Source organism: Phyllostomus discolor, chromosome 9 (assembly GCF_004126475.2).
Source record: "Phyllostomus discolor isolate MPI-MPIP mPhyDis1 chromosome 9, mPhyDis1.pri.v3, whole genome shotgun sequence".
In the NCBI taxonomy this organism is placed as follows: Eukaryota; Metazoa; Chordata; class Mammalia; order Chiroptera; family Phyllostomidae; genus Phyllostomus; species Phyllostomus discolor.
Genome location: NC_040911.2, coordinates 56,386,608 through 56,530,786, shown reverse-complemented (window position 1 = coordinate 56,530,786; position 144,179 = coordinate 56,386,608). Strand labels below are relative to the sequence as shown.

Sequence of the window (144,179 nt, the reverse complement as noted above, 5' to 3'; positions counted from 1 at the left end):
GGAATTGCTGGGTCAAAAGGAAGATCCATTTTCAGTTTTCTGAGAAAATTTCATGCTGTCTTTTATAGTGGTTGTACCAGTCTGCAGTCCCACCAACAGTGCACTAAGGTTCCCTTTTCTTCACAACCTCTCCAACACTTTTTGTTTGTTGCTTTGTTTGTGATGGCCATTCTGACTGGTGTGAAGTGGTATCTCATTGTGGTATTAATCTGCATCTCTCTGATAGCTAGCGATATTGAGCATCGTTTCATGTGTCTTTGGATTTTCTGTATGTCCTCCTTGGAGAAGTGTCTGTTCAAGTCCTTTGCCCATTTTTTAATTGGGTTACTTGTCTTCTTAGAGTGGAGTCGTGTAAGTTCTTTATATATTTTGGAGATTAAACCCTTGTCTGAGGTATCATTGGCAAATATGTTTTCCCATACAGTTGGTTCTATTTTTATTTTGATACTGTTTTCTTTAGCTGTGCAAAAGCTTTTTATTTTGATGAGGTCCCATTTGTTTATTCTTTCCTTTATGTCCCTTGCTCTAGGAGACATGTCAGCAAAAAAGTTTCTGCGTGAAATATCTGAGATTTTCCTACCTACGTTCTCTTCTAGGACTTTAATGGTGTCACGCTTTATATTTAAGTCTTTTATCCACCTTGAATCTATTTTTGTATAAGGCGTTAGTTTGGTGCTCGAGTTTCATTTTTTTGCACATAGCTGTCCAGTTCTCCCAACACCATTTGTTGAAGAGGCTATTTTTATTCCATTTTATGTTGCTTCTCCCTTTGTCAAATATTAATTGACTGTAGAGACTTGGGTTTATTTCTGGGTTCTCTGTTCTGTTCCATTGGTCCATGTGCCTGTTTTTATGCCAGTACCAGGCTGTTTTGATTTCAGTGGCCTTGTAGTATAGTTTAGTGTCAGGTATTGTGATCCCTCCTACTTTGCTCTTCTTTCTCAAAATTGCAGCAGCTATTCGGGGTCATTTATGGTTCCATATAAATTGTTGAAGTGTTTGTTCTATGTCTGTGAAATATGCCATTGGTACTTTAATAGGAATTGCATTGAATGTGTAAATTGCTTTTGGTAGTATGGACATTTTGATGATATTAATTCCTCCAATCCATGAACACGGTATATGTTTCCATTTGTTTGTGTCTTCCTTGATTTCTCTCCTCAGTGTTATGTAGTTTTCTGAATGCAGATCTTCTACCTCTTTGGTTAGGTTTATTCCTAAGTATTTTATTTTTTCTTTTTGCTATATCGAATGGGATTTTTTTCTTGATTTCTGCTTCTGCTGTTTCATTGTTGGTGTACAGAAATGCCTTTGATTTCTGGATATTGACTTTGTATCCTGCTGTTTTTCCAAATTCATTTATTAGGTCAAGCAGTTTTTTGGTGGAGTCTATAGGATTTTCTATGTATACCATCATGTCATCTGCAAACAGTGACAGTTTTGTTTCCTCCTTTCCAATTTGGATTCCTTTTATTTTTTTTTCTTGTCTGATCACTGTGGCTAAAACTTCCAGTACTATATTGAATAGAAGTGGTGAAAGTGGACATCCTTGTCTTGTTCCTGTTCTTAGTGGAAAAGATTTTAATTTTTGCCCATTGAGTATGATGTTGGCTGTAGGTCTCTCATGTATGGCCTTAATTATGTTGAGGAATGTTCCCTTTATTCCCACTTTGCCAAGTGTTTTTATCATGAATGGGTGCTGTACCTTATTAAATGCTTTTTCTGTATCTATTGATATGATCACGTGATTTTTGTCTTTGCTTTTGTTTATGTGATGTATTACATTTACTGATTTGTGAATATTGTACCATCCTTGCATAACTGGAATGAATCCCACTTGGTCATGGTGTATGATCTTCTTAATGAACTTTTGGATGCGGTTTGCCAGTATCTTGTTGAGGATTTTAGCGTCAATGTTCATCAGTGATATTGACCTGAAGTTTTCTTTCTATGTTTTGTCTTTATCTCGTTTTGGAATTATGATGATGTTGGCCTCATAAAAAGAGTTTGGGAGACTCCTATCTTTTTGGATTTTTTGGAATATTCTGTGAAGGATAGGGGTTAGCTCTTCCTTAAATGCTTTGTAGAATTCTTCTGTGAAACCATCTGGTCCCGGGCTTTTGTGTGTTGGGAGTTTTTTGATTACTGCTTCAATTTCTTTTGGTGTTATTGGTCTGTTCAGGCTTTCTGCTTCTTTTTCATTGAGTTTTGGAAGATTATAGTTTTCTAGAAAGTTGTCCATTTCATCTAGGTTCTCAAATTTCTTGGCATACAGTTCTTCGTAGTAATTTCTTACAATCCTTTGTATTTCTGTGGTATCTGTTGTAACCTCTCCTCCTTCATATGTGATTGTGTTTATTTGGGTTTTTTCTCTTTTTTTCTTGATGAGTCTGCTTAAAGGCTTGTCGATTTTGTTTATCTTTTCAAAGAACCAGCTCTTGGCTTCATTGATCTTTAGAATTGTGCTTTTAGTCTCTATGTCACTTAATTCTGCTCTGATCTTGGTTATTTCCTTCCTTCTGCTTGCTCTGGGCTGCCTTTGTTGTTGTTCCTCAAGTTCTTGTAGACGTAGGGTTAGGTTGTTTGTTTGAAATGTTTCTAACTTTTTTAGGTGGGCCTGTATCACTATGAACTTCTCTCTCAGGACTGCCTTGGCTGTGTCCCATAAGTTTTGGGTTGTTGTGAGTTCGTTTTCATTTGTTTCCAGAAACCTTTTGATTTCTTCCCTAATATCATTCTTGACCCATTCATTGTTTAATAGCATGCTATTTAATCTGCATGAATTTGAGTGTTTTGGGTTTTTTCCTTGGGGTTGGTTTCTAGTTTCGGTCCCTTGTGATCAAGAAAATGCTTGGTATGATTTCAATTTTTTTGAAATTGTTGAGGCTTGTTTTGTGTCCTATCATTTGATCAATCTTTGAAAATGTTCCATATACATTTGAAAAAAATGTGTATTTAGCTTCTTTGGGATGGAGGGTTCTGTATATATCAGTAAAGTCCATTTCCTCTAGGGTATTGTTCAATGCCACAATATCTTTGTTGATATTTTGTTTGGAATATCTGCCCATTTTTGATAGTGGGGTGTTAAAATCCCCCACAATAATTGTGTTGCTGTCAATATCTTTCTTGAAGTCCTCTAAGATTTCTTTAGGTATTTGGGTGCTCCTATGATGGGTGCATGTATATTTACAATATTTATGTCTTCTTGGTAGATTATTCCTTGAGTATTATGAAATGACCTTCTGGGTCCCTCTTTATGGTCCTTTTTTGGAAGTCTATTTTGTCAGATATGAGTATTGCTACCCCGGCTTTTTTTTCCTGTGCATTTGCTTGGAAAATTTGTTTCCAGCCCTTCACTTTCAGCCTGTGCAGATCTTTTATCCTGAGGTGGGTCTCTTCTAGGCAGCATATGTGTGGGTCATGTTTTCTTATCCCATCAGCTAATCTATATCTTTTGATTGGAGCATTTAATCCATTTACATTTAAGGCTATTATTGATAAGTACTTATTCATTGCCTTTTATGTCTGTGTGTTCCTTTCTCACTCTCTTTTCCTTTCTTTCCTTAAAGCAGTCCCTTTAGCATCTCTTGCAGAGCTTGTTTAGTGGAGGTGTATTCTTTTAGACTTGTTTTGTCTGAGAAGCTTCTTATTTGGCCTTCTATCTTGATTGAGAGCCTTGCTGGGTAAAGTCGTCATGGTTGCAGGCCTCTGGTTCTCATTACTTGGAGATTTTCTTGCCATTTCTTCTGACTTGAGGCGTTTCCATTGAGAAGTCAGCTGTTAGCCTTATTGGGGCTCACTAGTATGTTACTTTCTGTTTTTCCCTTGGTGCCTTTAAGATTCTCTCTTTGTCTTGAAATTTTGCATTTTAATTATGATGTGTCTTGAGGTGGGTCTCTTTGGGTTTCCTCTTGATTGGGACTCTGTGTGTTTCCCTGGACTTGTCTGACTTTTTCTCTCATCAAATTAGGGAAGTTTTCCATCATTACTTTTTAAATAGGTTTTCTGTCCCTTGCTCTTTTTCTTTCTCCTTCTGGTATCCCTATTATACAGATTATTATTACATTTCATATTGTCTTGCATTTCTCTTAATCCCTCTTCATTCTTTCTGAGCCTCTTTTCCTTTTCTTGCTCTTTCTGGGTGTTTTCTTCTACTTGTCCTCTAATTTGCTGATCCGGCCTTCTGCTTCATTAATCCCTGCTTTTCATTCCTTCTACTGTGTTCTTCAGTTCAGAAATTGTATTCGTCATTTCCTCTTGGCCCTGTTGAGAGTTTCTATTCCTTTTTTATGCTGATGTAGTTTTCAGTGAGTTCATTGTAGCTTCCCTGTAGTTTTGGTAGCTTGTTGCGAGCTCATTGAGCTTCCTGACAATCATGCTTTGCACTCAATATCTGATAGTTGAATTGCCTCTATTTCATTTAGCATTCTTTCTGAGGCTTCCCTCCTTCCCTTCATTTGGGGATTGTTTCTTTGTCTTCCCATTGTTTGTGAGACTCTTCTTGTTCGCCTCAGTTCTTATATTGATCTGTTCTGGCTCCTGGGTTTATTGTTGTGAACTCCTTAGTAGAATAGCAGTGAGTTTCAGTGGTGCAGTTCCTTTACCTCCCAAGCTAACGGTCTTGGGCTGTTGTTTAACTTGGCTTTGTGTTTGCCTTTGGGTTTTGATTGTTGTTGAGTCTTTCTTTGGTGGTTCCTTCCCACCAGCTGGTTAAATGAGGTCACTCTGTCAACCACCTCCTGTATCTTTGTTGTGCTGGTGAGGCGGTTGTGTTGAAGCTGGTTCTTCTGTGTGTATAAGGTTATAAAGAAATCTTGTTCAGTTGTTTGTATTGGGTACTGTCTCTACTGTTTAGTTGTATTTCCAGATAGGTCCTGGGTTTGCGGTTTGTGTGGTTACTACTCCCTCCTTCACTTCTTCTGTTGTTATCTGTTAGTGGTTCCTTTGTTGTTGGGTTTCCTCTTCCAGTGGGTATCCTGGTTGTTACCCTCCTCCACCTATTCTTTTTTGTCATCAGTTGGAAGGGACAGGCAAAATGGTTAAGAGAGCAACAGAGAATTCTATGCTATTTACAGTAGTAGCAAGTAGGGAAGAGATAGGATATCCTTTGACTATGTATAATGTTAACCGTGATCTTCCACCCAGCTAGCTGATTTTTAGAAAGGATGGAAAGAAGATAGGGCTCTTGTTGGGGAAGGAAGTATTGTGAGTTGGATCTATAAAGCAGGGAGGTTGTGGGAGGTCAGATTCTGGGGTAAGGTGAGAGTAAAGGATAGTAGATACATGTAGTGTGTGAGAGAATAGAGTTAACCACTACAGTAATAGAGTTCAGGAAACTTTGAAATGGGCTAAGATCTTGGGGTCGGGGTGTCGTGAAGTAATTATAATTGCATGGAACAGCAGTTATTTACAATAATATTATGGCAACAATCATATGACAGAGTCTATGAGATCTAGGTAACAAGAAAAGGGAGTACAGAACCTCGAGTAGTGTGCTGATGGGACACAGGTGAGTTAAAGGACAGTAGATTAGCAATACAGTATGGAAAGAGATATCAGGGGAAAGCTGTCAGGTCATACAATATATCCAGCCTAGCAAAGCAGACTATACAAAAAGAAGAGGGATATAAAAATACTGTTAAAAAAGGATGTAGGAATACTGGAAAAATAAAAATAATACAAATATGCAATAACTTGCAGGTTCTCTCTAATAGCAGAGTGAAATTTATCTCACTGTCCCAGCTGTTGTGATGCCCCTTCTTTGGGTTCAACTTTGGTCTTTTCACAGATCCAGGATTTTGTCTCATTTGTAGGTATTTAGAAAAAAATTAAAAAAAGTAAAAATAGAAAAGGCAGACAAAGGAAGAGATAAAATTGGAGGACAGGAAGGAGGAAGGAATAAAACAAGAAATCAGGTAAGAGGGGAAAAAGAAATCAAAAGAGAATAAAAACAATAAAAATTAAAGAATTAAAAATTGTTAAAAAAAATAGAATCAAATTAAAAAGTCTCTTGGTTTCAAAGTGGCCAAACCGGTTTTTCTGCTCTTGCTGGCTGAGGCAGGCTGAAGGATGATTGGTTTGGCTTGTCTTCCTTAGCCAGCCGAGCTCACACTGGCTCCTCAGCGTTGTGCCCTGGGTGTGGGAATCACGTCTTTCCCCAGGGTTACTGCTGTGGCCTGGGGTGTGGGGATGCTCTCCCTGCACGCACACAGGTGCTCCAGTGGGCCCGTGTGCCAGTGCGCCCATGAATGGGTAGCAGGGAGCCTGGAGAAACTGATCACTTTAGGAGAATTCCCCAAACAGTGTCTGTGTCTATTCACTCCTTCCTCTTGAGAAATTCCTCCCGTTCAAGCCTGCCGCTTCCCACAGTAGCCTGGCTTCTCCCACCGCCAAATGCTCCAGCCAGACCGGTGACCGTGGGGTTCCAGGTCCACTGCAAGCGACTCAGCCCCTCCAGTGTCCACCGCCTCCAAAGCTGCTCACAGCCCCCGTGTGTTTGCCAGCACCTGGATTCCTCCCAGAGCCACTCAGACCTTGTTTGGCTGGGGAGGGAGCAGTTGACCTGGCTCTCTCCCAAGGACCCTATGGCAAACCCTGCAGTGGGCCCTGGGCCTGGGGCTGCAGCCCTGGGACCACAAGCTGGTCCCAGGACCCTACCTTGTTGCAGGACTCTTCTTAGGGTCTGTTCTTTGGTCTTTTGGTTCTGCCACAATCCTTGGTCCCCTATTTTCAAAAATGCTGAGGTATGTTGTTTGCTTGCCTCTCTACTCCATAGATCCGTCAGGATTTTCTCCCCTGAGCAGAGGAAAGCCGGATCTGCTCTATCCTACTCTGATGCCGTCTTAGCCCCCCCAAAGTCCCAACCTTTTTTTTTTTTAACAGCTCTATACTAGTTCATTAAGTGGTTCAATGTAATTTATTTAGCTAATCTGTTTTTGATGCTCATTTAGGTTGGAAAAATTCTCTTAAATGTAGCCCAGATGAAACTGATTAGATATTAGAGAAATGAAAACAAAAAATAACAAGGAAGCATCATTTTACAATCATTCTACTGACAAATATTAGAATGGCGGGTAATGCCGAAGGTTAGAGGGGTGGGTAGTCAGTGACACTTTAGTGCCTGCTGGAGATGGTGTGGGCACAGCCATACAACAGAGGAGCTGGCAAACAGAGGCTACTTGAGTATGAGAAAGGCATCCTTCCCCTAGGTGTACCAGAGAATTAGTGCTTGCACTAGTCTTACAAGAGACGTGTGTGCATGGCACTATTGTATTGTTTAGTGGGTGGGAGCAATGAAAATAGCAGTCTTAGAGGAATGACTAAGTATATCAAGGACTTGAAAGTGACATAAATGTGATAAGTGCAACATATATGCTGATTTTGGGGACTTACTACAAAAAAGAAAATGTAAAATATCCCATTAATAACTTTATACTGTATATGTTGAAATGAAAATATTTTGGATATATTGAGCTAGATAAAACAGATTATTAAAATTATTTCCACCCATTGCCCATTTACTTTCACTTTTTTAATGTGGCTACTAGGTAATTTTAAATGATAGGTATGGGTTGTATTATTATTTTTAAATAAATTTATTGGGATAACATTGATTAATATCATTATATAATTTCCAGGGGTACATGATTATAATTCAACATCTGTTCTAACTATGGAAGTCTAGTTTCCTTCCATTACCATATACTTGACCCCCTCTACCCACATGTTGCCCTCTCTTCACCCCCTTTCTCCTCTGGTAACCACTATCTATAAGTTTGTTTTTGTGGGTTCTGTTAGGCACTTTTTTAAAATTTATTTTATTGTTGTTCAATTACAGTTGAGGTATGTTTAGAGAGGGTGGGAGGGAAAGGTGGGGAGAAAATACAGACAACAGTAATTATTATTATTTTTTAATTGTTATTCTATTACAGGTGCCCCAATATTTTCCCTTTTGTCCTTCTCCACCCAGCCCAGGCCCCCACTTCTGCTCCCACAGGCAATTCCAACACTGTCATCCATGTCCATGGGTCACTCATACATGTTCTTTGACTAGTCACTTCCCTTTCTTTCAAACGTTATCCCCCTCCCACTTCCCCTCTGGTCACTGTCAGTCTGTTCCCTGTTTCCATGTCTGTGGTTCTATTTTGTTTGTTGTTTATTTTGTTCATTAGACTCCTCTTATAGGTGAGATCATATGGTACTTGTCTTTCACTGACTGTCTCTTTTCACTTAGCATAATATTCTCTGATTCCATCCATGATTTCACAAAAGGTAGGAGTTCCTTCTTTCTGCTGCATAGGAGTTTCCATTGTGTAAATGCACCAGTGTTTTGATCCACTCATCTACTGATGGGCACTTAGGCTGTTTCTAGCACTTGGCTATTCTAAATAGTGCTGCTGTGAACATAGGGGTGCATAAGTTCCCCTATGGTATTTGGTATTTTGAGATTCTGAGGGTATATTTTCAGCAGTGGAATGCTGAGTCAAAAGGCAGTTCCATTTTTATTTTCTGAGGTGTCTCCATGCTGTTTTCCACAGTGACTGCACAAGTCTATATTCCCACCAACAGTATGCTAAGGTTCCCTTTTATCTGCATCCTCACCAGCACTTGTTATTTGTTGATTTATTGATAAGGGCCATTGTGACCAGTGTAAGGTGATAGCTTATTGTGATTTTAATTTGCATATCTCTGATGGCCAGTGATGTTGAGCATTTTTTTTCATATATCTATGGGCTATTTGTATGTCCTCCTTGGAGAAGTGTCTGTTCAGGTCCTTTGCCCATTTTTTAATTGGATTTTTTTGTCTTCCTGGTGTTGAGTCATATGTGTACGTAATATATTTCGGAGATCAAACCCTTGTCTGAGGTATCATTGGCAAATATGTTTTCCCATATGGTTGGTTTCATTTTCATTTTGCTGATGTTTTCTTTAGCAGTGCAGAAACTTTTTAATTGGTTGTAGTCCCATTTCTTTATTTTTTTCCTTTATTTCCTATGCCCTAGGAGATACACTGGCAAAACTACCGCTATGTGGGATATATGAAATTTTCCTGCCCATGTTCTCCTCTTGGACTGTTAGGGTGTCACAATTTATATTTAATTGTTTTATCCATTTTGAGTTTATTCTGGTGTATGGTGTAAGTTGGAGGTCTAATTTCATTTTTTTTTTTTGCATGTAGCTGTCCAGTTCTCCAAACACCAATTATTGAAGAGATTGTTTTTACTCCATTGTATACTCATGCCCCCTTTGTCAAGTATTAATTGACCATAGAGACATGGTTTTATTTCGGAGCTTTCTATTCTGTTGCATTGAATTATGTCTGTCCTTATGCCAGTACCAGACTGTTTTGATTACAGTGGCTTTGTAGTATAGTTTGATACCAGTATTTTGATCCTTCCTACTTTGTTCTTTTTTTTATCAAGATTGCTGAGGCTATTTGGGTTTTTTTCTGTTTCTTATATATAAATTTTTGAAATATTTGTTCTAGATCTGTAAATATTTCATTGGCATTTTAGTAGGAATTGTGTTGACAATATTGATTGCTTTTTGTAGTATGGATATTTTAATTATGTTAGTTTTCTCTATCCATGAGCATGGTATAAACTTTCATTTATTTGTATCATCCTTAATTTCTTTCTTCAGTGTTCTATAGTTTTCTAAGTCCAGGTCTTTTACTACTGTGATTAAATTTAATCCTGTGTTCCTTATTTTTCTTATTGCTACAGTAAATGGAATTTTTTTCCTAATTTCTCTTTCTGATATTTCATTATTGGTGTACAAAAATGCCATTGACTTCTGCATATTGACATAGTATCCTGCTTTTTTTTTTTTTGGTCAAATTCAGTTATTAGGTTGAGTAGTTATGTGGTAGAGACTATAGCGCTTTCTATGTCCATTATCATGTCATCTGTGAATAATGCCAGTTTTATTTCCTCCTTTCCACTTTGTATGCCTTTTATTTATTTTTCTTGTTTGATTGCTGTGGCCAGAACTTCCAGTACTGTGTTGAATAAGAGTGGTGAAAACAGACACCCTTGTCTTGTGCCTGATAGTAAGAGGAAAGCTATTAATTTTAGCCCATTGAGTATAATGTTGGCTGTATGTTTCTGGTATATGGTGCTTATTATGTTGAGGTATGTCCCCTCTATTCACACTTGCTGAGTGTTTTTATCATAAATGTATGCTAGACTTTACCAAATGCTTTTTCAGCATCTATTGATATGATCATGTGATTTTTGTCCATTTTTAATGTGGTGTATTAAGTTTATTGATTTATCAATATTGTACCATCCTTACGTTCCTGTGATGAATCCCAATTGATTGTGGTGTATGACATTTTTAATGTATTGCTGGATCTGGATTGCCAATATTTTGTTGGGGTTTTTACATCTATATTCATTAGAGATACAGGCTGGTAGTGTTCTTTCTTTGTTGTATCTTTACCTAGTTTTGGGATTAGGATGATACTGGCCTCATAAAAAGTGTTTGGGAACCTTACCTCTTTTTGAATTTTTTGGAATAGTTTGAGAATGATAGGAGTTAGTTCTTCTTTTAAATGTTTCATGAAATTCAGCTGTGAAACTGTCCAGTCCAGGGCTTTTGTGTGCTGTAAGTTTTTTCATTACTGATTTGATTTCACTAGTTGTTGGTCTATTCAGGCTTTCTACTTCTTCTTCTTTTTTCATTCAAAAATATTTATTGAGTATTATGATATGGTAAATACATAATTTATGTTTTCTTGAGGACTTCCATTCTTTTTTTATAGTTGTTCAAGTACAGTTGTCTCCATTTTCACCCCACCATGGCCTCCACCCCAACCATCCCTACCTCCCACCCTCTAACCTACCCCTTTCAGCTTTGTCCATGTGTCCTTTATACATGTTTCTTAATGGATGTTCTCCTAGTTTCCCCCATTATCCCTTTCCCTCCTCCTCTCTAGTCACTGTCAGTTTGTTCTTTATTTCAATGTCTCTGGTTCTATTTTGCTTGCTTGTTTATTTTGTTGATTAGGTTCCACTTATAGGTGAGATCATATGGTATTTGTCTTTCACTGCCTAGCTTATTTCACTTAGCATAATGCTCTCCAGTTCCATAATGCTCTCTTTCTTGTCATGAAGGGTAGGAGCTCCTTCTTTCTTTCTGCTGTATAGTATCATATTGTGTAAATGTACCATAGTTTCTTGATACACTCATTTATTGATGGGCACTTAGGCTGCAACACTTGGCTATTGTGAATTGTGCTGCTGTGAGCATTGGGGTGCAGAGGTTCTTTTGAATTGGTATTTCAGGATGCTTAGGGTATAACCCAGCAGTGGTATTGCTGGGTGAAAAAGCAGTTCCATTTTTAGGTTTTTGAGGAAATTCCATACTGTTTTCCACAGTGTCTGCACAGTCTGCATTCCCACCAACAGTATATTAGGGCTCCCTTTTCTCCACAACCTTTCCAGCACTTGTTGTTTGTGATTTGCTCATGATGGTCATTCATACTAATGTGAAGTGGTGTCCCATGTGCTTTTTAATTTGCATTTCTCTGATGGCTAGTGATGCTGAGCATCCTTTCACATGCTTCTTCTTGATTCAGTGTTGGAATATTGTATGCTTATAGAAATGTGTCCATTTCACCCAGGTTTTCAAATTTCTTGGCGTAGTTCTTCATAGCAATTTCTTACAATTCTTTGTATTTCTGTGGTATCAGTTGTAATGTCTCCTCTTTCATTTCTGATTTTATTTTATGGGTCCTCTCTCTTCTTGATGAGTCTGCTTAAATACTTGTCAATTTTATTTATTTTTTCAAAGAACCTGGATTCAAAGAAGCTTCTGGATTCATGGATTCTTTGGATTTTTTTTGTCTCTATGTTATTTAATTCTGCTCTGATCCTGTGTATTTCCCTTTTTCTACTCACTCTGGGCTTTGTTTTTTGTTGTTCCTCTAGTTCTTTTAGATGTAGGGTTATGTTGTTTATTTGAACTTTTTTTCTCTCTTCTTATGTAGGCCTGCATTGCTATGAACTTCTCTCTCACAACTGTGTTGTGTTTCATAGGTTTTGGGTTGTTGTGTGTTTATTTTCATCTGTTTCCATATACTATTTGATTTCTATTTTAAGGATTTTATTTATTTATTTTTAGAGAGAGGGAAAGGGAGAGAGAAAGAGAGGGAAACATCAATGTATGGTTACCTCTCACATGGCCCACACCAAAGACCTGGCCCACAGCCCAGGCATGTGCCCTGACTGGGTATCAAACTGGTGACCCTTTGGTTCACAGCCTGTGCTCAATCCACTGAGCCACACAAGCCAGGGCTGATTTCATTTTTGACCTCATTGTCAACATATTCATTATTTAATAAAACGTTATTCAGTCTCTATGTATTTGAATGTTTTGGGGTTTTTCCCTTTGGTTGATTTTTAATTTCAAGGCATTGTGATCTGAGAAGATGTTTGATATGATTTAAATTTTTCTGACTTTGTTAAGGCTTGTTTTGCATCCTACCATGTTTTCAGTCTTTGAAAATGATCCATGTGTGTTTGAATAGAATGTATACTTTGCCTGCTTGTGGTGAAATGTTATGTAAATATCAATTAAGTCTATTTGATCTAGAGTGTCGTTCATTTTCACAATATCATTGTTTATTTCTTGTTTGGAAAATCTATCTATGGTTGACTGTGGGTGTGAAAATCCCCTACAATGACTGTATTGCTGACAATGTCCTTCTTAAGGTCCTTCAAGATTATCCTTCTGTTTATGTGCTCCTATAATGGGTACATATTTTTTCAAGGTTATATCCTCTTGTTTGACCACTCCCTAAGTATTATGTAGTGATCTTCTTTGTCTTGTTATGGTCTTTGTTTTGAAGTCTATTTTCTCTGACATAAGTATTGATACCTCAGCATTTTTTTTTCATGTTCATTTGCTTGGAATATTTTTTTTCCATCCCTTCAATTTCAGCCTGTATATATCTTTTGTTCTGAGGTAGGTCTCTTGTAGACAGCATATAAGGATCATGTTTTCTTATCCACCCAGCCATCCTATGCCTTTTGATTGTAGCATTTAAGCCATTTATATTTAAGGTTATTATTAAGTAATTGTTCATTACCATTTTTTCCCATTGTACCTGTGTTCCTCTCCCCTTTCTTTTTCCATCTTAAAGCAGTTCCTTTTAGCACCTCTTGCAGTGCTTGCTTGGTGGAGATGTACTCTTTTAGCTTTCTTTTGGCTGGGAAGCTCTATATTTTGCCTTCCATGAGAGCCTTGCTGGATAGAGTAGTCTTGGTTGCAGTTCCTTGCTTTTCATTACTTGGAATATTTTGTGTCAGTCCCTGCTGGCTTGTAAAGTTTCTGTTGAGAAAACAGGTGGTAGACCTGTCAGAGCTCCCTTGTATGTTGCTAGCTATTTCCCTCTTGCTGTCTTAAATATTCTCCCTTTGTCTTTAATTTTGCCACTTTATTTATGATTTATCTTGGTGTGTGCCTCTTTGGGTTCATCTTGGTTGGGACTCTCTGTGCTTCCTGAACTTTCATGACTTTTTCCCTCACCAAGTTAGGAAAGCTTTTTGTCATTATTTTTTTCAAACAGGTTTTCTATCCATGGCTCCTTTTCTTCTCCTTCTGATAGTCCTATGATGAAAATGTTGGTATGTGTCTACAGAAAATCCAAAGACACATGAAACGATGCTCAATATCGCTAGCCATCAGAGAGATGCAGATTAAAACCACAATGAGATACGACTTCACACCAGTCAGAATGGCCATCATAAACAAAGCAACAAACAAGTGTTGGAGAGGCTGTGGAGAAAGGGTGTCCTTAGTGCACTGTTGGTGGGACTGCAGACTGGTACAACCACTATGGAAAACAGTTTGGAACTTCCTCAGAAAACTAAAAATGGATCTGCCTTTTGATCCGGCAATTCCACTGCTGGGACTCTATCCTAAGAATACTAAAACACCAATTCAAAAGAACCTATGCATCCCAATGTTCATAGCAGCACAATTTACAATAGCTAGGTGCTGGAAGCAACCTAGATGCCCATCAGTAAATGAATGGATCAAAAAACTATGGTACATTTACACAATGGAATTCTATGCAGCAGAAAGAAAGAAGGAGCTCCTACCCTTTGCAACAGCATGGATGGAGCTGGAAAGCATTATGCTAAGCGAAACAAGGCAGTCAGTGAAAGACAAATACCACATGATATCACCTTTAACAGGAATCTAAACAACAAAACAAAGCAAAACAAAAACTAGCAAAATATAACCAAAGACACTGAAATAGGGGATAGTCTGACAGTGACCAGAGGGGAGAGAAGAGGGAATTTCAGGGGGGAATGGGTAGGGTTTACAGGAACAAATTTGGAGGACACATGGACAAAAACTAGGGGTGGGGGGTAATTGGGGGGAAGGGGGGAGGGTTGGGTGGAGAGGCTGGAACGGGAGTAGGGGGGATAAAACTGTACTTGAACAATGATTAAAATAAAAAGATAAAAATAAATAAATAAAAAAAGAAAATGTTGGTATGTGTCATGTGGTCCTGAAGCTCCCTTAAATTATCCTCATTGTTTTGGAGTCTTTTTTTTTTTTTCATTTTGTTGCTCTGTGTGTTATTTCTACCTTGTCTTTCAGCTCCCTGATTCAGTCCTCTGCTTCATCTTGCCTGCTTTTAATTCCTTCTAGTGTATTCTTCATTTCCAATACGGTATTCTTAATTTCGTCCAAGTTATTAAAATAGTGAATATGTCCTTTTCATGCTGTTGAAGTTCTCACTAAGTTTCTCATAGCTCCCATAAAGCCCCTTGTAGTTATCACCAAATTCCTTTGACATCCTTTTAACTATTATTTTGAATTCTGTGTCTGATAAATTGCTTGCCTCAAATTAATTTGTCTCTTTTTCTGGGTATTCCTCCTTTCCTTTCTATTGGTGGTTATTTCTTTGTGTCCCCATTTTAGGTGACTGTTTTTGTTTGTTTCTGCATCTCAGATTGCTCTGCTTTGATTGCCTATCTTTGTGGGCTAGCCTTATGTAGTAGGAGTTCTGTGAGACTCAGTGACACCATCTCTTTGATCTCCTGACCTTGATGTTCTAGTGATGCCCTTTATTTAGTTTATGTGGGCTCTCTTGTGTTATTTGAGCGTTGATTATTGGTGGCCCATTTGATGATGGGTTCTCCCCTCTGGCTGGCTGAGAATTGCAACCCTCACAATGTCTTGTATGTTGTGCTTTTGCTGGTGTACATGTGCTTGCAGAACAAAGCAGAACTATCCAGAAAACCCAACCTATGCAAGAAAAAAATCCCCCTTCCCACATCAGCAATATCAACAGCAACTGAGGAAAGATTGATAAGCTGGGAAGAGATAAGAATATTATAAGATAGGAAAAAAGAATATGAGATGACTAAAAAGGAGTAAAATGCTTCTGGGAAGGAAGAAGGAAAAAGAATAAGAGTAGGAAATAGAAACAAGGCAAAGAAAGGGAGAAAATGAAATGTAAAATGTAAGTAAAACAGAGAAGGGTGATGGCAAAACAGAGTAAGAAAAGGGAAGGGTATAAAGTGAGGTATAAAAAAATAAATAGTAAACCAACAGAAACAAAATTAAACCACAACAGGTTCAATAACAATGAACAATGAGTAAATATTGATAAAGGTGGAAAGAGAATAAGAATATTATAAGAAATAGAAAAGAGAATATGAGATGTCTATAGTAAAGAAAAATTATTTTTTAATTTCATAAAAGTATATTTTTTAGACTTCCGGGCAAGATGGAGGCATAGGTAGACACACTGTGCCTCCTCACACAACCAAAATAAGGACAACAATTTAGAAACAAAATAACAACCATAACTGATAGAAACTTTAACTGTATGGAAGTCTGACAACCAAGGAGTTAAAATAGACACATTCATCCAAACCAGTAGGTGGGGTGGAGTCAGGTGTCCAGGTGGAGAGGAGTTTCGGTAGAAAAAGCCATGGCACTGGGCATGCAAGGCACCCTGGGCAAGCAAGAAGGCAGTGAGCTGACCCTGGGCATGCAGGTGGTGGCTGGAAGACCCTGGGCATGAGGTGGCAATAGGCAGACCCAGCAAAGTGGCATTTGTGAAGCAAGGCGTTGCACTCAAGGCAGCTGACTGACTGGGTAGTCCCACATTTGCACGTAGACAAACCAGGGGAAACAGGGTAGTGAGACAGACCATGAAACCCAGGGTCCCAGCATTGGAAAATAAAGCCTGAAAACACTGATTGAAAATAACTGTGGGGGATGAGGCACAGGGAGAGACTCCCACAGCCTTACAGGAGAGTTCGTTGGAGAGACCCACAGTGTCCTAGAATGTACACAGGCCCACCCACATGGGAACCAGCACCAGAAAGGCCCAGTTTGCTTGGGGGCAGCAGTGGAAAGGACTGCAATCCAAAAGAGAGTGGAGCAAGTGCCATTGTTCCCTCTCAGACCCTGCCCCCACATACAATGTTACAACCAAGTAGCTGGGTTGCCCCGCCCTGGTTAACACCTAAGGCTCTGCCCCTCATATACAACAAGTGTGACAAGACCAAAAAAAAAAAAAAGCCCAAACAGAAGAACAGATCAAAGCTTCACAGCAAATACAACTAAGCGACAAAGAGATAGCCAGCCTATCAGATGCACAGTTCAAAGTACTGGTGATCAGGATGTTCACAGAATTGGTTGAATTTGGTCACAAATAAGATGAAAAAATGGAGGCTACACTAAGTGAAATGAAGGAAAATACACAGGGAAACAATGGCAATGGAATGAAAGCTGGAACTCAACTCAATGGAATGGAACAGAAGGAAGAAAGAAATAATCAAACAGAATAGAATGAAAAAACAAGAATTCCAAAAAAAAAAAAAAATGAAGACAGGCTTAGGAACCTCCAGAATATTTTTAAACATTCCAACATCTGAATTATAGGGGTACCAGAAGGGGAAGGGGGAAGAACAACCAGTGGAAAAGTTATCTGAACAAAAAATAAAGGAGAACTTCCCCAATCTGGCAAAGGAAATAGACTTCTAGGAAGTCCAGGAAGCTCAGAGAGTCTCAAAGAAGTTGGATCCAAGGAGGAACACACCAAGGCACATCATAATTACATAACCTAAGGTAAAAATGAAGGAGAGAATCCTAGAAGCAGCAAGAGATAAGGAGACAGTTCCCTACAAAGGAGTTCCCATCAGACTGTCAGCCGACTTCTCAAAAGAAACCTTGCAGGCAACAAGGGGCTGGAAAGAAGCATTCCAAGTCATGAAAGGCAAGGACCTACATCCGAGATTGCTCTATCCAGCAAAGCTTTCATTTAGAATGGAAGGACAAAGTGCTTCTCAGATAAGGTTGAGTTAAAGGAGTTCATCATCACCAAGCCCTCATTTTATGAAATGTTAAAGGGACTTATTTAAGAAAAAGAAGATAAAAAATATGAACAGTAAAATGACAGCAAACTGGATGGGGGAAGATGGCGGCTTTACTCTAGGCAGCATTTTTCTCGGCTTCTGTGAAGAGGGGGGAAACTCGTGGATTGGTGAAGAAACAGAGCAAGTGGGCTAGGTTACTGAATCACTTTTTAAAGCAGGACATCGAAACTTATTGCACTCACTGGAAAACCAGATGGTAAGGAGTCTGCTACAGGACAAAAGGGGCCCAGGTATCAGCACGGGGTCTAGGGGTGTGCAGACCCCAGGCCCGCCTGGTGCTCCGGGGTTTGCCCCAGGGCGCCCGGGAGAGGGAAGTCGCTGCTCCCTCCCCTGAATATGGGGGGTGAGCAACTCCAGGGGAGAACGTGTTGCTAAAAGTAACAGATTGGACAGCTGGACTGGGAAAAAATCGCCCAGGGACTATGAACACCTGCCCAGAGGCCTGGGAGGAGTGAGGGACTCTAACCAACAGGACCAGGGGCAGCCCGGAAGGGCACCTGCCCCCCTAGCATGGTGGAAGGGCAGATCGGTGGAGAGTACAGAACCGGGCCCGCGCTCTGCTCGAGCCCCATAGCGAAGCCTGAATCGCACGCTGCGATCCCGGGAGGGACGTGGCACTTGGTGCGTTCCTACAGTGGTGACTCAGAGATTTCCAGCCAGCCTGACCGGGGGAGCAGGGAAAGGCACCCACACCCGGTCGGAGTGCGATTCGGCGGGGAACACAGAGCTGGAAACGGCTTGGCTCGCGCACCATCAGGATGACTGATTCTCACATACTTTGATCCCGGAAGGGTTGCAGCGAGGCGCTTAGGGCCATCCTAGACCCCGAATCTCAAAAGTTTGGGGGAGGGGTGCACCCTTGTATGATCCCCAGGGAGGGCACAGTGAATCCCAAAATGTCGCGGGTGCCTCCTGCAGGACCCCGGAGTCTGGAAGAACGTGGAAGTGAGATCCAAAGAGCCAGTGTGTTCGGGAGCACCCAGGCTACATGACAGACCTGCTGAGGTCTGGCTGGGAGAGAGAGAAGCATTTCAAATGTCCCTCAGCCAGCTGAAGCCAGCAAGATCAGAAAAACTGTTCTGGCCAGTTAGAAACCAACAAGAGGTTTTTGTTTGTTTGTTTGTTTGTTTTCTGGTTTCGTTTGTTTTCTCTGGCTGTTGTTGGTTGATTAATTTTATCTTGTGTTTTATGTGACATTTTATTTTTCAATTCTTATTATTTTTATATCTCGCAATCCCTTATGTTTCTCTTCCATTCATCCTAATATTATTCTTTCCACTCCAAATTTATATCTCTTGCACTACATCTTCTGCTTTTCTTTCCTTTTCTTTTTAATCTTGCAAGATACTGTAAATTTGTATTATCTTTTTCTTACTCTTCCAACATTTTTTATTTTAATAATATTTTGGAATTCTTTTTCTTTCTGTATAATCTTTTTTGCTTGGCTGGTTATACTGTCATTTGATAGGTTCCCCCTGGTATCTCAGTCACAAGGTGTTGAGAAGTTACTATCCTTCATCTGTGTTCCATTAATACACCTCTCAAGGTTCTATACTCTTTATTCTTGTTATCTAGACCTCATCAATTCTGCCACAAGACTGTCACTTTATTATTACTGCTAGTAAGATCTAGTCTATACAATTGTAAATGCTTCTCAATACCCCTACCTGATCTCAGCCCACTTTGCAATTTTCTGAACTATACTATTGTGGGGGTTGTCTCTATTCTTTTACTCACGACTCCTATATACTAATCTTTAGTCCAACCCTACCTTAGAATCTGACCTCCCACAGCCTCACAGCTTTCTAGATCCAACTAACAATCCTCTCGTTCCCAGTAAGAGTCTTACCTTCTTTCCATCCTTTCTAAAACGTGGATAGTGGGGTGGAGGATCACGGTTAACACTATAAGGAGCCAAAGGATAACCCATCTCATCTCTACTGCTGCTAAAGTAAATATATTAGTATACTGTCTTGCTGTTTTAAAACATTTTGCCTTACTCCTCCAACTGATCACAGAAAAGAATAGGGGGAAGCTGTGAGCACCAGAATACATGAAGGAGATTGCACCACTGAATCTCACAAATATTCTACCACAGAAGTTCACACCATAATTAAAGGGAATTAGAATAGATCAAATTAACAGACAAGAAGAAAAAAGAAGAAACCCATGAACGATGAGAAAACAAAGAAACAACCCCCAATTGAAGGGAAAGGAGGAAGCCTCAGGAAAAATGCTAAATGAAATAGAGGCAACTCAACTATCAGATAGTGAGTTCAAAACAATGATTACCAGGAAGTTCAATGAACTCACAATGAGCTTTCAGAAATTAGAGGGAAACTACATCAATCTCACTGCAAACTATATAAACATGAAAAAGGAAATAGAAACTCTCAACAAAGGTGAAGAGGAAATGAGGAATACAGTTTATGAACTGAAGGACACAGTAGAAGGAGTGAAAAGCAGGATTGATGAAGCAGAAGATCGGATTAGCGAGCTGGAGGACAAAGTAGAAAACAGCATCCGGAAAGAGCAAGAAAAGGAAAAGAGGCTCAGAAAGAGTGAAGAGGGATTAAGAGAAATGCAAGACAATATGAAACGTAATAATATCCATATAATAGGGATACCAGAAGGAAAAGAAGAAAAGCAAGGGATCAAAAACCTAGTTGAACAAGTAATAAAGGAGAACTTCCCTAATTTGATGAGAGAAAAAGTCACACAAATCCAGGAAACACAGAGAGTCCCAATCAAGAGGAACCCAAAGAGACCTACCCCAAGGCACATCATAATTAAAATGACAAAATTTCAAGACAAAGAGAGAATCTTAAAGGCAGCAAGGGAGAAAAAGGAAGTAACATACAAGGGAGCCCCAATAAGGTTAACAGCTGACTTCTCAATGGAAACACTCCAAGCCAGAAGAGAATGGCAAGAAATACTCCAGGTAATGAGAACCAGAGGGCTGCAACCAAGGCTGCTATATCCAGCAAGCCTCTCGATCAAGATAGAAGGCCAAATAAGAAGCTTCCCAAACAAAAGAAGTGTAAAAGAATACACCTCGACCAAACCAGCTCTGCAAGAGATTCTAAAAGGACTGCTTTAAGGAAGGGAAGGAAAAAGAGAGAGAGAGAGAGAGAGAGAGAGAGAGACGTACATAAAAGAAAATGAATAAGTACCTATGAATAATAACCTTAAACATAAATGGATTAAATACTCCAATCAAAAGACATAGAATAGCTGAATGGATAAGAAAAAATGACCCACATATCTGCTGTCTACAAGAGACCCACCTCAGGATGAAAGACCTACACAGGCTGAAAGTGAAGGGCTGGAAACAAATCTTCCAAACAAATGGACAGGAAAAAAAAGCCGGGGTAGCAATACTCATATCAGACAAAATAGACTTCCAAAAACGTCCATAAAGAGAGACCCAGAAGGTCACTTCATAATACTCAAGGGAAGAATACATCAAGAAGACATATATATTGTAAATATATATGCACCCAAAATAGGAGTGCCGAAATACACAAAGAAAATCTTACAGGACTTAAAGAAAGATATGGACAGCAACACAATTATAGTGGGAGAATTTAACACCCCACTATCATGAATGGACAGATCTTCTAAACAAAATATCAACAAAGATATTGTGGCATTGAACAATACCCTTGATGAAATGGACTTTACTGATATATACAGAGCCCTCTACCCAAAAGAAGATAAATATACATTCTTTTCAAATGTACATGGAACATTCTCAAAGATACACCACATGATAGGACACAAAACAAACCTGAAGAATTTCAAGAAAATTGAAATCATACCAAGCATTTTCTCAGACCACACGGGACTGAAGCTAGAAACCAACCCGAAGGAAAAAAAACAAAAACACTCAAAATCATGCAGATTAAATAGCATGCTATTAAACAATGAATGGGTCAAGAATGATATTAGGGAAGAAATCAAAAGGTTTCTGGAAACAAATGAAAACAAACTCACCACAACCCAAAACTTATGGGACACAGCCAAGGCAGTCCTGAGAGGGAAGTTCATAGCGATAAAGGCCCACCTAAAAAGGTTAGAAACATTCCAAACAAACAACCTAACCCTACGTCTACAAGAACTCAAGGAACAACAAAAAGGCAGCCCAGAGCAAGCAGAAGGAAGGAAATAACCAAGATCAGAGCAGAATTAAATGACATAGAGACTAAAAGCACAATTCTAAGGATCAATGAATCCAAGTGCTGGTTGTTTGAAAAGAGAAACAAAATCGACAAGCCTTTAAGCAGACTGATCAAGAAAAAAAGAGAGAAGACCCAATGAGACACAATCAGAAATGAAAGAGGATTACAACAGATACCATAGAAATACAAAGGATTGTAAGAAATACTACAAAGAGCTGTATGCCAAGAAATTTGAGAACCTAGATGAAATGGACAACTTTCTAGAAAACTATAATCTTCCAAAACTCAATGAAAAAGAAGCAGAAAGCCTGAACAGACCAATAACACCAAAAGAAATTGAAGCAGTAATCAAAAAACTCCCAATACACAAAAGCCCAGGACCAGATGGTTTCACAGGAGAATTCTACAAAGCATTTAAGGAAGAGCTAACCCCTATCCTTCACAGAATATTCCAAAAAATCCAAAAAGATGGGAGTCTCCCAAACTCTTTTTTATGGGCCAACATCATCTTAATTCCAAAACCAAATAAAGACACAACAAAGAAAGAAAACCTCAGGCCAATATCACTAATGAACATTGATGCTAATATCCTCAAGAAAATACTGGCAAACCCCATCAAACAATACATTAAAAAGATCATACACCATGACCAAGTGGGATTCATTCCAGGGATGCAAGGATGGTTCAATATTCGCAAATCAGTAAATGTAATACATCACATAAACAAAAGCAAAGACAAAAACCACATGATCATATCAATTGATGTGGAAAAAGCATTTGATAAGGTACAGCACCCATTCATGATAAAAACACTCGGCAAAGTGGGAATAGAGGGAGCATTCCTCAACATAATAAAGGGCATATATGAGAGACCTTCAGCCAACATCATACTCAATGGGCAAAAATTAAAATCTTTTCCACTAAGATCAGGAAAAAGACAAGGCTGTCCACTTTCACCACTTCTATTCAATATAGTATGGGAAGTTTTAGCCACAGCAATAGACAAGAAAAAGAAATAAAAGGCATTCAAATCGGAAAGGAGGAAACAAAACTGTCACTGTTTGCAGATGACATGATAGTATATATAGAAAATCCTATAGGCTCCACCAAAAAACTGCTTGACCTAATAAATGAATTTGGAAAAACAGCAGGATACAAAGTCAATATGCAGAAATCAAAGGCATTTCTGTATACCAACAATGAAACAGCAGAATCAGAGATCAAGGAAAAAATCCCATTCTGAATAGCAAAAAGAAAAATAAAATATCTAGGAATAAACCTAACCAAAGAGGTAAAAGACCTGTATTCAGAAAACTACACAACACTGAAGAAAGAAATCAAGGAAGACACAAAGAAATGGAAACATATACCGTGTTCATGGATTGGAAGAATTAATATCATCAAAATGTCCATACTACCAAAAGCAATTTACACATTCAATGCAATACCTATTAAAGTACCAATGTCTTATTTCACAGACATAGAACAAACACTTCAAAAATTTATATGGAATTATAAACGACCCCGAATAGCTGCTGCAATTTTCAGAAAGAAGAGTAAAGTAGGAGGGATCACAATACCTGACACTAAACTATACTACAAGGCCACTGAAATCAAAACAGCCTGGTACTGGCATAAAAACAGGCACATGGACCAATGGACAGAACAGAGAGCCCAGAAATAACCCAAAGTCTCTATGGTCAATTAATATTTTACAAAGCAAGCAGCAACATAAAATGGAATAAAAATAGCCTCTTCAACAAATGGTGTTGGGAGAACTGGACAGCCACATGCAAAAAAATGAAACTTGAACACCAACTTACATCACATACAAAAATAAATTTAAGGTGGATAAAAGACTTAAATATAAAATGTGACACCATTAAAGTCCTAGAGGAGAACGTAGGTAGGAAAATCTCAGATATTTCACGCAGAAACTTTTTTACTGACTTGTCCCCTAGAGCAAGAGACATAAAGGAAAGAATAAACAAATGGGACCTCATCAAAATTAAAAGCTTCTGCACAGCTAAAGGAAACAGTATCAAAATAAAAAGAGAACCAACCGTATGGGAAAACATATTTGCCAATGATACCTCAGACAAGGGTTTAATCTTCCAAAATATATAAAGAACTTACACGACTACACTCTAAGAAGACAAGGAATCCTGTAAAAAAATGGGCAAAGGACTTGAACAGACACTTCTCCAAGGAGGACATACAGAAAATCCAAAGACACATGAAATGATGTTCAATATCGCTAGCTATCAGAGAGATGCCAATTAAAACCACAATGAGATACCACTTCACACCAGACAGAATGGCCATCATAAACAAAGCAACAAACAACAAGTGTTGGAGAGGTTGTGGAGAAAAGGGGACCCTAGTGCACTGCTTGGGGGACTGCAGACTGGTACAACCACTATGGAAAGCAGTTTGGAACTTCCTTAGAAAACTAAAAATGGATCTGCCTTTTGACCCAGCAATTCCACTGCTGGGACTCTATCCTAAGAATACTAAAACACCAATTCAAAAGAACCTATGGATCCCAATCCTCATAGCAGCAGAATTTACAATAGCTAGATGCTGGAAGCAACCTAGATGCCCATCAGTAAATGAATGTATCCAAAACCTGTGGTACATTTACACAATGGAATTCTATGCAGCAGAAAGAAAGAAGGATCTCCTACCCTTTGCAACAGCGTGGATGGAGCTTGAAAACATTATGTTGAGTGAAACAAGGCAGTCAGTGAAAGACAAATAGCATATGATCTCACCTTTAACAGGAACATAAATAACAAAACAAAGAAACAAGCAAAATATAACCAAAGACACTGAAATAGAGGACAGGGTGACGGTGACCGGAGGGGAGAGAAGAGGGAATTTAAGGGGACAGTGGGAAGGGTTCACAGGAACAGACTTCAAGGATACATGGTGATAAACTAAGGGGAGGGTGGTAATGGGAGGGAAGTGGGGATGGTGGGAGGGGGGACTGGATTGGGAGTAAAAAGGAGAAAACTGTATTTGAACAATGATTAAAATAAAAACAAGCAAACAAACAAAAAAAACAAAACAAAAAAAAACAAATAAAATGACAGCAAACTCTCAATAATTAACAACCACACCTAAAACAAAAACAAAAACCAACTAAGCAAACAACTAGAACAGGAACAGAACCACAGAAATAGAGATCACATGGAGGGTTAGCAACAGGGGAGTGGGAGGAGAAGAGAGGGGGAAATGGTACAGAGAATAAGTAGCATAGATGGTGGGTAGTAAATAGACAGGGGGAGGGCAAGTATAGTATGGGAAATGTAGAAGCTAAAGAACTTATGACACATGGACATGAACTAAAGGGGGGAATGTGGGTGGGAAAGGGTGTGCAGCGTGGAGGGGAATAGAGGGGGTAATGGAACAACTGTAATAGCATAATCAATAAAATATATTTAAAAAATAGATGTACATTTTATTCTGCACTGAAAACTGTCTTAAGAAAGTAGGGATAGATGACAAACAGAAAATATTTGCAACTTTTAAAAAAATATATTTTATTCATTATGCTATTACAGTTGTCCCATTTCCCCCTTTCTCTCCCCTACCCCTGTACCCCCTCCCACCCACATTTCCCCCCTTTAGTTCATGTCCATGTGTCATACTTATGGGTTCTTTAGTTTCTACATTTCACGTACTATTCTTGCCCTCCCCCTATCTATTTTCAACCTACATTCTATGCTACTTATTCTCTATATCTTTTCCCCCCTCTCCTCCTCCCACCCTCCTGCTGCTAACCCTCCATGTGCCCTCCATTTCTGTGGTTCTGTTCCTGTTCTAATTGTTTACTTAGTTTCTTTTGGTTTTGCTTTAGGTGTGGTTGTTAATATTTGTGAGTTTGCTGTCCTTTTACTATACATGTCTTTTCTTTATCTTCTTTTCTTAGGTAAGTCCCTTTAGCATTTCATAAAATAAGGGCTTGGTGATGATGAACTCCTTTAACTTGACCTTATCTGAGAAGCACTTTATCTGCCCTTCCATTCTAAATGAGAGCTTTGCTGGATAGAGCAATCTGGGATGTAGGTCCTTGTCTTTCATGACTTGGAATATTTCTTTCCAGCCCCTTCTTGCCTGTAAGGTCTCTTTGGAGAAATCAGCTGACAGTCTGATGGGAACTCCTTTGTAGGTAACTGTCCCCTTATCTCTTGCTGCTTCTAGGATTCTCTCCTTCGTTTTTACCTTGGCTAATGTAATTATGATGTGCCTTGGTGTGTTTCTTTTTGGGCCCAACTTCTTTGGGGCTCTCTGAGCTTCTTGGATTTCTTGGAAGACTGTTCCCTTTGCCAGATTGGGGAAGTTCTCCTTTATTATTTGTTCAAATATGTGTTCAATCTGTTGCTTTTCCCCTTCCGATTCTGGTACCCCTATAATTCGGATATTGGAACGTTTAAAGGTGTCTTGGATGCTCTTAATCTTTCCCTCAATTTTTTGAATTCTTATTTCATCATGCTTTCCTGCTTGGTTGATTCTATCTTCCTTCTGGTCCACTGTATTGTTTTGAGACTCATATTCCTTGCTATCACTATTGGCTCTCCTCCACATATCTTCCTGCATCTCTTTTATGGCAACCTGCATCCTTTCATCTAAATTGTGTCCAAAATCAATCAGTTCCATGAGCTTTCTGATCACCAGTGTTTTGAACTGCACATCTGATATTGGCTAATTCTTGGTCGCTCAAAAGGATGAGTCCTGGGGGACTGATCTGCTCTGTTGAAAACATATTTTTCCCCTGTCTCTCCTTTTTTTTTTCCGGTCTGGTTGCTCTTGTTACGGTGGGGGGCGGGGGCGGAGCCTTAGGTGCTCATTGGGGCTGGGCACCCCAGTCGCTAGATTGTGATGTTATATGTGGTGGTGGGGCAGGAGCGGGAGCGGGACGTGAGAAAACAATGGCCATAGTTCCGTTCTCCTGGACTCAGACCCTTGTCTGGGCTTCCGGGCCGGGAGTTCTGCCCTGGTCCACAATCACTACCCCTCTGGGTCTGCCAGCTGCAGCTTGCATACTCAGCGATCACCACTGCGTTCTTGCACCCCGGATGGCTGTCACGCTGATTTCACGCCAAACTTTCCCCGACCTCCGCGCGCAGCCGACCGAGCCATCCCCGCGCCCCGGCTCGTCTTCTTCTACCAGTCCGGATGAATGCGTCTACTTCAACTTCTTGGCTGCCCGACTTCCATTCAGATAAATCATCTGCTGGATCTGGGTGTTATTCTGATAGTAAATTAGTGTTGTAAATTATTGTTGTTCTAATCTTGGTTGTGCGAGGAGATACGGTACGTCCACCTATTCCTCCATCTTGCCGGAAGTCCCCATATTTGCAACTTTTAATAAAGCTCTTATAAATGGGACATTTTCAGCATAATAAAGATAATAACTATAGTGAATCAAAACTCATTAATGTGTTTAGTTTTTTACTTTATTGTTTACAGTTGTCTGCATTAAAAATGATTTTGAGTGGATTGCGGAAAAAGCAATAATAAGGCTGAAAAGAGTATAAGAATCCAGGCTAAGAGAAGAGAAAAAAAAATTCAAACTCAAATAAGCAAGGGCAGGAGGAAAGTAAAATGTAAGACAGGGGGAGAGTAACCTATGAGGTTTGAAATAAAAAATAGTGAATATGATAGTTGAAGAAAAACAGCCATAACCACAGTATCCATGCCAAACAAGCAATGATTTTAAAAATAGGAAGAAAATAAGAATACTATAAAGAAGGGAAAAAGAATGTGAGCTGTGTAAGAAAAGAATATGATTTTGAGAAAGTAGAGGGATGAGAAATAGAGTAAGGAATAGGAAGAAGGCATGGAAAGGGGAAGAATAAAATTTAAAATGAAAATAAGAAAGAGCAGAAAGAAGAAAGAATGGAGAAAGACAAGGGAAGGGTACAATCTTTTATTTCAAGATTTGAAATAAAAATAAAATAAAAATATAAAACTATAAATAAAAAGAATAAAAAATAATAGACAAAAATAGTGAATTAGTTGGAATACAATTGTAGGAAAAGAAGAAATGTTAAAAGACTCTGTGAGAGAAAAAATAACACAAATTCTGAAGAAAAATGAGGTGGAATTTGTCTCAGCAGAGTTTGGTGTTTGCCTTCTGTCTTCTCCTTTTGGATCTACCTCTGGCCTTTTTTTTTAAAAAAAAGATTTTATAGAGAGAAGGAAAGGGAGGGAGAGAAAGATCAATGTGTGGTTACCTCTTGTGCATTTCCTACTGGGAACCTGGCCTGCAATACAGGCATGTGCCCTGACTGGGAATTGAACTCGCAACCCCTTGGTTCACAGGCCCATGCTCAATCCACTGAGCTACACTAGCCAAGCACCTCTGGCTTTTTATTAGTTCAAAGTCCAGGTATGGGTCCTCCATCTTCTGGCAGCACTGCATGTATAATCTTCACCTGTCACTAGATGGGGCTTTCATTGCAATTGGGAAGGTGGGATGACTGGGTCTCCCCTACAAGGCACTGTTCAGTCTTATGGGAAAATCGTGGGTTGTGTTCCCCTGCCCCTGTGCCACCTGTCTTGGTCTGTTCTAGCTTATTTCCAATAATGTATAGTTTCTGATGAACTAGCTGTCTGACCCAGGTACAGATAGTCTCTCCCTCTCTGGCACTATCGTAGTTGGTATTTGCCACTGCAGTTATGTATATGCTGCCCAATGTGTGTGTGTAGCCTGGATCTCCCTGACTTTGTATATCCCCCCAAGTCACCTGTGGCCCAGGTCTGGGGGTTCCCTGTCCTGGGAGGGAGCCACAAATGTGTGATTTTTGATTAGACTTTCTGAGGTTGCAGGCCCCTTGCATGGGTTATTTCTCCTTCATGCTGTAAAATCTCCTTACTGGCCATTGTGAAGTGTCTTCTGTATTCCTTTGCTTCCAAAGTTCATATCAGCTATGATTCCATTGTTTGTTCAGGATATTTGTTGGAAGATCAGCCAATAATCAGAGTTGGCAGCAAGAGCAAGTGGACTCAGCTCCCACCTACTTGGCTACCATCTTCTCCCTTCCACTTTCGCATATAAGAGATTTCTGTTTTTTCCCCCCTATAGTTTTGCTTTTACAAAGTGAGAAATAAATTTCAGTCTGATACTCACCCCCTATCTTTCAAAAGAAAGAAATTTCTAATGTAGTGACCCTGGGAAACAAAGGGGCAGCTATGGGACCTCAGGGAGCTCACCTTCATCATCTGGGGTGTGGGGAAAGATCTCAGGACACAGTGGAAAGCTATCAGATGGAAGGCTGGGGCCATCATGATTCCCCTCCCCTTCTGCCTAATAGCCACAGCATGTAATGCTTCTGAGCACTTCTTTGTGCCTGATGCTGTGCAGGAGCTCCAGTGGATGTTCTCACCTCATCTTCCTACTGTAGTGATATGGTGCAGGTGAACAAATGTAGATGCATCAGTAAAACAACCTGTCCAGTCCACACAGTGAGGCAGCAGGGAGTTGGAGTCCTAAGTCCCATCCATACCACTCCGCTCCAAAACTGTCTTGGAGTATAGTTCATTCTCTTTCTTCCTCTGACAAACTTAATTGGCCTCCATCATACTTAGCTGGGCTCCACCAACAGTTTCCTATCAGGTTGCCTGTTCCTATTCACACTGAGGTGTAGCCACCAATGTGATTTTCATAAAATTCCATGCTGGCTTCTGGGAGTTCACACCCAGGGCCAATTCCACCTGGCTCAGTCTGCCATTCCAACCACCTGCCCTTGTACTGCCTGTGCAAAGTTTCTGTCCATACCTACACAACTGGGCCTTTTCTATGGTAGGGCCTTTGTACAGGCTGCCCCTGTACCTGGAATGCCCTTACTCTTTCTTGTCTATCTAACAAACCCAAGCCATTGGTGACCTGCTTGTGAGAGGAGTCTCCCTCCCAGGACTAGTTAAAGCCATGGTGTCCCTTCTGTGCCCTACACCTGTTTGGGTCATTTTGTTTGTACCAGAGAACCATTTAACCATTTAACTTATGTGATAATCTGTGTTTAGCTGTTACTACATTTCTTTGACTCCTGTGAAATGTGTGAAAGTCTTCATATTAAAGGAGAATGGAAGTAATCTCATAGCTAGGAGCCTTTCCTCCTCACTCTTCCCCTCAGAGATGTCACAAAGGTCTGTGGAACTGCAGCTGTCACTGATTATGAACCTACATTTACATTTGCCATTGTTTTCTGTGATAGTGCCCAAACTTTGGTGTCCACATGAAGTCCTGCACAGGCTGTGTACAGATGAACTTCATGGGTAGTCTTAGGCATTAGATGATGTGGTAGGCAGGATGATGGTTTCCCCAAACCGTATATCCCAATCCATGGAACCTGTAATACACAGTTGGCCTTTCATATTTACAGGTTCTGCATCCACAGATTCAACCAACTGTGGATTAATATTCAGGAAAAAATGTTTGGTTGTTACTGGTATGTACTATGTAGTTAGGAATATGATGGTTGTGTCTGTACTGAACAAGTACAGATATTTATCTTGTCATTATCCCCTAAGCAGTACAGTATAACAACTATTTACATAGTATTTATATTATATTAGGTATTATAAATAATCTGGAGATGATTTCAAAGCAAATGAGAGGTTTCCATAGGTTATAGGCAGATACTATACCATTTTATATAAGGGACTTGAGCATAGGCAGACTTTGGAATGGGTGAGGTCCTGGAACCAGTCACCATAGATACTGAGGGACAATGATCTAAAATTTCATGGCATAGGGGAATTAGGTTTCTAATCAGCCTACCTTATGATAGGAAAAATATCCTGAATGTTTGGGTGGGCTCAGTGTAATCACAGGCTCATTAAAGTGGGAGAGGGAGTCAGAAACGGAGGTGTGACAATAGGAGCAAAGCAGGGCAATGTGATTGTTGGTTTTGAAGATGAAGGAAGAATCCACAAACCTAGAAGTGCCAGCAGCCCCCCAAGGCTGAAGAATGCAAGGACATGGATTCTTCCCCAGAGCCTCAAAAGGACTGTAGCCCTGAAAACACTCCAATTTTAGCCCACAGAGATCCATTTTAGATTTCTGAATTATAGAAGTATAATATAATAAATTCATGTTGCAATTTAAGCCAGTAAATTTGTAATGATATTTTTCAGCAGCAATAGGAAATGAATGCAGGGATAATTATACTGCATTTTTACCTGGTGTGGATTTAGATTCTAACCTCTCAGAAGATATCATGTCACTGTATTTGCACATCTCTTCTCTCCTACAGAATGTGAACTTGTTGAGAGCTTGGACTTGCATTGTGTCCCTTTTCCCATAACAGTGCCTGGCTCAGAAAAAGTGCTCAAACCATGTTGACTAACTGATGCTTTGTGATTTTCTTTGTGTCTTCTCTCTGAGGAACGCCAAGGTATTCTCTTGCTTTATTCTAGGTATCCTGGTAGTGCCAACTTCAGGGCTGAGCAGCCATATGTGTTGAGTAGAGATAGAGAAAGAGGGAGAGAGTGGGTTTTGTCTGGAGCCAGAGGCTTTCATATCTGTGCCACAGGGGACACGTTCCACCTCTGCCCTCTTCCTGGTCCACCCTCTTATGGCATGCCCCCTCAGATGAAGAAGATCCAATACTGGCACACGTCTCTTTGATAACATTGTTCTAAAAATTCACAGTATTGGGAAGGCAGAGAAACAAGTTTCAGCAGGGCTTCTGGGCCTTAAGTCATGATTCTGATCTGAAGGAAGTGTCCTTTCTGGTTAAAAGCCTTGTGTTTCACTGGAACCAGAAGATTCAGCTATTCTTTCTGACCCATGTATTTTTCCTGTGCTCCATGCCAGTGGAGATCATCTACTGTTGAGTTTCTCAATGCTGCAGGATGGGCATAACCCCTCACAGAATGTGAAGACTGTGCCTGCATTGTCCAGTTGTCCTTTCAATGACAGCTGACTGCTACCTCATAGAGGTCCTCTGCTCAGCCTGGGCAAGTCTTTGCATGATACGGGTCTATTTCCTAACTTGGCTGTTATCCATAACATCTCTCAGTAAGCCCAGATGCCTCTATGTAGCTTGGGGCCATGTCCACCACAAGTAGGCAGACTTCTACATCTGTATCTAACGCTCCAAGCTCCCACAGAGACTTTCAGTACAAGGCAAAGCCCATATTCTAAACAATCACCACCCTGGTACAAGAGCCCAGATCAATAGAGTGGGAAGTCAAATCCCTCCCCTTTGAATAATGCTGCAGTAACCAACCAAAATGTCCATTTCTTGGTGATTTGTTTAAGAAATTATGCTACATATGTGATGGAATACTACATTGCTGTTTTAGATATATTGTTGAATAAAAGAAGAATGGATTAGTCATGTTATATATGTAAAAAAAGAATATGCAAATTTATATATATTTGTAATTGATATATTCCCTTTGTAATTTATATATTCCCTTTGCTCAGTATTTTTCTTCAAGAAAATTTGATGGAATATACCAGAAGTTGGCAAATGTTTCCTGTGAAGGGCTGGATAGTAAATATTCTAGACTTTGTAGACTAGAGGTCTCTTTTGCCCCTCAGTTCTGCTGTTACTGTGTGAAAGCATCACAGACAATCCAAAAGTGATGAGTGTGACCGTGTGTCAATAAAACATTATTTACAAAAACAGTTGGTGGGTGGAGTTTGTAGTAAACAAAAATGTTGAAGTTTGGAGAGAAAAATATTCAAGAAATAGTTAAGGAGTAACTTGGGATTGTAAGTCATAGTCACTTACCACGCATGTAGAGCTTCCCTCACTGAAATGAACTAAATCACTTCTCACTAGATATTCCAAGGTCCAGGAACATTTGAGTCCTTTCCTGTAGCAGAGCTATCAATTTGATTCCAACAGAAATTGGCTTTGGTGGAGGAAGGTTAGAGCATCAATTAGGAAGTCTTGGGCTGGAAGTAACTCAAGGGAACCTGAATGAGAAGGGACATTTGTTGCAACAATTAGCATCTAGCAAGAAGTCCCAGGGTTGATTCATTCAGTAGTGTATCCCAATCCATGGAACCCATGGGTCCAGGACCTGGGTCTTTTCCCTCTGTGGCTCAACCTCAGCAGTCTCCTCCCAGTCTGTCATTATTGCAAGACAGTTTCTGAAGTTCCAGGGTGGCATGCAGACTTGAAAAGACTCAGCAGAGGAAGAGCCCATCTTTTTCTCTATAGCTTTTCAAAAGAGAAAACCTTTCCCAAAGGCCCTCTTTAAATATTCCTGTATGTCTTCTTGGCCAGGATTGTGCCACATGGCTGTGTTAAACTAACCTTGGGGAAGGAAATGGTATTGCTACAGCTCATTTATTAAAAGCAGGATTTATCAATAAGTTGGGTCAGGGCCTGGTTGCTGTATACAAGAAGAATAGGGGGATGTCTATAGGGAACACCCAGGTGGGTCTGCTAGAGTTGGAAAATAAATGGGGTGACTTGACTCTACACCCTGATACATCTTCTCTCTTGGTGATCCCAGTCTCAGGAAGAACAGCTGGATCCATTTGGACAGTGAATCTCTATAAGAAACACTTTAAGATGAAGAGGGTAGGACCCCTTGAAAAATTTTCTGGTTTTTGGTTTTGACTGAGTGGCTATTCCTTTGTGGCTAAACTCTTGGCATCTTCCTGGTTCTGAATTGGCAAGCAAACTATTGACACCCTCCATTTCTGGATGTATTGGACTCTCATTGTTCCCTACATTACTGGGTTGTCAGCTTTTGTGACCTGGGTTCTTATAAGGCCTCCTGCTCATCTATCTACCTGTGCCTGCTCTCACTCTAGTGATCTACACAGGGTTGTGGAAAGGTATTCTTCAAGGGCATCCTTGCCTTAAGCTATGCTGATGGGGCATGAAGACCAACTCCTTGATGTGGCATTTGAGGGCTTCTGTGATTGGCCTTATCTTCTTTTCCTGCATCCTCCTGTGCTTCAGCCACCTGGCAAATGGGACCACCTCCTGTTCCTTACCTGCTTGATACATTCTGATCTCTGAGCCTTGCTCCTGATAATCTTCTGGCTGGTCACGCTCCCTACTCCCAACCCCACTGCTGGCACTCAGCACTTCCTGGGCATACGAGCCCCTTCTTCAAATGAAATTGACATTGAATTGCAATATGAATAACAAGATGAAAGTGATCTTTTATTAGTAAAATTTTATAAGTTCAAATTCAAAGCATTTGCTCATTATAATCAACCAGTGAGACCAATAATACTTTCCTGAAGAACACAAACTGAACCTGGGTATATTTGACACCTGTAATCTTCTATCAGCCCTAGCATCCAAATCACTTTTCTTTTGTGTTCTATTGTTCAGTGTCAAACAATCCTGCTTCACAAAGAGAGCTAACAAATAGCCAAACTTTTATAAGAGTCCTCCATTGTAATATTAAAGTGAAAAAAGGATTGAAAGAAAAATGCCATTTCAAAGCTGAATCTCTAACACTATCTAACAACAGGAGGGCAGAAGTGTCTAGTTTTGAACTGCAAGTATGAAAGTCAGACAAGAAATGCAAGGGCTTAAAAAAACACTAAAGCAAACCATTGCTTGTCTGAACACACCAAGTGGAGGAGCCAAGAGGCTGGGTCTGGAAAATTAAGAGCTACTGCAGTCCTGGCCAGGTAGCTCAGTTGGTTAGAACATTGTCCCAATATGGCAAGGTTGTGGATTCGATCCCCAGGCAGAGGACATAGAAGTACAAACCAGTGAATGCATAAACAAATGGAACAACAAATCTCTCTCTCTTCCTCAAACCATAAGTAAAAAAAAATTAAAAAGAAAAAGGCTTTATTAAAAAAAGAACTATCTCAAATTATATGTATATTTCTGCCTAGAATTTCAAGAGATTGCACTCAAGCACTGGGTTATTCTGGGCACTATGCTTTGGGAAATGCTGAGTGTAATAATAATAATAATAACATTAATATTAATAATAGCAGCTAATAAATATTTAGTGTTTTAGTGCCTTACAGGCACTCTGCTACCACTTTCTCATTCAACCCTCACCCCAAACTTATAAAGAATTTTTCTTCCCATTCTGTATATCAGGAAAATAAGGCTTTACAAAGGTTATTTTGCCCAAGACAACACAGCTAAGTAGCAGACCTGGGACTAAAGCCGAGATCTGAAACCCAATGCATCCAGAAAAGTGTTCTGACATGCTGGCAACACCTCTCTAATCAAGGGAAATGTGACAGCTTTTATATTCAAATAGGTGGAGCAGGTGCAGGGGTTCCATTAAGAGGAGATCAGTCAAGCAGAGACCTGTGGTGGTTCCCCTCAACATGGATACCACCAGCTAATACATCTGCTGAGAGGAACTACTCTGCCTTTGCAGCAAGAAAAAGAATCCACAGATTAGGACCTTTTTCACTAGGGAGAAGACTTAACTTATTTTAACTGAGATTCCTAGAAACCAAGACCTCAGATTAAGAAATGCTACCATATACTGGCCGCTCAAAATCCCATATGTGTCAGGAATTGCAGAGGGCAATTTGGTACAACTGCAGAGAGACAGACATGGCTTCTACTATGTCTAGCCTACTAGGGAACAAATTACCTTGGGTCTAACTGGATCCCCCTTCGTGGTGGCAGAAGCAGGTTTACAACTGGCTTGTTTCCATGGACATGTCTCTCCAGCCTGGGTTAGCAGCTAGAAACCTGGGGACATGGAGTAGCAGTCACCACAGTCACACAACTATATACCAAGGAAAAGCTGTCTTGATCTAGGAATGTTTCCTTCTAGTAAAGTTCTAGGCAATTTACTAACCACTCTTGCTTTAAACAGAGGCTTGTGTAGGGTAAAAGTCTTGAGAAATTGTTGAGCACCATCTATCAAAGTGCATTCTTTGAAACCACTGTGCTTCCAGAAGTATAGATGGTAAGTAAAACAGGTGGATTTCCCGGATGTTTTTGTATCTTACCCTAAGGTTATATTTATTGATGAGAGAGGGAGAGGAAGAGAGAGAAGAGAGAAGAGAGAAAAGAAGGGAGAGAAGAGGACAGAAGAGAGAGAAGGGAAAGAGGGAGAGAGGCATTGATATTAGAGAGAAACATTGACCAGTTGTTCACATACATACCCCAGTTGGTGATTGAACATACAACCTAGGTATATGCCCCAACCGAGAATTGAACCCATAACCTTTTGGTGTATGGACCATGCTCTAATAGACTGAGCCACCTGGGCAGGGTTCCCAGGTGTAATTCCTAAAATATATTTTGGGAGTGGCTGTTTTCTGATTATGCTCAACTGTGGGCTGAAGAAGGAGTTTCCATTCTTCTTCTTCAACCTTGAGAAAGATATTGCAAAGGCTGGATATAAGAGGGCAGCTGGCCACCAAAGGGGCATGCTTCCTCTCTTATTTACTACAGAACCTGGTCTGTGTCTGGGTTGAGTGGTGAACTTCAATTGTGTTCATCCAGGACTAGCCTGTAAAAGGCCATGTGTGTCTCAGAGCTAGTCAAGGACAGCTTGGGTTAAGTTCAATCCAGGGCCCTCTGTACCAGCCCAAGAGAGGACCATGGCTACAGAACCCTGCATCTCCTTTGCTGACACAGCCCCAGCCGAGGGCAGAATCTCTCTGCTCACTGTGCTTGGGCTTGAGTGGCAGGGGTGTTATGAACTCATATTACACTGCTAGCACTGTTTTGAATAATATTGTTGCATTAGAAGAGTATTCTGCATGAGAATAGATGGTCTTTATAAGACTGAAACCTGAACAGAGCACAAAGTCTTCCTTTACACTACAATTTTGAGATCATGCCCCTGCTCAGAGACTAGGTCCAAAGTCCTTGGTCTTCCAAATGTTGGTCATTTAGCTATAACCTACTTTTCTAGCTTTTATATCAAAGGCATTGGCCCAGGCCAACTGGTCCACCTCTGGCCTTCATTCAGCTATTTCCATGATCTCACTATCATTTGCACACATGGGTCTGCTTTCCTTTCATCCTCTGAAGCCCTAATAGAAGGTCTGCTTCTTGGCGATGATTTTCTTAAGTCCGCAGCAGTATGGAATTCACCCTGTACTCATTCTGTGCCATCACTACATTCTGCCTGGTTGTATCTTGTCCACCCTGAGCAAGTAAAGATCCCTAAGGGTGGGCTCTGCACACTCCCCTTGCAGTGACCAGTCCTTGCTGCTTTGCACATGGGCTACTACACATTCAAAGCACATGTATGGATGCCCAAGATTTCTCTCCATTTCTAATGCCTCCTTTGCAGACACAACAGGAGGTTCTGTAGCAATGCTGACCTCAGTGCTCCTTGCCTTCTTCCACCAAATCTGAAGGTGGGGGGATGAGGTCTCGAGGATTCATCCTGGCAACCAAGCAGACATCATAGCTGTCATGCATGAGGACATCGATAGCTATAACATTCCACTGATTTTCCCATGGGTCCAACTCCAGTATTTTTTTGGAGATAACCTCTTGGCGATCTGGAAAATAGCAAAGAAGAAAGACAAAAATATTATAGGAGTATTAAACTCAGAGGTCATAATCACAGTATTGAATAACTTTCTCTAAAAGACCAAAAACTAACAAAAAAACAAATCAAGTTACTTTAAATGGAAGACATGCTGTTCCTGACATTTAGGAAACTAAGAAAGGCCATGTTACAACTCACATTCAAAATTTACTCAAGACATACCTATTTACAGGGCATACTGTTGTCTGAAGTTGAAAGGATGTTCCAGTGTTAATGATTTATTAATAATGTGGGCAAGAGATGAAACTGTCTAATTTCTACACTGGTAAAAGGAAGCATAGCCAGAGTCATGTGACCTGTGAGAGTTGCTGATATCCCTGAGCTTATGTTTTCTTAAATGAAGACAGAGATGCTAATACACAGCCAGGGTCCTTGCAGGAAACATGGGACACTCTAACTGGATGATTTGAAGAGTTTACAAAGGGACTGTTGGAAAAGTGTGGGCAAGGTTTGGGAAGACCCATAAGGGATGACACAGCAGCCCAGGACTAATAGTAGCAAGGGCCTTTAGCACCTGAAAAGCAGCAGGGGAAGAATGGGTACTGGAACTTGCAGAGGGCAGCTGTCTGGTGAGTGCTGCCTGGCAGAAGCAGACTTTGATAGGGGAGGATGGATGCAGCCATCCTCAGCAACCCTTCAGGGAGAGAGCAGGGAGAATAAATAAACTATCTCTATCCTCCTCTCACTCAACAATTTATGCTCTTGCCTCCAGTTGGCTGAACCTAATCAGAAGCCAGAGAGGAAAGGGGCTGTGAAAGTAATCCATACAAGTTAGGTTTGTAGGACACAGAGCATGAGAGAAGGGACAGGGTGAGTCTGAAGGAGCAAATGAAAAATTTCTAGGCCAGCTATTTCACAATTGTGTTATGATTAGGGGAGATAATGTATGAAAAATTGCCTAGTACTGACATATAAAAGTCAATATTAGAAAATGGCTTATGTGTGCTTGTAAAGGATGTATATTTTGTAATTGTTGGGTGCACTATTCCATAAATGTTAATTAGGTCATATTATTCAACTCTTCTACATATTCACTTATTTTTGTGGGCTAGTTTTGTCAGTTAGTTACTAAGAGAGCTGGGTTAAAACATTCCACTGAGATTATGGATTTGTCTTTTTCTCCTTTTAGTTTTGTCAAGTTTTAGTGTACAATTTTGAGCCTGTTATTAAGTAAATATAAATTTCATCATTTATAAACTTATCAGGGATCCAAGATGGTGGCAGAGTAGGTGGAAGTTACACTCACCTCCTCCCAGTACCAAACTGGAATTATAATTAAATTATAGGACAGTTAACCTAAATAACCAATTAAAGAAGACTAGCTGAATAGAAGTCTCATAACCAAGGATTTACACAAGAAGCTACATTGAGACTTATAGGAAGAGTGGAGAAACAAAAAGGGCTGGCCCCACAAACAAGTGTGGTGTTTGAAAATCCAGAGAGATATCTCAGCTATAAAGGTCCCTTCTCAGCCTACACTAGGCTCTCAAGTCTAGAGCCTGGAAGAGGATACTAGGGCCAGGAAGAGGAGTGAATGTAACATTTGGCTGTGAAAATCAGCAGGGATTCTGTCTACCAGAGAGAGACTGGAGTCTACTGGAAAACCAGGTGCCATATTAAAGGGCCAGCACACGAAGTCTCATTCACAGCCACTTACCCTAGGTTCTAACTGAGGGAGTGTGGCTCAGACTGGAGTGGAATTATGGGAAGAGAGACTGGGTGTATTGTGGCTCTGGAAAGAGAGCTGAGGGGACAGCCACCAGGGCACCTGTGCTAATTCCCTCTCCCATACTGCCAACAGGTACCACATTTCCTGGGTAGCACACTTCCATCTGTAGGCATCAAGCTATGGAAATGTACTAGCCCCACCCTCCTGACACCAACAGCTGGCTGTGGCCACCCCTAGATCCACAGTGCAGACTTTCTAGAAAGGTTATTCAGGACATCCAAGCAGAACTGTGGAGAGACTGAGTTGTATGGCTTCAGGGAGGGGGCCATTTTTTCCTCACATGCCCAACCAGTGCCGCAGTTCTTGTGCAGAGCCCTCCTTTCACACAGCCAAATCTTGGTCTGTTAGAACCTGATGAACTCTGTTGGCCTCATCCTGATGACTCCTTAAGACCCTACCCCACTACAAAGGTTACCAGACACCTGGAAGGTGGTGCCTAGTATTGGTGTATCCTGGAACTTTGGCTGAGTGGCCTCAGACCCAGAAGTGTCTGTATCAGTGTCATGAACACCATGATACTTTGAATCTGTATCAGTCTCATGAACACCACTTGCCACTACCTGGTGACTAACTGAGGACCTACCTCATGCAACTTTTGTACCTCCAGAGGCTCTTTTAGTGATTGAGCCTAACAGGCAGCTGGCAGATTTGGGAAATCTTGGGTCTTTAGTTGACCTTCCCTGGTTCACTGTAGATGGAAGCCAGCCTTAGTGCACAGCTTGGCCTCTCCCATGCACACTCAGGCCCAGTAGAGGCAGCTACAAACTGTGGATTGTTTTGTAGTTCCAAACAAGTATTTCAGGACCCATTAAAGGGAGTGCCTGCCATTAACCTGCACCAGAGATGCTCCCAAGAGGCCCCAGAACCAATACACCTGGTGGCAGGCTTCAGACTACACTAGAGTATAACTCAAGGAGCTCCACAAGCAGCATAACCAAAGGGATATCTCACTAGACACCAGATACTGCCGAGGTGAATTCTGCTTCATGAGGTCAGCCCTGGCGCAGCAGCTCATACACTGTGGTCAGGGGCATCCACATAGTCAAGTAGCCATAGGATTAACCTTAACCACAAATGGACTAACAGCAGTCAAGACTTAAGTACAACAGGAGGGCTCACATAAGCCACACAAGGGACATTCCTGGAGCACCTAGCTCCAGTGATAAGTGAGAATGAACCACTGAACCCCACAGGACATTTATTATATAAGGCCAACCCACCAAGACTGGGAGACAGCAGATCTTCCTAATACACAGAAACAAATACAGAGAGGCAGCCACAATGGTGAGACAAAGAAACACATTTAATATAAAAAACAAGAGAAATTCCCAGAAAACAAACTAAATGAAATCATGCAAGCAATATACCAGATCCAGATCTTCAATACAATGGTTATAGGTATACTCAAGAAACTCAGTGAAAGCTTCAGCAAAGAGACAGCAAGCATAAAAAGGACATAGAAACTATAAAAAGATCCAGTCAGAAATGAAGAACGCCATATCTGAAATAAAGAATACACTAATGGAATCAACAGGAGATTAAATAAAAGCAGGGACCAAATCAGCCATTTAGAAGACAAGGTAGCAGAAAACATGTAATCAGAGCATATATATAAAATGAGGATAGTTTAAGAGACCTCTGGGACAACATGAAGAATAACAACATTTGCATCACAGTGGCACCAGAGGAGAAGAGAGAGAGCAAAGCTTTGAAAACTTATTTGAAAAGTTAATGATGGAAAGCTCTCCTTACTTGGTGAAGGAAAAAGACCAGGAAGTACAGAGAATCTCAAACAAGACAAACCCAAAGAGGCCAACACCAAAACACATCATAACTAAAGGCAAAAGTTAAAGACAATAAAAGCATGTTAAAAACAGCAAGAGAAAGAGTTACCTACAAGTGAACTCCTGTAAGACTGTCAGCTGACATCTCAACAGAAACATTTTAAGCCAGAAGGATTGTCAAAAAATATTCAAAGTGATAAAAAGCAAGGACCTACAACAAAAACTATTCTACCAGGTAAACCTATCATTTAAAATTGAAGGATAAATTTAAAAAATTACTGGAAAGAAAGAGCAAAAGGAGTTCATTACTACCTAACTAGTATTTAAAAAATGTAAAGGGACTTCTTTAAGAAAAGGAGGGACAAAAAAGAAAAAGAACATAGTTATAAAAATGGCTGGCCAAGATGGAGGTGTAGGTAGACTCACTTTGCCTCCCCATGCAACCATAAGAAGGATAACAACCAATCTAAAAATAATCAGAACTGCCAGAAATATTGAACTGTATGGAAGTCCAACAACCAAGGATTTAAAGAAGAAAGTTTAATCCAGATGGATAGGAGGGGCAGAGAGGATGTGGTGTGATGTGGTGAGGCAGTGGCAGGTGGTAGTGGTGGCAAGGCAGCTGTGGTGGCAACCCGCAGAATGGGTAGTCCCACATTAATGTGTGGTGGATAAAAATGTGTGTGTGGCAGGGACAACTGGGGACAGTGATCCCAGCCTCAGGCCTCACTGCACAGCCCAGGGTTCCATTGATTGGAGAATAAAGCTTCAAAACCTCTGGCTGTAAAAACCTGTGGGGGTTGTGTTGGCAGGAGAAACTCTCACTCTCACAGAAGAGTCTCTTGGAGAGGCCCACGAGGTTCTAGAACATATACAAACCCACCCACCTGGGAATCAGCACCTGAAAGGGCAGAGTCCACTTGTGGGAAGTGATGGAAGTGATGAAATGTGGGGTGAGAGCTGAGCAAGAGGCATTGTTCCTTCTCTGACCCCTCCTCCACAGACAGCACCACAACACAGCAAAGAGGGTTGCCCTGATTTGGCAAATACCTAAGTTTCCACTCTTTATAACATAACATATGCCAAGACAAAGAAATGTGCCCCAAATGAAAAAACAGATAAAAACTCCAGAAGAAGAACTAAGTAATGAGATAGCCAACCTATCAGATGCAGAGTTCAAAACACTGATTAATTCAGAAACAAAATGAAGGAAGAAATGAAGGCTATACAAAGTGAAATAGAAGAAAATATACAGGCAAGCAACAGTGAAGGGAAGGAAACAGGCATTTAAACCAATGATTTGGAACAAAAGGAAGAAATAAATATCCAACAGGAACAGGATGGAGAAACAAGAACTCGAAAAAAAAAAAATGAAGAGAGGCTGAGGAACCTCTGGGACAACTTTAAACATTCAAACATCCAAATCATAGGGCTGCCAGAAAGAGAAGACGGAGAGCAAGAAATGAAAAACTTATTTGAACAAATAATGAAGAAAAACTCCCCCAATCTGGTGAAGGAAATAGAGTTCCAGGAAGTCTAAGAAGCTCAGAGAGTCTCAAAGAAATTAAATCCAATAAGAAACACACCAACACACATGGTAAGTCACCCAAGGTTAAATATAAGGAAAGAATCTTAAAAGCATCAAGAGAAAAGGAGACAGATACTTACAGAGGAGTGTCCATAAGACTATCAGCTGATTTCTCAAAAGAAAACTTATAGGCAAGAAGTGGTTGGAAAGTTTTCAAAGTCACGAAAAGCAAGGACCTACATTAAAGAGTACTCTATCCAGCAAAGCTATCATTTAGAATGGAAGGGCAGATAAAGTGCTTCCCAGATAAGATCAAGTTAAAGGAGTTCATCATTGCCAAGCCCTTGTTATATGAAATTTTAAGGGGGCTTATCTAAGAAAAAGAAGGTGATCAAAAATATGAACAGTAAAATGACAACAAACTCATAACTATCAACAACTGAAACTGAAAACAAAAGCAAAAACAAAAACAAACTAAGCAAACAACTAGAACAGGAAGAGAACCACAGAAATGGAGATCACATGGAGCATTATCAGCATGGAGGGGGGGAAAGAAGAATGGGGAAAAGGTACAAGGAATAAGAAGCATAAATGGTAGGTACAAAATAGACAGGAGGAGGTTAAGAATAGCATAGGAAATGGAGAAGCCAAAGACTTTATATGTACAACCCATGGACATGAACTAAGGGGAGGGTGCAGGAGGGCCAGAAGGTGCAGGGAGGAGGTGGATAAAGGTGAGAAGAAAATTGGGACAACTGTAATATTATAATCAATAAAATATACTTTAAAAAGTAGCTCTATCTAATACACAGAAACACAGGAAGGCTGCCAGAATGAAGAGACAGGGAGATAAGGCCCAAATGAAGGGACAGAGCAAAACTCCAGGAAAAAAGCTAAGTGACATAGAGATAGCCAACCTATCAGATCCAGAGTTCAAGGCCCTGGTGATCAGGGTGCTCAGAGAAATGACTGAGTATGGCTGCAAAATAAAAGAAGTCAAGGCTATACAAAGTGAAATGAAAAACACACAGGGATATAATCCCTGCAGTAGAATTGCTGGGCCAAAAGGCAATTCTATTTTTAGTTTTTTGAGTAAATTTCATACAGTTTTCCACAGTGGTTGCGCCAGTCTTCATTCCCACCAATAATGTACTAGGGTTCCCTTTTCTCCACAACCTCACCAGCACTTATTGTTTGTTGATTTGTTTATGATGGCCATTCTGATGGTTGTGAAGTGGTATCTTATTGTGGCTTTAATTTGCATCTCTCTGATGGCGAGTGATGCTGAGCATCCTTTCAGATGTTTTTGAGCCCTCTGTATGTCCTCCTTGGAGAAGTGTCTATTCAGATACTTTGCACATTTTTAACTGGGTTGTTTGTTTTCCTGGAGTGGACTCATGTGAGTTCCTTATATATTTTGGAGATCACATCTTTGTCTGAGGTATCATCGACAAATACATCTTCCTATAAGGTTGGATCTCTTTTCATTTTGCTGAAGTTTTCTTTAGCCCTACATAAGCTTTTTATTTTGATGAGATTCCATTTGTTTCTTCTTTCCTTTAAGTCCCTTGCTCTAGGGGACATATCAGTGAAAATATTGCTGCATGGAACATCTGAAATTTTCTTTTTGCAAAAATTTTATTTTAATTGTTGTTCAAGTACAGTTTTCTGACTTTTACTCCCATCCCAGGCCACCCACCCATCTTTCCCCACCTCCCTCCAATTTCCACCCCCCCCCCCTAGTTTTTGTCCATATGTTCTTCATATTTGTTCCTGTAAACCCTTCCCCTTTTCCCCTGAAATTCCCTCCCCTCTTCCCTCTGGTCACTGTCAGCCTGTCCTCTATTTCAGTGTCTTTGGTTATATTTTGCTTGTTTGTTTGTTTTGTTGTTTAGGTTCCTATTAAAGGTGAGATCATACGGTATTTATCTTTTACCAACTGGCTTATTTTGCTTAGCAAATGCTTTCCAGTTCCATCCATGCTGTCACAAAGGGTAGGAGCTCCTTCTTTCTTTCTGCTGCATAGAATTCCACTGTGTAAATGTACCACAGGTTTTGGATTCATTCATTTACTGATGGGCACCTAGGTTGCTTCCAGCACTTGGTTATTGTAAATTGTGTTGCTATGAACATTGGGGTGCATAGGTTGTTTTGGAATGGTGTTTCATGGTTCTTAGGATATAATCCTAGCAGTGGAATTGCTGGGTCAAAAGGCAGATCCATTTTTAGTTTTCTGAGAAAATTCCATACTGTTTTCCATAGTGGTTGTACCAGTCTGTAGTCCCACCAACAGTGCACTAGGGTTCCCTTTTCTCCACAACCTCTCCAACACTTGCTGTTTGTTGCTTTATTTATGATGGCCATTCTGAACTGGTGTGAAGTGGTATCTCATTGTGGTTTTAATTTGCATCTCTCTGATAGCTAGCAATATTGACCTTTTCATGTGTTTCTGGATCCTCTGTATGTACTCCTTGGAAAAGTATCTGTTCAAGTCCTTTGTCCATTTTTTATTTGGGTTGCTTGTCTTCTTAGAGTGGAATCATGTAAGTTGGTTTGAAGATCAAACCCTTGTCTGAGGTATCATTGGCAAATATGTTTTCCCATATGGTTGGTTCTCTTTTTATTTTAATACTATTTTCTTTAGCTGTGCAGAATCTTTTTATTTTTATGAGATCCCATTTGTTTATTCTTTCCTTTATGTTCCTTGCTCTATGGGACATATCAGTAAAAATGTTGCTGCATTAAATATCTGAGATTTTCCTACCTATGTCCCCCTCTAGGACTTTAATGGTGTCATGACTTATATTTGCCTTTTAAACATCCTGAGTTTATTTTTGTGTATGGTATAAGTTGGTGGTCGAGTTTCATATTTTTCCATGTAGCTGTCCAGATCTCTCAACACCATTTGTTAAAGGGGCTATTTTTACTCCATTTTATGCTTCTGCTGCTTTTGTCAAATATTAACTGACCACATTGGCATGGGTTTGTTTCTGGGCTCTCTATTCTGTTCCATTGGCTTATGTGTCTGTTCTTATGCCAGTGCCAGACTGTTTTGATTACAGTGGCTTTACAACAAAGGTAGAATGCCATATGCATCAGGTTTTGTGATCCCTCCTGCTTTGTCTACTTCTTCCAAATTGCTGAGGCGATTTGGGGTAGTTTATGGTTCCCTATAAATTTTTGAAATGTTTGTTCTATATCTGTGAAATATGTCACTGGTACTTTAATAGGTATTGCATTCAATCTATAAATGGTTTTGGGTAATATGGACATTTTGATGATGTCAATACTTCTGATCCATGAACACGGTATATATTTCCATTTGTATGTGTCTTCCTTAATTTCTTTTTCCAGTGTTGTGTAGTTTTCTGAGTACAGGTTTTTTTCCTCCTTGGTTAACTTTACTCCTAAGTTCTTTTTTTTCTTGTTGCTATAGGAAATGGGATCCCCCCCCCCTGATTTCTTATTCTGATACTGCATTGTTGATGTATAAAAGTACTTTCAATTTCTGAATATGATCTTTGTATCCTGCTGTTTTGCTTAATTAACTTATTAGGTCGAGTAGTTTTTTGGTGGTGCTTATAGGGTTTTCTATGTACACTATCATGTCATCTGTAAACAATGACAGCTTTACTTCCTCCTTTCTAATTGAATGCTTTTTTCTTTTTTTTTGTTTGATTGGTGTGGCTAGAACTTCCTATAATATGTTGAATAGAACTGGTGAAAGCATACACCCTTGTCTTGTTCTTGATCTTAGTGGGAAATCGTTTAGTTTTTGCCTGTTGAGTATGATGCTGGCTGTAGATTTTCATATGTGGCCCTTATTATGTTGAGGTATGCTCTCTCTAGTCCCACTTTGCTGAGTGTTTTTATCATAAATGGATTATGTACCTTATGAAATGCTTTTTCTGCATATTAATATTATCATGTGATTTTGTCTTTATTCTTGTTTATGTAATGTATTACGTTTATTGACTTGCAAGTATTGTACCATCCTTGCATCCCTGGGATGAATCCCACTTTATCATGGTGTATGATCTTTTTAATGTGTTGCTGGATGAGGTTTGGCAATATTTTGTTGAGGATTTTAACATCTATGTCCATGTGTGATATTGGTCTGTAGTTTTCTCTGTTTTGTCTTTATTTGGTTTGGGGACTAGGATGATGCTGACCTCAGAAAAAGAGTTTGGGAGTCTTCCCTATTCTTGGATTTTTTAGAATAGTCTGAGAAGGATAGGGGTTAGCTCTTCCTTACATGTTTGGTAAAATTCTCCTGTGGAACTGTCTGTCCAGGGCTGTTGTATGATGGAAGTTTTTGATTACTGCTTCAATTCTACTAGCAATTATCAGCCTGTTCAGGCTTTCTGCTTCCTTTTCATTCAGTTTTGGAAGAATATATTTTTCTAGAAATTTGTCCATTTCACCCAGGTTTTCAAATTTCTTGGCGTATAGTTGTTTGTATTAATTTCTTACAATCCTTTGTATTTCTTTGGTTCAGTTGTAATTTTTCTCTTTTTTTCCCTTGATTTTATTTATTTGGGTCTCTCTCTTTTCTTCTCGATGAGTCTGGTAAATGTTTGCCTGTTTTGTTTTTATCTTTTCAAAGAACCAGATACTTTGAACAGTTCTTTTAGTCTTTATGTCATTCAGTTCTGCTCTGATCCTGATTATTTCCTTCCTTATACTGGTGTTGGGCTTTATTTGTTGTTCCTACAGTTTTTGTAGTGTTAGGTTGTATATTTGAAATATTTCTATCTTTTTTATGTAGGCCTGTGTTGGTATGAAATTGCTTAGGACTGCCTTCGCTGTGTCCCATAGGTTTTGGGCTGTTTTGTGTTCATTTTCACTCATTTCCAGAGACTTTTTGATTTCTTTCTTAATTTCATTACTAGCCTCTCATTGTTTAATAGCATGGTATTTAGTTTTCATGACTTTGAATGGTTTTGATTTTTTTTATTGAAGTTGATTTCTAGTTTCAAGCCATTGTGATCCAAGAAAATATATGGTTTCAATTGTCTTGAATTTGTTAAGGTTTGTTTTGTCTCCTATCATGTGGTCTATCTTTGAAAATGTTCCATGTGCATTTGGAAAGAATGTGTATTTTTGCTTCTTTAGGATGAAAGTTTCCATATATAGCAGTTAAGTCTATTTGATCTAGTTCATCATTCAGTGACACAATATCTTCCTTGATATTTTGTTTGGAAGATCTATCCATTGTCAACAGTAAGCAAAACACCCATTTTTTAATTAGAAAAAAATTTTATTACAAATCATAAGCATGTAATTCTATAACAACAATATCATACTCAAGCATACCACATGTCATTTTAGGTGAATTGTTCAAATAAATTATTATATCCATATTAATACCCTACATATCACACTTACGCAGGTGTTACTTCTGCTGGACCTTGTATACATCCCCATGTACCCATTGTCCAGCTTTAATAATTTTCAACACTTGCCAATGTTGGAAAATCTATTCTTGGACCCTCTACCCTGTTCACTTTATTTTATTTTATTTTATTTTTTGATTTAATCTTTATTGTATTTTTTCCATTACCATTTAGCTCCCTTATACCAACCTCCCCCCAGCAATCATCACACTGTTGTCCATGAATCCTTTTTCCTTTTTGCTCAATCCCTCTAACCCTAACCTCCACTCCCCTGGTAGCTGTCATGTGTTCTCCATCTATGAGCCTATTTCTGTTTTGCTTATTAGTTTAGTTTGTTGATTATATTCCACATATGAGTAAAATAATATGGTATTTTTCTTTCTCTAGCTGCCTTATTTCACTTAGCATAATGTTCTCCAGGTCCACCCATACTGTTGCAAAGGGTAAAATTTTCTTTTTTATGGCTGAGAAGTATTCTATTGTGTAAATGTCCCATAGTTTTTTAGCCACTCATCTGTCAATGGACACTTAAGCTGTTTCCATGTCTTAACAAATGTAAATAATGCTGCAGTGAACATAGGGGTGCTTCTTTTCTTTCAAATTAGTGTTTTGGGTTCCTTTGGATATATTCACAGAAGTGGGACTGCTGGGTTGAAGGGCGGATCCATTTTAATTTTGGAGGGTAACTCCTACCCCATTCACTTAAAAAAATATTTGCTGGAGTAAAGCAGATTTCAGATATCATATCCGTTTCATTCATAAATGCTTCTAAATAATCTCTAATTGTTAAGAATATTTTTTCTTTTCTTTCACTGTAAAACTATAATGCCAATATTATCATAACCTAACAAAATGAATAATTTCTCATTATCATCTAACACTCTAGTCTATACTCAAATTTCCCAGAAAAATACCTTTTTACAGAAAATTTGTTTGAATCAAGGGTCAAATAAGGCTCATTCTTTGCATTTGGTTTACACATTTCCTAAGTCTCTTTTTTTTTGCAATGAAAAACTTTATTCTTTGTGCTTTATGTGCTTTAACTTATGTGCTTTAAAAGTGAAGGTAGTTTTATAAAAGGCTTTACTTTCCTGCAGTATCATTAGCTTTATTTTAATCTAGCAGACTTCCAAAGTTTTAAGTGCTCTTGAGGCATGTAACACATTGATTATTTATTAGCCTAGTGCTTCTATTAGTGAGGTTAGAATTAAACAGTCATTTTGAATATAACTGCATTCTATCCTGTTTACTGATGCAACTATCAAACTACGGATACAGTTGCATATTAGATTTGTGCATAAAATGTACCTATTACAATAAAAATTATAAATCTATAGTATAGATTGCAATGGTGCTATGATTAGATATGTAGAAACTAGGTTTGGTAATAAATATATGCATTAGGTATTATTTTAGAAATTCCTTCAGGTAATTTATTTCAAGTGGTAGTAGTGGAGAAGGAATATGAGTGTTTTCTGGGAGCAAGTTCTCTTGACCAATAAAGACAGAGATAAAACCCAAGGCTTTGGGGTATTCTTCTATTTCTACCATTTTCTACATTTTGAAATTTCTCCTTTAGAGCTCTGATCAAAAAGGTGGAGTAGGTGAAAGCTGAGCTTGCCATCTCCCATGACCACATCAAAATTAAAACTAAATTGTTGAACAATCAACCTGGAGGACCATCTGAAGACTAGCTGAACAAAAGTCCTATATAAAACTAATGATGTAGAAGCAAAGTTGACCCTGGTAGGCATTAAATAGCCTGGTGCCCCACCTAGGTTTGGTAGTTAAAAATAAGGAGGAGTATCTCAGCTGCATAGGTTTCCCTGAGCAGTGACAGGGCCCAGCCCCACCCTGGGGTCCCCAGCTCAGAGCACAGTGCTGGAAAGAGTAGCCCCCATGACATATGGCTATGAAAACCAGTGGGGATTCTGTCTGTCCAGAAGAGATGGAAGGTTGCTGGAAATCCTGGTGTCCTGTTAAAGGGCCTTCATACAGACATGCTTACTCACATGCACTCATCTTGGGCTTCAATGAAGCCCAAGTTACTTGGGAGTTACTGGAGACATACAATAAGAAACTGAATTGTGTGGCTTCAGGGCAAATACTGGAGAAACAGTTGCCATTGTTCCTGTGTTGAGCCCTTTGCCAACAAAACTGGCAGGTAAGCACAATCTTTCCTGTGTTGAGCACTCCCAGCATGACCAAATATGAATCTGCATTAATTGGCCCTATGAACTCCACTAACTTCACCCCAATGAATCCATGGGGCCCTGCCCCACCCATATCGTGCAATCCTTCAGGCTCCTTCAGCAACAGGAATCTGGCCTTAGCTTGTGATGCAGTATTTGTTGAAAAACTCTCAAATGTCCATGGTCCCAGGTGGGTGGTGGCTGGCTTTGTTGTACCCTATCCCTTTTGCTCAGTGGCTACAGGCACAGTAATGGTGCTAAATCTGAGTCTGCATTAACCAGGTGAATACCACTTGCCCCACACTGGTGACTACCTGAGATCCTGCTTCATCCCAATCTCATACCACCCGAGGCTCCTCATGAGCAGCCAGCAGGTGACAGCAGGTGACCTGCACCTTTCAATGACTGCCCCAGGCCAGTACTAGTAACAGCCAGCCTCAGTTACCAGTATGGTCTTTCCCACATGCCTCCAGGTCTATCACACAGAGCTACCAAATGAAGATAGCTCTGTAAATCTTCAGAGCCAGTCACAGGTAGTAGCCAACATTGGCCTGCACTGCACAACACACCAAATGGCAGGCTTGAGATGACAAAATAACACCACCTGATTAGTTACACAAGGTGCATTCCCAAAGGGTGGTCTTGGCAGGCACCAGAGCCCACATGGGAAAATCCAGTTTTGTGTGGTGTTTGCCCACACAGCAGCTTGTATCCTGTGGTCATGGCCAATCCTCACTTAGTCATCCTAAGCATCAATCTCACACACTGATATGCCAGGAGTAATCAGTGCTCAACTACAACAAGAAGGTAAACACAACCAGCCACAGAAGGGTACATACAACCAACACAAGGGACATGGGTGGAGCACCCAGCTCAGGTGATCATGAAGCCATTTAGGGGCTTTGGGCCCCTAAAAACACTTAACTACATAAGCCCAGCCTGACAAGATTGGGAGTCATAGCAGATCTACCTAGTGCATAGAAACAAACAGAGAGAGGCAGCCAAAATGAGGAGAAATATGTCACAAATAAAAGAAAAGGAGGAGGAGAAGGAAACAAGATGGCTGCCCTTTAGGATTTGTTAGAAAGAAGACACAATTGCAACTGCTGCACTGCTGCAAGTCTGCAGGATGAGAACAGGATTTACTCATGATATTGCTTTCAAGCCACTGCCAAAGTTAATAGTTACATTTTCTTCAGTAAGAAGTGGTGGATTTGGAAGTGGCAAGGTGGTGGAGTAGTGAGTGGAAGCCACACTAACCTACTCTGGAGACCAATCTGGAATTACAACTAAACTGTGGAAAAATCACCCAGAACAAACAACTGAACGATAGTGAAAGAGAATCATTATAACCTCAGACAGACAGAATAACTAGCTTTAGCACAACCTGTCTGGTAAGGAGTGTAGTGGAGATTCAAGAGGGCTGGATGGGTGACCACAAGTGGTAGCACTGGAGAAATAATTAAGTGGCAGGTTAGACTTCCCTGAGAAGAATGGGGCCTAAATCCCAATCTTGGATCCCCAGCCTATAACACCAGAGCCCCAAAAGTACACAGATAACAACTAGTAGCGAAAAGTGGCAGGGTTGCTCTCTGATGGAGATGGATGGCTAGAGATGCAAAGAGCTATTTAAAGGGCCAACACACCAATTTTAGTTTGTTATCACTTACCTGGGATTCGAGCAAAGGCAGGAGCAGAACGGGCTGGAGACACCTGAGGAGAGACTGGGGATGGAAGCTTTGGGGAGAATGCAGAGAGAGTAGCCACAGGAAACCCAGTGCTGAGTCATCCCCCAAACCATGGCAGCCATCAGGCACAGGCAGACCACTCCCCTCCAAGTGGCAGCAGCTGATGGGAAACAACAGCCCCAGCCCCAAGAAAGACTCTGTCCTGGCTCTGTGGTGCTTAAACCTGACTGCTGAACACATAGAGGCTAGATTAATAACTAAAGGAGACAGCCACAGATATAAATCCCTGGTAAAGGCAGGGCAGGGTGGACTAGAGACACTTGAGGAGAGTCTGGAGATGGAGGCTTGGGGGTGAGAACTGAGAGGGTGGCTGGTGGGACCCCGGCACTGAGTCATTGCCTATACTGCAGCAGCCAAATCTGCTCAGGAAGACCACACCCCTCTGAGCAGCAGCAACCTGAGGGGAAACGATAGCCCCAACCCCAGGAGGATTTCTGCCTCACCCTATGGGACTTAAGCCTGACAGAATACTGAGTGCAAAGTGACTAATTAACAACTGAAGGAGACAACTGTACACAGCAAGCTCTGGCAGTCTCAGAGCAGGCTGCCTAAGGTCAGATGGGGTCAACATCTGACACCACCAGAGGCAGATCCAAAAAGAAAAAAACAGTGGTAAATACTAGAGGCTACAGAGACAAAATCCACTGTAGTCTTCTCCATGATTAGTGATATTTTCTTTCCTGTATAGCTTTTTAACTTGCATTTCTTGTCCAGCAAGTTGATGTATATTAAGTCACTAGAATTTATATTATAGTTTATTTCTCTCCTTTCTTGTAAAAGTCTTAGTCTCTTTATACTCTTATTAATACTGGTTCATTTGCTGTTGATACTGAAGTTGTGGTGGGAAATATTCTTGTGGATGTGGGTGTGTTCCCTGTATTTTGTAGTTTTCTTCTGGCAGCACCTGCACAACAGCATACAAGATGTGACAGGCAGAGTGACCCTTGTTCAACCAGCAGGAGGGAAGGACTCACCAAAGAATGACCCAACAACAACCAAAACCAAAATACACCCAGAGAGCCAACATAAATGGCATCCCAAGAACAGCGAGTTCAGGAGATGAAGAAGACTGCACCACTGAATCTCACAGGTCTTCTACCATAGAAGTTCACATGACAAACTCAGAGGGTCAGAACAGGTCAATTTAAGAAGCAGAGCCTAACATGAAGTGTCTCATAAACATTGGAAAGACAAAGAAACAAACCCTAGAGGCATAGGTAGACACACTGTGCCTCCTCACACAACCAAAATAAGGACAACAAAAATTCAGAAATGAAAAAACAACCAGTACTGACAGAAAATTGAACTATATGGAAGTCCGACAACTAAGGAGTTAGAGTAGACACATTCATCCAGACCATTAGGAGGGGTGGAGTCAGGCAGCCAGGCAGAGAGAACTTGGGGCAAAGAGGTGGCTGGCAGACCCTGGGCGCATAAGATGACTGTGGGTAGATCCAGCAAGGTGGTGGATTGTGGAGGGGCACAGCACACAAGGCAGCTGGCAAACTGGGTGGTTCCACATTGATGAACAGATAAACCAGGCGAAACTGGGGAACAAGACAGACTGCACAACCCAGGGTCCCAGTGCAGGGAAATAAAGCCTCAAAACCCCGATTGAAAACACCTGTGGGGGTTAAGGTGAGGGAGAGACTCTCAGCCTCACAAGAGAGTTTGTTGGAGAGATCTAAAGGGTCCTACAACATACACACACCCACCACATGGGAGCCAGCACCAGAAGGGCCAAGTTAGCTTGGGGGAAGCAGCAGAAGTGATTGATGTCTGGCAGAGAGCAAGGCAAGGGCCAGAGAGTGGGGTTCGCTCTTGGAACCCGCCCCCACATACAGGGTCACAGCACAATGACTGGGTTGACCCACCTGGGAAAACACGTAAGGCTCTACCTCTCACTACATAACAGACATGTCAAGACAAAAAAAAATGGCCCAATGAAAAAATAGATCAAAACTCCAGAAAAAATACAACTAAGCAATGAACAGATAAACAACCTATCAGATGCACAGTTCAAAGCACTGGTGATCAGGATGCTCACAGAATTGGCTGAATTTTGTCACAAATTAAATGAAAAATTGAAGGCTACACTAAGTGAAATAAAGGAAAATGTACAGAGAACCAGTAGTGATGGGAAGGAAACTGGGACTCAAATCAATGGAGTGGACCAGAAGGAAGAAAGAAACATCCAATCAGAAAAGAATGAAGAAATAGGGAGAATTGAAAGGAGAATTTTCAAAAAGAATTGAAAAAAAAATGAGGAGAGGCTTAGGAACCTCCAGGACATCTTTAAATGTTCCAACATCTGAATTATAGGGGTACCAGAAGGAGAAGAGGAAGAGCAACAAGTGGAAAAGTTATTTGAACAAATAATAAAGGAGAACTTCCCCATTCTGGCAAAGGAAATAGACTTCCAGGAAGTCCAGGAAGCTCAGAGAGTCTCAAAGAAGTTTGACCCAAGGAGGAACACACCAAGACACATAATTACATTAACCAAGATTAAAATGAGAGAGAGAATCCTAGAAGCAGCAAGAGATAAGGAGGCAGTTACCTACAAAGGGATTCCCATCAGGCTGTCAGCTGATTTCTCAAAAGAGATCTTGCAGGCAAGAAGGGGCTGGAAAGAAGTATTCCAAGTCATGAAAGGCAAGGACCTACATCCAAGATTTCTCTATCCAGCAAAGCTTTCATTTAGAATGGAAGGGCAGATAAAGTGCTTCTCAGATAAGGTCAAGTTAAAGGAGTTCATCATCACCAAGCCCTTATTTTATGAAATGTTAAAGGGACTTACCTAAGAAAAAGAAGATAAAAAATATGAACAGTAAAATGACAACAAAATCACAACTATTAACAACCACACCTAAAACAAAAACAAAAAAACAATCTAAGCAAACAACTAGAACAGGAAGAGAACCACAGAAATGGAGATCATGTGGAGGGTTAGCAACAGGGGAGTGGGAGGAGGAGAGGGGGGAAAGGTGCAGAGAATAAGTAGCATAAATGGTAGGTAGAAAAAAGACAGGGGGGGCAAGAATAGTATGGAAAATGTAGAACCTAAAGAACTTATAAGTATGACACATGGACATGAAATAGAGGGGGGAATGTGGGTGGGGGGGGGGGCATGCAGGGTGGAGGGGAGTGAAGGGGGGAAAATGAGACAACAGTAATAGCATAATTAATAAAGTGTATTTTTTAAAAAGAAACAAACCCCAAATGAAAGGAAAGGGGGAAACCTCAGAAAGAATGCTATATGAAACAGAGGCAAGTCAACTATCAGATATTGAGTTCAAAGCAATGGTTATAAGAAAGTTCAGTGAGATCACTGAGAATTGGCAAAAACTATAGGGAAACTATGATGAACTTTCTGCAAACTATATCGACATAAAAAAGGAAATAGAAACTATCATCAAGGACCAAGAGGAAATAAAGAATAAATTCCTGAATTGAAGAACACAATAGAAATAATCAAAAGCAGGGTAGATGAAGCAGAGGATTAGATCAGTGAGCTGAAAGACAAGGTAGAAAAAAAAATACCCAGAAAGAGCAAGAAAAGGAAAAGAGACTCAGAAAGGCAGGACAACATGAAACATAATAATATCTGTGTAAAAGGGACAGAAGAAGAGGAAAGAGGAGGAGGTGGAGGAGGAGGAGGAGAAGAGAAGGGGAAGGGGAAGGAGAAGAACAGCAGCAGCAGCAGCAAGGGATAGAAAACCTGTTTGAAAAAGTAATGATGGAAAACTTCCCTAACGTGATGAGAGAAAAAGTCACACAAATCCAGGAAGCACAGAAGGTCCCACCAAGAGAAACCCAAAGAGGCCCACTCCAAGGCACATCATAATTAAAATGGCAAAATTTCAAGACAAGAGAGAATCTTAAAGGCAGCAAAGGAGAAACAGGAAGTAACATACAAGGGAGCCCCGATAAGATTAGCAGCTGATTTAGCAATGGAAACACCCAGAGCCAGAACAGAATGGCAAGAAATATTTCAGTTAATGAAAGGCAAAGGCCTACAACCAAGACTACTCTAGCCAGCAAGGCTCTCTTTTAAAATGGAAGGTGAAATAAGGAGTTTCTCACATAAAAAAAGGCTCAAAGAATACACCTCCACCAAACTAGTACTGGAAAATATGTTAAAGAGACTGCATTATGAAAAGGAAAAAAGAGAGAGAGAGAGAGAGAGAGAGAGAGGGAGGGAGACAGGGAGGGAGGAACACAGCTGTGAAGGAAGTAAAATGGCAATGAATATGTACCTATCAATAATAACCTTAAATGTAAATGGATTAAATGCTCCAATCAAAAGATATAGATTAGCTGAATGGATAAGAAATCATGACCCACACATATGTTGCCTACAAAAGACTCACCACAAAACAAAAGACCTACACAGACTGAAAGTTAAAGGTTGGAAAAAAATAATCTTAGCAAATGGACAGGAAAGAAAAGATAGGATAGCAATAATCATATCAGACAAAATAGACTTCCAAACAGAGCCCATACAAAGAGATCCAAAAGGACATTTCATAATATTCAAGGGAAGAATCCATCAAGAAGACATAAACATTATAAACATATATGCACCCAACATAGGAGCACCCAAATATACAAGGAAAATCTTGGAGGACTTCAAGAAAGATATTGACAGCAACAAAGTTACAGTAAGGGATTTTAACACTCATCTGTCAACAATGGATAGATCTTTCAGAGAAGATATCAACAGGGATATCATGGGACTGAATAACGCTCTAGATCAAAGGGAATAACCTTTCATACCAAAGAAGCAAAATACACATTCCTTTCAAATGCGCATGGAACATTTTGAAAGATAGGCCACATGATAGGACACAAAATCCACAAATTCAATAAAATTGAATAGCAAGCATTTTCTCTGACCACAAGGGACTGAAACTAGAAACGAACCTCCAGGAAAAAACTCAAGAACACTGAAAGTCATTGAGATTGAATAGCATGCTATTGAACAATGAATGGCTCAAAAATGAGATCAAGGAGGAAATCAAAAAGTTTCTGGAAACAAATGAAAATGAACCCACAACAATCCAAAACTCATGGGACACAGTGAAGGCAGTCCTAGAGGGAAGTTCAGAGTGATAGAGGCCTAACTAAAAGAGATAGAAACATTTCAAATAAACAACCTAACCCTATGCCTACAAGTACTTGAGAAACAACAACAAAACAGCCCAGAGCAAGTAAAAAGAAGGAAATAACCAAGATTAGAGCAGAATTAACTACATAGAGACTAAAAGCACAATTCCAAAGCTCAATAAATCTAGAGTCTGTTTCTTTGAAAAGATAAACAAAATCGACTTTAAGTAGACTCATCAAGAAAGAGAGAGAGAGGATGCAAATAAACATAATAGGAATGAAAGAGGAGAAATTACAACTGATACCACAGAAATACAAAGGATTATAGGAAACTATTATGAAGGACTATATGCCAAAATATTTGAAAACCTAGGTGAAATGGACAAATTTCTAGAAAAATATAATTTTCCAAAACTTAATGGAGAAGCAGCAGAAACCCTGAACAGACAAGTAATAGCTGACAAAATTGAAGCATTAATCAAAAATCTCCCAACACACAAAAGCCCTGGACCAGTGAGTTTCACAGGAGAATTTTACAAAGCATTTAAGGAAGAGGTAACCCCTATATTTCACAGACTATTCTAAACAACCCTAGAAGACGAAAGACTCCCAAACTCTTTTTATGAAGCCAGCATCATCCTAAACCCAAAACCAGATAGAAACACAACAAAGAAAGGAAACTTCAAGCCAATATCACTGATGAACATAGATGCTAAAATACTCAACAAAATATTGGTAAACCACCTACAGCAATACATGAAAAAGATCATACACCATGATTAAGTGGGATTCATCCCAATGATGCTAGGAAGGCATGGTATTCACAAATCAATAAATGTAATACATCGCATAAAAAACAAAACAAAAATCACATGACAATATTAATAGATGCAGAAAAAGCATTTGATAAGTTACAGCACTCATTATTATGATGAAAACACTCAGCAAAGTGGGAACAGAGGGAGTATTCCTCAACATAATAAAGGCCATATATGAGAGACCTACAGCCAACATCATACACAATGGGCAAAAACTAAAACCTTTTCCACTAAGATCAAGAACAAGACAAAGTTGTACACTTTCACTACTTCTATTCAATATAGTATTGGAAGTTTTAGCCACAGGAATCAAACAAGAAAAGGAAATAAAAGGCATCCGAATCAGAAAGGAGGAAACAAATCTGTCATTGTTTGCAGATGACATGATAGTGTACATAGAAAATCCTATAGACTACACCAAAAAGCAGCTCAACCTAATAAATGAATTGGGCAAAACATGGGGATACAAAGTCTATATTCAGAAATCAAAGGCACTTCTGTATATCAACAATGAAATATCAGAAACAGAAATCAGGGAACAAATCTCATTTCTTATAGCAACAAGAAAAATAAAATACCTAGCAATAAACCTAACCAAGGAGGTAAAAGACCTATGCTCAGAAAACTACACAAGATTGAAGAATGAAATCAACTCTGAAGAATGAATATGTTTCCACAAGTGGAAACATATATCATGTTCATGGATCAGAAGTATTAACATCATCATAATGTCCATTTACCCAAAGCCATTTATAGATTCAATGCAATACCTATTAAAGTACCAGTGACATATTTCACAGATATAGAACAAACACTTCAAAAATTTATATGGAACCATAAATGATAGTGAATAGCTCCAGAAATTTTGAGAAAGAAGAGCAAAGTAGGAGGGATCACAGCACTGGACATCAAACTATATTACAAGTCCACTGTAATGAAAACAGCTTGGTACTGGCATAAGAACAGACAGATAGAACAATGGAACAGAATAGAGGGCCCAGAAATAAACCCAAGTCTCTATGGTCAATTAATAGTTTACAAAGGGGGAAGAAGCATAACATGGAGTAAAAATAGCCTCTTCAACAAATGGTGTTGGGAGATCTGGACAAGCTACATACAAAAAAATGAAACTTGACCACCAACCTACACCATACACCAAAATAAATTTAAGATGGATAAAAGACTTAAATACAAGTTGTGACACCACAAAAGTCCATCTGGAGAACATAGGCAAGAAAATCTAAGATATTCCATGTAGCAATACTTTCACTCATATGTCCCCTAAAGCAAGGGAGATGAAAGAAAGAATAAACAAATGGGATCTCATCAAAATAAAAAGCTTCTGCACAGCTAAAGAAAAGAACATTAAAATAAAAAGAGAACAACCATATGGGAAAACATATTTGCCAATGATACCTCAGACAAGGGGTTGATATACAAAATATATAAAGAATGCACATGACTCCATTCTAGGAAGACAAAAAACCCAATTAAAAAATGGGCAAAGGACTTGAACAGACACTTCCCTAAGGAGGATATACAAAGTGTCTAGAGACATATGAAAATATGTTCAGCATCACTAGTCATCAGAGAGATGCTTATGAAAAGCACAGTCATATACCATTTCACCCAGGTCAGAATGGCCATCATAAACAAATCAACAAACAAGTGTTGGGCAGTATGCAGAGAAAAGGGAACCCTATTGCACTGTTGGTGGGGTTGAAGATGGGTGCAGCCACTGTGGAAAACAGTATGGAATTCCCTGAGAAAACTAAAAATGGAATTGCCTTTTTATCCACCAATTCCACTGCTAGGTTATATCCTGAGAGCACTGAAACACCAATCCAAAAGAACCTATGCACCCCAATATTCATAGCAGCACAATTTACAATAGCCAAGTGCTGGAAGGAACCTAAGTGCCATCCATAAATGAATGGATCAAACAACTATGGTACATTTACACAATGGAATACACCACAGCAGAAAGAAAGAAGGAGTTCCTACCCTTTGCAACAGCATGGATGGAACTGGAGAGCATTATGTTAAGTGAAATAAAACAGGAGGTAAAAGACAGATACCATATGATCTCACCTTTAAGTGGCACCTAATCAACAAAACAAAGAAGCAAACAAAATTTAACCAGAGACATTGAAATTAAGGTCAAATGAACAGTAACCAGAAGGTAGATGGGAAGGGATAATGGGGGGAAAAGGGTGAAGGGTTTTCAGGAACAACTATAAGGGACACATGGACAAAACCAAGGGGAAATGGAATCAGGGCAGGGAGGTGGGGATGGCTGGGGTAGGGGGAGGAGGTGGAGAGAAAAGGCAGACAATTGTACTTGAATGACAATAAAATTCAAGAAATGGAAAAAAAATACCTAGGGCTCTGGACATGTGATTCAGTGGGTTGGAGTATCATTCCATGTACTGAAAGGTTGCCAGTTCAATTCCTGGTTAGGACACACATGCCTAGTTTGTGGGTTCAATCCCTGGTTGGCGTACATATGAGAGGCAACAGATTGATGTTTCTTTCTAATCTCTCTCTCTCTCTCTCTCTCTCTCCTCTCTCCTCTCTCTCTCTTTCTTTCTCTCCCTTCCTCTTTCTCTAAAAATCAATGGAAACATGTCTGAGTGAAGTTTAAAAAAATACATAGAAATAAATTTAACCAAATAGGTAAAAGACCTATACTCTGAAAATTATAAGACATTGAAGTAATAAATTGAAGAATATACAAATAAATGGAAGAGTATGTCATGCTCATGGTTAGGAAGAATTAATATTATTAAAATGTTCATACTCCCCAAGGCATGAATATATATATATATATTTTTTTTTTCACTCAATGGCATGCCTATGAAAATATCAATGGCACATTTCACAGAGCTAGAACAAATAATCCTAAAATTTATATGGAACTACAAATGATCCAGAAAGCACAAAATTGGAGGTATCATGCTACCTGATATCAAACTTTACCACAAGGCTATAGTCATCAAAACATCATGATACAGGCATAAAAACAGACACATAGATCAGTGCAACAGAATAGAGAGCCCAGAAATAAACCCACACCTATATAGTCAATTAATATATAACCAAAGATACAATGGAGTAAAGACAGTTTATTCAATAAATGGTGTTGGGGAAACTGGATAGATACCTAAAAATTAAATTAGACTCCTTTTTGTACAATACCAAGAATAAACTCAAAATGGATTAATGACTTAAATATAAGACATAAAACCATAAAACTCCTGAAAGAAAACATAGGTAATAAACTCTCCAATATTGCTCTTAGTAATATTTTTTGTGGATATGTCTCTCTGGGCAAGGAAATAAAAGAGAAAATAAGCAAATGGGACTACATCAAACTAAAGAGTTTTTGCACAGCAAAGGAAGCCATCAATCAAACAAAAGGACAACCTATTGATTGGGACAAGGTATTTGCCAATGATACATCTGATAAGGGGTTAATATCCAAAACTTATTAAGCCATACAACTTAACCCCCCTAAAGCAAACAATCCAATTGAAAAATAATCAGAGATCCTGAATAGACATTTTCCAAAGAGAACAAAGATGGCCAATAGACATAATAAAAGTTGCTCAAGTTCATTAATTATCAACAAAATGTAAACTAAAATCATAAATAAATATAACTTCACACCTGTCAGGATGGCTATGATTAATTAATCAATAGGCAACAAGTATTAACAAGGATACATAGAAAAGAGAACCCTCATGCATTGTTGGTAGGATTGCAAGTTGGTGTAGCCATTATGGAAAACAGTATAAAGTTTCCTCAAAAAGTGAAAAAGAGTAGTACCATATGACACAGCAATTCCACTTCTGGGTATTTATCCAAAGAAATGCAAAACACTAATTAGAAAAGGCATGTGCACCTCTACATTTAATGCAGCATTATATATAATAGTTGAGATATGGAAGCCATCTAAAGTACCCATAAATGGATGAATAAAGAAGAAGTGGAGCATATATACAATGGGCTGGCCATAATAAAGAATGTAATGTTAACATTTGCAAGAAAACAGATGGCCCTATAGGGTGTTCTGCTAAGTGAAACAACTCAGGCAGAGAAAGGCAGGTACCATATGATTTTACTTATATGTGGAATCTAAAGAATAAAAATGAACACACGAAACAGATATAGACTAAAAGATTCAGAGAACAAATTGAGGGTTGCCAGATTAGAAGGTGTTGGAGGAGCTGGGTGAAAAATGTGAAGGAACTAAGAAGTACAGATTGGTAGTTACAAAATAGTCATGAGGGTGAAAAGTACAGCACAAGGGTTATAGTCAATATTGTAATATTTATGTATGGTTCCAGGTGGGTATTAGACTTATTGGGGGACCACTTTATAAATTATATAAACATCTAACCATTATGTTGTACATTTTAAACTAATATAAAATAATGTTGAATGTCTACTCTAATTAAAAATAAAAAATATTTCTTATTTGGTACTACAATCAGGCCTTCTGTCTCTGATGCCTCCTCATACTCACATTATAAACTAGATCTCATTTTATTCTTATGGTATCATTTAGAGGTAGTAGCTCCATTTTGTGAATGTGATAACTCAAATTCAAAGGTTTGGTGAGTTGCTCAAGATCACTGAACACTAAAATCCATGCTTTTGCCAGTCCTCATACTGTTCTCAGGCTTATTTTTGGTACTGGGTTAGTTAAGGGAAGTCAAATCAACACCAAAGTTATAAAACATTTTTAAATGGATCAATACCTGCTCCATGGAATCCTCCACAGATATACAGCTTTCCATCCACTGTTCCTGCATTGGTAGAATTGGTTCGAAGAGAGAGCAGGGAACTTGGCATAGGTGGGCCTTCTCTCCAGAAGTCCCCATCAGGGTTATAGATCTCCACCACATCCAGGCACTTTCTAATCTGGCCCTTGTCTTGACCTATGCAGCCAATTCCACCTACAGAGAATGATAAGAACAGACACTTCATTGTAGATAGCCTCCTTACTGCTATGGTTTGTATCAGATGTTTCTAGGCCTTTCGACCTTTCTCTTTGTTGCCTGGTGCTACTCCTAAGCAATAGTGATGTCTACTAGATACTCCATAACCAAATTTAATGTCACTTCTATTCACAATATTCCATCTGCTTGTTCTTATGCATGATGCTGATTCCACTGCAGGCTTTATATTCTATATAATATCCAACACTGGTTGACACAATGAGTACCCCCTTTAGAATAAGAACTCCAGGTTTAAATATGAGGGTAACTTGACTTTGACATCTGCCTTCCTGTTGATAATTCACAATGATTTCACTGATCTTGTTAGCTAGAGATGTGTCCTTTCCATTCCTCATCATTACAAGCCTGTCTTTTCCTCTCTTCTTGAGTTGCGTAAGTTTTCCCCATTAGGAAAGGACAATTCTTTGGTAAATTTAAGGTTTGAGGGTCAAAGGAAGGCCCTTAAATCTAAATGTCCAGTGCATCTTCCACTTTTGGATGATACAGTTAATTCAACAGAAAGTCATTGATTGCCTAATATGTGCAAGGCAATGTGCTAAGTGATAAAGGGAATTTAGAAAGATGAATAAGGCATATTTCTAGCCATTAAGAAGTTGAGGGATAGAAAGAGCCATGTATGCAAATAAGTGAAGGAGATCATGACAAGTACCTTAAAAGAGATACAAATAAGACCCAGAAATCCAGAGACTGCAACAAGTAACAGAAATATATTTTATATATTGTGACTTTAAGTACATCCCTCTACAAGAAAAGTAATTGTGTAAGAACTTCCAATTGACTGTAATAATAAACACAAAGTTTTTAAGTGATGTTTTTTGCTCTCTCCTCCAAAGTACCACAATGAATATTCTTAAATGTCAGGGCCATATTTCCTGACCTGAAATATGGCTCCCGAAACTAAGGCGAATTCAATGGAAGGAGAGACACTCTTGTACTTGCAGACACTCCTCTCATCAGTGACCTCATTTCATGCACACCCAATCTGACAACCCTGATCTGCACAATCAGTCAAAAAAATTTTAAAGTGCTAGTCTCAGGCTAAACCAGGTCCCTTTACTGTAGAGAGGGTCGTAGAAGAGTCACTGCATTTGTGGAGTGCTGGTTGATGCTTGGCTAAATATATAGATTTTTATAGCAATATCTATTACTAAGAACCAAACCTAAGAACTTCTCTGATCTCATGACATTTACTGAACATCACTATTACTTAACATCTTTTGCCTACCATTGCACTAGTCAGATGGTTATTTGCATTATCATCTGTTTTTCAACTTTCAATACTGCATCTTCAGTAACTAGTACTGTACCTGACATGTGTGCCTGGAATGAATGAATGAGAAATTTAACTTTTCCTATGCTTTCTGAGTTTGTTCACGTGGATGTATTGTAAGCTTATTCAGGGCAAAGTCCATTTTTTACATATTTTAAGTTTATTTCAAATGCCTGGCACACAGTACTCAATGAATCCAAGAGTGATGGGAACAACTCTTTTAACCATGGTTGGGACTTATGTCAGGTGTAAGAGGTGATAGAAGAGGACTTTGGAGGAAGACTTTTTTCTCTTTTTGCTGAAAGAGCCTGGCCTGTTTCTTGTATGAATCTAGGGACTGAGATTATAAACTCAGGAAGCTTTTAGCTACTTTCTCTCTTATCTGGCTGGATAAATAATTTAGCCCCTTATAGTGCCAAGTCTGAGCAGCAGTGTTTCCAGGGAGTGGACATGCTCGCTTTGGTTAACTGCAGAGCTCTGCTGTTCATGGGTCCCCTTTCAATGTAGTACTGTGGTAGATAGAAGTTCCATAGTCCAACAAAAAGTGGGGGTAGGTTGGCCTTAAAGAAGGTGATTTATCTATAGTATTTAACCCTGGCAACCACCAATCAGGTAATAACAAGATGATTTAGTTACCTGTTCTGCAAGACACAGGAGAGATATTATTATGCTGGTCAGTAGTTTCCCCCTAGGTCTGCCTGCCTAAAGCATCATTAACTTCCCTTCATTTGATCTTAGCCAAAAGTCCAAGAAGTGATCATTAACTTCTCTTAACTTGGGGTACCTAATAGGATACAAGACACATTTCCTTTTTTAAAAAAGATCTCTCTCTTTTTAAGATTTTTATTTATATTTTTTTGTGTTTAGAGAGGGAAGGGAGGGAGAAAGAGAGAGAGAGAGAAACATCAATGTGCGGTTGCTGGGGGCCGTGGCCTGCAACCCTGGCATGTCTCCTGGCTGGGAATCGAACATGCAATACTTTGGTTCCCAGCCTGCGCTCAATCCACTGAGCTACAAGACACATTTCTATTAATACTTCTCTGAAGTGACCCTGAGAGAATTATTAATCAAAAAAATTTCACAGTTTAAAAATATAGGCATACAGCCCTGGCTGGCATAGCTCAATGGATTGAGTGCGGGCTGGGAACCAAAGTGTCCCAGGTTCGATTCCCAGCCAGGGTACATTCCTGGGTTGCAGGCCATAACCCCCAGCAACCGCACATTGATGTTTTTCTCTCTCTCTCTGTCTCTCTCTCTCCCCCTTCCTTCCCTCCCTAAAAATAAATAAATAAAAAAATAAAATCTTAAAAAAAGTAAATAAATAAAATGTTTTAAAAAAATATAGGCATACAAGATAAATGCATCCTTAAAGGCAAGGCATGAGTCATTATATTTTCCAAGGTACCAAGCATAATATCTTTTTTCTAAAAGAAAATCTTGATAATATTTGCTTAATAACTATTAAAAAGATTATAAGTTTTTGGAATAATTATCTTGTATATAAATAAGATGATTTATAGAGAGTGATAATTTGTGCTCATTCCCATATGTGCCTAGTAACTGGTGGAGTAAGAGCATAATTAAAAAAATGATGACATATGAATTAGCATAAACTAATTAAAATAATACATTTTATTAAAATGAGAGTTTGTGATCATTGATATTCTTTAAGGCATCAAAATTTGTTTCAACTATTTTATTTTTTAAAATATATGACATTATTGAGCTAGGACTCTAAGATGGCATCGGAGTAGGAAGGAGCAGATTTGGCTTCCCTCTGCACAGGGGAGAAAATCCTGGCAGATCTATGGAGTAGAGGAGAAAGCAACCAACATACTTCAGCATATGTGAAAATAGGGGACCAAGGATTGTGGCAGAACTGAAAAACCGGACCCTAAGAGGAGTGCTGCAACACGGTAGGGTCCCAGGAACCAGCACGGGATCCAGGGGCTGCAGCCCCAGGCCCAGAGCTCAGTTGCTGGGTTTGCCACAGAGTGCTTGGGAGAGAGCCAGGACAACTGCTCCCTCCCCAGCCAAACAAGGTCTGAGTGGCACTGGGAGGAACCCAGCTGCTAGCAAACACAGAAGGGCTGTGAGCACCCTTGGAGGCTGTGGACACTGGCGAGGTTGGGTTATGAATTGGGCCCTGATCCCCACAGTCACCGGTTTGGCTGGAGAGTTGGGCTGTGGGAAAAGCCAGGCCATTGTGTGGAGCGTCAGGCTTGAATAGGAGGAATTTCTCAAGAGGAAGGAGTGAAAAGACAGACACTGTTTGGGGAATTCTCCTAAAGTGATCAATTGCTCCACTCTCTGTGCCACCCAGACAAGGGCATGCAGGCGTGTGCAGAGAGAGCATCCCAGCACCCCAGCCCACAGCAGTAACCCTGGGGAAAGGCCTGATTCCCACACCCAGGGCGCAAGGCTGAGGAGCCACAATAGCTTCCCAGACAGTGTCACCGCTGACCAAGGAAGAAAAGCATTACCAATCACCCCTCAGCCTGCCACAGCCAGCGAGAGCAGAAAAACTGGTTTGGCCACTTTGAAACCAAGAGACTTTTTAATTTGATTCTGTTTTTTAACAATTCTTAATTTTTAAATTTTATTATTTTTATTCTCTTTTCATTTCTTTTTCCTCTCTTTCCTGCTTTCTTCTTTTATTCCTTCCTCCTTTTTCCTCCAATTTTATCTCTTCTTCCTTCCTTTGTCTGCCTTTTCTATTTTTACTTTTTAAATACCTACAAGTGAGACAAAATCCTGGATCTGTGAAAAAATCCAAAGTTGAACCCCAAGAAGGGGCATCACAACAGCTGGGACAGTGAGACAAATTTTACCCTGCTATCACAGAGAACCTGCAAGTTATTGCACATTTGTATTATTATCATTTTCCCAGTACTCTTACATCTTTTTTAATGGTATTTTTGTATCCCTCTTCTTTTTGTATAGTCTGCTTTGCTAGGCTGGCTATATTGTATGACCTGACAGCTTTCCCTTGATATCTCTTGCATAGTGTATTGCTAATCTACTGTCCTTTAACTCACCTGTGTTCCATTAGCACACTACTCGAGGTTCTGTACTCCTTATTCTTGTTACCTAGATCTCATAGATTCTGTCATATGATTGTTGCCCTAATATTATTGTAAATAATTGCTGTTCCATGCAATTGTGATTACTTCACAACACCCCTTCCAGATCCCATTTCAAAGTTTCCTGAACTCTATTACTGTAGTGGATAACTATATTCTCTCATATACTACACCTATTTACTATCCTTTACTCTCACCTTACCTCAGAATCTGACCTCCCAAAACCTAGCTGCTTTATAGATCCACCTCACAATCCTTCCTTCCCCAACAACAGTCTTATCTTCTTTCCATCCTTTCTAAAAATCAGCTAGCTGGTGGAAGATCACGGTTAACACTATACATAGTCAAAGGATCTCCTATCTCTTCTCTACTGGCTGCTACTGTAAATATCATAGAATACTCTCTTGCAGTCTTAAACCATTTTGCCTCCCCCCTCCAACTGATCACAAAAAAACAGTAGGTGGAAGCTGTGAACACCAGGATAACCACTGGAAGAGGAAACCCAACAACAAAGGAACCACCAACAGAGAACAACAGAAGAAGGTGAAGGAGGGAGAGGAAGCCACACTAACCTCAATCCAGGACCTATCTGGAAAAACAACTAAACAGTAGAGACAGTCCCAATACAAACAACTGAACAAGAGCAAGAGAGAATCCTTAAAACCTTATACACACAGAAGAACCAGCTTCAACACAACCTGCCCTCACCAGCACAACAAAATACAAAAGGTGGTGGACAGAGTGACCCTCATTTAACCAGCTGGTGGTAAGAACCCACCAAAGAAAGACACAACAACAATCAAAACCCAAAGGCAAATACAAAGCCAACTTAAATGACAGCCCAAGACCAGTGAGCTTGGGAGATCAAGGACTGCACCACTGAAACTCACTGCTATTCTACTACAGAAGTTCACACCGCAAACCCAGGGAGCCAGAACAGATCAATTTAAGAAGCTGAGGCTAATAAGAAGAATCTCACCAACAATGGGAAGACAAAGAAACAATCCACAAATGAAAGGAAAGGAGGAAGCCTCAGAAAGAATGCTAAATGAAATAGAGGCAACTCAACTATCAGATATTGAGTTCAAAACAATGATTGTCAGGAAGCTCAATGAGCTCACAATGAGCTACCAGAAACTACAGGGAGCTAAAATGAAAACTACATCAACATGAAAAAGGAAATAGAAACTCTCAACAAAGGCTAAGGGGAAATGAAGAATACAATTACTGAACTGAAGAACACAGTAGAAGGAATGAAAAGCAGGATTAATGAAGCAGAAGGCTGGATCAGCAAATTGGAGGACAAAGTAGAAAAGAACACCCAGAAAGAGCAAGTAAAGGAAAAGAGGCTCAGAAAGAAGGAAGAAGGATTAAGAGAAATGCAAGACAATATGAAATGTAATAATATCTGTATAATAGGGATACCAGAAAGAGAAGAAGAAGAGTAAGGGATAGAAAACCTATTTGAAAAAGTAATGATGGAAAACTTCCCTAATTTGATGAGAGAAAAAGTCACACAAATCCAGGAAACACAGAGAGTCCCAATCAAGAGGAACCCAAAGAGGCCCACGTCAAGACACATCATAATTAAAATGGCAAAATTTCAAGACAAAGAGAGAATATTAAAGGAAGCAAGAAAGAAACAGGAAGTAACATACAAGGGAGCCCCAATAAGGTTAACAGCTGACTTCTCAACGGAAACACTCCAAGCCAGAAGAGAATGGCAAGAAATATTCCAAGTAATGAGAACCAGAGGTCTGCAACCAAGGCTACTTTACCCAGCAAGGCTCTCAATCAAGATAGAAGGCCAAATAAGAAGCTTCCCTGACAAAAGGAGTCTAAAAGAATACACCTCCGGCAAACCAACTTTGCAAGAGATGCTAAAGGGCCTGCTTTAAGGAAACAAGGAAAAAGAGAGAGAGAGGGAGAGAGAGAGGGGAACACAGGTACGAAAATGGCAATGAATAAGTACCTATCAGTAATGACCTTAAATGTAAATGGATTATATGCTCCAATCAAAAGACATAGAATAGCTGAATGGATAACAAAGCATGACCCACACATTTGTTGCCTACAAAAGATCCACCTCAGGACAAAAGATCTACACAGGCTAAAAGTGAAGGGCTGGAAACAAATTTTCCAAGCAAAAGAACAGGAAAAAAGAAAGCCAGGGTAGCAATACTCATATCAGACAAAATAGACTTCCAAAAAAGGGTCATAAAAAAAGACCCAGAGGGTCACTTCCTAATACTCAAGGGAAGAATCCACCACAAGACATAAACACTGAAAATATATATGCACCCAACATAAGAGCACCCAAATACATAAAGAAAATTCTAGAGGACTTTAAAAAGGATATTGACAGCAACACAATAATACTAGGCAATTTTAACACCTATCAAAAATGGACAGATCTTCCAAACAAAATATCAACCAAGATACTGTGGCATTGAACAATGCCCTAGAGGAAATGGACTTAACTGATATATACAGAGCCCTCCATTCCAAAGAAGCAAAATACACATTCTTTTAAAATGTACACAGAATATTTTCAAAGATAGACCACATGATAAGACACAAAACAAGCCTCAACAATTTCAAGAAAATTGAAATCATACCAAGCATTTTATTTGACCACAAGGGACTGAAGCTAGACACCAACCCGAAGGAAAAAACCCCAAAACACTCTAAACCATGGAGATTAAATAGCATGCTATTAAACAATGAATGGGTCAAGAATAATATTAGGGAAGAAATCAAAAGGCTTCTGGAAACAAATGAAAATGAACTCACAACAACCCAAAACTTATGGGACACAGCCAAGGCAGTCCTGAGAGGGAAGTTCATAGTGATACAGGCCCACCTAAAAAAGTTAGAAACATTTCAAACAAACAACCTAACCCTACATCTACAAGAACTCGAGAAACAACAACAATGGCAGCCTAGAGCAAGCAGAAGGAAGGAAATAACCAAGATAAGAGCAGAATTAAACAACATAGACACTAAAAGCACAGTTCTAAGGATAAACGAATCCAGGAGCTGGTTCTTTGAAATGATAACAAAATTGACGAACTTTTAAGCAGGCTCATCAAGAAAAAAAGAGAAAGGATCCAAACAAACACAATCAGAAATGAAAGAGGAGAGATTACAACTGACACCACAGAAATACAAAGGATCGTAAGAAATTACTATGAAGAATTGTATGCCAAGAAATTTGAAAACCTAGGTGAAATGGACAAATTTCTAGAAAAATATAATCTTCCAAAACTCAATGAAAAAGAACCAGAAAGCCTGAACAGACCAATAACAGCAGATGAAATTGAAGCAGTAATCAAAAAACTCCTGACACACAAAAGTCTGTGTCCAGATTGTTTCACAGGTGCCTTCTACAAAGCATTTAAGGAAGAGCTAATCCCAATCCTTCACAGACTATTCCAAAAAAACCAGAATGATGGAAGACTCCCAAACTCTTTTTATGAAGCCAGCATCACCCTAATCCCAAAACCAGATAAAGACACAACAAAGAAAGAAAACTTCAGGCCAATATCACTGATGAACATAGACGCTAAAATTCTCAACAAAATATTGGCAACCCGCATCCAGCAATACATTAAAAAGATCATACACCATGACCAAGTGGGATTCATCCCAGGGATGCAAGGATGGTACAATATTCATAAGTCAGTAAATGTAATACATCACATAAGCAAAAGCAAAGACAAAAATCACATGATCATATCAATAAATGCAGAAAAAGCATTTGAGTAGGTACAGCACCATTTTTGATAAAAACACTCAGCAAGTGGGAATAGAGGGAGCATTCCTCAACATAATAAAGGCCATATATGAGAGACCTACAACCAACATCATACTCAATGGGCAAAAATTAAATTCTTTTCCATTAAGATCAAGAACAAGACAAGGCTGTCCACTTTCACCACTTCTATTCAATATAGTACTGGAAGTTTTAGCCACAGCAATCAGACAAGAAAAATAAATAAAAGGCATCCAAATCGGAAAGGAGGAAACAAATCTGTCACTGTTTGCAGGTGACATGATAGTGTACCTAGAAAATCCTATAGACTCGAGCAAAAAACTGCTTGACCTAATCACCAAATTTGGCAAAACAGCGGGATACAAAGTCAATACCCAGAAATCAAAGGCATTTTTGTATACCAACAATGAAATAGTAGAAACAGAAATCTAGAGAAAAATCCCATTTGAAATAGCAAAAAGAAAAATAAAATACCTAGGAATAAATCTAACCAAGGAAGTAAAAGACCTGCATTCCAGAAACTACATAACACTGAAGAAAGAAATTAAAGAAGACACAAACAAATGGAAACATATGCCATGTTCATGGATTGGAAGAATTAATATCATCAAAATGTCCATATTACCCAAAGCAATTTACACATTCAATGCAATACCTATTAAAGTACCAATGGCATATTTCACAGACATAGAACAAACACTTGAAAAAATTTATATGGAATCATAAACGACCCTGAATAGCTGCTGCAATTTTGAGAGAAAAGCAAAGTAGGAGGGATCACAATACCTGATATCAAACTGTATTACAAGGCCACTGTAATCAAAACAGCCTGGTACTGGCATAAAAACAGGCACATAGACCAATGGAACAGAACAGAGAGCCCAGAAATAAGCCCAAGTCTCTACAGTCAATTAATATTTGACAAAGGGGACAGCAACATAAAATGGAATAAAAACAGTCTCTTGAACAAATGGTGTTGGGAAAACTGGACAGCTACGTGCAAAAAAAATGAAACTCAAGCACCAACTTACACCATATACAAAAATAAATTCAAGGTGGATAAAAGACTTAAATATAAGCCGTGTTACCATTAAAGTCCTAGAAGAAAAAATAGGCAGGAAAATCTCAGATATTTCATGTGGTAACATTTTTACTGATATGTCCCTCAGAGCAAGGGATATAAAAGAAAGAATAAACAAATGGGATCTCATAAAAATAAAAAGCTTCTGCACAGCTAAAGAAAACAGTATCAAAATAAAAAGAGAACCAACCATATGGGGAAACATATTTGCTAATGATACCTCAGACAAGGGTTTAATCTTCAAAATATGTAAAGAACTTACACGACTCCACTCTAAGAAGACAAGCAACCCAAATAAAAAGTGGGCAAAGGACTTGAACAGACACTCTCCAAGGAGGACATAGAGAGCATTCAGAAACACATGAAAAGGTGTTCAGTATTGCTGGCCATCAGAGACATGCAAATTAAAACCACAGTGAGATATCACTTCACACCAGTTCAGAATGGCCATCATAAACAAAGCAACAAACAGCAAGTGTTGGAGAGGTTGTGGAGAAAAGGGAACCCTAGTGCACTGTTGGTGGGACTGCAGACTGGTACAACCACTATGGAAAACAGTATGGAGTTTTCTCAGAAAACTAAAAATGGATCTGCCTTTTGACCCAGCAATTCCACTGCTGGGACTCTATCCTAAGAATACTAAAACACCAATTCAAAAGAACCTATGCATCCCAATGTTCATAGCAGCACAATTTACAATAGCTAGGTGCTGGAAGCAACCTAGATGCCCATCAGTAAATGAATGGATCAAAAAACTATGGTACATTTACACAATGGAATTCTATGCAGCAGAAAGAAAGAAGGAGCTCCTACCCTTTGCAACAGCATGGATGGAGCTGGAAAACATTATGCTAAGCGAAACAAGCCAGGCAGTGAAAGACAAATACCACATGATATCACCTTTAACAGGAATCTAAACAACAAAACAAAACAAAACAAAACTAGCAAAATACAACCAAAGACACTGAAATAGGGGATAGTCTGACAGTGACCAGAGGGGAGAGAAGAGGGAATTTCAGGGGGGAATGGGTAGGGTTTACAGGAACAAATTTGGAGGACACATGGACAAAAACTAGGGGTGGGGGGTAATGGGGGGGAAGGGTGGAGGGTCGGGTGGGTGGCCTGTAATGGGAGTAGGGGGGAGAAAAATGTACTTGAACAATGATTAAAATAAAAAAAAAATTTAAAAAAAGGAGAATCAGTAGGGAAAAAAATACGCTAGGAGAGTTTCAAGCAATTTTCTGGAGTACATCGAATAGCTAAGTTAAAGTAAGCCTTATGTTCTTTTTTTTTGTAAATGTACTCAAACCTGAAATAGAAGTCTCAGAAAAAAGTAAATTGAAATGGAAAATTTTTGATTTAGTCCAGAGGTGTCAAACTCATTTTCACTGGGGGTCACATTAGCCTCACAGTTGCCTTCAAAGGGGTGAATGTAATTTCAACTCCTTAACAGTTAAGGAATAGTTACATTTATACAATCCTAAAATTATTTTGGCATAATTTTAGGTGAAATTATGAGTTTGACATCCCTGGTAAAAATGAGTTTGACACCCCTGATTTAGATGATATCTAGGAAGGATTGAACATTTTCAAAGAGCTTTAGAAAGTAAACAGAACTGGACACACACTCATTCTGGATCTTAAATTAACACTCTCTAGATAACTCCCAGAAATGTTGGTTAATAGAAAATCCTTGGACTAGGGACAGTACTGCCTAAAACAAATGCTTCTACCTAAGACCATGCAAACAGATTCTGCTGAAACAATTGTCACACTCTTTATGTACTTTTATTCTTTATTCCTTTTATCACATTTGTTCTCTTTATTGGTTTACTAAGGGGTGATGACCATCTTAACTTTATAATTTGGCTCTTTCAAACTATTGCTTGAGCAGCAAATTTGAATCATGGTATAAAACTATGTTATACTAACATTACCAATAATACGGAAATGAACTATTTTTATGTTTGATCAATACATTTAACATTTACTTTTTATTTTTTCCAAAAAGATCAACTGATTCCTTGGGATCTGTGCTCTATACTTCCTTGTTGGTAATAGTTGAACTATCTTTTTCTAGTTTGTTGAGAATGAAACTCAAGGCTCCTAAGTGCACATTTCTAGCTGTTTTCCTTCTTTTCATTTTTATTTATTTGTTTTTTAAAAAAGATTTTATTTATTTATTTTTTAAAGAGGGGAAGGGACGGGAAAGAGAGGGAGAGAAACATCAATGTGTGGTTGCCTCTTGCATGCCTCTCCACTAGCGACTTGGCCCCAAACCCAGACATGTACCCTAGACTATGAATGACCAGCGACCCTTTGATTTGCAGGCCAGCACTCAACCACTGAGCCACACCAATCAGGCCTCCTTTTCATTTTTAATAAAATGCCTGCCACACTTGGTTAATAAAATAAAAACAAAAAGTCCTTGCATTGAGAGAGGGGGATAAAAATTTTCTTGGGATTTAATAGTGGCTGGTTATCATGAATCCAAAGACAATATGCACAGAGCTCCACTGAGGCTGATCACAGCTCCTGGATTCAGGTTGTTTGTGATTCAAGACCAAGGCCAATTGTTCTATCAGATGCTTAGTCAGATCTTTCAAGTATGTAGTTCTCTCAGAGTGGACTATTTCTTATAAAGGGTCTGAAGGGATTAAACCCTTCCTGAGTGGTATAAGTGAACACTAGTGGGACAGATTCCTATGGATAACACTTTTATCATAGGTTCTATTCAACTCAAATGATCCTCAAAAATTTGTCCCTCACATTGGCTGATATAGAAAATAGTAAACCAACCAATTAAAATGCCTTTTCCAAAATAGTTATGGAAATTAGCATGGCTTTGGATTTTTCTATTGCTAACTGGAGAGAGTGTGCCATTCATTGCTAAAAATTCATTTAGTACCTTGATTAACACCACAGAGGATGTAGAACAATTTCTATTTATGCAAAAACAAAAAGCAAACTGACTATTAAGGAAGACTTAGGGAGTTTTGGGGACTTATTTTCATGGTTAGGCCTGGAAAAATTGAGATCATGTCATTAGAGTGCCCTCCAAACCCTTCTTGTGACGCTTTGTTGTATATTACATAGTTTGACTCATTTATCTACAGTCTTAAATCTACATAGTCGCTGTCCTAATGAAGATTTCAAAAAAATTTATTTAAAGAAAAAAAACAGAATGAACTCATGCTGATTAACATGCACACTGAAAATGAGAGCCAGGGATAAACCTTGTCTTCAAGAAGAATCAACAGTGTAGAACACCTGGACACCCCTGAAACCCTGTTTCTTTGGCTGATAGAAAACTAAAATGGAAGAATGAGAATATATAAAAGTTCCATACCTCTAGGAAAAGACTAACTGTTCTATAGTCATGGTAACAAATCAATATGAGAGCTGGCTTTCAACCTGATTAATCAATCCATGACAACTTGCTAAAGCAAACATGCCTCTGGAACCCATAAGTCAGATGGAACCTCATACTCTGAAAAGCAGCCAACCAGTAGCTGACTCACTCCATTGATCCTCTGTGAAGGCTGATCTACCCCTGCCTCTGTAATAACATTAAATCACACTTCTAAGGTTCACATAATACACTCCCACCATTGTAACAATTATAATCCAAAATAAACTCCTGCTGAAAAATTCTATATAAGATTACCAGTTAGCTTTGCTCAATGAAAACATCTCTGGATCAGCAAACAATTCTGGCACTTAAGTAAGCAGTAAATTCAGCCTTTTGATTTCAGATACTGAGTGCTGGTGTCATCCTTTAACAACAATCAAAATTAACATTTAATTGAGACAGACTAAATTAATCTTTACTCACAGAGATATTAAAGTAACTCAGTTTACTTTACCTAATTTTTCTCTATCACACTTAGACTTACACTGCTCCTGGAGCCATGCATATCCATCTCCTTTTTCTTCATTTGACTATTCCTACCTGTAAGGTGGGTTAGTTGACACTTCACTATGTCCTCATAGGCATGCACTTAACTGTATGCATATTTGATCTGCCTATGTCCTGTCCTAGTCATTAAGTTTCTTGTGAGTATAGAATGTGTCTTCCTTCTCTGGGTCTTGAGCATCCAGACTGGGTTTTGGCATACCTATGCTACAAAAAGCATTTGCTGAATTAATGACAGTATGTTAATAAATTTAATTATCTCTCCAATGGAAATTATTAATCTGTCTGATATCAATGTTACTCAATTGAGCTTTGCGTGTTTTCAGAGACATACAAAAGAATGCTTAGCATCACTAGGCATCAAAGACATGCAAATTAAGAGGACTTCTGGTCAAGATGGATGCATAGGTAGACACGCTGTGCCTCCTCGCAGAACCAAAATAAGAACCACAACGATTTAGAAATTAAAAAAAAAAACAGTACTGACAGAAAATTAAACTATATGGAAGTCTGACAACCAAGGAGTTAAAAGTAGACACATTCATCCAGACCAGTAGGAGAGGCAGAGTCAGGTATCCGGATAGAGAGGGGTCGAGGCAAGGCAGTGGCTGGAAGACCCCGGGTGCCCAAGGCAGCAGCTGGGGGACCTCGGGAGAGCAAGGCAGTAGTGGGTAGACCCTGTGAAGTGGCAGATTGTGGAGCATGGAGTGCAAGGTGGCTGGCAGACTGGGTGGTCCCATATTCATGCACAGATAAACCAGGCAAAACTGGGAAGCAGGACAAGCTGCACAACACAGCGCCGGGAAATAAATCCTTAACACATCAATTGAAAACACCTGTGAGGGTTGAGGTGCTGGGAGAAACTCCCAGCCTCACAGAAGAGTTTGTTGGAAAGGCCCATAGGGTCCCAGAATGTACACAAACTCACCCACAATGGGAATCAGTACCAGAAGGGCCCACTTTGCTGGGGGGAAGCAGGAGGAGTGACTGAAATCTGGCAGAGAGTGGAGCAAGCACCATTGTTCCCTCTCAGACTCCTGCCCCACATATAGGGTCACAACAGAGTGATGTGGGCTACCCCACCCTGGTGAATACCTAAGGCTCCACACCTCACTATGTAACAGGCACATCAGACAAAAAAAAATGGCTCAAACAAAAGACCAGATCAAAACGCCAGAAAAAATACAACTAAGCAATGAAGAGATAGCCAACCTATCAGATGCATAGTTCAAAACATTGGTAATCAGGATGCTCACAAAATTGGCTGAATTTTGTCACAAATTAGATGAAAAAAAAAATGAAGGCTATGCTAAGTGAAATAAAGGAAAAAAAGTGAGGAGAGGCTTAGGAACCTCCAGGACAACTTTAAATTTTCCAATATCCGAATTATAGGGGTACCAGAAAGAGAAGAGGAAGAGCAAGAAGTGGAAAACTTATTTGAACAAATAATAAAGGAGAACTTCCCCCATTTGGCGAAGGAAATAGACTTTCTGGATGTCCAGGAAACTCAGAGAGTCCCAAAGAAGTTGGACCCAAAGAGGAACACACCAAGGCACATCATAATTACATTACCCAAGATTAAAGACAAGGAAAGAATCTGAAAAGCAGCAAGACAAAAGGAGACAGTTACCTACAAAGGAGTTCCCATCAGGCTGTCAGCTGATTTCTCAAAGAGACCTTGCAGGCAAGAATGGGCTGGAAAGAAGTATTTCAAGTCATGAAAGGCAAGGACCTAAATCCAAGATTTCTCTATCCAGCAAAGCTTTCATTTAGAATGGAAGGGCAGATAAAGTGCTTTTCAGATAAGGTCAAGTTAAAGGAGTTCATCATCACCAAGCCCTTATTATATGAAATGTTAAAGGGACTTATCTAAGAAAAAGAAGATAAAAAGACATGTATAGTAAAATGACAACAAACTCACAACTATTAACAACCACACCTAAAACAAAAACAAAGCCCAACTAAGCAAACAACTAGAACAGAAAGAGAACCACAGAAATGGGGATCACATGGAGGGTTAACAACAGGGGAGTGGGAGGAGGAGAGAGGGGGAAATGGCATGGAGAATAAGTAGCATAGAGGGTAGGTAGTAAATAGACAGGGGGAGGGCAAGAATAGTATGGGAAATGTAGAAGCTAAAGAACTTATGACACATGGACATGAACTAGAGGGGGGAATGTGGGTGGGAGAGGGTGTGCAGGGTGGGAGGGAATGAATGAAGGGGAGAAATGGGACAACTGTAATAGCATAATCAATAAAATATATTAAAATAAAAATTATTTTAAATTTATTTTCCATTGAGGGATAATTGACATTAGATTAGATTCAGGTGTACAACATAAGGATTTGCTATTTGTATGAGAGATAATTTTTTAAAGACCTAGTTAGAACTTTAAGTTCAAATTTTTATCAATTCCATTTGTTCTTAGATTGACAAAGACCTATATATCCTGTTAATTCAGGACTTCTAGAGGAGATGTCATGAGCTTGGCTGGAGTATGTGCGTTTGTACCTTATCTCACTCATCTTGCTATTGAACACACACACACACACACACACACACACACTCACACAACTGATATGCCTACATAGTCGGGAACCAGTTTTCCTAACTCATCTCATGTGGAGAGTATCGAGGTTATGATCATTGGCAAGAATAATGAAATACTGAAACCCTGAAGCCCAAATCTTGAAGGCAGAGAGTGCAGAGCCAGTACCATCCAACTTACAAATAAATGTGGTTATTACTTCCTACCCTCACCTGACTCAAGGTAAAGACAGAGCTAGGAATTTCCCTAAGGACCTCTGTTAATAACTTAGGATGACTACTGAAGCAGCCTTAATGGAATGATAGAATAAAAATCAATAACCTTGATGTAAGGAAGGAGTAGCACAGTGGTAGTAAATAAAGCTTTATTGTTTGATGACTGGTTCTGATTACTGCTATGCCACCTCATAACTATAAGTTTGAATAAAGCACTTAACCTGAAATTTTGTTCTTTCCCTTTAAAAACTGTGAAATAAATATTATACAAAAAGAATTGTGTCTCATAAATAAAGTGTGTATAAAACATGTATATAGTATTTATTTTTCCATTCTGGCTGAGATGTAGTAGTTTATGGCAGGCTAATGATCCTTACAACCAGGAAAAATCATACGTTGGAAAAAAAAACACATTTAAAAGATAGTGGAACCTTGGCTGCTGTGGCTCAGCGGACTGAGTGCTGGCCTGCAAACCAAAGGGTTGCAGGTTTGATTCCCAGTCTGGGCACATGCCTGGGTTGCAGACCATGTCCCCAAGTGTGGGGTGCATGAGAGGCAACCACACATTGATGTTTCTCTCTGTCTCTTTCTCCCTCCCTTCCCCTCTCTCTAAAAATAAATAAATAAATAAATAAATAATGTAAAAAATGGATAATGGAGAGGTATGGAAACAATAAGGGCTAGATGAACTAAAATTCTAGAGAGTAAACAGCCCTTTCTGAGACATTTTTTTTTTTTTTTGCCCTTGTGGTATTAGCTAATTCTGAACCAAAGATAAGAACTGGATTTGACAAAGACAGGACTCTAGTGAGGAAAAGAGAAATCAGGGGAGTTTTTAGGGGTTGTGTGGGGCTGGTTAGATACACTGAAAACTAGAGAATCCACAAAGAGGAATCTCAAACACGCCAATTTTCTACTCAAAATGTTGATTACTGGGACAATCTGGGATTCTGGGCCAAATACTTCTAACAAATTTAAGAGAACAAACTTGGACAAATTAAATTCATAAAAAATTTAAGGTCAGAGAGAAATCTCTCACAGTTGTATGGTATGTAGGAGATGAAGTTGAACTGATGTGAGGCCTTGTTACTGTAGACAGTCAGGGAGCACCAGAAAGAGTCTTCCCCATTAGGTAAGATGGTGCAGTGGGAGGTTCTTACACTGAGTGGTGCCAAAAGCAAGAAAGGTGAATGGATGGGACCAAAGGCAAAAAGCTAGCAAGACACCTGGATGGGAAAAAACCCTACCCTCCCTATCCCTATTAGAACATGGGCTTGAGCAGGAAGGGGAAATAGTCTTTGAGACGAGAGTCTACCATTTTTCCATATTGTGGCATGCGAATAAACCTCTTTATTTTGTTAGTTTGGCTTTTGTTGTAGCAGGCAGCAGAACCTGTGTTTCAGTTACAGTTTTTGGTGACTCTGGAAGAATACATAGACCTCAGTAAGTCCTGGAGGGCCAAGGACTTCATGGGGACTCATATGTTCCCATTTTGTCTTGGGTCTTTCTGTGGTTATGGTTTTTGGTTTATACTTTTGTGTCATCAGGGGTTGTTCTGTAGACTCCTGAAGGGAGCCCACTGAGCTAAATTTTAGCAGATTAGTCCTTGTACAACTATGATCCAATGACTAAGAAAGAGTTGGTTTTCTATTGTAACACTGTTTGGCCTGTGTATACTTTAGATTATGGGGGGAAGGGAAATGCCCCCTAAATGGCTGCTAAATTATTATACCGTCATACAGTTGAAATTGTTTTGCCAACGGTCAGGAAAGTGGAACAAAATGTTTAGGCATTTATGTTTTTATACAATAAAGATTGGGCAAAGAAAGGGAACAAACTAATGATGCAGAGAAGGGAATTGGCTTCAAAACCCCTCCCTGATAGTAAGCCACAGAAAGAAAAGGAAAATAAGATGAGCCTCTTTAATTCCCTAAATCCAGAGAACCCAGGGTTAGCAGCAGGAAAATTTCCCCAGCAGCTAGATACCCCTAAAATAAGGCCAGAGGAGTGACAGCACCACCCTCTGGGCATATAATGAAGAAATGGCCTTCCCCTCAAAGACCCAGCAGGAAATCCAATTTAGCTAGGGAACATCCCTACCTGGAGCAGGACAATTCTCTTTGAGGCAATACTGCATTGGCAGAACAAACAGGACTGTCCACTACTGGGCCCATACTCCATTTTCCACTTCAGATTTACTGAAATGGAAGAATTCCAACCCCTCATATAGGGAAGATCCCCAGAAAATGACAGATCTTATTACCTCCATTTTTGTCACTCTTCATCCCAACTGGGCACAAATGGTGGATGAAAGGCAGTTAGTTATAAATAAGGCTAATGAAGAGGCTCATCACCTCTATCAAGAGAATCCCAATGGGACCTCCACAAAGCCAGGGTGATTCCCTTGACAGAGCCCAACTGGTACCCAAATAGTGGGAACCTAGCCTTCTTAGCAAAATGTGCATATTGGAAGGGCTTAAGAAACGGTGCCTAAACAAAAGAGCTTGAACATGGTACATGCTGTTCAACAAAAACCAAGTGAATCAAATAAAGATCCTCTTGAATATTTAGAAAGGATCTATCAGGCCTATTGAAAGCACACTGATGCTGACCTAGAAGCACCAGAAAATGTCCTGATGGTAATTATGACTTTTATTAGGCAAAGTGCCTTGGTTATCAGAACGAAGCTCCAATTTTTAGATGGGACATTGGAAACGAATCCCTCCCAGCTAGTGGGCATAGCCTATAAAGTTTACTATGCCAGGGAAACAAGGAAATTAAAGCAGGTCACCATGTTCTGAGAAACAGTGCAGGGAATCAAGAAAGAGAGACAGGACTGAAAAGGAAAAGAAAGAGACCCACTTGGTACCAATCAATGCACCTATTGTAAAAGCCATTGCAGAAGAACTTCCTAGAATAAATAAATAAATAAATAAATAAATAAATCCTCTTCAAGAAATGTTAAGAGGAAGGATGACTCTACTCTGATGATAAATGAAGAGGCCCAGGTGGCTCACCTAGATACTTCCTGACCTATTACTATTCCCCCACAGGAGCCCCAGGTACAACTGATGGTGAGAAAAAAGTTGATAGACTTCCTCACTGTTCCAGGAGCTATATACTCAGTGCTAAATACAAAACTAACCAAGAAAAGTTCAGCTGTGGGGTGACCAGACAATTACAAAGCAGGCATTTCTTCAACCTCTAGAATGCAAGCTTAGGAATTTAAAACTTATACATAGTTTTCTCTACATGCCAGACTGCCTCATTCCACTGTTGGGCCAAGATTTATTTTGAGAATTGCACACATAAATGTTTTCCTCTGAGCAGCAATTATGGTTAGGAGTCATGTGTGAAAATATTCTTCAGTTTTGGGTGGTCCAAATTTGCCTAGAAAAACCCAGGTGGAAAAATCTCAGGTGGAAAGGTGAACTCTTTCCACCTGAGAACTATGAGTAGGTTGATCAAGCCATTTGTGCTGACAGAACCCCACGTAAGAGCTGTTAATATCCAAGGCATAAAAATTAATCTAAAAGAAGGGACACAGATCAGATTAAAAAAATACCCCCTTTAAAATGAAGCTTTATAGGGAATTAGACCCATAGTGCAGAAATTCCTAAAATCAGGATTAATTTGGCGATGTCTGTCTCCCTACAACACCCTTATTTTGCCAGTCAAAAAGCCTCACTCTGATGAATATTAATTTGTACAGTACCTTAGGGCCATAAATGACATTGTCTAAGACATTTATCCTATGGTGCCCAAACCTCATGCTTTGATGACTACTGTGCCTGGGGACAGCAAATTGTTTTCAGTCCTCAACTTGAAGGATGCTGGTTTCTGCATCCTAATAGATGAGCAGTCTCAACTATTATTTGCCTTTGAATAACAAGACTCAGAATCTAAAGCCATGCTTCAACACTGTTGTATTGTGTTGCCACAAGGATTTAAGATTCTTCCAGCCATATTTTGGGAAATATTAGCAAAACAATTTAAGAAATGTTCAACTGAAATCAAGAATTATTCTACAATATATAGATGACTTACTAATAGCTAGCAATAGTTGTGAAGACTGTTTGCTCAACACTATCACAGTCCTAAATAATTTGGCAAAAAGATGGTATAAATTGTCCTCACAAGGTCCTGATTTGCAAATAGGAGATGGTATACCTGGGACTCCAACTGAAAGAGGACACTAGGAAAGTGAAGACCAATAAAAAACAAGCTATTGATACAATAAAATCACAGACAACCAGAGGTAGCTTCCTGGATTCTTAGGGATTATTGGGCTTTGCCAGATTTGGACCCCAAACTTTGGCCTTATAGTGAAACCAGTGTATAATTTTTTGGAAGGACTAGACTCTAAACTCCTTGAATGTACAGAGACTATCTGGTGGCATTTGACACCTTGAAAGAAAAAGTAGTTACAAAATCCTGCACTTGGATTGCCTAATTTACAGAAACCTTTCAAATTATACATTCATAAAAGGGAAGGAATTGAATTTGTGGTACTAACCCAGACCCTGAGAAATACTCCTCAAACCATAGCTTATCTTTCAAAGAAACTAGATCACACAACAAAAGAATGGCCACCATCTCTCCAGGTAATAGCAGCTATCTGTGACATCTTATAGGAAGTACAGAAATTTACTCTGAGGCTATCTACTATGGTATTTGTGCCACTCCAGGTCCTAACCCTATTAGAATAGAAAGAAGGGTATTGGTGATGACAGAGATTAACCCTAACCCTAACCTTAGCCCTTAGTTAGGTTTATTCCTAGGTATTTTATTTTTCCTGTTGCTATATCAAATGGGAGTTTTTTTCTGGATTTCTGCTTGTGCTGTTTCATTGTTGATATACAAAAATGCTTTTGATTTCTGCATGGATGGAACTGGAAAGCATTATGCTAAGCAAAATAAGCCAGGTGGGGAAAGACAAATACCATATCATCTCACCTTTAACAGGAACCTAAACAGGAAAACAAACAAGCAAGCAAAATGTAACCAAGACACTGAAATAGAGGACAGGCTGACAGTGATCAGAGGGGAAAAGGGAGGGAATTTCAGGGGAAAATGGGAAGGGTTTGCAGGAACAAGTATAAAGGACACATGGACAAAAACTAGGGGGGGGCTGGAAATGGGAGGGAGGTGGAGAGGGCTGGTGCAGGTGGGCTGGGATTGGAGTAAAAGACAGAAAACTGCACTTGAACAACAATTAAAATAAAATAAAATTTAAAAAACGAAAGAACAGAGCAAAGCCTCACAAAGACTTCTAAGTGAGAAGGAGATTGCCAACCTATCTGATGGAGAATTTAAAGCCCTGGTAATCAAAATGCTCACAGATGTGATTGAGCTTGGTTGAAAAATGAAAAAACAAATGAAGGATACCCAAAGTGAAATAAAGCAAAACAAGGAACCAACAGTGACAGGAAGGAAACCAGGATTCAAAGCAGTGATTTGGAACAAAAGAAAGAAAGAAACATCCATCCAGAAGAAAAGGAAGAAACAAGAATTCAAAAAAATGAAGAGAGGCTTAGGAAACTCTGGGACAACCTGAACTGTTCCAAAATACAAATTATAGGGGTGCTGGAAGGAAAAAGAACTACAGTAAGAAGTGGATTGAGCACGGGCTGGGAACCAAAGTGTCCCAGGTTCGATTCCCAGCCAGGGTACATTCCTAGGTTGCAGGCCATAACTCCCAGCAACCACACATTGATGTTTCTCTCCCTCCCTCTCTCTCTCCCGCTCCCTCCCTCCCTTCCCTCTCTAAAAAATAAATAAAATAAAATCTTAAAAAAAGAACTACAGTAAGAAATTGAAAACTTATTTGAACAAACAATGAAGGAAAACTTCCCCAATCTGGCAAAGGAAATAAACTTTCAAGAAGTCCAGGAAGCTCAAAGAATCCCAAAGAATTTGGACCCAAGGAAGAACACACCATGGGACATCATAAATTACATTGCCCAAGATTAAAGATAAGGAGAGAATCTGAAAAGCAGCAAGAGAAAAGGAGGCAGTTACCTACAAAGGAGTTCCCATTAGACTATCAGCTGATTTCTCAAAAGAAACCTTACAAACAAGAAGGGGCTGGAAAGAAGTATTCCAAGTCATGAAAGGCAAGGTCCTACATCCAAGATGACTCTATGCAGCAAAACTTTTATTTAAAATGGAAGGGAAGATAAAGTGCTTCCTAGATAAGATCAAGTTAAAGGAGTTCTTCATCACCCAGCCCTTATTATATGAAATGTTAAAGGTACTTGTCTAAGAGAAAGAAGATAAAAAACATGATGTGTAAAATGACAACAAACTCACAACTATCAACAAATGAACCTAAAAGAAAAGAAAAACAATGAAAACAAAAACTAAGCAAACAACCAGAACAGGAACAAAATCAGCAAAATGGATATCACACGGAGGGATTTCAGTGGGGAGGGGAAAGGGAGAAATAGGGGGAAAAGGTAGAGAAGAAGAAGCAAATTAGTAGACATAAAATAGATGGGAAGATATAAAAAATGGTATAGGAAACAGAGAACTCAAAGAACTTATATGTACAACCCATGGATATGAACTAAGGTGGGGGAATGCTAGAGGGTTGGGGGAGCAGGGTGGAGGGGGGATAAAGGAGGAAATTGGAAAAACTGTAATAGCATAATCAATAAAAATACTTAAGAAAAAGAAAAAGCAACTGAGGTAGCAATTTATTGAGCACTTCTACTCAATAAATAATCCCTAGGTTTGAACTTCTTCGCAGGATTCAAAGTGACAGTAAACCATCATTTACTTCAGAAATCTCCCAGAAGACAGGACAGGCACTACAGATTCAACAGAAACTATGTGCATCCTGGAGACCCCAATCTATAGGGATGAGTGAGGAAAACCACCACACAATAAAGAATATCCTGGTGAAAATATGCCAGAAAACACATTTGAAATAGGACGAGGCACTCCCTATTGCCTCACTCCAGATTAGAGTAGTGCCCTGAAGTGGAATTAAATTCAGCCCTTTTGAAATAGTTTATGGGACACCATTCCAAGTTTTTATTTCAGGAACACCCCGTTTAGATTTAGAATATGAATCAAAAATCAAACAATACGTACAACATTTAGGGCACAAGTTTGCACAAGTTTGCTTATTGCAGGTATATCTACCCATCTGACTAGCCCTTACACCTGTTCCAGCTGGAAGACCCAGTTTTACTAAAGACCTGGAAGACTCAAGGTCCTGAACAGCAGTTAGCTGAGCAATGGACCAGTCTCTATGACATCCTTCTGACAACAGACCCATTCATAAAGCTCATGGGAGTCAAGCCTTGGATCGACCACACATGGGTAAAGTGGGCACCACCTGAGGAGGACTCAGATCTTGCTGCTGCTATTGGTACCTAAAGGGAACTCTGAACTTGCACTCCTTTAAAGAGATTTAAAATTCCTCTTTTGGAGAGGGATAGAATGTCCCAAAGCTAAGTGGCAATGTTATTTTTTATTTTATTCTGCATTTCCCAGATAGTGGCTCCCTGCAAATTTATTCTGCTATTGGGTATGCCACCCAAACCCAGCTCAGGGTAAAATCGTGGGATCTTTTAGTCTCTCCAGTTTATGACACTTCACTAAACACTCAACTGATTGTGCAATAGATATCACTTTGTAAATCGATCTGCAACACCATCTCTTGAAACACCACCAGCTTCACTTGTTCAGCCATGCCATCTTCTAAACACTGCATATAGTGCCCTCAAAGACAGCAGTCCTTCTCCTTCACTTAAAAGCCTCCCTCCATTCCTGATACCCACATCTTCCTTTGTTATATGGTAAGAATTTCTGGACCCAGAGATAGGTAAAACTACACTCTTTGTCAGCAGAAGGTAACTACAGAAGAATAAGACCTTCAACTATTTGACCTTGTAAGATTACAAGGGTCCAGAATTTTGAAGAGGGGAATTGTTACTATAAAACAGTCATTCAGAATGTCAGAGGAGACTCCATCCATTGGCCAATATGGTGGCAGGGGGAGCTTCTTATACCAAGTACACCAAAAGCTAGAAATATGAATGGATAGGGCTTGAGAGCACATGGAAAAGTAGAAAGTTAAACGGATAGGGCCCCATATGCTTCAAAAGCTAGAAAGATAATTGGGTTCTGAAAAAAAATCCTTCGCCTCCCTATCCCTATACAGAACTGTGGGATTGAGCAGGAAGATGAGATGGCCTTTGAGATAGGAGTCCATCATTCTTCCAGGTTGTGTGGCACCTGAATAAACATCTTTCCTTTTTCACCAGCACCTACCTTATGAATTTGGTTTTTGTGGCAGAAGGCAGTTGAACTTCTGTTTTTTATTTGGTAACAATATCTCCCTCACTTTACCATACTGCTTCCATTGTGAAGGAGATTTCGGTGGCTGCTCTTTTGGGGTAGCCTGTAGACAACCTACAGGCTAGTAAGAAATTAAATCCATTACAAGGTATTAGGGAGGGCACTTATTATACTAACTGATAGTGACCCCAGTCACAATGGGGGCTCATATAGATTTCCAAAAGCAGACAGAGCTTTTGCAAAAACAATTAACAAATGACTTTAAGGTATCATTGAAATTTGAAACTGATAAATTTTTAGGTTTCTATATGACATTTGCCCAAATTCCAATTGCCCAAATTATACATGCAATGAACATTAAATCTGAACTAAGACTACCACAAAAATACCTAAAAAATGAACTTCATTCAATTTCACAGCTTATAAATATATTTGGAAATTACATACAAAATGTTGGGGAAGTTGACTTTTTTGGATAGAATCTTACAACATGGTAAAATTTATTTGCATCCTCAGTTCTTGATATCCAGAAACTAGATTCTATGCTACTGAAAAAGCCTTTTTACTTGTTTTTTTCACTTACATTTCTGTTTCACCTATTTTTTTCTTGATTGAAACACTGCCATGTAGACTTTCAGGTAAGATGGAGGTGTAGGTAGATACACTATGCCTTCTTACACAACCAAAAAAAAGAAAATAACAAATTTAAAAACAAAAAATAACCAGAACTGCTAGAAAATCAAACTGTGTGGGAGTCTGACAACTGAGGAGTTAAAGAAGAAACATTCATTCAGACTAGTAGGATGGGTGGAGTTGGGCAGCTGGAGCGGAGAGGATGCATGACAAGGCAGGACGCATGTTTGGAAGACCAGGAGGGTGAGGTAGCAGCTTCCAGACTGGGAAGACCCACATATTTGCATGTGGATAAACTGGGAAGAACAACTGGGGATGGAGACAGACCACACAAGCCAGTGTTCTAATGTGGGAAAAGAAAGCCTAAAAACCTCTGGCTATAAAAACCTGTGGGGGTTGTGGCAGTGGGAGAAACTCCAACCTCACAGGAGAGTTCATTGGAGGGGCCCACCACATCTTAGAACATACACAAACCCACACACCAGAAATTCAGCACCAGAAGGGACCAGTTTGCCGGTGGGTAGCAAGGTAAGTGACTGAAAGCCTGTTTAGAGCTGAGCAAGCAACATTATTCCCTGTCTGTCCCCTCCCCCATACACAGTGCCACAACTCAGCTATGTGGGTTGCTCCACCCTGGTGAATAACTAAGGCTCCACCCCTTACAATGTAACACTTGTGCTGATGCAAAGAAATATGGTCCAATTGAAAGAAGAGATCAAAACTCCAAAAACAGAACTAAGCAATGAAGAGATAGCCAACCTATCAAACGCAGAAATAGTTGAGTATGTTTGTAAAATAGATGAAAAAGTGAAGGCTATGCAAAGTGAAATAAAGGGAAATGTATAGGGAAACAACAGTGACAGGAAGGAAACTGGAACTCAAATCAATGATTTGGCACAAAAAGAAGAAATAAACATTCAACCAGGACACAATGAAGAAAGAATTCAAGAAGATAAGAGGCTTAGGAACCTTTGGGACAACTTTAAACATTCCAACATCCAAATCATAGGGGTGCCAGAAGAAGAGGAAGAGTAAGAAACTAAAAACTTATTTGAAAAAATAATGAAGGAGAACTTCCCTACTCTAGCAAAGGAAATAGACTTCCAGGAAGTCCAGGAAGCTTGGAGAGTCTCAAAGAAGTTGGACCCAAGGAAGCACACACCAAGGCACATCATAATTACATTACCCAAGATTAAAGATAAGGAGAGAATCTTAAAAGCAACAAGAGAAAAGGAGACTGTTACCTACAAAGGAGTTCCATAAGACTATCAGCTGATTTTTCAAAAGAGACCTTGCAGGCAAGAAGGGGCTGGAAAGAAGTATTCCAAGTCATGAAAGGAAAGAACCTAAATCCAAGATTACTCTATCCAGAAAAGCTATCATTTAGAATGGAAGGGCAGATAAAGTGCTTCCCAGATAAGGTCAAGTTAAAGGAGTTCTTCATCACCAAGCCATTATTATATGAAATGTTAAAAGGACTTATCTAAGAAAAAGAAGATAAAAAATATGAACTGTAAAATGACAACAAACTCACAACTATCAACAACCCAACCTAAAAACATAACAAAACAAACAGAAACAACCATGAACTAAGCAAACAATTAGAACAAGAACAGATTCACAGAAATGGAGATCACATAGAGGCTTATCAGTGGAGTGTGGGAGGGGGGAAATGGGGTAAAAGGTACAGCAAATAATAAGCACAAATGGTTGGTACAAAGTAGACAGGGGAAGGTTAAGAATAATGTGGTAAGTGGAGAATCCAAGGAACTTATGTGTATGCCCCATGGCCATGAATAAGGGGAAGGAATGCTATTGGGAGAGGGGTATAGGGTGGAGGGGAATAAAGGTGGAAAATGGGATAACTGTAATAACATAACCAATAAAATATATTAAAAATAGAACCTAATGAATAAAACAAATGAGCAAAATAGAAGCAGAGGCATGGAAGCAAGGAATAGACTGACAGCCACCAGAGGGTAGGGGGAAGGGGGACCAGGGTAGAATGAAGGGGAAAGGACTAGTCAAGTAACATGTATGAATAATACATGGACATGGACAACAGGGTGGGTATTGTCTGTGGGAGTGGGGGTTAGTGGGATGGGTGAAAGAGAGCTAAGGGGAAAAAATTGGGATAAGTGTAATAGAACAACAATAGAATATTTATTTTTAAAAATAAAAGCAATAAAAAAAACAGGAAAAATAGAAGATGATGTTAGGGAAATGGAATGTGCTTAGAATAACAAATGACTTAATAATAAAAGACAAATAAAGAGAAAGAATAGCGGAAATATGGCCTGCTTCAATGTGGTTGGTAGGGTAATGAGTGTAATAATTTATAGTTTTAATTTGAATATTTCACCTAAAATGCCATATGCTGTGCTTGAGTGTGATGTTGTTGTTACAGAATTACATACTTATGATTTTGTAATAAATGGAAGTATTATTTGTGCCAGACCCTGTATATTGATGTTCTAGGGTTTTTTATGGGAATGAACCAATCTTTCACCAGCCCCTACAGGCTGTTATAAGACCACACATATTTGAGTGATAAGAAAAAAATGCATTCAGATAAAAGTTATTTTTTAACATCTCTAAAGAAATTAGGTGGGAGAGGCAAAATGAAGAGGATTGGCATGATCTGTGGCTTTGTCTCTCCTATGGTGGCTTTCTCTTCTATTGGCACAGATAATCATATTTTGTTGCAAAAGCCCACATTTCATTGATTAAAAGTAACCAAAGTGTTATTCCCATTTGTAAATATTTTTCTTGATAGTATATATTAGGATGTAAAACTACTGTTCTCATACTCCAAGGGACTTGGAAATTCCATAAGGATAATTTTGTTTCTAATAAGTCAATGGATTTTCATTTAATATTATTATCTGTGCACTAGAGAACAAGAAATACAAGTAAAAAATAGCTAATTATGTATACATTTGAACTAGAATGCAAGAGGAAGGGAGACTATTTCATTTTTACTGAGGCAAACTTCTAAGAAAAATAGAAGTAGTTATACTCTTTTAGCAATTTGCTTCTTACCCAAAACATAAATCTCACTGTTGACTATAGCTGTACTGAATCGGTACTTAGAATACTTCATGGGTGCCCGCTCTGTCCATTGGTCTTGTCTAGGGTCATACTGCAACAGTTTGTTGCTTAATCGATCAGGTTCTTCAGCAGGAAGGTCCATCTGCATGCATGAAATATGACAACCAATATAATACATCAGTATATATATATAATATAATACAACCAATATAATACAACCAATAATACATCATTTAAAATCTCTGTGGGTACATAAATGCAATTAGCCAAAGCAAATAGCCAAGCAGATAGAGGTTAACTGTAGTGACTTGAACTAACAAACCCACAAATCCCATGATTCGGGATTATTAATCCACTGTCCATATCAGAGGAATTTATATTCCATAATAATGAGGCTAAGATGTTGGGTTACAGCAAATAATCTGTGATCTTAGCAGTAAGACAACACAGCATTTTAAAAAATGAAGCAGCTGCAATGCCTTAAAAATGAAACCATGCTTTCTATAGTAGAACAGTATTTAAGTATAATTTTATTTTGTCAACGTTATAGTGGTGGATTCTAATATTTGTGAGAAACAATTTATAAGGCATTTATATTTATAGTAATTTTCTTTTTTAAAAGATTTTATTTATTTATTTTTAGAGAGGGAAAGGAGGGAGATAGAGAGACAGAGAGAGAAACATCAATGTGCGGTTGCTGGGGGTCATGGCCTGCAACCCAGGTATGTACCCTGACTGGGAATCGAACCTGCGACGCTTTGGTTCGCAGCCCGCGCTCAATCCACTGAGCTATGCCAGCCAGGGCTAATTTTTTCTTTTAATATATTTTCTTCTAATGTAAGTATTTAATCTCCAATGTAGTGAAAAAGTAAAGAAAAGCTTCTAAGTTCTCTTTAGAGCTTATTCATATAAAATTAACTATATAATGAATAGTTATAAAAAAGCTTAATTATAAATAATTTGTCAGGTATCAGCTACTAGCTGATCTGTACTTTTTGATACATAGCACAAATTTAAAATGTATTAAATGTGAAGTTTAAGTTTTTAAAACAGGTATGGTATGCCATATACATGGCAAAGTGCAAGCTTATGAAATAAATGCAAAAACATCAGTTTTATCATGAAATAAATAAGGAAAGTCAAGAAACTATATAGGAAAAAATAAATTTACATCATGTGGGTTGACAAGGAGCTACTAAGATTAATTTCTCTTAGAAAGACTGCATAGCCAGGGTAAAAGACAACTGGAGATACTACTGTGAGAGCTCCAAGACACTGGGAGGAACACCCAAGAGAAGAGGAAGGACCACTGTGGTCACACTCTTTTAACTTTTCAATTTTGACTTGCCAACATTTCACTGGGATTCAATATAAACAGTATTCTGGTTTCTCGGTGTGTGGATGCCCAGCAAAAACACAAAGTGTTTAAAATCACAACATGCTGTTGCAGAAATAATTGTGCCAACACAGGATCAGTATTATTCTGGTTTCCTACTTAGAGTAAGAATTTTAAATGTGGAAAGGACGTAAGAGTTAGTTGCCTCATACAGCTGTTATGCAGACAGTTCTGGGATGAGGACCAGCTTCTCTGCTTCCTCCTTAGATGTTCCCTACAGATAATCCATCAGCATAAGCATCTTTCATAATTAGTAAGATGGAAGTATTATGAAGAATACAGCATGAATACTGAATGAAGGCATTCTATGCATAACACTTTACAATTTTATTCTCCTAAACTGATTTAACCCTTTAAAATTTAAGTTTAATATTTCATAAAATAACTTTTTTTATCAAAAATGCAAGCCATACTCTTTTAGTATTGAACAACTACAACATTTTCAACATAGCAACCAGACTCAGCATAGCCATGCCAGTTAGGTATGTAGGAAATCCCTTAACCTGAGGGGTCCAGCCTCCAATCACATAAAGTTTATTATTCCACTGTCACTACAGCATGCATGCCAATTGTAGTGGAAGGGAGACACCGTTTTCCAAATGTCCTGTTCTACTGAGTACTTATCAACACAGTTTGTAATAAGATACTGGTTTTTAATTTTCATCTGTCCTCCTATAACATAGAGGTCACCATGGACACTGCCCAGAGCATAGAGTTCTCGAAATTCAGTAGTGCAATAACTTTTCCCAAAAACTGGTTTCCTCTATCATGATACCTGTAAAATAACAGAAAGAGAATTCAGGATTAGAGTTAACATGAAAGAACTTACCCAAGAAACACACTTAAGCTTTATTTCCAACCAAAATAATATGATTTGGTTCTTCTAACTTGATGAGGAAGTAAACATCACTATAAGATAGTTATACAGGTTTGCAAGATTTTTTTTATTTTTGAAAGGACTGATGAAGAAAATATAATGTGCATAAAAACTATTACCCACACCTACCTTCAGAATTTTTAGGGAAAATAGTATATTGAAAAAGTGTAGATTATCCAGGACTAGCCTTCATTTCCTAATTCTGGGGGAGGAAAATCAAGAACAAATAGCAAAGTCTCTTAGCAAATCATTTGTAATTTTACCATAAGAGAATAATAAGTAAAAATAAAAATTAAAACGTCTAATTCTGTGGACTATAAGTTTCACATTAATACTAATTAAAGAAGTAAGTTTTAGAGCAGAGAATCTGAAAACATCTTAATTCAGAGACTTCTAATGGGATGATGTATGTGTAGACTTTTAAGGATTGTTATTTTAGTTCTAATTGGCTCAGATCAGCATCAAGAACACTTATGGGTGTTATAAAAATCTACCTGCAGATGTCTGTCAGGCATGTAACATTTATTTTAATCCCCTAGATATGATAATTTTAGTAATTTCTTCCATGAATAATTATGTCAGTCTGAGAAGAATCTTGGGAGATAGAGACACTAGCATATATGATCTCTTAATACCTCCAGAAGTCCAACATATACATTAACTGATTATCTGTGCATGTGTAGCATTATATAGTCACTAAATACATGAGTTTGTGGCTATCCTTTGTCTTGCTTCTTGATAGTGGTTAAGTCAGTCATGACTTGGGACGTAGTCTGAGAAGGACAAAAGTACTTATGGGGACAGGGGTATAAAATATGATATTAGATTTCTTGTAGAAAATCCAGAATGTGTACCTGGAATTCAAACTAAAACAAACAAAAAACAAAAGCCAGGGAATTAAAAAAATTGTTCTGTTTGGAAACAAATGAAGAAATTATCTGTGTGTGTTCCCTACTGAGTACAATTTTAAAGTACAGACTACTTATTTTGCATCAAACATTGACAGTTGATCACGTTTATGAGTTTTTCTTAACTATGTTAGGTTAACTCATTCTTTCCCATTCTTGACAGGTAAGTAGAATATTATGCTTCTTTTGTATAGGGCATGTCTGGCTTGTCACACAATGAATGCAGAAATTTATCAAACCTTATGATAGCTATCTTCTAGATAATTCTAGGTAGGAAACCAGAGTCTGTAGAATCACAGGTGATATTTCTACTACTATTTTTAATTGTACTGAATTTCAGAAGAGAAAGGAGGATTAGGTATCTAACTGTAGGTAGAGACTACTAAAGTAAAGCCAATAAATGAATATATACAAGAACTAAAAAAAATGGTTTGATTTACTGAGACGTGATTCAAGAAAACAGGCCAAGAATGAAATACATCCCATGAAGATTGGATGTACATGTTCACTGGGCAACTTGATAATCTGATTTTTGTTTTAACAATTTGAACTGAAAACATGGAGAGAAAATGCCCAGATAAAAATGTAAGGACTTGGGAGCATTTGAGATCTTGCTTTCCTGGCAATTTTTACCAGTTTTGGTTTAAGTAAGCTCATATTTTTTTTTTAAACTGTAAAATTTATTAAGAAAAAATGGATGTGTCAAAAAAGAAAATAATAGTGACAAAATCATTCAATGTTCTCAGAAGTTGATAGTTTAAAAACAATATGTATCCTCAGCTGTTTGCATATCAAAGTATGGGAGATAAGGAGATAGGTCCATCTTTTAGAAAAGAAATGACCAATTAGAGTATTAGTTACTGCTTCTTTTAAGTCAAAAAGAAATGTATCTGCATGAAAAATATATTACCTACAGAGTAGAAGGAAAACTGAAGAGTGTCTAGGTAAAAATAAAGGGATAAAAACAAAAGTAATACAGTAGGAATATACCAGAAGATGGTGATGATTTCTCACACATATCACAAAACTGGCACTAAAGTGACCTTCAGTAGTGCCTGCCATAAGATTTTTAACTCTCCAGATATCTGCTGGAAGTCTCATTTAAGCCCAAAGCAATGCTTCTGATTATTTCATTATTTTCCTTGCTGACAATTTCATTATTAGAGGAAATGAGGAGGGAAAACTGATACTTTTACCCTAATTCTGACCAATGTGGAGGAGCTGGTTGGTGATGGGAACCTGGTTGAATCAAGATAGATCAGGATATGTAGTCTGACATATGCTGTAAGAAAGGGAAGCAGGCTTTCAAAAAAGTTAAGAAAAAAATACTTGGGGATCAAATAGAAACACATTTTGATAGGATTGGACATTTATTAAAAATGAATTCTGGTGGCAGTTTTTGTAGACTGATCAGAAAGAAAAGGACTATTTAAAGAAGCTAAGGTACTTATAACAAGAGGTTTTCAAATGGAAAGAGGGGCCAAAAAATCCAGGACCAACTAAACAAGTGGCATGGACCTATAAGAACCATGCTGGGAAAGCCAAGCTTCCTCTTCCTTTAAGATTTGATATCCCAAAAGAGAAAAAAAATTGAACCATGGTAATTCTGAGAAGCTTGCTCCTTCTATTCAGTGACATGCTCTGCCACAATGGGCATAGGTCCAGGTCTTATCTAGTGTTCTACATCCCTCCCCTTCTCTTACTAGGGAAGATGAAACCTGTACACAAAGGATGAATATGAAAAAGGGACAGGCCTATAGCTTGAAACAGATAATGAAATACTAGGAGATGACAGAAAGAGTAGATCTCTTAATTATTTCTTTAACCTAACTTTACTGTTCACAAACATTGCTTTCTGACTAAAAATTCATAATGACCTCTGGAAAGAGGGAACTGAGGGGAAAAAGATATTGAAGGAGAGCTTTACTATCTATTATGTATTTCATGTATATATTTATTAGTTACCCAAGTAGATTTAAAAGCTGAATACTTGCTGAATAAATAGTAAACAAATGTATGTGTCCTCATATACAAGATCTAGGTGATATGCTACTTTTTAGCAGACACTCTTTTTCCTCTTACATTTCCAGGGGTGAAGCACTCTTATTAGGCTACAAACATTTTATACTATTGGAAGTTTAGGGAAGATCCACACATTAAGGATACAGAATGCAATGTGACAGATAATTAGTAATTTTTGTTTGAGAAAAAATCACTACTTCGGAGTAGGAACTAAAATAAATAAGTTCAAAGGAGTCAATGGTAGTAAATTTTTCTTCCAGTTAAAAGTTATATCAAACTCTTCAAAAACAAAGCATACTGATAAATAAGAAAAGAATGAAAAGATGTCCAATGAAATTAAAACATATATATATTTAGCTTATGTAAATTCTATGTTCTTAACAAAGGTTTTTAAGTATGGGTGATTTAATTATGAATTTCACATATGTAAAATACATAAAATGTGTATTTACAGGGTAATTTTGACTACATATAATTTAAGATGTGATCACTCTATCAGCAGCATTTTTTTCTACTGTTGCTAATGTCAAAGCAAGGTAATTGAAACAAACATAAATACATTGCTAGATACAAACCTATAGATTTCAACATTCTTGTTCTTTTGTCTAGAGAGTTTAGAGGCACTCGCTTCTCCAGCCACAATTATAGCATTGTTTTCCATGACAACACCAGTACACACAGATCCTAAACCCTCTCCATATTTGGGAGATGAGATAAAGTAGGTCTTCCGTGATGCAGGATCATAACAAAAACTGGCATCCCCATAATTCCTATGTCTTGACCTGATTCCTGAAGAATTATTGCCAATGCAAAGCAAAAGACTAGTAGTTTCCATGCCATAACGAAGATTTAGAGGATGCTGTTGTGGTTTCTTGAAGGTTTTGAATGTGTTTTGAATTATGTCAATGCAGTTTGCATCACATAGAAGCATTGTGTTTCTTTTCAGGGCTTGTCTTAAAAAAGAAGGATTTATAAGTTCCAGTCTTACTTGCTTCAAAAGCTCAACAAGATGCTCTTTGCGCAATTCCTGGTTATGATTTACCCATCTCAGAACTAAGTCCAAAATGGTCTCCTCTCTGGATATGTTAAGGTCATCTGATTTAATAAGCATTAGAAACTGGTACATTTCAGTTTCTAGTATTTCTTCATGTAAGCTCACCTCAGCAAAGTGCCGATATAAATATTTCTTTGACTGATCAGATAAATCTTCAGCTCCAATCTGCTTTGCAAAATGATAGATACCCACACAGTTGAAGGCATCCATATGGTCCATCATATATTTTTGACACACACTAAAGACTTCTTCCATCTGCATAAAATAGGCAGCCATAGCTACAGTCTGTACATTGGCATTATTGATCTCCAAAACTGCACTGTACATGTAATTTAATATAACTGACACACTTTCTGCTGTGATGTCATAAAGTATGACTTCTCTTTGAGCACATTCAAGTAGTCCACAGGTGAACATGGCTTTGAAATAAGGACTGAAAACGACAGGATCAGTCTGTGGCAAGGAAATTTCTCTCCTTCTGCTATGATTACTACATCAATCATTTCTGCTAATTCTTTCATGCTCTTAATTTTATCAGTAAATTTAAGCTATGTTGGTATTTTCTTTTCCATCAATTTTGTACTCCATGATAGACTCTTCAATGTTCTAAGTTGTCTTCAAATTTAGCTTGATTCTTCAGGGGCTATTTGCATATCAGATTACTCACAAAGCAAACAAGAGATATAACAATCCTGAGGGAAAGAAAAGAAACAGTTTTTCTCTAAGAAAAAAGGGCTCTACAGTAGTTAAATGCAGCATTAGTTCTATGAAATATTTATAAAAATATTATGCATTCCAGACAGAAGTACTTAACTTCAAGAGATAACTACTTTTTATATCTTAAAATAACATCAATTGTATAAACGTAAATTTTTACCTTCCTAATCAGCTGCAGAGGCCTTTCTAGGGGTCTGAAAAGTCCTCCCTCCCATGGTGAATGAACAGAAGTGATAAGATGGGAATATTTTAGAATTCTATTCCCATTATCAAATACAGCTATATGGCAGACTGAGGGTACATAGGAATTAGGTAACATTTTCTCTGAAGAGATGCAACATAACAAAAAAGGCTATGTGTGCCTCCCCCAAAATGCACCCAGATGTATTTTCACAAAATCACAACCATGGGCCATGTATAATGGGTGAAAAAAATTCCCTAAAATTCTTCTCAAACTTTGCTCTGGGTCAAATAATTCAAAACAGATGCTTTGGAAAGCACAACCCAATGTCTGCTGACCTGGGGTTTCACAATATTTGAAACTTCCAATTAAATCATCCTAAACTTAGAAAATACACAAAAGTCATTTGGTTTCTTCTCTTCCCTCCTTAATCAGCTTATCTTTTTCCCTATTTCATAGTAGCAGAGACTGTATGTATGGCTTCTTGACTTAAAAAGCACTAGTCTAGTTAAAAGTCTCTTTAACCTAGATATCTCATCTTCACCTTTCCTAGAGTAATGGAAACAGGCTGTTTCACAGAAGTTAATTAGTTGTTTTGATTTAATGAAAGACATTCCTAAAGTCAGAAACCTTTATGTGAGGAGGGGATCTCAAGTCTCTGTCACTCTTTCTACTTGGCTATAAGTTGCATGCAATAAGGATAAATATTGATGATAGAAAAGTCAGTACTAGGAGGTTAAGAAAGAAGGGGAGGTGTAATTTCAAAAATGTAAAAACAAAATTTGTCAGCTGTAAAGATTATACACATTCTTTTCTTTTTTAATTCTTGTTCTATTACAGTTGTCCTAATTTTCTTCCGTTGCTCTTCCTTGTCCTGCTCCTGCTCCCACAGTCAATCCCCACCCTGTTGTCCATGTCCATGGGTCATTTATACCTGTTAGTTGATTAGACCCCTTCCTTTCTTTCCCCTCTTAACCCCCTTCCTCCTTCCCTTTGATGACTGTCAGTCTGTTTCTTGTTTCCATGCTTCTGGTTCTGTTTGCTTATTTGATGGTTTTGTTCATTATGTTCCGATTATACTGAGAAAATATGGTATTTGTCTTTAACTGCCTGGTTTATTCCACATTTTCTAAATCTATGTGATCCTGTAAAGAATTAGAAATCTCATGTGGTCTTTATAAGGCATGGTATTTTTTTCCAGTGCTAAATTAAAGTTATTTTCAGGAAACAAGTGTTTAAACATGATAGGAACGTTAATTATATAATGGCAACTATAAGACCTATAGAAAGAAACTAAACAATTAGCGAATATGGTAGTGGAAAAAACTATAATAAAAGGTATGATTGCAAAAAGAAAACCTAAATTTGAATAAAAACTAACCAATCAGAGAATATGTATACTTAAAAATTTTTTTAATGTTGTTCAAGTACAATTTTCCTCCCTTTCCCCCCCACCCTCCTTACCACACCAGCCCTCCCCCATCCTCTCTTCCCCCATTCCACCTCCCTTGTTATTGTCCATATGTCCTTTATAATTGTTCCTACAAACCCTTCACCCTTTCCCCCCATAGCCCCTCCCCCTCCTTCTGATCACTGTCAGCCTGTTCTCAATTTCAATGTCTTTGACTATACTTTGCTTGCCTATTTGTTTTGTTGATTAGGTTCCCATTAAAGGTGAGCTCATATGGTATTTGTCTTTCACTGCCTGGCTTATTTCACTTAGCATAATGCTTTCCAGTTCCATCCATACTGTCACAAAGGGTAGAAGCTCCTTCTTTATTTCTGCTGCATAGAATCCCATTGTGTAAATGTACCACAGGTTTTGGGTCCACTCATTTACTGATGGGCGCTTAGGTTGCTTCCAGCATTTGGCTATTGTAAATTGTGCAGCTATGAACATTGGGGTGCATAGGTTCTTTTGGATTAGTGTTTCAGGGTTCTTAGGATACAATCCTAGCAGTGGAATTGCTGGGGCGAAAGGCAGTTCCATTTTTAGTGTTTTGAGAAAATTCCATACTGTTTTCCATAGTAGTTGCACCAGTCTGCAATCCCACCAACAGGGCACTAGAGTTCTTTTTTCTCCACACCCTCTCCAACATTTGTTGTTTGTTGCTTTGTTTATGATGGCCATTCTGACTGTGGTAAAGTGGTATATCACTGTGGTCTTAATTTGCATCTCTCTGATGGCTAGGGATATTGGACATCCTTTCATATGTCCTTGGACCCTCTGTATGTCCTCCTTGGAGAAGTGTCTGTTCAAGTCCTTTGCCCATTTTTTAATTGGGTTGCTTGTCATCTTAGAGTGGAGTTGCGTGAGTTCTTTATATATTTTGGAGCTCAAACCCTTGTCTGAGGTATCATTAGCAAATATGTTTTCCCCCCACAATTGGTTGTCTTTTTATTTTAATGCTGTTTTCTTTAGCTGTGCATAAGCTTTTTATTTGGATGAGATTCCACTTGTTTATTCTTTCCTTTATGTCCCTTGCTCTAGAGGACATATCAGTCTCCTAGAAAATATTGCTGCATGAAATATATGAGATTTTCCTGCCTATGATCTCCTCTAGGACTTTAATGGTGTCACGACTTATATTTTAAAGCTTCTTATCCACCTTGAATTTATTTTGTGTATGGTGTAACTTGGTGCTTGAGTCTCATTTTTTTGCATGTAGCTGTCCAAGTTCTCCCAACACCATTTGTTCAAGAGACTATCTTTGCTCCACTCTATTCTGCTGCCACCATTTGTCAAATATTAATTGACCATAGAGACCTGGGTCTCTGGGGCTCTATTTTGTTCCATTGGTCCATGTGCCTGTTTTTATGCCAATACCAGGCTGTTTTGAGTACAGTGACCTTGTAGTATAGTTTAGTGTCAGGTATTGTGATCCCTCCTACTTTGCTCTTCTTTCTCAAAATTGCAGCAGCTATTCGTGGTCATTTATGGTTCCATATGGTTCCATTTTTGAAGTGTTTGTTTCTATGTCTGTGAAATATGCCACGGGTACTTTAATAGGTATTGCATTGAATCTGCCAAACTGCTTTGGGTAGTATGAACATTTTGATGATGTTAATTCTTCAATCCATGAACACGGTATATGTTCCATTTGTTGTGTCTTCCTTAATTTCTTTTTTCAGTGTTGTGTAGTTTTCTGAGTATAGGTCTTTTACTTCCTTGGTTAGGTTTATTCCTAGGTATTTTATTTTTCTTGTTGCTATATAAAATGGGATTTTTCCCCCTGATTTCTGTTTCTGGTATTTCACTGTTGGTGTACAAAAATGCCTTTGGTCTTTCTAAGATGGCAGCTTTTTTTTTTTAATTTTTTTATTTCAATCATTGTTCAAGTACAGTTTTCTCCCCCCTACTCCCGTTCCAGCCCCTCCACCCAACCCTCCCCCCTTCCCCCCATTACCCCCCCACCCTTAGTTTTTGTCCATGTGTCCTCCAAATTTGTTCCTGTAATCCCTACCCATTCCCCCCTGAAATTCCCTCTTCTCTCCCCTCTGGCCACTGTGAGACTATCCCCTATTTCAGTGTCTTTGGTTATATTTTGCTAGTTTTTTGTTTTGTTGTTTAGATTCCTGTTAAAGGTGATATCATGTGGTATTTGTCTTTCACTGCCTGGCTTGTTTCACTTAGCATAATGCTTTCCAGCTCCATCCATGCTGTTGCAAAGGGTATGAGCTCCTTCTTTCTTTCTGCTGTATAGAATTCCATTGTGTAAATGTACCATAGTTTTTTGATCCATTCATTTACTAATGGGCATCTAGGTTGCTTCCAGCACCTAGCTATTGTAAATTGTGCTGCTATGAACATCGGGGTGCAAGGTTCTTTTGTATTGGTGTTTTAGTGTTCTTAGGATAGAGTCCCAGCAATGGAATTGCTGGGTCAAAAGGCAGATCCATTTTTAGTTTTCTGAGGAAGTTCCAAACTGCTTTCCATAATGGTTGTACCAGTCTGCAGTCCCACCAACAGTGCACTGGGGACCCCCTTTCTCCACATCCTCTCCAACACTTGTTTTTTGTTGCTTTGTTTATGATGGCCATTCTGACTGGTGTGAAGTGGTATATCACTGTGGTCTTAATATGCATCTCTCTGATGGCTAGCGATATTGAACATCGCTTCATGTGTCTTTGGATTTTCTGTATGTCCTCCTTGGAGAATTGTCTGTTCAAGTCCTTTGCCCATTTTTTAATTGGGTTACTTGTCTTCTTAGAGTGAGAGTCGCGTAAGTTCTTTATATATTTTGGAGATTAAACCCTTGTCTGAGGTATCATTAGCAAATATGTTTTTCCCATACAGTTGGTTCTCTTTTTATTTTGATACTGTTTTCCTTAGCTGTGCAAAAGCTTTTAATTTTGATGAGGTCCCATTTGTTTATTCTTTCCTTTATGTCCCTTGCTCTAGGAGGACAAGTCAGTAAAAAAGTTTCTGCGTGAAATATCTGAGATTTTCCTACCTACGTTCTCTTCTAGGACTTTAATGGTGTCACGCTTTATATTTAAGTCTTTTATCCACCTTGAATCTATTTTTGTATAAGGTGTAAGTTGGTGCTCGAGTTTCATTTTTTTGCACGTAGCTGTCCAGTTCTCCCAACACCATTTGTTGAAGAGGCTATTTTTAGATGGCAGCTTTGTTTGAGGGAGCGTGATCCCCTACCTCTGTGCAGGGGAGAGAAACTTGCAGATTGGCAGAGGAATAGAGCAAGGGGCCTAGGTTACCGAAACATTTATGAGAACAGGACATCAAAAATTATAGCGGACATTGAAAAATGAGACAGTAAAGAGACTGCTTCAGGACAACAGGGACCCAGGGCTCAGGTCGGGGACCAAGGGGGTTGCAGCCCCCAGGCCTGGTGCTCCTGGGTCTGCCTCATGGCACCTGGGAGAGGGGAGTCACTGTTCCCTCTCCGGACAACGGGGGCTGAGCCACACCAGGGGAGACCTTGTTGCTTGAAGGCACAGAGAGGGGAGTTGGACTGGGAGACAATCTTGCAGGGGCTGCGAGCACCCATGCATAGCCCTGGGAGGGGTGCCTCCAGCCTGAATGAACAGGGGTAGCCTGGACCTACCCCCAGCCCGGTGGGAATGTGGATCTGTGGAAAACCCAGACCTCCTGAACAAGGAAAGGGCGCAGGGTTTTGCAGGTTTCTGGAGCCTGCGGTGGTGAACTCGGGGAAGCCTGTGCCCCTTTGGGATTCCCGACTTTCGAGCTGTGAACCTGGAAGGGATGTGGCACTTCCAAGGTTCCTGGAGCCTTCAGCGGGGAAATTGGTGGAAGTGCACGCCCCTTCACCATCCCCAGAGATGGCACCGTGATTCCAGAAAAGATGCGGGTGCTTCCCGAGAACATAGAGCCTGCCATGGTGAAATCTGGGGAAAGGGTGCGTCTCCTTGCAATCCCCAGAGCTTGCACCGTGAACCCAGAAAAGACGCAGGAGCTCTTCGAGGCCCTGGAGCCCTGGAGACCGCAGCAGTGAGATCTGGAGAGCGTCCTCGGGACCGCCCAGGATTCTTCATGGGAAAGTCAGATTGGCTCTGAGGAGAGCTCCCTGCTGGCCCTGGGGAAAGAACCTGAGAGACTGACTGAGTTTTGACTGGGAAGAGTGATAAGCATTTCAAATGCCCCTTAGCTTGCTGAAGCCAGTAAGACCAGAAAAACTGGGCTGGCCATTTAGAAACCAACAAGAGGTTTTTAAAATTTGTTTGTTTGTTTGTTTGTTTTGGTCTTTTTGTTTTTGGCTGCTGTTGTTGGTTCATTGTTTGATTTTATCTTGTTTATTTAAGTGACTTTCTATTTTTGATTCTTATTACTTTTATATCTCTCAATTCCTTCTGTTTCTCTTCCTTTCATCCTAGTATTATTCCTTTCACTCCAAATTTATCTCTCCTGCATTCCATCTTCTGCTTTTTTCCCTTTTTTGAGCTTGCAAGTTACTGCAAATTTGTATTATCTTTTTCTCACTTTTCTGATATTTTTTATTTTAATAGTATTTTGCTATTCTTTTTCTTTCTGTATAATCTTCTTTGCTTGGCTGGTTATACTGTCATTTGATAGGTTCCCCCTGTTATCTCAGTCACAGTGTGTTGATAATTTACTATCCTTCATTTGTATTCCATCAGTACAACTCTCAAGGATCTATACTCCTTATTCTTGTTATCTAGATCTCATAGATTCTGCCACATGATTGATGCTTTAATACTACTATGAATATGACCTAGCTAATACAATTCTAAATACTACTCAACACCCCTCCTTGATCTCAGCCCACTTCGCAATTTCCTGAACTATGTTATTGTGGGGGTTGTCTCTATTTTTTTACACACTACTCCTATTTACTAATCTTTATTTCCACCCTACATCAGAATCTGACCTCCCACAGCCTCACAGCTTTTTATATCCAACTAACAATTCTTTCATCTCAAATTACAGTCTTACTTTCTTTCCATCCTTTCTAAAACATGCCTAGTGGGGTGGAAGATCACAGTTAACACTATAAGTAGCCAAAAGATATCCCATCTCTTCTCCACTGGCTGCTAATGTAAATATTATAGAATACTGTCTTGCTGTCTTAAACCATTTTGCCTTACTCCTACAACTGATCACAAAGAAAGAGTACAGGGAAGCTGTGAACACCAGGATACATGAAGAAGACTGCACCACAGATTCAGTGGTAGGATACCTGTGGTATTCTACCACAGAATTTCACACCATAATCACAGGAACAAGAACAGATCAATTTAAGAAACAGAGGCTAACAAGAAGAGTCTCAGGAACAATGAGAAGACAAAGAAATAATCCACAAATGAAGGGAAAGGAGGAAGCCTCAGAAAGAATGCTAAATGAAATAGAGGCAACTCAACTATCAGATATGGAGTTCAAAACAATGATTGTCAGGAATCTCAATGAGCTCACAATGAGCTACCAGAAACTACAGGGGAGCTACAATGATCTCACTGCAAACTATATCAACATGAAAAAGGAAATAGAAATTATCAAGAAGGGCTAAGGGAAGTGAAGAATACAATTTCTGAACTGAAAACACAGTAGAAGGAATGAAAAGCAGGATTAATGAAGCAGAAGGCCGGATCAGCAAATTGGAGGACAAAGTAGAAAAGAACACCCAGAAAGAGCAAGAAAGGGAAAAGAGGCTCAGAAAGAATGAAGAGGGATTAAGAGAAATGCAAGACAATATGAAATGTAATAATATCTGTATAATAGGGATACCAGAAGGAGAAGAAGAAGAGCAAGGGATAGAAAACCTATTTGAAAAAGTAATGATGGAAAACTTCCCTAATTTGATGAGAGAAAAAGTCATACAAATCCAGGAAACACAGAGAGTCCCAATGAAGAGGAACCCAAAGAGGCCCACCTCAAGACACATCATAATTAAAATGGCAAAATTTCAAGACAAAGAGAGAATCTTAAAGGCACCAAGGGAAAAACAGAAAGTAACATACTAGTGAGCCCCAATAAGGCTATCAGCTGACCTCTGAATGGAAACACTCCAAGCCAGAAGTGAATGGCAAGAAGTAATGAGAACTAGAGGTCTGCAACCAAGGGTACTTTACCCAGCAAGGCTCTCAATCAAGATAAAAGGCCAAATAAGAAGCTTCCCAGACAAAAGAAGTTTAAAAGTATACACCTCCACCAAACCAGCTCTGCAAGAGATTCTAAATGGACTCCTTTAAGGAAAGGAAGAAAAAGACGGAGAGAGAGTGGAACACACATATATAAAGGCAATGAATAAGTACCTATCAATAATAATCTTGGCCTGGCTGCACCATAGCTCAGTGGATTGAGCACGGGCTGCAAACCAGTGTCGCAGGTTCGATTCCCAGCCGGGGCACATGCCTGGGTTGCAGGCCATAACCCCCAGGAACAGCACACTGATGCTTCTCTCTCTCTCTCTCTCTCTCTCTCTCTCTGTCTCCCTCCCTTCCCTTTCTAAAAAATAAATAAATAAAATCTTAAAAAAAGAAAAAAAAGATTCTTTAAAAAATAATAATCTTAAATGTAAATGGATTAAATGCTCCAATAAAAAGACATAGAATAGCTGAATGGATAAGAAAACATGACCCATGCATATGCTGCCTACAAGAGACCCACCTCAGGATAAAAGACCTGCACAGGCTGAAAATAAATTTTCGAAGCAAATTGCAGGGGAAAAAAAGCTGGGGTAGCAATACTCATATCAGACAAAATAGATTTCCACAAAAGGGCCATAAAGAGAGACCCAGAAGGTCACCTCATGATACTCAAGGGAAGAATCAACCAAGAAGACATAAATATTGTAAATATATATGTGCCCAACATAGAAGCACCCAAATACATAAAGAAAATCTAAAAGGACTTCAAGAAAGATATTGAGAGCAACACAGTAATACTAGGCGATTTAACACCCTGCTGTCAAAAATGAAGAGATCTTCCAAACAAAATATCAAGAAAGATATTGTGGCATTGAACAATACCCTAGTGAAATGGACTTAACTGATATATATGGAGACCTCCATCCCCCCAAAGCTAAATACACATTCTTTTCAAATGTACACAGAACATTTTCAAAGATAGACCACATGATAAGACACAAAACAAGGCTCAACAATTTCAAGAAAATTGAAATCATGCCAAGCATTTTCTCAGATCACAAGGGAATGATGCTCAAGGAAAAAACCCCCAAAACACTCAAAATCACAGAGATTAAATAGCATGCTATTAAACAATGAATGGGTGAAGAATGAAATTAGGGGAGAAATTAAAAGGTTTCTGGAAACAAATGACAGTGAACTCACAACAACCCAAAACTTATGGGACACAGCCAAGGCAGTCCTGAGAGGGAAGTTCATAGCGATACAGACCCACCTAAAAAAGTTAGAAACATTCCAAACACAAAACCTGACCCTACACCTACAAGAACTTGAGGAACAACAACAAAGGCAGCCCAGAGCAAGCAGAAGGACGGAAATAACCAAGATCAGAGCACAATTAAATGACATAGAGACTAAAAGCACAATTCTAAGGATCAATGAATCCAGGAGCTGGTTCTTTGAAAAGATAAATAAAATCGACAAGCATTTAAGGGGACTCATCAATAAAAAAAGAGAGAAGACACAAATGAACACAATCAGAAATGAAAGAGGAGAGATTACAACTGATACCACAGAAATTCAAAGGATTGTAAGAAATTACTATGAAGAACTGTATGCCAAGAAATTTGAAAACCTAGGTGAGATGGACAAATTTCTAGAAAAATATAATCTTTCAAAACTCAATGAAAAAGAAGCAGAAAGCCTGAACACACCAATAACAGCAAAGAAATTAAAACAGTAATAAAAAAAACTCCCAACACGCAAAAGCCCTGGACCAGATGGTTTCACAGGAGAATTTTACAAAGTATTTAAGGAAGAACTAACCCCTATCCTTCACAGACTATTTCAAAAAATCCAGAAAGATGGAAGACTACCAAACTCTTTTTATGAGGCCAAAATCATCCTAATTCCAAAACCAGATAAAGACACAACAAAGAAAGAACCCTTCAGGGCAATATCGCTGATGAACGTTGACGCTAAAATCCTCAACAAAATACTGGCAAACCGCATCCAACAATATATTAAAAAGATCATACACCATGAACAAGTGGGATTCCATTTCAGGGATGTAGGGATGATACAATATTCGCAAATCAGTAAATGTAATACATCAAAAGCAAAGAGAAAAACCACATTATCATATCAATAGATGCAGAAAAATCAATTGATAAGGTACAGCACCTATTCATGATAAAAGCACTCAGCAAAGTGGGAATAGAGGGAACATTCCTCAAACATAATAAAGGGCATATATGAGAGGCCTACAGCCAACATCATACTTAATGGGCAAAAATTAAAATATTTTCCACTAAGATCAGGAACAAGACAAGGCTGTCCACTTTCACCACTTCTATTCAATATAGTACTCGAAGTTTTAGCCACAGCGATCAGACAAGAAAAGGAAATAAAAGGCATCCAAATCAGAACAGAGGAAACAAAACTGCCACTGTTTGCAGATGACATGAAAGTGTACATAGAAAATCCTATAGACTCCACCAAAAAACTGCTTGACCACATAAATGAATTTGGCAAAACAGCGGGATACAAAGTCGATATCCAGAAATCAAAGGCATTTCTGTACACCAACAATGAAACAGCAGAAGCAGAAAAAAAAAATCCGATTTTATATAACAAAAAGAAAAATAAAATACCTAGGAATAAACCTAACCAAAGAGGTAAAAGACGTGTACTCAGAAAACTACACAACACTGAAAAAAGAAATTAAGGAAGACACAAACAAATGGAAACATATACCATGTTCCTGGATTGGAAGAATTAACATCATCAAAATGTCCATACTACCTAAAGCAATTTACAGATTCAATGCAATACCTATTAAAGTACCCATGGCATATTTCACAGACATAGAACAAACACTTCAAAAATTTATATGGAATCATAAATGACCCCGAATAGCTGCTGCAATTTTGAGAAAGAAGAGCAAAGTAGGAGGGATCACAATACCTGACACTAAACTATACTACAAGGTCACTGTACTCAAAACAGCCTGGTATTGGCATGAAAACAGGCACATGGACCAATGGAACAGAATAGAGACCCCAGAGACCCAGGTCTCTATGGTCAATTAATATTTGACAAAGGGGGCAGCAGAATAGAGTGGAGCAAAGATAGTCTTTTGAACAAATGGTGTTGGGAGAACTGGACAGCTACATGCAAAAAAATGAGACTCAAGCACCAAGTTACACCATACACAAAAATAAATTCAAGGTTGATAGAAGCTTTAAATATAAGTTGTGACACCATTCAAGTCCTAGAGGAGAATGTAGGTAGGAAAATCTCAGATATTTCACGAAGAAACTTTTTTACTGACTTGTCCCCTACAGCAAGGGACATAAAGGAAAGAATAAACAAGTGGAATCTCATCAAAATAAAAACCTTCTGCACAGCTAAAAAAACAGTATTAAAATAAAAAGAGAACCAACCATATGGGAAAACATATTTGCCAATAATACCTCAGACAAGGGTTTAACCTCCAAAATATATAAAGAACTTACACGATTCCACTCTAAGAAGACAAGCAACCCAATTATAAAATGGGCAAAGGACTTGAACAGACACTTCTCCAAGGAGGACATACAGAAAATCCAAAGACACATGAAACGATGTTCAATATCGCTAGCTATCAGAGAGATGCAAATTAAAACCACAATGAGATACCACTTCACACCAGTCAGAATGGCCATCATGAACAAAGCAACAAACAGCAAGTGTTGGAGAGGTTGTGGAGAAAAGGGAACCCTAGTGCACTGTTGGTGGGACTGCAGACTGGTACAACCACTATGGAAGGCAGTATGGAACTGCCTCAGAAAACTAAAAATGGATTTGCCTTTTGACCCAGCAATTCCACTGCTGGGACTATATCCTAAGGAAACTAAAACACCAATACAAAAGAACCTATGCACCCCGATGTTCATAGCAGCACAATTTACAGTAGTTAGGTGGTGGAAGCAACCTAGGTGCCCATCAGTAAAGGAATGGATCAAAAAACTATGGTACATTTACACAATGGAACTCTATGTAGCAGAAAGAGAGAAGGAGCTCCTACCCTTTGCAACAGCTTGGATGGAGGTGGAAAGCAATATGCTAAGCGAAACAAGCCAGGCAGTGAAAGACAAATACCATATGATCTCACCTTTAAGAGGGATCTAAACAACAAAACAAAGAAACAATTAAAATGTAACCAAAGACACTGAAATAGAGGACAGGCTGACAGTGCCCACAGGGGAGAGAAGAGAGAATTTCAGGGGAGAATGGGCAGGGTTTACAGGAAGAAATTTAAAGGACACATGGAAAAAAACTATGGGGAGGGTGGTAATGGGAGGGAAGTGGGGAGGGTTGGGTGTGTTGGCTGGAATGGGAGTAAAAGGGAGTAAACTGCACTTAAACAATGATTAATATTTAAAAAAGAAATATAAAAATAAAAAGAAACAAACAAAAACAAAGAAAAGTGCCTTTTATCCTGGATATTGACATGTGTCCTGCTGTTTTGCCCAATTCATTTATTAGGTCAAGCAGATTTTTGGCCGAGTCTCTGGGGTTTTATATGTACAGTATTATGTCATCTGTAAACAATGACAGTTTTGTTTCCTCTTTTCCAATGTGGTTGCCTTTTCTTTCTTTCTTTTTTCATTGCTGTGGCTAGGACTTCCAATACTATGCTGAATAGAAGTGATGAAAGTGGACAACCTTGTCTTGTTCCTGATCTTAGTGGAAGAGATTTTAGTTTTTGCCCACTGAGTGTGATGTTGGCTGTAGGTCTCTCATATATGGCCTGAATTATGTTGAGGAATGGTTCCTCTATTCTCACTTTGCTGAGTTGTTTTTTTTTAATCACAAATGGATGCTGTACCTTATCAAATGCTTTTTCTGTATCTATTGATATGACCATGTGATTTTGAGAATATGTATACTTAAACTAGGAGTAAAACCCTCCTTGCCTGATTTTGTGGCATTAATAGCTCAGTTTTATTTCAAGAAAAGCCGCAGGCTTTCTTTGTGAGGATTTTCAGGTTAAAAGTGAACCTTTGGTTTTTGCTTTTTAAAAAAAGATTTTCAAAAAGAAAATTTAATTATGGGCTAAGAGGTCATTATGTTTCTGAATTTTCCTACAATACCTTATGACTAGCCCAAATCATATTATCTAGGCTATATTATACATAAAAACACCTCAATCAACTTTACAGATGATGGTTGTTACTTTAAGTTAAAAAGCATAAAACCCTTCTTTTGTAAGAAATATTTATGCAATAAATATTTTAAAAATTTTAGTATTGCACTGATATACAAGAATCCCTCAAAGGAAATCAATACTAATAATGCTGGAAGGTCAAGTGCAGCTTTCAGATACAATCACTAGATCTAACACACTGAAGGTTGTGTCAGACTCATGAGTTCCTAAAATGTTGATCTTGATGTTGCCAGGAAAGATATGAGATGCTGAGGACCGTAATGTTATGACAAAAACTCTAGAATTTTGGAGTATGTCAATTTTAATAAATATACAGGTGACATTAGTTTCAAAGAGAGGTTAAAATTGAATCATAACTAGTATATTTTGTGTTTGGTTTTTTATAAACACATTATATGCAATATCTTATAAAGCACTTTAGAGTGGACAATGTTGGGTTTCCAACTGGCCTTCACTTGGTGAAATTGGGATGGGATTGACTCTCATCCCCCTCACTACTGTGACAGGTTCGTGGATGGGTGTGAGATTACCCTAATTAGAGTGAAGCTCAGGTCTCTGGTTCAACGGTTGGGGGTGTCCATGTGTTATACAGATGAGAGGTCTGGCACTGCTGCAGCGATGTCTCCATAAGACAGTATGAGAGCAATATAAAGAACAAGCAGGGAATCCAGAGCAATGGAGTTTGAAACATGTCTTTTACCTGTATTTTTCAGTTTTGAAGGACAAACCATTCCTTTTATTGTTTAAACTAGTTTTAATTGAGATTGCTGTTACTGGCACTCAAGAGTCCTTATGAGTATATGTAGCATGTGTAAAAAATATTAAGAAAAGGTTGCCGATGGTAATTGCAACTATATATTTTATAAAATTGCACTTTTGTTATATTCTTATAGTTTCTGTTATACTGTCAAGTAAAAGAGCCATAGACCTCTATTTAATCCTCATTTCTCATTGACAGAAGGCAACAGTCACTAGGGTACTCTTTTGAGTTTACTTTGTCTCATCAAATAGTCACATTATACAGATGCAAGAACTGAGTTTTGAACCAAGTTTGTCTGACTCCAAAGTCTGTACTCTTATTAACCACTCTCTGTAGTGCAATTGTCAACAAACTAGGGCTTTGTCGGCCATACAGGTTCTATAGTAACAACTCAACTTCTTCATTACATTGCAAAAATAGCCACAGACAGTAAATAAACAAATGAGCATGGCTGTATGTCAATTTAATGTTTTTGGATATTGAAACTTGAATGTTATATATTTTGATGTTATGAAATATTTTTCTTTCATTTAAAAAAGTCATTTAAAGGGGACTTCTGGCAAGATGGAGGCATAGGTGGATGCACCGTACGTCCACGCACAACCAAGATTAGACCAACAACAATTTAGAGGCAGAATAACACCCAGAACTGACAGAGAATTTATCTGAATGGAAGTTGGACAGCCAAGAAGTTAAAGTAAACCCGCTCATCCAGACTGGTAGGAGGGGCGGAGAGGAGCAGCCGGGCGCAGGTCGTGGCTTGCGGAGAACAGGGAGAACTGGGCACATAGGGTGGCCGGGAGTTCTTAAGGCATCTGGGGCACACAGGATGGCAGCGGGTGGACCCTGAGTGCGCAAGCGGCAGGTGGCGGACCCAGTGGGGCAGCGATTGTGGACCAGGGCAGAACGAGTAGCCCAGGATCCCAGAGAAGGGAGTGCGGTCCCAGGAGAACAAACCTACTGCTATTGTTCCCTCCTGCCCCCACCCCCACCCCCACCCCCACATACAACATCACAATCTAGCGACTGGGGTTCCCAGCTCTGGTGAACACCTAAGGCTCCACCCCTCACCATAACAGGAGTGACCAGACCAAAAAAAAAAAAAAAAGAGAGAGAGAGAGAGGGGGAGAGAGAGAGAGAGAGAGAGAGAAGTCTCAAACAGAAAAACAGATCAATGCCCCAGGACTCATCCTTTTGAGCAACCAAGAGATAGCCAGTCTATCAGATGCACAGTTCAAAACACTGGTGATCAGGAAGCTCACGGAATTGGTTGATTTTGGGTGCAAATTATATGAAAAAAATGCAGACTACCATAAAAGAGATGAAAGAAGATGCACGGAGAACCAACAGAGATGGGAAGGAAACTGGTACTCAAAACAATAGAGTGGACCAGATGGAGAAATAAGAATTCAAAAAAAAAAATGATGAGAAGCTTAGGAACCTCCAGGACATCTTTAAATGTTCCAGCATCCGAATTACAGGGGTACCAGAAGGGGAAGAGGAAAAGCAACAGATTGAACACATATTTGAACAAATAATAAAGGAGAACTTCCCCATTCTGGGAAAGGAAATAGACTTCCAGGAAGTCCAGGAAGCTCAGAGAGCCCCAAAGAAGTTGGACCCAAGAAGAAACACACCAAGGCACATCATAATTACATTAGCCAAGGTAAAAATGAAGGAGAGAATCCTAGAAACAGCAAGAGATAAGGGGACAGTAACCTACAAAGGAGTTCCCATCAGACTGTCAGCTGATTTCTCCAAAGAGACCTTACAGGCAAGAAGGGGCTGGAAAGAAGTATTCCAAATCATGAAAGGCAAGGGCCTATATCCCAGATTACTCTATCCAGCAAAGCTTTCATTTAGAATGGAAGGGCAGATGAAGTGCTTCTCAGATAAGGTCAAGGTAAAGGAGTTCATCATCACCAAGCCCTTATTTTATGAAATGTTAAAGGGGCTTATCTAAGAAAAGAAGATAAAGAAAAAACATGTATAGTAAAAGGACAGCAAACTCACAATTATTAACAACCACACCTAAAGGAAAACCAAAAGAAACTAAGCAAACAACTAGAACAGGAACAGAACCACAGAAATGGAGATCATATGGAGGGTTAGCAACAGGGGAGTGGGAGGAGGAGAGAGGGGGAAAATGTACAGAGAGTAAGTAGCATAGAATGTAGGTTGAAAATAGACAGGGGGAGGGTAAGAATAGTATGGGAAATGTAGAAGCTAAAGAACTTATAAGTATGACACATGGACATGACTAAAGAGGGGATATGGGTGGGAGAGGGTGTATAGGGTGGAGGGGAGTGAAGGGGGGAAAATGGGACAACTGTAATAGCATAATCAATAAAATATATTTTAAAAAGTCATTTAAAATTATAAATTTCATTCATAGTTCATGGTCTACATATAAAAATAAGTAGCAGGTCAACTATTCCTGTTCTACTATTGTAAATAAATCCATTTTCTAGATTATGAGTATCCTGCCTGGGTGCCTAATCACCACTTATCTGCTTAAATCCAGCTTAAGAGTTTTGAGAAGGAGAATGCTCAGATTTCTATTTTAAAAAGATCGTCTGGTTGTCTCTAAGTTTCCTAAATAATCAATTTCTTAAATACTTTATTTGAATGCAGCTTTTATGACCCAAACATTGGCTCCAACAACAAAAATACTTTTAAAAACAGAAATAACTGTTTCAAACATTCTGAGGAAATATTTATGAATTTTTAAAGACAGGCATCTAGATCTTTTAAGTATCCCTTTTTTCCAACTGTCTTTTATACAACTCTTGAAAGCTACCATAATTGAAATGGACTTATACACCAAATGAATTTAGTGATAAAAATCCTGAAAATTACATGGGCAGTTAAATTAGCCACCATATTTAAAAAACATTTTCAGCATTGTTGTTTGTATATATAAGGTACACAGAAGATATTGGTATTGCAAGTGGGGGCTTGGATGTAAAATAGTCCTGGTTTTGAATCTCAGTTTAGCCATTTACTTCCTGTAATCCTAAAATTACTTAACCTTTCCAAAACTTGGTCTTTTCATCTGTAAAAGAGGGATAATATATATAACTAAAGTAGTTAGATTGAGCATCCAACAGAAATTATTGTAAGTTTATAGTGGCATAGAATAGTGTAGAGCAGAAATTAGAAACATAGGCTTTGGCCCTGGCTGGTGTGGCTCAGTGGATGGAGCCTGGGTCTGCAATCCAAAGGGTGGCCATTTCGATTCCCAGTCAGGTCACATGACTAGCCTGCCAGTCATGTCCTCAGTAGGGAGCACATGAGAGGCAACCACAAATTGATGTTTCTCTCCCTCTCTTTCTCCTTCCTTTCCCCTCTTTCTAAAAATAAATAAATAAAATATTTTTTAAAAAGATACATAGGCTTTGGCTTGGGTAACTGAGGCCTGAATTTGAATCCTTGCTCTACTATCTAGTAACATGAGTGAGTTTCTTAGTCTCTTCCATTTTTCTTACCTAAGATTAGTTTTATTAATTATATAAGAATAATTGAGAAAATTAAAGCTGACCATGCATGTACACAATATGTAACTTGCTTGGTAAAATTTGCTTAATAAAGTTGAGGCAGGATACCTATACAAATAATTTCCAAAAATAATGTTTGTGTCCATATTCAAATTGCTTATGGGTAGAGACACAGGTTATACATAGAAGAGAACTGAGAGTAACTTTTCCTTTAATGGGGGCATAGAGGACATTCTGCTTTCATCAGCAAAACAAAATTGTGTAAATGTTTTCAGTGGTATCAATGGGTAGTTATTCTCTGTTCCACTTTATAGAGGACTGAACTGGTGCATTTATAGTAATATTACTCATAGTAGTGGAGAAAAATGAGTAGCAAAGATAAATATGAATCACAAGAATAAAGCCTAATTACTTTGCAAATCCAAAATGCAATTATATTTGTGTCTAGTATAGTTAGTTCTGAGACATGCACTGCTATAAATTTTACTGTGGCATTTACTTAAACTACCAATGTTTTGCCTTTACAATGTTTAACTTTATAATCTTTACATTATCTTTAAAATTACTACTTTTTCTAAAAAACAATTGATATATGACCATGTCTCCATATTTTGCTGAAGTCAAAAGTAGTTTAAATTCATAGCAGGATGGTTTGAAAAAGCAAAAACTTGGAAATAACCTAAATAGCCATTAATAGAACAGATGGGCTGTAGTGTATTTACTCAAGAGAATACTGCACAGCATAAAAAAGAATTAGCTACTGCTACATGTATCAACATGGGTGAATTTTACAAACATAATAATATGTGAAAAAATGTAGAGGGATAGTTGCTGCATACCATTGATACTATGTTTTAAATATGCAAAACAATATTATATATTCTAATAGAGTAAATGTAGATGATAAATCCTGACAAAGTAAATAGACACAATTGGTGAATCTGGTCAAGGGTATATGGGAGTTTTTTATATTATTCTTAGAACTTTCCTGTGAACTTGAAATTATATCAAAATAAAAAGTTAAAAAAGTATATATTCTTTAAGGATACACACAACTGTAGTGGAATATAAGGAAATAAAGGGTCATTATAAACATGAAATTGAAGATAGTGGTTGCCTATCAGGAGGCAAGGAAGGAGGGGGATGCAATTGCAGAAGGGTGACAAGGAATTTTAACTACATACTCAATTTTAACTTCACCAGCTGTATGGTGGGTACACAATACATAATTATTCTTTATGCTTTTTTGCATGTCTTAAATACTGTGTAAACTGAGTTTAAAACAAAAAAATTTATTAATATCAGGATACCTTATACCTTTTGAAAACCTAACCCACATTGTAAACATGTCTATGGGTATGTACATGTACATACACACACACACACACACACACAGAGTGCTACATAATAAACTTCCTTTTTAAGTTGTCAAAGTGTATGTAGTTCAACGTATGTGTTTGGAAAATACAAAAGCTTACAACCTACTTACCTAGTCTGAATGAGAACTGTTTTGGGGGAGGGGCAGAAATAATTCCTTCCTGCTCCTGCTTTGGTGGGAAAAGAAGTTACTGGATTCCTGTATTAGTGTGTTTTTTTCCTCATTGAAATGTTCTGTGTGGTGATAGGTTATAATATGAAATGATAGTTGATCAACAACAAAGCTTTGAATTTTATCAATGAAAAAATTGAAGACCTCAGAAATGACTTGTACAGGGTCATAAATCCTAATCTGTCTAAAATTCCCTTCCACAGACTTTGGTTGGCAAGCTGAGGAAGGTCAACATATCAGAAAATCATGTCCAAGTTCCAATGTTTAAACAAAATCCTTCTGTAAGTTTATGACTATTGTAAACCCTGAAAAAGAAGACACCTGTTAAGAAGGCCTCCTGGTGGTTAACTGGACAAACAAAACAAAATAAAACAAAACTGGAGCCTAGCAGCCCTTTCTACACAGGGGCCTCTCATGCAAACCCCACTTCAGAGAGAGGCCTGCATTGAATTGCCTGCCTCTAAACTGAATTGCCTGTCTACACTGTGTTTCCACCATCTGAACCAGCCCTTATAAAGGAGTTCTTGGAATCTTATTTCAACCAATAGGACTGAAGCTTTCCCTATCCAATTGGAGCTGCACAGCTCTGACCAACCAGAACAGCTCTATTTTAACCAATCAGGACAGTGTCTTTTGGACCAATCAAACTGAAAATTATTTGGGTTAGGACAGACCAATTTGGGATGGGTGGGAAGGGCTTTTGTCCATATAAGCCAGCTCCCCTCTGGCTCTGAGAGATCACTTTCCTTTTCCACTGCAGACAGAACACTTCATTTCCCTGGCTGAGCTGAAACACTGAAGACCTCTTGCAGGAGCAGAGTGAAGCAGACCAGTACAAGCCAGAGCAGACTGGCACAAAATGGAGCAGACCAGCGGCAGTGAAGAGTAGATCATCAAGGAGCAGAGGAGAGCAGACAATTGAGGTGCAGGACAATCTAGCTCTCTGGCTAAAGAGGGGCCTGCCCTCAGGGCTGCCTCACAGCTGTGTTGTTTACACAGCTGTGCTTGTCACAGTTGAGCTATTTTGCACTAAATTAGGGATTCTTGTTGGCATGGAAGGACATCAGTTAACACTTTTAAGTATAAAATCACTACTCCATATTTTAAAAAAATTATCCTGAGCCCATTTTCAGCAACACTACACCTCATTCAGGCATTATGAGGCCCTTCACAATCTGGCACCTCCTGATCTTTCCTGCCTCATCTTTCCTTCCTTCCTTTTTCAGTCTTTTAGTACTGGTGAACTGCTAACAATGCATACATGACTTTATACCTGAAAAAGTGTTACTGACTCTTCAATATTCAGCTCACATACCACTTCCTCACTGAAGACTTCTCTGCCTTTCCTTGCTGCACCTTGGCTATAATGGTTGTACTGCTGTTGCTGCAATTTATTTATGCATATGCCTGCCCCCGCCCCCATTTCAATGATGAAGACATTAAGTGTAGGACGCTCATGTCTTAATCATCTCTGTATTCTTAATATCTGTCTGTAATGATGTTTGGCACATTAACATTGTTCAATATGGTTTCTGCAATTAAATGAATGCTTTGCATAGTCCTAAATTACAAGTTTATAATAACTTTTTTCTTTTACATGTTGTACATGTTAATAAACCACTATATTGAAGATTTTTTCCTACATATAAAAGTTGTGCTTAATTATTTAATTTGCTATCTTTTTGTCCAAATTAAATAAATCACCCAGAATCATTAACTTGATTTCCTTGCCTGTAGCTTGATGCATTGTGACACCCACTTCTCACTCCTACTTTTAAAATTAATTCCCAGTCACCGTGTGCTTTTAGGAATTTGGTTACCATTTTTAGAGAATAACTGAAGCCAGAGATCACACATTGGCTACTCACAGACTTTTCTATTTTTTGTAAGTTATTAATAGTTGCCAACAAGCAAAGTTGAAACATTCCAGCATCTATTGAAACTAATGAACAATATGGTAACAGTGGGCCCTTAATTCCTATGGTGACAACAATGTGTAGGACTTGAGTAGCCAGATGCCACCTCTCTGATGGCATGTCTATTCACATATTCCCCAGCCCCCAGTTATCATTTATAATTCTCCCTATGCTGTTGCGTTTCTCACCACTGCTTCTTTAGTTATCCTACCGCCATTTAAGTTTGTGAAACCTGGTTTTTACCATTACATCCCCATACGCTAATTTGCTTCAGCATTACCATCTTGTGCAGACACTGGTAGAAAATGGCTCAGAACACAGGCACAATCCTAAAATGTACTCTGAGTCTCCCACTAGTATGGACAGATGCCGGATTCATTTAATAGTAATACTCATCCCTCACTCCAGATGCTTAATAATGGCCAGGTGTATGGACGATGAAGCTAAATAAGGCATGCTTCTTTTTTCTTTCCTTTGAGTTCACAATGTTTTGTCTTTCACCATGCTTTACACTTTGCAAAGAGCTTTAAGATGCATTGTAGGTTATTAGTTTTGTGGAGGGGGAGGGAATTGCAGGGCAATTACATTCCTGGCTTTAAATTTAAGAGAGTGGCCTTGACCCTTGTGGTTGGGCATCCAGGTCCCCAGTGGGGGTGCTTATAAACAATTAGTATTTCTCTCTCTCATCCATGTTTCTCTCCCTTCTCCATCCCTCCCTCCCTCTCTAAAAATAAATAAATAAATCTTAAAAAATTAAGTTAAAAGAGTTGCCTGGGGATACTTTTCATGTTTATTCAAGCTTTTTAAAGTGCTAGGCACTATGCAAGGTGCTAGGAAGACAACTTGGAACAGAGAAATGGTGTACTTCTACCTTTCTGGAGCTTACAGTCTAGTAGGGAGGCAAATGATCAAGTCATTCTGAAAATGAGAGCACCATGCGGGCTACCAAACTGAATAATGTCACAGAAAGGGAGGAAGAGAGTCTTAGCAGGGTAGAGATGGTCTCTATCAGGAGGCTACTGTTAAGCTGAGCCCTGCTGGCAAGAGCTGGCCCCAGGGTGACTCAAGGGAAGTACTACATTAAGACAAGACTTTAGACGCCCCACGTTTCCCCATCACTCTGTACTTACGGGAGTGCTGCCTCAATTTGAGATAGGGTCTCTTTCCGTTCACAGGGGCCGCCAGGCCTGGTGGCTGTCAAGGACGCTCTGGAGTGCAGAGGGCGCAGGGCGAGCAGGCAGCTGGCAGCTGGTGACGGGCCTGATTGACCCGCACTGCCTAATATGGGCAAGGTCCACGCCTTGCAGAGGGTACAGGAGGGAGGGCACTGGCAGGTCGTCTGAGGTGACATCTACTGGCCTTCACAGCCCAGGCGGTGGGGAGCCACGCCCTCCAAGCACTGGGAACTTGTCTGTGACTGCCAACGCCTTCCTGTACCGGTGCCAGACACTCAACAGCTCCGAAGGTCGCTCTGCACCTGCGCGAGTTGCCAGAGTGCCAGGACCACTGAAGATCAGCCAGGAGGGTGAAAGGACACATTATTAAAAATGACAAATCCTATCTGTTTAATCTTTTCTTTTTTTTAAAGTATGTTTTTTTTTCCTAAAGATTTTATTTATTTATTTTTAGAGAGGGAGGTGAGGGAGATAGAGAGAAACATCAATGTGTGGTTCCTGGGGGTCATGGCCTGCAACCCAGGCATGTACCCTGACACTTTGGTTCGCAGCAAGCGCTCAATCCACTGAGCTATGACAGCCAGGGCTAATCTTTTCTTTTAAAAAAATTATTTTATTTTATTTTAATTGTTGTTCAAGTAGTCTTCTGTATTTTACTACTATCCCAGCACACCTGCCCCAGCCCACCCCACCTCCCTCCCATTAACAACTCCCCCCTAGTTTTTTTCCATGTGTCCTTTCTACTTGTTCCTGCAAACCCTTCCCCTTTCCCCCTGAAATTCCCTCCCCTTTCCCCTCTGGTCACTGTCAGCCTGTTCTCAATTTCAATGTCTTTGGCTATACTTTGCTTGCTTGTGCGTTTTGTTGATTAGGTTCCCATTAAAGGTGAGATCATATGGTATTTGTCTTTCACTGCCTGGCTTATTTCACTTAGCATAATGCTTTCCAGTTCCATCCATGCTCTCACAAAGGGTAGGAGCTCCTTCTTTCTTTCTGCTGCATAGAATCCCATTGTGTAAATGTACCACAGGTTTTGGATCCACTCATTTACTGATGGGCGCTTAGGTTGCTTCCAGCACTTGGCTATTGTAAATTGTGCAGCTATGAACATTAGGGTGCATAGGTTCTTTTGGATTGGTGTTTCAGGGTTCTTAGGATACAATCCTAGCAGTGGAATTGCTGGGTCAAAAGACAGTTTCATTTTTAGTTTCCTGAGAAAATTCCATACTGTTTTCCATAGTGCTTATACCAGTCTGCAGTCCCACCAACAGTGCACTAGGGTTCCCTTTTCCCCACAACCTCTCCAACACTTGCTGTTTGTTGCTTTGTTTATGATGGCCATTCTGACAGGTGTGAAGTGGTATCTCACTGTGGTTTTAATTTGCATGTCTCTGCTAGCCAGCAATACTGAGCACCTTTTCATGTGTCTCTGGATCCTCTGTATGTCCTCCTTGGAGAAGTGTCTGTTCAAGTCCTTTGCCCATTTTATAATTGGGTTGCTTATCTTAGAGCGGAGTTGTGTAAGTTCTTTATATATTTTGGAGATTAAACCCTTGTCTGAGGTATCATTGGCAAATATGTTTTCCCATATGGTTAGTTCTATTTTTGTTTTAATACTGTTTTCTTTAGCTGTGCAGAAGCATTGTACTTTGATGAGATCCATTTGTTTATTCTTTCCTTTATGTCCCTCGCTATAGGGAACATATCAGTGAAAATGTTGCTGTGTGAAATATCTGACATTTCCCTGCCTGTGTTCTCTGCTATGACTTGAATGGTGTCACATTTTATATTTAAGTCTTTTTTCCACCTTGAATTCATTTTTGTGTATGGTGTAAGTTGGTGCTCGAGTTTCATTTTTTTTGCATGTAGGTATCCAGTTCTCCTAACACCATTTGTTGAAGAGGCTATTTTTACTCCATTTTATGTTGCTGCCCCCTTTGTCAAATATCAATTGACCATAGAAATTTGGGTTTATTTCTGGGCTCTCTGTTCTGTTCCATTGGTCTATGTGTCTTGTTTTTATGCCAATACCAGGCTGTTTTGATTATAGCGATCTTGTAATACAGTTTGATATCAGATATTGTGATCCCTCCTACTTTGCTCTTCTTTCTCAACATTGCAGCAGCTATTTGGTGTCCTTTATGCTTCCATATAAATTTTTGAAGTGTTTGTTCTATGTCTGTGAAATATGCCATGGGTACTTTAATAGGTGTTGCACTGAATCTGTAAATTGCGTTGGGTATTATGGACATTTTGATGATGTTAATTCTTCCAATCCATGAACACGGTGTATGTTTCCATTTGCTTGTGTCTCCTTTCATTTCTTTCTTCAGTGTTGTGTAATTTTCTGAGCATAGGTCTTTTACCTCCTTGGTTAGGTTTATTGCTAGGTATTTTATTTTTTCTTTTTGCTATATCAAATGGGATTTTTTTCTTGATCTGATTCCGATCTTTCATTGTTGATATACAAAAATGCTTTTAATTTCTGGATATTGACTTTGTATCCCACTGTTTTGCCAAATTCATTTATTAGGTCAAGCAGTTTTTTTGGTGAAGTCCATAGGATTTTCTATGCACACTATTATGTCATCTGCAGACAATGACAGTCTTGTTTCCTCCTTTCTAATTTAGATGCCTTTTATTTCCTTTTCCTGCTCTGATCTCTGTGGATAAAACTTTCAATACTATGTGAATAGAAGTGGTGAAAGTGTACAACCTTGTCTTGTTCTTGATCTTAGTGGAAAAGATTTTAGTTTTTGCCCATTGAGTATGATGTTGGCTGTAGGTCTCTTATATATGGCATTTATTATGTTGAGGAATGCTCACTCTATTCCCACTTGGTTGAGTGTTTTTATGATAAATGGGTGCTGTACCTTCTCAAATGCTTTTCCGCATCTATTGATATGATCATGTGATTTTTGTCTTTCCATTTGTTTATATGATGTCCTACATTTACTGATTTGCTAATATTGTACCATCCTTGCATCCCTCGGATGAATCTCCCTGGGTCATGGTGTATGATGTTTAAATGTATTGCTGGGTGTGGTTTGCCAATATTTTCTTGAGGATTTTAGTGTCTCTGTTCATCAGACATATTTGCCTGAAGTGTTCTTTCTTTTTTGTGTCTTTATCTGGTTTTGGGATTAGGATGATGCTGGCTTCATAAAAAGAGTTTGGGAGTCCTCCATCACTTTGGATTTTTTGGAATACCCTGTGAAGGATAGGGGTTAGCTCTTTCTTAAATGCTTTGTAGAATTCTCCTGTGAAACCATCCACTCCAGGGCTTTTGTGTGCCAGGAGTTTTTTGATTACTGCTTCAATTTCATCTGCTGTTATTGGTCTGTTCAGGCTTTCTGCTTCTTCTTCATTGAGTTTTGGAAGGTTATATTTTTTTAGAATTTTCTCCATTTCACCTGGGTATTCAAATTTCTTGGCATACAGTTCTTCATAGTAATTTTCTACAAGCCTTTGTATTTGTGTAGTATGTGTCCATTGTAATCTCTCCTCTTTCATTTCTGATTGTGTTTATTTGGGTCCTCTCTCTTTTTTCCTTGATGAGCCTACTTAAAGGCTTGTTGATTTTGTTTATTTTTTTCTAAGAATCCAGCTCCTGGATTCATTGATCCTTAGAATTTTGCTTTTAGTCTCCATGTCATTTAATTCTGCTCCGATCCTGGTTATTTCCTTCCTTCTACTTGCTCTGGGCTGTCTTTTTTGTAGTTCCTTGAGTTCTTGTAGGTGTAGGGTTAGGTTGTTTGTTTGGAATGTTTGCAGCTTTTTTAGGTAGACCTGTATCACTCTGAACTCCCCTCTCAGGACTGCCTTCCCTGTGTTCCATAAGTTTTGGGTTGTTGTGAGTTCATTTTCATTTGTTTCCAGAAATGTTTTGATTTTTTCCCTAATTTCATTGTTGACCCATTCATTTTTTAATAGCATGCTATTTAATCTCCATGATTTTGAGTGTTTTGGGTTTTTTTCCTTGGGGTTGGTTTCTAGTTTCAGTCCCTTGTGGTCAGATAAAATGCTTGGTATGATTTCAATTTTCTTGAATTTTTTGAGGCTTGTTTTGTGTCTTATTATGTGGTCTATATTTGAAAATGTTTCATGTGCATTTGTAAAGAATGAGTAGTTTCTTTGGGATCCAGGGCCCTATGTATATCAGTTAAGTCCATTTGATCTAGGGCATTGTTCAATGCCACAATATCTTTGCTGGTATTTTGTTTGGAAGATCTTTCCATTTTTGACAGCAGGGTGTTAAAATCGCCTAGTACTATTGTGATGCTGTCAATATCTTTTTTGAAGTCCTCTAAGATTTTCTTTATGTATTTGAGTGCTCCTATATTGGGTACATATGTATTTACAATATTTATGTCTTCTTCTGGATTCTTCCCCTGGGTATTATGAAGTGACCTTCTGGGTCTCTCTTTATGGCTCTTTCTTTGAAGTCTATTTTGTTTGATAAGAGTATTGCTACCCTGTTTTTTTTCTTTTCCATTTGTTTGGAATATTTGTTTCCAGCCCTTCACTTTCAATCTGTGTAGGTCTTTTGTCTTGAGGTGTGTCCCTTGCAGGCAGCATTTATTTGGGTCTTGATTTCTTATCTATTTAGGTATTCTATGTCTTTTGATTGGCACATTTCATCCATTTACATTTAAAGTTATTATTGATAGGTACTTATTCATTGCCATTGTCTTGTATCTGTGTTCCTCTCCCTCTCACTCTTTTCCTTCCTTTTCTTAAAGCAGCCTTTCACCATCTTTTGCAGAGCTGGTTTGATGGAAGTGCATTCTTCTAGACTTCTTTTGTCTGGGAAACTCCTTATTTGGCCTTCCTTTTTAATTGAGAGCCTTGCTCTTTGGGTATTCTTTGTTGCAGGCCCCTGGTTCTCATTACTTGGAACATTTCTTACCATTGTCTTCTGGCTTGGATTGCTTCCATTGAGAAGACAGTTGGTAGTCTTATTGTGGCTCCCTTGTATGTTACTTCCTGTTTCTCCCTTGCTGCCTTTAAGATTCTCTCTTTGTCTTGTAATTTTGTTATTTTAATTATGATGTGTCTTGAAGTGGGCCTCTTTGGGTTCCTCTTGCTTGGGGTCTGTGTGTTTTCTGGATTAGTGTGACTTTTTCTCTCATCACATTAGGGAAGTCTTCCACCATTACTTTTTCAAACATGTTTTTTATCCCTTGCTCTTCCTCTTCTCTTCCTTCTCCTATCCCTATTATATGGATATTCTTACATTTCATATTGTCTTGCATTTCCCTTAACCCTTCTTTATTCTTTCTGAATCTCTTCTTCTTTTCTTGCTCAAACTGGGTGTTTTTTCTACCTTGCTCTCCAGCTCACTGATCAGATTCTCTGTTTCATTGATTCTGCTTTTGATTCCTTGTACTGTGTTCTTCAGTTCAGAAATTGTATTTTTCATTTCTTCTTGGCCCTTGTTGATAATTTCTATTTCCTTCATGTTGATACAATTTGCAGTGAGTTCATTATAGTTTCCCTGTAGTTTTTGGTAATTCTCTGTGAGCTCATTGAGCTTCCTTATAACCATTTCTTTGAACTCAATATCTAATGGTTGATTTGCTTCTATTTCATTAGGATCTTACAGAGGCTTCCTCCTTTCCTTTCAGTTGGGTATTGTTTCTTTGCCTTCCTATTGTTTGTTAGACTCTTCTTGTTAGCCTCTGCTTATTAAATTGATCTGTTGTGACTCTCCGGGTTTATGGTGTGAACTTCTATGGTAGAATATCTGTGAGATTCAGGGGTATTATCTCCTTGATCTCCTGAGCTTGCTGGTCTTGTGCTGTCATTTATTTTGGTTCCATGTGTGTCTTTGGGTTTTGATTGTTGTTGGGTTATTCTTTAGTGGGTTCTTCCCACCAGCTGGTTAACATGAGGGTCCACCATGTCTTATATTCTGTTGTGTACCAGGTTGTGTTGAAGCTGGTTCTTCTGCCTATATGAGGTTTTGAGACTTCTCTCACTCTTGTTCAGTCATTTGTACTGGGGAACTTCTCCACCAATTAATTGTATGTCCAGATTTGTCCTGGGTGGAGGTTAGTTTGGTTCTACTCTCTTCTTTACCTTCTTCCTTTGTTATCTATTGGTGGTTCCTTTGTTAGCAGCTTTCCTCTTTCAGCAGGTATATTGTTGTTCATAGCTCCCACCTACTCTTTTTTTAATCAATTTGGAGGGACAAGGCAAAATTGTTTAAGATAATGGGAGTGTATTCTATGGTATTTAAAGTACTGACTCATAGAGAAGAGATAGGAGATCCTTTGTGTATGTATTTTGTTAACTTGTAATATTTCACCCAACTAGCCACTTTTTAGAAAGTGTGGAAAAATGATAAGACTCTTGTTGGAGAGAGGAAGGATTTTGAGTTGGATCTAGAAAGCAGTGAGATTGTAGGAAGTCAGATTATGAGGTAAAGTGAGAGTAAAGGATAGAAAATAGGTGTAGTGTGTGAGAGAATAGAGTTAACCACAGTAGTAATAAGGCTCAGGAAACAATGAATATACTAAGATCAGGGAAGTGTGCTGTGTAGTATTTACAATTGTATGGAACAGCAATTATTTAAATAGTAATGGAGCAACAATCATTTGACAGAATCTATGTGATCTGAATAACAAGAATAGGAAGTAAAGGACCTAGAGTAGTGTGTTATGGGAACACAAGTGAAGTAAAAGATGGAAAATTAAAAGTACACTATGAAAGAGCGAACAAGGGAAACAGCCAAACAATGCAATTTAACAAACCAAGTGAAGAAGACTAAACAGAAAGAAGAGAAAATATACTATTAAAATAAAAGATATAAGAATAATGAAAAAAATAATCATAATACAAATATCCAATAACTTGCAAGTTCTCTTTGCTCTGGCATAGCAAAATGAACTTTGTCTCACTGTCTCAGTTGTTGGGATGACCCCTCTTTGGGTCTAACTCTGGTCCTTTCAGAGCTCCAGTTTTTATTGTGTCACTTGTGGGAATTTTTTAAAAAAGAAAAAAGGAAGAAGGAAGGAAGAATGAAAGAAAGAAAGAAAGACAGACAGAAAGAAAGACAGAAAGAAAGAAAGACAGAAAGAAAAGAATTAAAAGAAAAAATTACTTAAAAAAAATCTTCTTGCTGGCTCAAAGCCAGTCAAGCAAGTTCTGCTGGTCTTCTGGCTGCAGAAAGGTGAGGGGGATTGGTTATGCTTTTCTCTCTTATCTTCCAAATCTCTGATTTGAACCTCTGGTTCATCTACTCTACTGTTGACTTTTATAATATATTCTTTTAAAAAATATTATTTTAATCATTGTTCAAATACAGTTTTCTCCCTTTTACTCCCAATCCAGCCCCCCTCCCAACCCTCCCCACTTCCCTCCCATTACCACCCTCCCCTTAAGTTTTTGACCATGTGTCTTTTAAGTTTGTTCCCGTGAACCCTTCCCAATGTCCCCTGAAATTCCCTCTACTATCCCCTGTGGGCACTGTCAGCCTGTCCTCTATTTCAGTGTCTTTGGTTATATTTTGCCTGTTTCTTTGTTTTGTTGTTTAGGTTCCTGTTAAAGGTGAGATCATATGGTATTTGTCTTTCACTGCCTGGCTTGTTTCGCTTAGCATAATGTTTTCCAGCTCCATCCAAGCTGTTGCAAAGGGTAGGAGCTCCTTCTTTCTTTCTGCTGCATAGAATTCCATTGTGTAAATGCACCATAGTTTTTTGATCCATTCATTTACTGATGGGCATCTTGGTTGCTTCCAGCATCTAGCTATTGTAAATTGTGCTGCTATAAACATTGGGATGCATAGGTTCTTTTGGATTGGTGTTTTAGTTTCCTTATGATATAGTCCCAGCAGAGGAATTGCTGGGTCAAAAGGCAGATCCATGTTTAGTTTTCTGAGGAAGTCCCATACTGCTTCCCATAGTAGTTGTACCAGTCTGCAGTCCCTACAACAGTGCACTAGGGTCCCCTTTTCTCCACAACCACTCCAACACTTGCTGTTTATTGCTTTGTTTATGATGGCCATTCTGACTGGTGTGAAGTGGTATCTCATGGTGGTTTTAATTTGCATCTCTCTGATAGCTAGCGATATTCAACATCATTTCATGTGTCTTTGGATGCTCTGAATGTCCTCCTTGGAAAAGTGTCTGTTCAAGAACTTTGCCCATTTTTTTTACAGGATTCCTTGTCTTCTTAGAGGGTAGTCATGTAAATTCTTTATATATTTTGGAGGTTAAACCCTTGTCTGAGGTATCATTGGCAAATATGTTTTCCCATATGGTTGGTTCTCTTTTAATTTTGATACTGTTTTCTTTAGCTGTGCAGAAGCTTTTAATTTTGATGAGGTCCCATTTGTTTATTCTTTCCTTTATGTCCCTCGCTATAGGGGACATGTCAGTAAAAAAGTTTCTGCGTGAAATATCTGAGATTTTCCTACCTACATTCTCCTCTAGGACTTTAATGGTGTCACATTTTATATTTAAGTCTTTTATCCACCTTGAATTTATTTTTGTATATGGTGTAAGTTGGTGTTCAAGTTTCATGTTTTTGCATGTGGCTGTCCAGTTCTCCCAACACCATTTGTTGAAGAGGTTATTTTTACTCCATTTTATGTTGCTCCCTCCTTTGTCTAATATTAATTGACCATAGAGACTTGGGTTTATTTCTGGGATCTCTGTTCTGTTCCATTGGTTTACGTGCCTGTTTTTATGCCAGTACCAGGCTGTTTTGATTACAGTGGCCTTATAGTATAGTTTAGTGTCAAGTATTGTGATCCCTCCTACTTTGCTCTTCTTTCTCAAAATTGCAGCAGCTATTCAGGGTCGTTTATGATTCCATATAAATTTTTGAAGTGTTTGGTTTATGTCTGTGAAATAGGCCATTGGTACTTTAATAGGAATTGCATTGAATGTGTAAATTGCTTTAGGTAGTATGGACATTTTGATGATGTTAATTCCTCCAATCAATGAACACGGTATATGTTTCCATTTGCTTGTGTCTTCCTTGATTTCTTTCCTCAGTGTTATGTAGTTTTCTCAATACAGGTCTTTTACCTCTTTGGTTAGTTTTTTTCCTAGATATTTTATTTTTCTTTTTGCTATTTCAAATGAGATTTTTTTCCTTGGTCTCTTCTTCTGCTGTTTCATTGTTGGTGTACAGAAATGCCTTTGATTTCTGGGTATTGACTTTGTATCCCGCTGTTTTGCCAAATTCATTTATGAGGTCAAGCAGTTTTTTGGTTGAGTCTATAGGATTTTCTATGTATACTATCATGTCATCTGCCAACAGTGACAGTTTTGTTTCCTCCTTTCCGATTTGGAATCCTTTTATTTCTTTTTCTTGTCTGATTGCTGTGGCTAAAACTTCCAGTACTATATTGAATAGAAGTAGTGAAGGTGGACAGCCTTGTCTTGTTCCTGATCTTAGTGGAAAAGATTTTAATTTTTGCCCATTGAGAATGATGTTGGCTGTAGGTGTCTCATATATGGCCTTTATTATGTTGAGGAATGCTCACTCTATTCCTACTTTGCCGAGAGTTTTTATCATTAATGGGTGCTGTACCTTATCAAATGCTTTTTCTGCATCAATTGATATGATCATGTGGTTTTTGTCTTTGCTTTTGTTTATGTGATGTATTACATTTACTGATTTGCGAATATTGAACCATCCTTGCATCCCTGGAATGAATCCCACTTGGTCATGTTGTACGATCTTTTTTAATGTATTGTTGGATGCGGTTTGCCAGTATTTTGTTGAGGATTTTAGCGTCAATGTTCATCAGTGATATTGGCCTGAAGTGTTCTTTCTTTGTTGTGTCTTTATCTGGTTTTGGAATTAGAATGATTTTGGCCTCATAAACGAGTTTGGGAGACTCCCATCTTTTTGGATTTTTTGGAATAGTCTGTGAAGGATAGGGATTCGCTTTTCCTTAAATGCTTTGTAGAATTCTCCTGTGAAACCATCTGGTCCAGGGCTTTTGCGTGTTGGGAGTTTTTTGATTACTGCTTCAATTTCTTTTGGTGTTATTGGTCTGTTCAGGCTTTCTGCTTCTTTTTCATTGGGGTTTGGAAGATATTTTTCTAGAAATTTGTCCATTTCACCTAGGTTTTCAAATTTCTTGGCATACAGTTCTTTGTAGTAATTTGTTACAATCCTTTGTATTTCTGTTGTATCTGTTGTAATCTCTCCTCTTTCATTTCTGATTGTGTTTATTTGGGTCTTCTGTCTTTTTTTCTTGATGAGCCTGCTTAAAGGCTTGTTGATTTTGTTTCTCTTTTCAAAGAACCAGCTCTTGGGTTCATTGATCTTTAGAATTGTGCTTTTAGTCTCTATGTCATTTAATTCTGCTCTGATCTTGGTTATTTCCTTCCTTCTGCTTGCTCTGGGCTGCCTTTGTTGTTGTTCCTCGAGTTCTTGTAGGTGTAGGGTCAGGTTTTGTGTTTGGAATGTTTCTAACTTTTTTAGGCATGCCTGTATCGCTATGAACTTCCCTCTCAGGACTGCCTTGGCTGTGTCCCATAAGTTTTGGGTTGTTGTGAGTTCATTGTCATTTGTTTCCAGAAACCTTTTGATTTCTTCCCTAATATCATTCTTGACCCATTCATTGTTTAAATAGCATGCTATTTAATCTCCATGATTTTGAGTGTTTGTTTTGTTTTTTTTTTTCCTTCGGGTTGGTTTCTAACTTCAGTCCCTTGTGGTCCAAGAAAATGCTTGGTATGATTTCAATTTTCTTGAAATTCTTGAGTCTTGTTTTGTGTCCTATCATGTGGTCTATCTTTGAAAGTGTTCCGTGTACATTTGAAAAGAATGTATATTTAGCTTCTTTTGGATGGAGGGCTCTGTATATATCAGTAAAGTCCATTTCATCAAGGGTATTGTTCAATCCTCAATATCTTTGTTGATATTTTGTTTGGAAGATCTGTCCATTTTTGATAGTGGGGTGTTAAAATCTCCCACTATAATTGTGTTGCTGTCCATATCTTTCTTGAAGTCCTCTAAGATTTTCTTTATGTATTTGCGGGCTCTTATGTTGGGTGCACATATATTTACAATATTTATGTCTTCTTGGTTGATTCTTCCCTTGAGTATTATGAAGTGACCTTCTGGGTCTCTCTTTATGGCCCTTTTTTGGAAGTCTATTTTGTCTGATGTGAGTATTGCTACGGTGGCTTTTTTTTTTCCTGTCCATTTGTTTGGAAGATTTGTTTCCTGCCCTTCAGTTTCAGCCTGTGTAGGTCTTTTATCCTGAGATGGATGTCTTGTAGACAGCAGATAGCTGCGTCATTTTTTCTTGTCCATTCAGTTATTCTATGTCTTTTGATTGGAGCATTTAATCCATTTACATTTAAGGTTATTATTGATAGGTACTTATTCATTGTCTTTTATATACGTGTGTTCCTCTCTCTCTGTCTCTCTTTTCCTTCCCTTCCTTAAAGCAGTACCTTTAGAATCTCTTGCAGAGCTGGTTTGGTGGAGGTGTATTCTTTTAGACTTCTTTTGTCTGGGAAGCTTCTTATTTGGCCTTCTATCTTGATTGAGAGCCTTGCTGGATATAGTAGCCTTGGTTGCAGACCTCTGGTTCTCATTACCTGGAGTATTTCTTGCCATTCTCTTCTGGCTTGAGGTGTTTTGAGAAGTCAGCTGTTAGACTTGTTGGGGCTCACTAGCATGTTACTTCCTTTTTCTCCCTTGGTGCCTTTAAGATTCTCTCTTTGTCTTGAAATTTTGCCATTTTAATTATGATGTGTCTTGAGGTGTGCCTCTTTGGGTTCCTCTTCATTGGGACTCTCTGTGTTTCCTGGATTTGTGTGACTTTTTCTCTCATCAAATTAGGGAAGTTCTCCTTCATTACCTTTTCGACTAGTTTTTCAATCCTGTGTTATTCTTCTTCTTCTGCTGGTATCCCTAATATATGGATATTATTATGTTTCATATTGTCTTGCATTTCTCTTAATCCCTCTTCATTCTTTTTGAACCTCTTTTCCTTTTCTTGCTCTTTCTGGATGTTGTTTTCTACTTTGTCCTCTAGCTCACTAATCTGATCTTCTGCTTCATGGATCCTGCTTTTCATTCCTTCTACTGTGTTCTTCAGTTCAGAAATTGCATTCTTCATTTCCTCTTGACCTCTGTTGAGAGTTTCTATTTTCTTTTTCATGTTTATATATTTTGCAGTGAGATTGATGTAGTTTCCCTCTAATTTCTGATAGCTCATTGTGAGTTCATTGAACTTTCTGAGAATCATTGTTTTGGACTCACTCCCTGAGAGTTGAGTTGCCTTATTTCATTTAGCATTTTTTTCTTGAGGCTTCCTCATTTCCCTTCAATTGGGGGTTGTTTCTTTGTTTTCTCATTGTTCGTGGGTTTCTTCTTGTTAGCCTCTGTTCCTTAAATTGATCTGTTCTGGTTCCCTGCAATTATGGTGTGAACTTTTGTGGTAGAATACTTGTGGGATTCAGTGGTGCAATCTCCTTCGTGTATCCTGGTGTTCACAGCTTCCTCCTACTCTTTTTTTATGATCAGTTGGAGGAGTAAGGAGAAATGGTTTAAGACAGCAAGACAGTGTACTATGATATTTATATTAGCAGCCAGTAGAGAAGAGATGGTTTATCCTTTGGCTCCTTATAGTGTTAACCGTGATCCTCCACCCCACTATCCACGTTTTAGAAAGGACAGAAAGAGGGTAAGATGCTTATTGGGGATGAGATGATTGATAGTTGGATCTAGAAAGGTGTGAGGCTGTGGGAGGTCAGATTCTACGGTAGGGTTGGATTAGAGATTAGTATATAGGAGTAGTGTGTAAAAGAATAGAGAGAACCTCCACAATAGTATAGTTCAGGAAATTGCAAAGTGGGCTGAGATCAGGTAGGGGTATTGAGTAGTATTTACAATTGTATGGAGTAGGTCTTATTAATAGTAATAGTAAAGTGACAGTCTTGTGGCAGAATCGATGAGATCTAGATAACAAGAATAAAGAGTATAGAACCTTGAGAAGTGTATTAATGGAACACAGATGAAGTATCGTAAATTATCAGCACACTGTGGCTGAGATACCAGGGGGAACCTATGAAATGACAGTATAACCAGCCAAGCAAAGAAGATTATTAAAAAAGAAAAAGAATACCAAAATATTATTAAAATAAAAAATATCATTAAAGTGAGGAAAAGATAATACAAATTTACAGTAACTTGCAAGATTAAAAAAAAAGGAAAGAAAAGCAGAAGATGGAGTGCAGGAGAGATAAATTTGGAGTGGAAAGAATAATATTAGGATGAATGGAAGGGAAACATAAAGGATTGCGAGATATAAAAATAACAAGAATTGAAAAATAAAATGTCACTTAAAACACAAGATAAAATCAATCATCCAACAACAGCCCCCAAAACTAAACCAAACCAAACCAAACCAAACAAAATAAAAAAACCCCTCTCGTTGGTTTCTAACTGTCCAGACCAGTTTTTCTGATCTTGCTGGCTTCAGCTGGCTGAGGGACCTTTGAAATGCTTCTCTCTCTTCCCAGCCAGATCTCAGCAAGTCTCTCAGGTACCCTTGGCGCTCCTGAGCACACTCGCTCTCTGGAGCTCACTGCCACGTTCTTCTGGGCTCCTGGGTCCCTGCAGGGTTCCAGCTCTATGATCTCAGGAGGCACCCGCAACGTTCTGGGATTCACTGCGCCCTCCCTGGGAGTCATAAAAGGGTGCGCCCCTCCACCGAACTTTTGAGATTCGGCTATAGGAAGGCACTAAGCGCCCATCCCTTCCAGGATCACAGCGTGCAAGTCCAAATTCCCGATGGGGCACGCACTTCCCCAGATCAGAACTGCTCGCTCCTCAGACCTGAAAATGCCCGAACCCCTCCTGGCTCTGGGTCCTCCACTGATCCGCACTCCCACGGGGCTATGGGTGCAGGCGCATTTCCCGTCTGCCCCTGGTCAGGTTGGCTGGAAAATTTTTAGTTTCAGCCTATAGGAAGGCACTAAGCACCATGTCCCTTCCGAGATCACAGCGCGCGAGTCAGGATTCCCGATGGGGTGCGCACTTTTCCAGATCAGAACTGCTGGCTCCCGAGACCTGAAAGTGCCAGAGTCCTTCCCGGCTCTGAGTTTTCCACTGATCTGCACTCCCACCAGGCCAGGGGTGCGGGCACTCTTCCAGGCTGCCCCTGGTCATGCCGGCTAGAGGCCCTCACTTCTCTCAGGTCTCTGGGTGGGTGTTCATAGTCCCCGGGTGATTCCCTCCCAGTCCAACTGACCAATTTGTGCCTTCAAGCAACAAGGTCTCCCCTGTAGTTGCTCAACCCTCGTATCCAGGGGAGGGAGCAGTGACTCCCCTCTCTTGGGAGCCCTGAGGCAGACCCGGGAACACTGGGCCCGGGGACTGCACACCCCTAGTCCCCGAGCTGATCCCTACGTCCCTTTTGTCCTGAAGCAGTCTCCTTACCATCTGGTTTTTCAATGATCGCAATAATTTTTGATGTCCTGCCTTCAAAAGTGATTCGGTAACCTAGTCCACTTGCTCTGCTTCTTCACTGAACCACGAGTTTCCCTCCTCTTCACAGAAGCCAAGAAACACGCTGCCTAGAGCAAAGCTGCCATCTTCCAAATAACTGCCCATTTTTAAACTAGATTGTTCTTCTGGTGTTTGCTGTATACTTCCTTAATAAATTTTAAATATTAAGCCCTTATCAGGTGTGTTATTGACAAATAAGTTCTACCATTCAGTGGGTTGTCTTTTCATTTTGTTGATAGCTTCCTTTGTGGTGCAAACACTTTTAGTTTCATGTAGTCTCATTGGTGTATTTTTTCTTTTGTTTCCCTTGCCCAGAGTAATATATTAGAAAACAAATTGCTACAAGAAATGTCAAAGATTTTACTGCCTATGTTTTCTTCTAAGTTTGTTATAGTTTTTAGTCTTACATTTATGCCCTTAATCCATTTTGAATTTATTCTTGCATATGGTGTACAAAGATGGTCTAATTTCATTTTTTGAATGTATCTATCCAATTTTCCCAACACTATTTATCGAATAGACTGTCTTTACCACATCACATGTTCTTGCCTGCTTTGTCGAATATAACCTGACCACAGAGGCATGGGTTTATTTCTTACTTCTGGGCTCTATTTCTCTATTTTGTTGCATTGATCTATGTGTCTGTTTGTATGCCAGTACAATGTTGTTTTGATTACTCTAGCCTTGTCGTATGGTTTGATACCAGGTAGAATGATACCTCCAATTTTGCTCTTCTTTTTCAAGATTGCTATGGCTATGTGGTGTGTGTGTGTGGTGGGGGGCTCCATATAAACTTTGTAACATTTGTTCTAGTTCTGGGAATTAGACCATTGACCATAGTGTTTGGAATTGCACTGAATCTATAGATTGCTTTGGGTAGCATGGATTTTAATGATGTCAATTCTGACTATGAACATAAAGTATATTCTTTCACTTATTTGTATCTTCTTCAATTTCTTTCTTCAGTGTCTTATAATTTCCAGACTGTAGGTCTTTTACATTCTATTTACATTTATTCCTAGGTATTTTATTTATTTATTTGGTGCAGTTTTAAATGGGATTGTTTTCTTAGTTCCCTTTTCTGTTAGCTCAATATTGGTGTATAAAAACACAACTGATTTCTGGACATTTATTTTGCATTCTATCACTTCACTGGATTCATTTACTGAAAAATACATCAGTTCTAGAGTTTTTTAGTGTAATCTTTAGGGTTCTCTATACAATATCATGTCATCTGCAAGTAATGACAGACTTATTACCTTTTTCCAATTTGAATGCCTTTTATATCTCCTCATTGTCTGATTGCTGTGGCTAGGACTTTCAGTACTATGTTGAGTAAGATTGGTAAAAGCAGGTATCTCTGTATTGTTCCCAATATTAAGGAAAACATTTTTAGATTTTGCCCATTGAGTTTGATGTTGGCTATTCATTTGTCATGTATGACCCTTATTATGTGGAGGTATGTTCCCTCTACTCCCACTTTGCTGAGCATTTTTATCTTAAATTGGTGCTGGATTTTGTCAAATACCTTTTCTGCATCTATTGATATAATCATGTAGTTTTATCCTTCATTTTGTTTATATATATAATGTATCATGTTTATTGATTTGCAGATATTGTACCAACCTTGCATGCCCAGAATAAATCCCACTTAATGATGCTGTATGCCCTTTTTGTATTGCTGGATCTGGTTTGTTAATTTTTTTTGAGCATTTTAGCATCCATGTTCATTGGGGATATTGGCCTGTAATTTTCTTTCTTTGTAGTGTTTTTTTTTTAAGATTTTATTTATTTATTTTTAGAGAGGGAAGGGAGAGAGAAAGAGAGAGAGAGAGAGAAACAACAATGTGTGGTTCCTGGGGGTCATGGCCTGCAACCCAGGCATGTACCCTGACTGGGAATCTAACCTGCGACACTTTGGTTCACAGCCCAAGCTCAATCCACTGAGCTATGCCAGTGGCCTCTTTGTAGTGTTTTTATCTGTTTTGGGAATTAAAATAATGCTGGCCTTGTGAAACGAGTGTGGGAGCCATCTTTCTTGATGCTTTTCAAAGAGTTTGAGAAGGGTATGTGTTAGTTCTTTGAATGTTTAGTAAAATTACCTGTGTAGCCACCTGGTCCAGAAGTTTTGTTTGCTGGAAGTTTTTTTTATTACTGCTTCAATTTCATTTGTTATAATTGGTATCTTCAGAGTCTCTGATTTTTCCTCATTCAGTTTTGGAAGAATGTATGTTCCTAGGAATTTAGCCATTTCTTCTAGATTGTCCAATTTGTTGGCATATAGTTGTTTGTAATATTTTCTTATAATTCTTTGTAGTTCTATAGTGTCAGTTTTACTTCTCCTCTTTCATTCCTGACTTTATTTAGATCATCTCAGCTTTTTTCTTAATGTATCTGGTTAAAGGTTTGCCAATCTTGTTTTTCTCTTCAAAGAACAAGACTTTGGTTTCATTTATCTTTTGTATTGTTTTTTTAGACTCTATTTTGTTTATTTCTGCTATTATCTTTATTATTTTCTTTCTTCTACTCACTTTGGGTTTTGTTGTTTGTTCTTCTCATTTGCCAAAGCACCTCAAAGGATAGAAGACTATACTTGGCCTCTTCTTGGTAGGAAGTTACATGGCAAAGAGTATGGATGTCCACTCCTATAACTGGGGAACATGAAGAATTAAAACTATAATTCAGTCTGCCCTCTCTAGGAACCATGGGTCAATAATGGTCTCCCTTCAGAATGTAAATTCCACTTCAGTGTATTTGAGACCTTAGTCCTGGCTCCTGGATAAGAGGAAGTTTTCTCTACATTTGGTGAGACCTGAGGGCTGGCAACTGACTTTGAATAAAATATAGCAGTCCAAGGATGGAAGTTTGGCCAGATAAATAGGTTGATCTGCAGCTCGTGTATCCTAGCCACATCCTCCTCCTTCTCAGACTTAGACCGCATCTCCAGTACAGCTGAAGGTCATGGCTGCAGCTAACACACTAGGTGCCTTCATGCAAAATTAGAAGTCCTTCTCCCTCTGCCGTCATAAGTTTCTTTTGAGGGAACCATTGGAAGATGAACTTCAACCAATCAAGAGACAATGGAAGAAAATTCAGAAAACAATTGAATGTTGGATATATTTGACAAGGGACATAAGGCAAAAACAATACAAGGGAATAAGATCAATGGGATATAGTGTGGGGAATACACTTTGCAAAATGGCTCTTTTTCCACACAAACTCTGGGTTTGGCCCTGTGGCTTGTTTGGTCCATGGAGCAGCAGTAGATGTGATGCAAGTGAAACTTGAGAGATTCTTGTGTTTGGGGGCTTGCCCTCACTTGAAGCCCTTCCACCTCAATCTGAACAAGCCCAGATTAGCCTGCTGGTCTAGATAGAAGCATATGGCTATTGCCTCAGCTGACATCAAACCAACTGCCATACCTCTCTGGACCAATGCTGCTGGTCTCAGAGGCTGCTAAGGACAACCCCATTGCAGAACCCATAACTAGATGGTGTAGCCAAACTGGCCCGGAGGAGCTATTCTGCCAACACACATGGCTGATGATGAATGTTATTGTTTCATGCCATTATATTTTGGAGTGTTTTGTTAAACAGAGAAAGCTAAATCCATTAGGAGATTTATCCATTAGGAGAAAAAATTTTCAGAGCAAATGACAGAACAAAATTTAAAAATCAAGAATAAAAAGCATGGGCAAATGCACAACAGCAGAAAACTAAAGTGTGTGTGTGTGTGTGTGTGTGTGTGTGGAGGGTCATGATCTTAATAAAAAGAATGTAAAATTTAGTTTAAAAAGGTTTAAATAAGACAAAACTGGCACCTTACAATGCTAAGACCAAACTATGAAAATTAGGAGTTATAAATATCTATTTGTCAAATAACAGCATCTTTCATTAAGGAGATATGAGGATAAATAGATAACACAGTAATAAGAGACCTTATAAGTGTAAGACAAAAGTTGATCAAAAAATTGTAAAGCAATTCCATTTAGTACTTTGTAGCAATTATAAGTGAAGATATGTAGTTTTTTAACAAAATGGTGTACAACATACGAGAGAAAATAGATCATATACTCTGACTGTATCTTATACTAACTGACAAATTTGTGTTTAAAGGTGCACAAAGACTGGAGGAGCTAAAAGAAGTAGTTACGTAAAAGAAAAAAATCATGAATCTACAGATTTTAGCAAATTGTTTTGATGATTTAACCATTTTAAGGAAAATGCTAATGAATTCTTTAGCATAATTCTGTATGTTCAATATAGAGAAAGTTATAGTGATACTTGCCACATGAGGGTCTGAGTAGGGACATCAAAGTAATACAGTGTCTTATGAATTAATTTATCATATGACTAGTCTCTGAGGATATGACTTAAAACAAAATTTTAAAAGTTAATCTTGATAATGAGAGTGTAACCAGGACACTTAGTCAGACATTTGCTGTCTGTTTTCTATGCTCTAAATATTAACCTTGACACAGGAAAAAAAATTTCCAACCAACCATTTTTTTCATTGCAATCCTTAGCACTAAGCTTAAATAAAACAATTATATGAAACAAATACATTTGTTTCCCAGAGAAGTACTCACTTTGGGGACAGGAATCGGGGGAAAATAGAGGATAAAATAATGGAATTTTGAGGAATCATTTAGTTTCAAACAAGGAAACAAAGACAAATTAGATTATTTAAATGGTTTATGTATGACCACACAACTGGATAGTAGCAGAGTTGAGATTAGAACAAAGTTATTGCTTTGTAAGAAAAAAAAACTGCTAAATTTCTTCCAGCTCCAGTACCTATTTATTAGACTTAGAATCAGGCATCATTTAGGATAACTGTTATGATATTTAGGTTGTATTTTATGTGTGTTAATATATCCATGAAGTTGTCAACATATTTATAATTTTTCTGAGCCTCAAGAAATACTGCATGGAAGTCTCATACCTTAGCATTCTATATCTTTCAGATGGTTGCTTCTTCCATAACATCACATTCATATAGTAGCAGATGTTTTCATTGGTTCTCCCTCATGGTCACTGGTCCCTTTTACATTACTGCAGCTATTTTGCCAACCTTATTTCCTGATTGGGAGTGTGCCAGTCCGTGGTGGAAAACAAATCCCCAAAAGCACAATTTTTAACATTTTTAAAAAAATAAACAATGTATTCAGGGCTTTTTAAAGTTAAATATCTTCTATTCATGTGTTTCAAAGCCAACGTGTGCAAAATTTTCAAAACATAGCTTGCAGAAACATCATAGACATGAATGGACTCCATAAGCTGATGATGTCCACAGTGAGATGTGAAAATAAAATGCTGTGGAGAGATGCAACAGTATTTTTCAAGATAAATGAATTCTTAAAAACAGTAAACACAGTGACTATGTAAGATCTTAGGTCAACCAAGGAAACCAGGGAAGAAGAATAAAAACAGTCTACTAAGAGAAATATATTGTGGTGAATGCTTGAAGATTTGGGTTATAGACATTTATTCAAAAATAACTTAAAGACACACAGTGGCCCCAGTATTGCATAAAATGGAATTCTAATGTTATTTGTCTATATGTTGTTTTTCATTTTATAGATTCATTGTGATAAAGCCTTAATCCCAATGTTGGCCAGCTATAGCAGGTGCTCAGCATATTTTGGGGACCTTCTTGACTGCCTACATTTTTATTAGTATTTAAAAAAAAATTAAAGTAGTTTTTGGCAAGATGGTGTGGCAAGGCGGGAATGGATTCTACTTCCCCCTACACACAGGAGAAAAACCTAGCCAACCTATGGAGAAACACAGCAAGCAGTCAACAGTACCCCAGCATATATGAAAATAGGAGACCAAAAATTGTAGCAGACATTGAGAAACCAGATGGTAAGGAGAGTGCTTCAGGATAATAAGGTCCCAGGGACCAGCGCAGGAACCAGGGTGGCTGCAGTACTAGGCCTGGGGCCCACTGGGTCTACCACAGGGTTCTTGGGAGAGAGCCAGGTCAGCTGCTCTCTCATTGGCCAAACAAGTTTTGAGCAGCACCAGGAGACACCTGGTTGCTTGAAGTCACAGAGAGGGGAATGAGGACTAAGTGGCAAATACACAGGGGCTGTGAGCACCCACGGAGTCTGTGGATGCTGGCTGGGGAAAGTTGAGAGTCCAGCTGTGATAGGCCCTGACCCCGATAGTCCCCGGTCTGGCTGGAGAATTGGGCTATGCAAGAGGCCAGGCTGCTGTACAGAGTGGCAGGCTTGAGTAGGAAGAATTTCTAAAAAAGAAAAAGTGAAGAAAGAGACACTGTTTAGGGAATTCTCCTGCAGCAGCCACTCGAACCTCCTCCCTACCCAGCTGGGCAGCGTTCCCAAGGTGGCATGGAAGGCCCTGCATGCACTCCCATAGCCCGGGAAAGGGCGCGCACCAGAACCTGAGAGACTAGAAGCTTCCTGGCTGAGCACGTGCACCCACAACCCAGGAAGAGTGCTCTCTGTGGAAGGCCCTGAGCCCACACCCAAAGCCCTAGGGAGAGGTGCCAGGCTACCTCTGGGGAAAGAGCATGGCTAGCCCTGGGGAGAATGCTGACTGAATGCAGATAGGGAGGGGAGAAAAGTGAAACCAATCACCCCTTAGTCTGCTGCAGCCAGCAAGACCAGTAAAACCGGTTTGGACAGTTTGAAACAAGCAAGAGGCTTTTTTTTGTTTTTAAGTAATTCTTTATTTTTCAATTGTTGTTATTTCTGTATCTCTCAATTCCTTTTTCCACCCTTTCCTTCTTTTTTTGTTTCATTCCTTCTGCCTTTCTTTCCAATTTTGTCTCTTCTTCCTTCCTTCTTCTTCTTCTTTTTTTTAATACCCATAAGTGAGACAAAAAAACCTGGAACTGTGAAAAGACCAGAGTTGAAACCAAAAAGGGGGCATCCCAACAGCTGAGACAGTGAGATAAATTTCACTTTGCTATTACAGAGAACCTGCAAGTCCTTGCATATATGTATTATTATTTTTCATTATTCTTACCTCTTTTATTTTAATACTATTTTTGTATTCCTCTTCTTTCTGTTTAGTCTTCTTTGCTTGGCTGGTTAAATTGTATTGTTTGACAGGACTACCCTGTTCATTCTTTCATAATGTATTGCTAATTTACTGTCCTTCACTTCACTTGTGTTCCATTAGCACGATACTCAGGGTTCTATACTCCCTATTCTGTCATATGATTATTGCTCTAGTATTATTGTAAATAATAGCTGTTCCATACAATTATAAATAATATACAACACCCCTCCCAGATCTTAGCCCACTTCACAGTCTCCTGAACTCTGTTACTGTAGTGGTTAACTCTTTTCCCTCACACAGCACACCTATGTACTATTCTTTACTTTCACCTTACCTCAGAATCTGACTTCCCACAACCTCACTGACTTCTAGATCCAACTCCTTCCCTCCCCAACAAGAGTCTTATCTTCTTTCCATGCTTTCTAAAAAGTGGCTAGTTTGGTGGAATATCATGGTTAACACTATACATAGCCAAAGGATCTCTATCTCTTCTCTACTGGGTGCTACTGTAAATATCATAGAATACTTTCTTGCTGTCTTAAACCATTTGCCTTCCCCCTCCAACTTATGACAAAAAAAGAGTAGGTGGAAGCTGTGAACATCAGGATACCCGCTGGAAGAGGAAACCCAACAACAAAAAGGAATCACCAACAGATAACAACAGAAGAAGGTGAAGGAGGGAGAGGAAGCCACACCAACCTCAATCCAGAACCTATGTGGAAATACAACTAAATAGTGGAGAAATTACCCAGAAGAAACAACTGAACAAGAGCAAGAGAGAATCCTCAAAACCCTGTACACATGGAAGAACCAGTTTCAACACAATCTTCCCACACCAGCTCAACAAAATACACTCTGGTGGACAGAGTGACCCTCAGTTCACCAGCTGGTGGGAACGACCCACCAAAGAAAGATCAAACAGCAATCAAAACCCAAAGACAAACACAGAGCTAACTTAAACTAAAGCCCAAGACCAGTGAGCTTGGGAGATCAAGGAGACTACACCACTGAATGTCACAGGTATTCTGGCATAGAAGTTCACACCATAAACCCAGGGAGCTGGAACAGATCAATTTAAGAAGATGAGACTAACAGGAAGAGTCTCACAAACAATGGGAAGACAAAGAAACAATCCCCAAGTGAAAGGAAGGAGGAAGCCTCAGAAAGAATGCTAAACGAAATAGAGTCAAGTCAACTATCAGATACTGAGTTCAAAGCAATGGTTATCAGGAAGCTCAATGAGCTCACAGTGAATTACCAAAAACTACAGGGAAACTGTAATGAACTCACTGCAAACTATATCAACATGAAAAAGGAAATAGAAACTATCAACAAGGGCCAAGAGGAAATGAAAACAAAACTGCTGAACTGAAGAACACAGTAGAAAGAATCAAAAGAAGGTTCGAGAAGCACAAGATCAGATCAGTGAGCTGGAGGACAAAGTAGCAAAAACACCCAGAAAAAACAAGAATAGGAAAAGAGGCTCAGGAAGAATGAAGAGGGATTAAAAGAAATGCAGGACAATATGAAACATAATGATATCTGTATAATAGGAGTACCAAAAGGAAAAGAGAAGAGCAAGCGATAGAAAACCTATTTGAAAAAAGTAATGATAGAAAACATCCCTAATTTGATGAGAGAAAAAGTCACACTAATCCAGAAAACACAGAGGTCCCCATCAAGAGGAACCCAAAGAGGCCCACTTTAAGACACACATCATAATTAAAATGACAAAATTTCATGGCAAAGAGAATCTTAAAGGCAGCAAAGGAGAAACAAGAAGTGTCATACAAGGGAATGCCAATACGGTTAGTAGCTGACTTCTCAATGGAAGCAATCCAAATCAGAAGGCAATGGCAAGAAATATTCCAAGTAATGAGAACCAGGGGCCTGCAACCCAGTCTACTTTACCCAGCAAGGCTCTCAATCAAGATAGAAGGTCAAATAAGGAGTTTCCCAGACAAAAGAAGTCTAGAAGAATGCACCTCCACCAAACCAGCTCTACAAGAGATTCTAAAGAGACTGCTTTAAGAAAAGGAAGGAAAAGAGTGAGAGGGAGAGGAACACAGGTATAAAACAAGGACAATGAATAAGTACCTATCAATAATAACCTTAAATGTAAATTGATTAAATGCTCCAATCAAAAGACATAGAATAGCAGAATGGGTAAGAAAGCATGACCCACACATATGCTGCCTGCAAGAGACCCATCTCAGGACAAAAGACCTGCACAGACTGAAAGTGAAGGGCTGGAAACAAATTTTCTAAGCAAACAGACAGGAAAAAAAGTCGGGGTAGCAATACTCATATCAGACAAAATAGACTCCCCCCCCCAAAAAAAAAGGGACATAAAGAGAGACCCAGAAAGTCACTTCCTAATACTCAAGGGAAGAATCCACCAAAAAGAAAAAAAATATTGTGAATATATATGCACCCAACAGAGAAGCACCAGAATACATAAAGAAAATCATAGAGGACTTCAAAAAAGATATTGACAGCAACACAATAATACTAGGCGATTTTAACACCCTGCTGTCAAAAATGGAAAGATCTTCCAAACAAAATATCAGCAAAGATATTGTGGAATTGAACAATGCCCTAGATCAAATGGACTTAACTCATATATATAGAGCCCTTCATCTCAAGGAACTAAATACTCATTCTTTACAAATGCACATGAAACATTTTCAAAGATAGACCACATGATAGGACACAAAACAAGCCTCAACAAATTCAAGAAAATTGAAATCACACCAAGCATTTTCTCTGACCACAAGGGACTGAAACTAGAAACTAACCTCAAGGAAAAAAACCCAAAACTCTCAAAATTATTGAGATTGAATAGCATGCTATTAAACAATGAATGGGTCAAGAATGAAATTAGGGAAGAAATCAAAACGTTTCTGGAAAGAAATGAAAATGAACTCACAACAACCTAAAATTTATGGGACACAGCAAAGACAGTCCTGAGAGGGAAGTTTAGAGTGATACAGGCCTAACTAAAAGGGATAGAAATATTTCAAACAAACAACCTAACCATATGCCTACAAGAACTCAAGGAACAACAACAAAGACAACCAGAGCAAGTAGAAGGAAGAAAATAACCAAGATCAGAGCAGAATTAAATGACATGGAGACTAAAAGCAAAATTCTAAGGATCAATGAATCCAAGAGCTGGTTCTTTAAAAAGATAGTCTATAAACAAAATTGACAAGCATTTAAGCAGGCTCATCAAGGAAAAAAGAGAGAGGACCCAAATAAACACAATCAGAAATGAAAGAGGAGAGATTACAACGGATACATACTACACAAATACAAAGGCTTGTAAGAAATTACTATGAAGAACTGTATGCCAAGAAATTTGAAAACCCACGTGAATGGACAAATAGAAAAATATAACCTTCCAATACTCAATGAAGAAGAAGCAGAAAGCCTGAACAGACCAATAACAGCAGATGAAATTGAAGCAGTAATCAAAAAACTGGCACACAAAAGCCCTGGAGTGGATGGTTTCACAGGAGAAT

The 144,179-nt window shown here is 38.9% G+C and overlaps 1 protein-coding gene across 1 annotated transcript; it reads right to left on the bottom strand.

Annotated features, from left to right (window-relative positions):
* Positions 1-36,840: 36,840 nt before the first annotated feature.
* On the bottom strand, positions 36,841-97,238 carry KBTBD12 (kelch repeat and BTB domain containing 12). The gene is given in 10 exon segments (XM_028524502.2): positions 36,841-37,031; positions 62,146-62,343; positions 90,281-90,431; positions 92,189-92,265; positions 92,268-92,421; positions 92,424-92,460; positions 96,068-96,986; positions 96,989-97,081; positions 97,084-97,110; positions 97,113-97,238. Coding segments are annotated over 10 exon segments (1,860 nt in total). The 5' UTR covers positions 97,135-97,238; the 3' UTR covers positions 36,841-36,849.
* Positions 97,239-144,179: the final 46,941 nt, after the last annotated feature.